This window comes from Gobio gobio, assembly GCF_949357685.1.
Source record: "Gobio gobio genome assembly, chromosome: 9".
In the NCBI taxonomy this organism is placed as follows: domain Eukaryota; kingdom Metazoa; phylum Chordata; class Actinopteri; order Cypriniformes; family Gobionidae; genus Gobio; species Gobio gobio.
The window spans coordinates 42,142,755-42,264,265 of record NC_137115.1 but is presented as its reverse complement, the minus strand read 5'-3'; the positions used below and the strand labels follow the sequence as shown (position 1 = coordinate 42,264,265).

The window sequence follows — 121,511 nt, the reverse complement described above, 5'->3', positions numbered from 1 at the left end:
CCTAACCCGGTCCGATCAAACAGACGAGCTACTGTAGCTCAAATTGTTCAAGAAGTTAATGCTGGTTCTGATAGAAAGGTGTCAGAATACAGTCCTTCGCAGTTTGTTGCGTATGGGGCTGAATATGGTCAAATTTGTAATAGATATCACCATACTTCCTTAATCACATCACATTAACAAAGTTGTTTTCTATTACAAGTTTCTGAAAAAGTATGTTTACATATGCAATGGGGGATTATCTAATTAAATATGCACTAATTTGCATATTTCTGAAATCTGAACATAAAGCCACGTTTAAAAATCATGTTTTGTTGACATAATAGAGTAAAAGGTAGGCCTATCACTCCATAAATCAGAAAATACTATCCAAAGCCAGAAAAAAACCTCCATGTTTTAGGAATAAAATGTTATATAAACTAGGCAAATGATATATGAACAACCCGTGCAATATATATATATATATTAATTTTTTTTTTTTTGGTGTATGTAAGTGCTACAGAAGTGGAGATTTTTGGCTCAGTACTTGAAACAAAAAAATATATTTAGAGAAAACAGCCTTTATATGTATATTGTAATTGAAGTCTACAGAGACCAATAGATAAAGTGTAATAAAATAAACACTTAAATGTGTATTTTGGATGCTTAATTTTGTTTCCCAGAAGAAAATCTTGACAACTGCCCTAGTTCCTTGAAAACCTAAAAGCTCCAGTTCTCATTTATTGTAATTGCATAAAGTGGTATGTAAAGGTGTATTATTCAAAACGTCTCCTTTTGTGTTCCACTGAGGAAAGAGTGTTTGAAACAAGATGAGAGTGAGTAAAATGATAGCAGAAGTGTAATTTTTGGGTGATCTATCCCTTTATGAATAGTTTTTTTTAATGCATTTATTTTGGAGGAAGAACAGGTTTAACCAGAAATCTGAAACACAATCATGTGTGACAGCACCAGGAAATGTTTAATAATGGTAATACAACCTCTTAGTTGCATTATGGAGGTCATGAGATCATATTACTGAAGGACATGTAAATAAAACAAGATCAATGTGATTCACATTTTCATATTTACAAAATTGAACAGCTTCGCGAAACATCAAACTTCTTTACATACAAGCAAAAATGCCAGAAAGAGTCTTGTGTGTACGTGATGTGTGTGTGCATGTCTGTAAGTGTGTTTGTGCGAGAAAGAGAAAATGAAACAAGACTGTCAATCCAGTGTCCTTTTCAGGAATTCCACCAGCAGATGTTGTGGAAAACCAAAATCCAACTGGACTATCACATACCCCTGTGTATTCACAATTAAAAACAATTATGACTGTAAAACACAGATTGATAATATTCAAACCTTATCTGCTAGTGTAATATACTCACGTTCTGAGGTAAAACTTCAGGATTGATGATGTCAAAGAGATAAAGCCCCTGTTCATCCATCAAAGCGGTTAATTCTGGCTCCAGGTCTGAGGGGAGAGATGAAATATGATGCAAAGATACAGAAACGTGTAATATAGACTGCGTGGTTACGGTGACCACACTTACATGATACGACTTTGGGGATTCCCATCTTTTCCACAGCCTCCTGTAGATAAACTCTCAAGCTGTCCGCCATCTTTGAGGAGGAGGTCATATAACATTTATGATGATAAAATTGTTTAATGTATGATAAATTAATTAATTCTCACCTCAGTGGCTCCTTCTGATGTGGAGGCTTTTTCTATAGAGATACTGCAATCGTCACAAAACAGAAAAGAAAACTTTAAATCAGGGACATAAAACTGAAAATCTTTTTATGTGATTGTGTAGACTCTATCACCTTCATGACTTACCGCTCTGCAGTGGCTTTCAGAATTAGTTTCTTCTCTGCATATGAGGCTTTTACAACAACCGTCACATCCTGTTATCACATAAACCATTGAAAATGTATTATTTGTGAAACTGTTCCAATGACAAGCATTTTGGTTACTTGTCCATCTCCTTCATGTGCTTTAGCTTACTGTCTCAAAATAAAGTACTGGCACGTCTTGACTATCCAGTAAGAGCTCGACTCCAGCCACAGCTCTGACAGATGTGCCCTCTGTGGTGGTCCATAAGTGTGGAACTGACACACTCCTCGCCTTTAACATTGGACCCTCGGAGGACAGCCACTAAAGAGAAAGTAAAAAGCCCACATCACACTTCCACAAACACGCAGGTGCTGCCCTATTTTGAAATGACAGTTGGTGTACTTCGAATGGAAAACATTTATTTGCATGTTCTAATAGCACTGTATAAAATGAGTCATTGAGTCATTATGAAATGTCAGTTATTTCCTCCCCTTTGTGTGGTTTGAATATTCGTAATGAGTGTTTTAGCACCTTGCTCAACAATTCAGGCCTGGCTGAGGACAGCTCTGTCTGAAATAGATCCTGTAAAATAGACGGACACATGAACATGAATAGGCCTAGAAAAAAAACCCTTCATAGCAGGGTTATTATAGTTACTAAAACCATACAACAACAAAAAAAATCTGTCACTCAAAATAAATTTGAGATTGGAACACCTGAATTCAATTATTTGGAGGGGTGTCTGAATACTTTTGGCCATACAGTGTATATGTGTACACACACACACACACACACACACACACACACACACACACTGTTTTCTACAACAGCTGTGGATGTTCATGCGCATTGGCATCCCCAGCTCATTTTTGCTACTGTCATTTAGGCACTATTTCTACTCAAATGTGTTATGAACAGTTCATCCAAAAATGAAAATTTCATGTCATTATTAAATCATATATTTTACTTCAAAACGTGTTAAATATGGATATTTTTCTTAACAAAAATCCATGGATTCGCTTTAGAAGGCCCTTATTATCGCCCTGGAGCCGTATGAATTCCTTTTATAATGGATGGATACTCTTTTTTTGGGCTTCAAATTATTTTGGGCTGCCATTTACTGCCATTATAATGCTTGGATTAGCCAGGACATTTTTTAATATAACTCTGATTGTATTCGTCTGAAAAAAAAGAAAAAAAAAGCCATATACAGCTGGCTTGAGGGTAATTAATATTTTGTGAATAAAATGGTAAATTATGGGTTTTTTTGCGCAAAAAAAAGCACTCACATCGCTTCATAAAATTGAGGTTCAACCACTGGAGTCACATGGATTACTTTAATGATGTCTTTATACCTTTCTGGCGCTTTAAATTTGTAGTTTGGTAGGCTGTCGGTGGAGGGACAGAAAGCTCCCAAAATTCATTAAAAAATATCTTAATTTGTGTTCCTAAGATGAACGAATGTCTTGCGTGTTTGGAACGACATGAGGGTGAGTAATTAATGACAGAATTTTCATGTTGGGGTGAACTATCCCTTTAAATCCAAATTTGTGCAAAAAAGGTCATTTTACCTTTTTATGTTTTTTATATGCTTAAAAGCATCTCCTACAGTATAGAAGCATGTATTACATTGCGGGCATATAAAAATAAACTTTCATAATACAAATGGCTCCAACACATCTAATACTGAATTATAACATACTGTGAGTTCTGTTCCAGAGATATTGCGAATAAATCGTCCATCATGGTGTATGGCGCCCATTATTGGGTCTAGAAGTCCATCTGAGATCCAGAAGTAAAGCATGCGGTTCTCAGCCAATTGGGAGGGGTTAAACACAGAGGTGCTGATGTCTGATGTCACATTATTAAAAGTAACCAAACCCTGTTTATCAGAAGAACAACAACAGTAACCACATAATAAGAAACCATACTGTAGATATGTTTGAACACAATTTTTAAGAATTTTTTTTTTATAATCAGACCTTATGGTATGATTCTATATAATTAGATTTGATTGTGGGGGAAGAGGTCACAGAGATGTCTACGCCGATGGACCCATCACTAAGAAACTGCTCTGCACAGACAGAGAGAGATGTCACATAACCACAAATTCACACAAGACTGTCACATGAAAGAAGGGCTCTGCATTTTACCTGCTTGATCCTGTATGAAGTCTGCTAGTATGTTGGCCACATTGTTTATTTCCTTACAGATCTGTTAGAAAGGAAAAAGTAAATGGTATGAAACTCTACTAATGGAGGGTAAAATTCACATAATAAGAAGTACTCTGATCTAATGCTCGGTTTAACCACAGTATGTTTTTTTTGGGGCAATCACATGGAACAAGAAATGTCTCGGTTACGTATGTATGTTACATATGTAGGTTACGTATGGGATCGGAGACGTACTTCGGAACTGACCGACGAATTGGGGATCATTTTCAGAGACCAATCTACTTCGAGTGTATAGAAACGAGCCAATACACATTGGCATGCGGTCCACACACCGCCTCGCAGCGCGGGTATAAATACAGAAGTGGAACACCGCATCCTCGCCTCCCAAGGCCTCACCATCAACTGCATCGTGAAACGCCGCTATCGCTGCGACATACACTTTGAGGGTGGAGGGAGACAGCCTTCTCTCCAGCCCATCTTTCAGAAAGGAAAGCACGACACTAACTGAACACCTTCGGGGGTCTTCCCGGCTGGAAGAGCACCACTCAACGAATAGATTCCACTTCAAAGCGTAGTAGAGGGGATGGTGTCTGCCACTGCTTGTGGTAGGCCACCTAGAACCTCAGCGTCTCATCCAGGGAGCAGACATGGAGTTTCCAGAGGTCTGGACGCGGGTGCCATAGAGTGCCCCGTCCCTGAGAAAGCAGGTCCTTCCTCAGGGGAATTGGCCAGGGAGGGGCTGTCGAGAGGAGTGTAAGTTCGGAGAACCAGGTCCGGTTGGGCCAATAGGGTGCAACTAGCAAGACCTGCTCCTCGTCCTCCCTGACCTTGCACTGAGTCTGTGCGAGAAAGCTCACTGGGGGAAACGCATATTTGCATAGATCCCGGGGCCAGCTGTGCGCAAGTGCATCCGTGCCGACGGTGCCCCCGGACAGGGAATAGTACAACTGGCAATGGGTCAAGTCCGGAGAGAGGACAGGTCTTCCTGCGCGGCTCCGAAAAGATCCCATATCAGCTGGACGCTCCAGGGGTGGAGTCGCCACTCTCCCGGAAGTGTCAACTGATGAGAGAGCTCGTCGGCTGTATGGTTCAGGGCACCAGGGATGTGAATGGCCGAAGCGACCTCAGATGCTTCTGACTCCACAGGAGCAGATGGTGGGTGAGTTGCAGCATGCGACGGGAGCGTAGACCACCCTGGCCATTGATGCACGCAACGGCTGCAGTGCTGTCCGTACAAACCAGAACGTGCTTGCGCTGAAGCAGCTTTTTTGAGGCGGCTTAGGGCAAGACGAACTGCTAGCAACTCCAGGCAATTTATATGCCAATGCAGCTGGGGCCACAGACCCAAGACTGCATGCCCGTTGTACGTGGCACCCCAGCCCGTGGATAAGGCATCCGTGAAGACCACAGCATGCCTGGACACTTGTTCTAAGGGCACTCCCGCCTGTAGAAATGAAGGGTCTGACCACGGGCTGAAGATTTGGCGACAGTACGGGGTAACTGAGACCCGATACTTGGCGCTCTGTCATGCCCATCTCGGGACTCAGACAGAGTTTTCTCTTCTCTCGGTTGACCCGAAGGCCCAACAGGCTGAGGAGACGGAGCACCAGGTCCCTGTGTTCGCACAACTGCTCCCGAGACTGGCAGAGAAAAAGCCAGTCGTCGAGATAGATGAGGATGCAAACGCTGCATTCTCTGAGTGGAACAATGGCTGCCTTTGCGACTTTCGTGAAGACGTGAGGTGACAGGGTTATCCCGAAGGGCAAGACTTTGTACTGATATGCCTTCTCCTCGAACACAAAGCATAGGAACGGGATGTGTCGAGGAAGGATAGAGACATGAAAGTACACGTCCTTCAGGTCGATCGCTGCAAACCAATCTCGGTAATTCCTGCGTTAACATCCTGAACGGAAGCTTGTGCAGGGCCCGATTCAGAACACGCAGGTCAAAGATTGGTCGTAGTGGCCGCAGTGGGAACATGAGTCATTCACGAACGTCACCTCAGCGTGCTGAACACCCAAACACGTGAAAAGGAAAGGGAAAAGGAAACAACCAACCAACCAACACAGGAAGTATCTTTTGTTGCAGCGGCCAGTCGCTGACACGCACCGTCACACCAGCACCAGCAGGTAAGAGAGCGATCCTCCAAAGACTCGTCTCGAACACTCTTCGTAGAAAACAGTTCGGCTCTGAAGTTGAAAGCGAGGATTTGGTATTCCACTTCTGTATTTATACCCGTGCGTGGACCGCATGCCAATGTGTATTGGCTCGTTTCTATACACTCGAATTAGATTGGTCTCTGAAAATGATCCCCAATTCGTCTGTCACTTCCGACGTATGTTGAACGCGACCGACTGAAAGGGAAGTAGACACACTCACCTGTGACTTTACTACTAACTTCACTGTGAAAGTCACAATGTCTGTGAACATTCTTTTCAGCCATCCAGGTCTGCACACAGTCAAAACGAGAGTCATTTAAATGCTCTTGCAAATGAGCTCTGCTTAGGGGTGTACAATATGTGAAATTGATCTTCAGGAAGTGCTCTTCACTCACAAGCAAAGAACAAGATTAAGATAAGCAAATACTTTGACCTATCAAAACCCAGATTGTAAAAGGGTTGTTTGTATTGTTCTGGTCACTAGTGTGTCTCAGTAATGTAAAAATGTCGAACTTACTCTCTGTCTCCCTGCAGGAGCAGCTTCAGTTTGTGAAATGTGAGGTAACAGTCTGATGTGTCTGCAGCCACTTTGCCCTTTCCACAGTCTGACACACAATCACATCTCTTTTCAGACAACGACTACTACAGCAAATCAGGATTAATTAAGTAATGTCAAACAGAAGTGTCTAAACAAAATGGGACTCACATAGTTTTGGATTGACGACCAGGTCAATTTGGGACTCAACTTCAAAATCCAATGACTGTTTCAGGCTGAGTCTGTAGAAGAAAGAACATGGCAATGATACTCTGATGCAAACTTATATTGATTTTACTGTTGTGAAAGAAAGACAAACAAAGAAAAGCCTAAGAAATGCTCAAAATTAAACTAAACTTTTTTTCATAAATTTTTTTATTCAATAATGTCTACATGTGTTTCTGTGCATTCGGAAGAGATAAACTCAGCCCCGCCCACAACATTTGAGTTCTGACTAGAATTGAGTATGACGACGTCACGCTAATAAGGCCATCTAGTGGCATGAGTCATGAAATATCATGTTATATAATTTTTTTCCACAAGAGGTCGGCAGAGACACACAATGTGAGATATTCTGTACTGAATGAAATGGGTTTTGCATGAAAAGTTGAGTTATTTCAAAATTTAAGTTGAAAGAATGTGCTTAAATAATTGTATTTATTGATAAAATCTAGTGATTTAAAAGGTACTTAAAATAAAAAAATCTCCCAAGAAAAAAATGGCTTAAAAAAATTGAAAAAAATATTATAAAAATGAAATGATATAAGCTTTCTGGTCCAAAAAAAAAGGTATAATTTTAGGGCTTTGGGTCATTTTGACCCGTAAGGGACTGATTTGTTACAGAGGGCGGGGATGTATATATGTATATATATATATATATATATATATATATATATATATATATATATATATATATATATATATATATATATATATATATATATATATATATATATATATATATATATATATATATATATATATATATATATATATATATATATATACACACACACACATTTATGTTTAAGTGTAACAATAATGAAGCTCATATTAATATTTACAATATTTATAAACTAATATCGCACACTAGCACATACTGAGTGACAGCTAGAAATTCTTGCTTTTTTAATTAATTATGATTTTTGGATAATCATTTTTGATGTCCATTTAATTCTTATTTCTATGAAATTACCACAAAAAAAAAAACACAATTCATGGTTTTAAATCTTATTTAGACATGTCCAGAATTGTGCAAACTTAATAAAAATAGAATGACACAGCTCATATGATAGCCTATTTAATCTGACCTGAGGTTCATGATCAAATTTTCTGAAGGCTGAGCACCTTGAAAACAAACATTACTTAATTTTCACTGTTTTGACTTAAAAAAACAAAAACAACACTGTGATGCTGTAACTGAAATATAAGGTTATGTAATTTTATTACAGGCTGACTGGAAGAAACCTGAAGACCTTTCTACAGATAGGAGCACTTTTGGGCTAAACACCCTAATGAACGCTGTTCAGTAAAGCTATGTGAACAGCAATAATCTGGGGCCGCTGACGATCTTTGCGTGTTAAACAAAAGACCAATGTTTTACAAAAACATATGTAGAGTAGAGCACAGGGTTAAACCACAGCTGTGTTATTGCAGAAACCTTGATATGTTCTAATAAATAGAAACACTCACAGCCAGCTGCCATATCCATAGTTGATTGTCCCTTTGAATACAGCAGACACGTTTGAAATGGAGATCCCAATTCCTTCATTCTCTTTCAGCTCAAACTCACTCTTTCCAATGGAAAGGTTATGGATCTCTAAGCTGTGGGTGATGTGGGTGAGAAGAGTGCCATAAGATACAGAATGTAACACTGAAGTGTACCACATAACATGCAAGCATCTGCAGGAGTTCCTTACTTGTGGAATCCGTATTTCACCATCCCAAAGCCTATTGATCGCTCTCCCTCTACGCTGGGATATCTGGCATGCTGAAAAGCGGCCTGTATGACTTCAGTAGTCTTCTCATTCACTGAGGAATCAAGACAGGGAGATATTTATTCTCTAGTCCAAGGTTTCCCAAACTCTCAAAACTGCATGGGGTTTAGAGAGAGTTGATAAGAAGCTAATAATTAAATCATAAACATTTAAAATTAATTTATTTAAAAATAAAAACAAACAATAATTTAAAACACATACTAAAAAATATATAGAGAGATTAAATATTTTATTTGTTTACCTGAATATTTTATTCATTAATCAACATCGGAGAACCATGAACAAGTGATTGTGTTGTTAAATAATTAAAATATCTGATTATTTTCAGGAGATACTTCAAGTAAATATTTTAAGTTAAAGGGATTTGGATGACAAAAAAGTTTGGGAACTTAGTTTAGTTATATTTTAGGTTAAAATGTATAATTATAAGGGAATATTTTAGGCTTTATATGTCTCCCTTTTACTAGTGTAATAATTGTATTGATATTTGTGCACTAGAAAAAGGCCTGCAATCTTTATATATTACACAAATATTCTACGCTTTATATGAGAGTTTTAAAATATACATTATACAACTGTTTTAGGTTAAATAGCTTGTTACACAGCATGCCACATCTATCATGCTTAATACATGAACTATCCATTAAAACATTTTTACCCATCAGGATTATAGTACTAAAAGTTCTGTTTTTGCAATTCCTTCATGCCATTTTGAGTGTAAAGTAGATCAATGGACTTCTGCCCTAGCTTAATTTCGCAAGTTCATGAGAAAAGTAGCAATGTCCAATTTGTGAAGTCTCAACCTCCCTAACAGTTTTGAAACTTAGTTCATGTCTGTGTGATCAGGACAATTGTTAAAACACCTCCTTTTGTGATCCACAGAAAAAGAAAGTTGTCACAACATAAGGATGTCAGAATTTCCTTTTTTTGGGTGAACTGTTCTGCCGGCGATTTGATTTCACCCTAATGTTCAATCTTAAAAGATTGAGCTTGGTCTGGCGATAGATCCCTTTAAAAACAAACCTTAACTTCAAGCTAGTATTGACTACAACTCTAGGCCTTGTTTCTTTCTTTCCATTATTATACCATTATTTTGCACTCTGGTTGCTTTAAATTAATTCCATACATACAGCTACTCACTTACAAACATGGTCTGACCATATATTACAGAAATCACTGAGAGAATACTTACGGACTACAGCTGCAGGATAGGTGAGTCTACAAACAGCTCCTGTAAACCTGTAGGCAGAGGGAGGATCCAGACAACAGCTACTTATTTTGACCAGAGCGAGAACAACGAGCAACGCTGTACTCCTCTCCATCTCAACAAAGTCTGGATGGACACAACTGAGCCTCCGTCTCTTAATGTTATTAGGGCTTCTCTTTCAAAAGAGCTCTGTTTTCTTTCAGCAAGTATATGAGTAGGAGGGACAAATTCAGAGGTAGGACAGAGACAGGACCTGTAATGTCTGATTTGCAGTGCCCCCTTTCTGGAGAACAGAGGAGAATATGCAACTGCCCCTATAGGGTCGATTAGGTTGCTCAAGGTTACTGGACTGTAAACAGTGCACAGGGATGTTCTGTGTTTTTATGGACATTCTGCTGCAAAAAAAACAAATAAGAGATATGGTCACTGGACAGAGTGGACAAGAGCAGGCCATAGTCCAAAGGGGTGGACAAGCTCTTAGGGGGTGGTGTAAAGCGCAGATAAAACACCCTGAAATGGACAGTTATGTAAAATCTGGACGTCATCACCACAGTCCACAGGAAATGGCTTTAGACAGGAACAAGCCATACACAAAAGTTATGATGCTTACCATATGCAAGTCAAAAGATAGTTGAGTATGCTTAGACATGCATATTAAAATCAGACCACTATGGGCTGAATCCGAAATCACTATGTTAGTCCACTAATTCAGTGAATGAAAACGAGTGAGTGAATTCAGACAGCCGTTTAGTGTGCATCAGTTGTGCACTTGTTATTGAGGTGCAATGTGGGATGGAATGAGTGCATTCGATAACGTCAGAAACCACTACAAATGGCTGTTCCCTCAAATAATGCCCTATTTGAGGGTATAGGGGGCAATTTCGGATTCAGCCATGGTTTTGATCTTTGTATTTTGGGAATCTTAGTTAGTTTCTTTCTGTTTACCCTAGTTTCCCTTTTCCTGTTTCATTCCCATTTCCTTGGTTATCAGTTATTACATTTAATCCCTGTGTATTTAATCCCTCAGTTGTCTTCTATTCTTTGTTTTTTACTTTTTTCACACCCGGCGCATGGTCTAAAAGGGTTGTCCCTATTCTCTCAATGAGTAATGGGTGTGTTTTGGGCGTATCGTGCAACAAACCAACCAGAGCCTCATCTCCCATTCCCTTTAAAAGCCAGTTGCACTCACACCATGGCGGATTCGCTATTTACATGGTGGAATTTGCGAGCGGAAAGACTGAACGCTTCTCTAGCAAGGAAACGGATCTGCTCGTCATTACTGCAAATAGGTAGGCTAATTCTGATACATGCAGTGACTATCCATTTTGACAGGTAGGCATTTTTATATTTATAGCTATGGAAAAAAATTAAGAGACCACTTAACATTTAGAAATCAATGTTAACCCTCTGGTGGTCTTCACCATTTGTTTTGAAATTTTAAAAATCACAGCTCCATCGGAATAATATGAAACTTGGTGACTGTTATGGCATTAAGTATGTAAACACAAAAAAAATTGAGGTCATGATCCGAGCATGCTAAGTGGTCGTAAAAAAATAGTAACGTTCATTATCTTCGGTCAAAAACGACCGACCATTGAATTGCCTTTTATGACATTAGGACTGTGAACACACAAAAAAATTGAGGGCATGATTTGAGCATGCTAAGTGGTCTTAAAACAAATGTGCTCTTCGGTCAAAAATGACCACCATAGGAAATGAATGGGAAATCTGCAAAAACATAAAAATTCACTGAATTTTTGTGTGTACAATCTATAAATCGGCCACAATGCTGAAAAAAGTCATCAAGAGTGTGACATTGACACCTCCACTCACACACAGACACTCACACACTGTATACATTATTATTATTATTATCATAATGCATAAACTAACACTTTAAATCACTATTTTTAACAAAAGAAATTATCTAAAACTTTATAATAAATAGTCTTTGAGATTTTTTAAATATATATTCAAATCCATCTAAAAAAATTATAATTGAATGTGTTCAAAAGAGACCTAGTGAATTCACAAGCCTTTCCATTGAGACCTCTAGTGGTTACACACATGGTTGAATGTTTAATTAAATAATTCCAAAAGAGGGTGCTAATCTTCCTTCAAAAATGTATTTGGAAGGCCTAGACTTTATTTTAACCTGAAATTCTGTAATAAAAAATAAATAAAAATTTAATTAAAAAAAAGATATTTAAAAAAGTTTGTATTATTTTCAATGGCAAAAATAGACCATAACTATTGCATACATATTAATAAATACCATCAAATCATCTCAAAATACAAAAGAAAATAGAAATAATATTATTGAAGAAAAATAAATCATATTGGTTTTACTGGGGCGGAGGAAGTTTTTTTTTATTTTTAGGTGTCCGGTCACTTATGACCGGGAAGATAACCAATGCAACCCCTAAACGAAGAGCACCAAAGGGTTTAGTGGTCTCTTAATTTTTTCCAGAGCTGTATGTACACAACAATAATAGTTTACATTTTAATCCTTTAACTTGTCATAGGCACGTATTACTAACGCGCTCTTTAAATAACAAAAAAATATTGCGGTCCATTTCAGTAACCTCAAAACAGCAACACGCCTGAACACACGCCTCGTTTTCAGACCAGCAAGCCCATGGGCGCACAAATGCATTTGCGATATAAAAAACGTAGCGCGTCGGGCTGAAACTAGCAAAAACACTTGCTTCGCACCTAGCGCCAGGTGTAGGGCACCTAGTGTAGCATGCCCACAATGCAGTAATGCGCCTGAAAATCTCACTGGTACCATTTCAGTAGGACAGAAGTGTGTATATGACATTAAAAAAAATCTGATTTTTTTTTTTTAAAGTGCTTGTGGCTAAAGATAAAACCTAAAAATGAAAAAAACCTATGCTAACCAGACAGAACAAAACCTTTTCTATTACACTTTTCAAAGAGTTTTAAAATGAACTTGAAACAATGAAAGTTGTTTATTTCTTTTTTCCTTTTCTGGTACAAAGAGGCTTATCTCAATAATGTTAATAAACAAAGCTGTTTTATACATAAAATTAAATGACAGCAATGCTACAGTGCTGATAAATACCAAATTAAAAACTTATTTTGAAGTCTCTCAGAACTATACCTCTCTTAATTCCTGTCCTCCACTCTTGCAGGTACCAAAGTGCAGTTCCTTCGTGTAAAGAAGATGCAAAATTTAAATGAGGTTCATTTGCCTTTGTTTCATCCCAAAGTCAACAACAAACACTTTGGAGCTCTTTGAATTGCAAATTCTGCTCAAACTACTTGAACGCATACCAAACCTTCTTCATAAATATTAACGTTACTCATTTCACAGGTTGAACACAATTAAAAAAAGGGAACATGTAAGCATATTTTACTTGCATAAACGCCATTAGATTCAAAGTGCCACAAATGAATTCTCCCAAGCATCCTCCATCTATTCATGCACTTCGAACTAAATCAACATATGGCCTTCGTTGTCCATTATATTAGAACCTTAATAAGATAATCCCGTGAGTTTAATCCTTGGATCACTCATCGTGGAGCACTTCAAGTGAATGAAGCCCTGGTGACAGAAGCCTATATAAGAGGATCAGGCCAGGAGACTGATACCATTGATTCCAGCCGATGTGGTTATCTAAAGTGCGAAGCAAAAACTGTCCAGCAATATTTACAACTCCATGTCCATGTATATACAGGATGTGCAACCAATGGCCACATGGGCAAAGGACTGAAAAGTGCTACCATTTCTAGTACTTGTAGCCTTCATGTATAATGTCCAGTCTAAATGGTCAGGCCAAGGGCTCTGGGGTCCAGTTTTGTCGTTTCTGACTGCTTCTGGATCAGTTTGCAATGCCCTGTGGAGCCTCAGGTATCAGAGAAGCGAAAAAAGCTTTGAAAAACACCCAGGCTGTCCATACGAGGGGTCGTCTAACTGGAGGAACAGGCACTGCGATCATGGCGGGTTCAACAGCTTCAGCACCCTCCACTTCAGCAGGGGGCGGCACCTTCAGGACAAAATGAGAATTATTAAAACCACATACATGCCTACACACACAAGTATAACAAATTCTTGAACAGAAACTATGACTCACTGGTCCTGGATGTCTTTGCTCATTTTGGTTCTGCTGGTTTTGTATGACCTCTGGTGCTGGCTGAATGTGAGGCCTGGCTTGGGGTCTCCGTCTAAAAGGGAACCAGCCTGCTGTGTGTCTGAAAGGGAGAAAAAGAACCATAAGAATAGCTATACAAAGGCATTCAAGCCTCCATGAACTTCATTTCCATTAAAATTACACCATTTATTTTAAAATAGTCATCCATTAGCACCTAAACTATACATTACTTAAATCACAAGAGGACGCCCAAACTGTTTGTATGGTAGGGTGGGACCCCCTCAGATCAAGCTAATGGTTGCAGAGCAGTCAAACTGCCATGTTTGCAGAGATAAAGTATCAGGAGATAATTTTTTATCAGTCTGAAACCCTCAGTTATAACAGCTGGAGCTCAACAAAATAATTCCCAGAATGCCACCAACCGATCTGCAGTCATGTAGAGGAAGATGTTTTCTTTCTGATCAGGAAGAACCCTGCGTCCCTTCGCTCATTTTTGCTTCACTCATTCCTTTTAAATTGCTCAGGAATACACGCGTGTTAGTTTGTTCACTGACAAATGGCTCAAACTGTCCGTTATATCACAGAGGGTGTGTCTGTGTTTACAGAATCTATCAAGAGTCCATAAACGGATCTCACACTTGCATTCTTCCACTGACGTGGACAAAACACACTAAAACTATCAAACAGAGATACACCTTTCTATCAGAAGAACCAGAATTAAAATTTGAGCTACAGTAGCTCGTCTGTTTAATTGGACCACACGGGCCAGCCTTCGCTCCCCAGGTGCATCAATGAGCCTTGGCCGCCCATGACCCTGTTGCCTGTTCACCACTGTTCCTTCCTTGGACCACTTTTGATAGATACTGACCACTGCAGACTGGGAACACCCCACAAGAGCTGCAGTTTTGGAGATGCTGTTCTCCATCGGAGATTGGTCTAGCCATCTCAATTTGGCCCTTTTTAGTGAATCAAAAACTTGACCAGTCTAGTCCAATTCCCTAAACGAATAACCTATATGAGCCCGTTCTTTTTAGTGAATCAAAAACATACAGCGCAATCTTCAACTCATTCTTTTTAGTGAAGTCCAACCAAGTGGCAACCTCCCGCAGTTTCTCTTGAAGCAAATACGGAAGTGACTTAAACTGCAATTCATCGACTGGCCACTAGGGACAGGCTCCAGAAGGAAGCAGAATCTCATTGAGCCCCATGTTAAAATGCCCAACTTTCCAGCAGAAAAAAACATGTTTACAGTCTGCTAAAAATTGTGGTTTTGGTCTATATGGCTAATTTTGTCCTTCATGACAACTGTGAGGGGGGTTTAATTTTTTTAGAACTCATTCGTTTACATTATAAAAAGCCTTAAAGTTCTGCATAATTAAGGACGTGGCCACTTTGAGTGACGGGTGGATAGCCATTTATCTGCTGTCTGTTAGTCATCTTAGCTCCACCCACATCCCGCCACTTTGCCCATTTTCTGTTATCCTGGAGTGATGCACTCATTGCGCTGCCAAGATGGCAACGGCCAGCTCGTCCCTACTTTACCCTTCAAAACTGCTCTTCAGAATCCAGAGTCCAACACCCAAACAAATTATTCTTATGAACTGATTCTTTAGTGAATCAAAAACATACAAAATCCAGAACAAATGACTCAAACACTAACCACATGTTTCTGAATATTATGTTCACAAAATAGATGTTTGGCATTCCGTTTTAACTTACAGGTACATAATAACCAGGCTGCTCATGACCAGGATAAAGCGGCTCATGCTGGAATAGTAGTATACAATGCTCAGGAAGACACCCAATCGGGACGCCGTGTACACCCAATCCAGCCAGTCGCGGTTCATGTCCTCCTCATCTTCCATCACAGGGCCACCCTGGGCATTCATTCGCAGATTCTGATTGGCTCCCTCTGGGTTGATGAACGCAGGACCTGGGGCGTTCTGATTGGCTGGCAGGTCGTTGATGGGACCTTGATTGGGTAAAGCTGCGGGTACAGCGGCTTGATGAGGACCGACAGGCAGCGAGGAAGCAGCGGCAGGGGCGGCCAACGGAGCAGAGGCGGCAGCTGTCATGGCAGCATGACTGAAACAAACAGACATTTCATTAACAGTCTGATACGCCTGGATATAGTATGGCTACAAGAGAATTCTTAAACTAAAATCGTGAAATGGTGATTATCAAATCACAAAGGCTGCGATTTAAATAAATAAATATATTTGCTGCATGTTTCAGAGTGAAGCTGTGTTCTGCCACTGTGTTCTTTTACATGCGAGCAGCTCATGATCAGGGTGTTTTCTCAGAGCAGATCATTTCACAGTAAATGCTGCTCCACATGAACTCGACCTCTGCATGTGCTGCGAGTTCCGGTCACTTATAACGTGCATTTGAAAACGTTTAAAGAGCTCCCTGTGCCTTTCTTTAAAAATAAAAGCTTGATGGTATAATGTTTGTATAATGTTTCTTGTCTTGTTTAATATGTTTATTTAATAATAATACAATAATACAAGTGCCCCTATTATGCCATTTTTTTGGATGTCTCCTAGGTTTACATGCATCCAAGGTCAAAAATCACTTCAATTTTCTCATAATGCTCATTGCACATCATCTAATTTGTCAGAGTCTGAAAACAGCGTGTTCGAAGATTCAGTCTCTCTAAGCCCCTACTTTCTATGAGCGTACTCTGCTCTGATTGGTCAGATGGGCCAGTCTGTTGTGATTGAACCTCAGTGCTTGATGCACAATAGCCCCGCTTCCACCGAAATTACCTGGAACAATTTGTCCCAGGAACTTTATTCCCCAGGAACTCTTTTTCCCACAGACCTGCTTCAGTCTGCGTTTCCATCGCGGTCTAAAGTACCGTGAAGATTAGTCCGGTGACGTAGGAATGCGCGCGACTTACCAGAGCCCACTGGATTTCGTCCTCCGCAAATAAACTTAATAAAGCCTGCACCTCATCATCGGTCATATTTTTTAAACTCCATTGTTGATTTGAATAGCAAAGAACTCTTGAGTGCGCGCACCGCAACAGACTTTTAGGTTGAAATAAAATGCTGCGTGAACTGAACCAATCAGCATGTTCAGTGCCCAAGTCCCACCCCCGAAAGATCCTGAACTTTGAAAAAGTACTACCTCACGAGCAGGGCCGTTTTGAGGGGGAAATCTTTACCCGGAACTTCATTTAGACCCCGGTTCCTGCGGTCGAAACACACCGAGTACCACCCCAAAGTCCCTAGTTCCTGGGGAGAGTTCCCGCGGTGGAAACGCGGCTATAGTTACCAAAGATTATTTTTTTTCCGTACCAATTTCAGAGAGAGTCCTCATCCTTTTTAAATGCATGCAAAGTGGACTCGCAGTGCTGAAACAATGTCTTCTCGACATTTTAACAACACCTCGTTCACGGGCAGCCAATGAAGACCATAGGCTGGCATTATTCAAATTTGTTTCATTGTCACGTAGGTATGTAACAAGAAGTGAGACTGGAATTGATGACGACACTGATTCTTTCTTTTAGGAGACAATAACTTCATTTGTCGTGCACTTTGATCTTTAAAACGTTTTACATTCACAAACAGCTATTTTACACATTGCATAAAAGGTAATATTCAAAAAAATCATAATAGGGGTACTTTAATAATAATCTAAAAAATATTTTTACCCAGCTTAACACTGTAATATGTCTATTATAGGGTGTACTTACTATTGCATGTAGTATTGGCGGGCATACATTTGCTGCAACCACAGAAGCTGTTGTGGACTGTAAAGGGAGTATGTGGGGAAGGCTGGGTGGGTCATCGCTGCTGTTACAGGCCTGTGAATGAAGGACAAACATTTACTTAACTAGTACAAAATGTTACACTCAACTTACACATTTACATTCATACACCTTACAGCACTGAATCTCAATTTGACAAAAGACATGAACTCACGTAGATGTGTCAGCACTAGTGTCAGGCCAGACGGTATGACCGCGCTGTCTAAGGCCATCCGTGGCGGGTACAGAGGTCATGGATGGTCCTGGAGAATCTGAGCTTTGGCTAGCAGTTAGTGGGGAGGGCTGGGAACTCTGCTGCTGTGTTGATGTCGCCTACATCAAAGAGAGGAGAGAAACAGATTTGATTTTTAAGCAGGAAAACCAGAACAGGTGCATGAGACACTATGAAACTTCATGTGAAATTTGCTACAGCATTTGGTTTATGCAAACAAGGATGCAGAAAGGAACAGGAAGTAAGCAGTCGTGTGGTGATATCTCCACCCAACTGAACAAGCACAGCCTTCCCCTTAGAGACAGTAAACCGCCACATCTCAGTTTCACCAAACATACTCTAAGCTGATCAAATATACTGCACTGGAGCTAAATTCAGGACTTGAAACTTATAAATAAACTGAATGTCTGTTTTTACATGTAGCACTAAATCTTACCACATGGTAAAAGCCTAATATAAACGGTAGATGGGAACATACTTTGGGTCTTGCTCCTAGTTGGGCAGCAGGTCGGGGTCTCACAGTACACACCAGGTGAAGAGTGGGCTTGGTATCTGAAGGAACCTGCGGAAAAAGTTTTTTTTTTCAGTTAGCATGCTTTTTGAGGTGGCAAAGGCATTCACCAAAGGAACTATCATTAAGTGAAAGAGAAAGCTTTGACAGATTGGTTAAACCATGTGACTATCATATTGTTTTCATCCCTGGGTCAAGCTTTGATGCCATGCAAGTATATCAGGTGACAGGCTTTCATCGAGGAACAACAATGTCTTATTTTAAAATGCACAACTCGCTTGAGAGGCTGCTATGGGTCAATTCTTTGAGCAGCTTTAAAATCAGACTGACTACAGCACATGGTAAGAGGATCAGGCTGAGGATACGAAACAAGAGATGTTTGTGGGTCCACCCATTTTTTCACCTTTGACATAAACAATGACAAAACTATCAGTGTTTTGCCAACACCCCTGCCTCTCAGGACAGCGGAATGTAAACATTGAATGGTTAACACTTTACAATAAGGCTTCATTAGGTAACTACTTTAGTTAACATTAATTAAGAATGAATAATTCTTTATTCATCTAAATTAATGTTAATTTCAACACTAATACATTATTAAAATCAAAAGTTGTGTTTGCTAACATTAGTTAATGTACTGTGGACTAACATGAACAAACAATGAACCACTGTATTTTTATTAACCAACATTAACATAATAAATACTGCAACAAATGTTGTTCATTGTTAGTTTGTACAGGGTTACTGTTTAATCTTTTTTGTAACCTTGAATTATGTTCCAGGGACACAAAAGATATGGCCATGCTTTATCTACTGTAAATTCAGCCATAAATGACAAAAATAATGCTTAAGATTATTTTTGACAGATATTTCTGGATGCCACTACGGGTAGTGAAGAGTAATATAATTTAATTAAAGTAAATATATATATATATATATATATGAATAAGTAAATTAAGTAAAAACCAAGTGTTTTATATAAATAATAAGTTAAGAATAATACATTTGAATAAATAATCATTTGAAATTATAATAAAAGTTCCAAATCATTGTAGATTCAGGTTGATTTTGAGTAATCAATTGAACTTTTTTTGAAAATGAAAATTAACAAACTAAGAGCTGAAATTCAAAGCAGGTAAAGATAAAATATTGTAGAAAGTAAACAAGTGTAATCCTCATGGCAAAACATGTGTACAGGTTTGTTGAAGATGGATGTTATGGATGTTAAAGTCCCTCACCTTTGAGAAAACATCTCTCATAAGCAGGTTGTCCTGAAGCAGCTTGCCTGAGTAAATGAGTCTCTGGTCTTTCTCAGCCTATAAGGAAATGAGTCCAAACGTTAGATAGCACCTAGAAAGTCAGTTTTTGCACCATGATATTCATCTTATGGTTGAAGTGACAGACGTTTATGAGAAGTACAAACATACAACAAATTTCACATGTACCTACTGAAGTTCCTTCCGTACAATGCAAACAACTACGCAGTAGAGGAATAATGTGATAAATGATTAATTACATATAACAATATTAAAGCAGACTAGACCAATGGGGTGGAAATTCATCCTCTGTTTATATAATGCAAATGACTTATGGACAGTAAGGCATTTCCTGCATTGCTCAGCCATGTTAGCTGTGTCGTCTGTTCTGTTGAGGAATGCTGACGGCTCGCTAGATGTAACCCGACACCATTAGGACAAGAAACCAATCCAAACCTACCGGGTTGTTGGGATAAACCTCGGAGAGGTGACATTTGAGGTCTTTTACGGTCCAGTCCACATGCACTCCCTCGATCAGCTGATCACCGTGAAACTGATTTGGCGTTTTAATAACCAGCGAGATCGTCTCTTTATCCGAGACCTTAGAACTTTCCATTGTTCCTCCTTAATCTGACCACCTACAACTATATTAATAATCGCATAGACTATCTACAGTAATTTCCGCAGACTCTTTCGACGACAATACACGATACGGAAAGGTACAGGTTCCTGATTCAAGAAGTTTCGGGCTGCTCATAAACCATGAAGTATTTGCGTGTGTTGTTTCCAAACACACGGTGGCCGCCTGTGATTGGCTGGTACGAGCTCGTGGTCAGACGTGGAGCCTGTCCTGAAGCCCCACGCACTGCGCAGGCGCACTGAGAAACAGCCATTGAACTTTTTTTTCCACACTGTTTTTGTTTGCTGTGAATGTTGTGATTGCATCAGATGGCTATTATGACCAGTGTTGGGAAGGTTACTCTGGAAATGGAAATGTAGGCTACAAATAACAAGTTACCCTATTTAAAACGAACTAAGTAGTGTAACTATTTCAATTAGCCTACTTTATTAGTAATGTGACTGATTACTTTTCTAGATTTCTAACAAATGTTTTCAACTGTTTATCATTTTCAAACATTTAAACCAGGCAGGGCTAACTTCTAAAAACACAGAGATAGTCATATTTAAAAACTAAAATTCTAGAACATTATACTGTAGTAAAAACATGACGTCTTTCTTCTTACTGATATAAAAAATAGTACAAATCTGCATACTATTCTTTTTAACACTGTGTGTATGAAGGTGAAATAATATTACTCAACATATCATTTGCTTTTTACAGAAAATATTCAGATGTAACCCCCTTTGTATACATTTTCAAAAGTAACTAATTCTGTCAGGACAACTATCGTCAAAGATGATTGTTGACTATAGTATACAGTTTGGATTTGCGGTATGGTTCTGTTCTGGCCAAGAACTCTCTGCGCATCCATGCAGCCTAGCATGGATAAGAGAGCAGCAATAACCCCCCTTAGGGTAAACAGAACAGAACCAACATAATGTATTGCAGATATCATTAATGTCGTTATTAAATTAATTGAGTCTGATTCAATGGGAATTAGAATCCCAAATCCTGACTGGAAGAGAGGAGGAGCTGGGGATGGAGAAGGGTAAATGAACTCTGGAGAACACGATAGCTGCTGATAGTACTGAAGGAGCTTATAGGCTTGTTCGACTTCACCCAGCGATGCGCAGACCGATCAGCGGCTGACTTGAAGCAGTGCATGCCGGTTAGAAATTTTGTCCGACTTGAGGCAGCGCCGACGCCACGTGACAGTAACGTATGTCAACAAAGTGCCGCGAGAGCGAATCGAGGGCAGCCGGCGATTACAGCCGGTGCAATTTCTCCAGAGCGGCTGCTCGAGGCTGCAGGGGCTCTGATGACAACACAGCCGCTCCACGATTGGCTAGATTCACCGCATGACAGCGATCACGTGTGTTTCGTGTTTATTCTAAAACCTTAATCTCCACTAATGCGCACAAATCTGTTTTTTTATAACAGTAAAACCTCCTTTCATGTAGTCGCGATGTTATATTGTCATGTTTATCAAAATATAACTGATTAAAAACATAGACCCCACTTCATTGATAGTGTAGGCTTATATGTTGAACTTTATTCTTGTACAAACACACCCTGTATTAAGCAGTACATGAAGTATAACATGACAATAATGTCTCTGAAACATCTGTGTATTGCCAAATATTGCATTTATTTCACTTCAGCTGATAAAGTATGCAAACACAGCGCGAGCGTCACTGCGGGAAGCAGAAAGTGTCCGACTTCACGTCTCCGTTTGCAGCTCCTCCCCGCCTGCACACGGCTACTCTCGCCGATCAGTTGCATCCAGCCGCAGCCGATGTCGAACACACCTTATGTATGTATGCTGTGATAGACGTCGTATTCCTATAGGTAGACGTGATCAGCTGACAGTCAGCTGATGCGAGCTTGACTAATGTGACCTGCCAGAATTGAATCATGCTTGATTTTATTTACACTTTTTGTCTCAGTAACTGTAACTAATTACAGTTACATTTATTTTGTAATGAAATTAAGTAACTCCTTTACATTTAAAGGTGCCATGGCATGAAAATTTCATTTTATTAGGTTTTTTAATATAAGTTCCCCTAGCCTGTATATGGTCCCCACGTGACTTTTGATTTTGATAGGTGTAAACCGAGTTCTGGTTGTCCTGCTCTGCCTTTGAGAAAATGAAAGCTCAGACGGAGCGATCTGGAATCTTCCCTGTATGTCGTCATACAGGGAAAGGTTACTTCCCCTTCCTCTGCTTTGCCCGCCCAGAGAATTTGGAGAAAATGGATTCCGTTTACTTTACTCGCAATGTCAGCACAGGCTTTTACGATATGGATTCGACAGCACCGCCACAAACAGTGAGTAACAGTGTTCATTAATGCCTGATCTGTGATCAGTGATTTCTGATGTGTAGCTAAATATTCAAGTTCACACAGACTTTCTTTATAAATCGTTTATGCATCCGTGAATCAAGCCAGTGACTAAAGTATCTAAGTAACTTCACATCGTTTCTCTTAGTAGCATGAAACTAATCTGTTATTTAAATTGTGATTAGATGCTAGATTAGCGATCAAAGAATCACACGGAGCTGTGAATCACACGTCGTGAGTGTATCTGCACACTTGCCCAAACTGCCGTTATAATGAATGACACTGTTATGCTGCACAACGAGGCTCTGACTGTATTCATGTCGATGTCGTGTTTGCTGTTAGTTGTGGTGAAAGCATTTTGTGAGAGAAATAGCGTTGCAATGTCGAGATCACTGCATTCACCCGATCAACAGACTGCATGTGTACTCCATGCTCATCACTGCAGCTTTTCATGTGATGGGAAAATATATGAAAATAATGCTCGACAGCTGTAATGGTAAAAAAAAACGTAGTAAAAGTATTCGAGAGGGTTCCACATGTTACAAATTTTGTGGAATAAGGGGGAAGATGACAGGGTCGGCGTGACTGGTCTGGGACTCGTGTTTATTCAGAACTCAGATACAAACAAAATAAACTCTCACAACAACTCAGCACAATATAACTTTTCTCAGTGCTCAGTCCGTCTCTCTCTCTGTCAGTGCTTGCAGATCTCGCTAAAGACACGCCCCTTGAAACAAAGAATTCAAGCTAGAGGTCTAATATCAGAATAGAAAAATGCCTTTTATTTCTAAATTATGACATTTTATGATGTAAAAATCATACTGAAAATATAAGTACACCTAAGGAAACATTATAAAATAATTAAAAAAAATCCACGCCATGGGACCTTTAACTTGTTACTCCCCAACACTGATTATGACAGTGTCTTATGATCTTAGTACAGTTACAGAAATATGAGCATGTCTGTTCATGAATATGGGACACTTTGGTGTCCCACGGACTACTATCAACATAAAATTAAAGCTGGCGTCCGTAACTTTTTGCGCTCTAGCAGTTAATAAACAGAACTGCATGCGTCTTGGGGAAGAACATTGCAGCCGGAGCTACTTCTCTCTGTTTATGTCTATGGCAAGTCATGCAGGAACTGCGCTCCTCCGAGGCGGTTCCTACCAGACCGGTCTGAAATAGTCCCAATATAAACACTGATTATAAGTGTACCATAATGATTCACGGTTAGATAAAAACACGGTTTGGAAAATGGATTCATGTTGTACATTCTCATTATATAATTTTTGTAAATCTTGAACACAAAAAAAATGACGTCCAGCAGCTTTAACTTAACTTAAAAAGTAGTTTAAACACATAAAAGGACTGCATCCCTTTGAAATCAACATTATAAAAAGGTTAAGTTGATTTTGATCGCAGATCAAAAACCTTTTTAATGATTAAACAAATTATGTTTTAAAGTTGACCTCAATGTGATAAAAAATAATACAATGAACATATGACATACATAAGTAGTAATTTATTAGACATATTCAGTAATATTAGAGTTACTATTAAAAAGTCTATACATAGGCAAATTGCTAAATCGCTGAATTAAGATCAGATTAGAATCAACAAAGATTCTTGTAAATTAATTACAAACATAATTTGTGGTTTTAAGAGGAAATACTTTGAATACAGTCTTTTGTTTGCATTATTACTTCTGGAGAAAGTGCATAACATCTAAAGCAGCAAAAAAATAAAAAAAGATATTCTGAATTGAGAATTAAAAGGTTAAACAAATGAAGGCAAACACCCTATTGACCACAAGACACATGAAACAAAATGAAAGTATGTAAATCTGTTATCATGTTTAACATATCATTAACAAGCTGAGTTCCTTTTCATCTGACGTACGCGTGTGAACAGTTTTGTCTGGGAAAGCTGGCGTTCACTGGCAGTACAGCGTCAGCACATTCTCCTGATTGCCTCGGACAAGAAGAACTGGAGGTCGAAGGTCACGTGACACAATCTCTAGCCAAGCCATGTAAAGGGGACTAGGACATGCCTCTCTTCGCCCCACGGGCATAGTTCTGTCAAACAAAATATAGAAAAAGGACAGGTGATGTGGCCACACAGCTTATAATTAAACTGGTTGAGCATGGTTTGTTTTCATATAACATAAATTACATCATAGCACAGCATCCTGTAAAAACTACACTTACACAATGATCAACGCAGCATCTCGTGAGTAATCTTGAATAACTTCATTCAGGCGGATCTGTCGAAGGGACTGCACAAACACAGGACAAAAATGTTTAAACAGATGATGCATGGCTTACAAAGAAAGTAGGCAACCATCTATTTAAAGATTACGTATCCTAACACCAGCATTTGATCTGAGTTACCTTAGCTTTGAACGTTTCGAATTCCTCATCAGACACCATCCAGGAGAATTCCTTCGTTGTCTCGTCCGCTTCTTGACATTCCTTTTGGACTGAACTCACTCTGTACGGAGCTATGAGATCTTCAAATCTTTTAATGCTGTTTCAATAATTTGAGAAAATACATACACAGAAATACATATTTTGAATGTGAATATACTGTCCATTCATTTAAGTGGTCAGTGCAGAAAGTTGAATAGAATAAATGACACTGTACTGCTCAGACTGTGGTTTTTCATTGATGTCAGGAAGAACTTGAATATCCTGGAAACCCAGACGGAACCTGCTGATCAAAGCTTTGAGCCTGACAAATACAAACACAAACTTGTCTTAACGACCAATTAAATACATTTAGTTAGAATTATTAAAAATCACTTAATTTAGAAAGATGTACAGTTTTACAGATATATATTAATAAATAAATAAATATATATATAATAATTATGTATATATAAATACACACACATTCATGTATATATTTAAGAATTTGTAAAAAATATTTATATATATTTATATATCATATTTATATATAATCTAAATTATATATATATATATATATATATAAATATTAGTGCTGTAAAATCGATTAATCGTGATTAATCGCATCCAAAATAAAAGTTATTGTTTACATAGTATATGTGTGTGTACTGTGTATAATAATTATGTATATATAAATATATGTATATATAAATACACACACATTCATGTATATATTTAAGGATAAAAAAAAAAAATATATATATATATATATATATATATATATATATATATATATATATATAATATTTATATATAATCTAAATTATATACACATATATACAGTATATACATGCAAATATTTCTTAAATATATACATAATTGAGTGTGCATTTATATATACATAACTATTATACACAGTACACACACATATATTATGTAAACAATAACTTTTATTTTGGATGCGATTAATCAAAAAAAAATTGGGGTAGTATGATTTTTAAACTTTTTTCAAGGATTCAAAATCAAATGATCAAGAGTGACAGTAAGAGTAAAAACTTTTATATTGTTTCAAATTTCTATTAAATAAATGCTGTTCTTTTGAACTTTTTGAAAAAAATCCTAGAAAAAAATACTTCATCAGTACAAACATTATCTGTGCAGCAAATCAGCATATTAAATTATTTCTGACAGGTTATGTGACACAGAATACTGGATTAATGATGCTGAAAATTCAGCTGTGCCATCACAGAAATAAATTACTTTTTTTAAATATATTGAAATAGAAAAGAGTCATCTAACATTATAATAATATTTCACTATATTTTTAGGTTTGGTGAGCTTGGTAAGCATAGCAGAATCGTTTCAAAATCATTAACTCCAACCCCAAAACTTTGAACGGTAACATATATTTACATCATGTAATATGTGTAGCATGGATGTTGTGTAATGAAGTGTTACCACAAATAATATTACAATTAAGGTTATGCATACTCTTTTTTCTGCTCATCGATCTGTTGAGCTTCACCTCCAACAAACAACCTCACTTTGCATCTGCCCCAGCGCTTCTTACGGGTCAGGAGGTACGGCACTAATAGTGTCAGACCTGACAACACAATGAATTGTTAAGGCACGTTTTTCCACTGTAAAATCGATAAAAAATAGTGCATTATTTGTATATCAAATAACTCACCCCCATCATCAGAGAGCCAATACACATCAATGGTCTTCTTTCCCTGTTTAGTCTGAAAGGCACTGGTGGGCTGGGACAGGGCCATTAGTGCCTCAGGGTCCACTGAAACACAGGAGATAAAATGCTTTGGCAAAGAGTTCAACAGCCTTGAATAGATTCAGTATTTAAGAGTTTGGATACACACGTGATGTATCGATCGTGGGTGTTGTAGTAGTAGTGGAGCTCCTTGTGTCAAGTCCTTGTTCAGTAGATGTCTCGAACCCCAGATTGACTATAGTGAGAGAGAAAAAATTCAGTCACTGCACATAAACTGTAGAAATGATTAGAAAGGGAGTTTTGAAATAGTCCATACCATGTGCTTGCAATGTTCGACTTATGTCAAGACCCTCCTTCATCCGAAGAATACATACACCATATTGAAGGTCAAATGCATCGCTAAAATCACATGGAACTGTCACATGCCTTGATTTTTCTTTATCAGAATGTAACACTGAGGGAATATTAAACTACATGATGTACATACTGCAACATTCCAATATAGTTTTCAATGTTGCTTGGTTGAGCTTTACGCCAGTTCTTCTTAAATCCCATCACTAGGACATTTGGCTTCATTCGACCCAAACCCGTACTCTGGAACAGAAACACCATAAACAGACATCACCAGACTATCAGTCTCATTTTGGTTGTACACCTTCATCAGAAGCTGAAAAGTGAAACAAATGATGTTTGTTTTGAGGTTACAACATGAAGTGTAGTGCATTATGGGACATGGGTGACCTGCAGCAGCATCTTTACGCCGTCACGAATGTCATCAGCCACTACAGTGTGGTAGAAGGACTTTATGCGGCGTTTGTTTAGCCAGCTTATATGAGCACTGCTTTTGGTCGAGTCCACAGCGCCAGGCGAGGGTCCCCCCTGTCAATAACACACAGTCAGTCAAAGACAGAATATGGGCCTGGGAGAAAAGATTAAGATTAAAGACTGTTCACAGTTGCAAAGAATTGTGAAGATGTGTTGTGCAGGGACAAAAAAAGTTTAACACAAAAAGTCTGACTGAAACTTTACATAGTTTCAGTAAGAGATAAACAGATTTGGAAGTATTCGAAAAATATAAAATATGCATTTAGTGTTTCCAAGAAACAACCAAGATGAAAAAGGGTTCCAAATGTATTCTATATATTTGAACTTATATGGGTTTTCCAGTGGTTCAATATTACTGGAATTTTTTATTCATTTAAATTATTATATATATATATATATATATATATATATATATATATATATATATATATATATATATATATATATATATATATATATATATATATATATATATATATATATATATATATATATATATATATAAAATTTCACCAATATGATGTTAAACCATTATACATTTAAAACAATAATATATAATTTGACAAACTGTATATAATTTGAAAGCTTACAATCTTTAGTTTTCATATTTGGTGTTGATTGTCAATACATGACAGATGAACGGTAATTTATTAATTTGCAACAAGTATATTTTCACACTGATATGGTGTGTTCAGACCTTTATTTTGAAATAGTGATGAGCATAAAAAACCTCCAAGTGTTCAAAAGATAACGTCCATTCTGTTTTTTTGTAATGTTTTAAAATGTTTTAAATATGAAAAAATTATAGATTCTCCATTTGTAATGTGGCAGTGAGCTATAACACACATCCGTGTACTGTCTGCATGTTCTTTATGTGTTTGTTAGAGGTTGAATTAAAATGCAATATCACCAAACTTTGCTTCTGAATGGGATGTCTCATTCATAAATAGTATGAAAATTGTGGAAATATATATATGGTTCATATCAGTCAAACCATATATGGAAATAGAAGAGTCAGTTGGTTGTCATGACGTGTAACAGTTTGGTACGGCGCCCAAACAAAATTTAACTGAAAGCTATGAGATATCAACCTCAAATTTGGGAAACAACTTGTTCAGATTTATGGCTTAGATTTTCCTGCAGTTTTAGAGATTTTCTTAATTTTTTTAAATTTTACTTTCATATTTTTTTTCACAGTAATACTGAACTCCAAAGGTATTCAAGATTTATAACAATTTAAAGTGGAGATGTCATTTTGGGGTCTATTTTGGGACTGATAGTTAAGAGTTAATATGACCTATTTATATATATTTAAAAATATTTATATTTTAGTTTATTGATATTTATAAGTTTTCTATGACTGTGAGAAGCAATGATTTATTTATTTCTTTGGAAAAGGACTTTTGAATTTTTTTTTTAATTAACCCTTTTTTCCAATGTGAATTTAATAAAGACTTTTATCCAGGCCATAACTGCCCTGTTTAATGTTTCTATGCGTAGACTTACTGAAATGACATTTGCACATATCATAAGGCTCTGGTTCTTGGTGAAGGTGCTGATGAAATCCACTAGGGAAGGACGTGTGCAGGGAGGCCCAGTGAGGACCAAACACTGTGGCCTGATAAAAAGAACAGATGGAAAAAAGTAGGACACAGGAAGAAATGACGAAAAGTGAGAATATAAAAAGAGGAAATATAAAAAACCCCAATGGGACATTTTCAAGTGAGCAAAAGACCAATGAGAAAGTCAATTAACAACATAAACAGCATGACTGATATTTACCTGTAATTTTTAATATGGTCTTCCACTTGGTTAAGGCCTACACATTGAGACAGTGCCATATTATATGAGCTGGCTTGCATTGATGAACCCCAGTTGACATCTGAAATGTAACAACACAAAAGCAGTCATGCACTGACTAAGCACATAATGAAAGCTTGGCAATATCATACGCATTTGGGTTAAGTTGAAATGCTCGATGGAATAATATGAGCTTTGTGAGACAAATTACTTCTGACAAAGACTTGCATCCACAAGCTATAAAGAGTGTAGGTGTCTTACCAGGTTTCTTATACAGCACATATCCCAGCAGGAAGATGACTATGCCGATGGCTATGAGAGCAGCCCACCAGGTTAAAAGAAACATGATGATCACAGACACTACTGCTCCGAGCAAAGACAACCACTTGCTATAAAATCGAAAAGTTGGACGCCAGCCTGCTCACACACAAGGAAAATGAGAAATGCTTCAGTGAGCGTCAATAAGAATTTTAGCTATTTTGAGACCTTTGAATTTACAGTAGCATGAAGCTTTATGAGAATACAAATGGCTGAAATAGAATATTAAACGAGTGCCGTAAAACGTATTTTGTTTGCATTTGTCGTTATCTAAAGAAAAAACCCTGCGGTGGTTACAGTATGCACCATTAATCCGATTAGCAAACCACAAATATTGCATCATAAACTGTTAGCTTATAACCATTTGTGGCTTGATGTATGGGTTTAAGTGCTCACCTGGTGAGTTAGTAATGGATGCATGGAAGCAGCTGAAGTTGATGAGGGCGTAGGAGCAGAGGAAAAAGTTGGAGATGATGGGAGCAATGGTGTTCAACTCAGCTGAAATATTACAACATTTGTTTGTCAGGACATTTCTATAATAAAGATAAGCACCTTTTCTGGGAGCATTCAACAATTGCATGGTCAAATTTTGATGGTTGGTGGTTTACCAATCAGAATGAAGCATATAGCGATGATGTAGGCGAGCAGATAGCTTCTGAGAGGTTCGTTATTCTTCCCATAACCCTTCCCGAAAAATCCAATGCCTGGATACAGCTGGTCCTTGCAAAGGCACTAGGGGACAAGGAATGGAAGGAAGCAGGAAAGGGGATGGATGAAAGTTATGTGGAAATAACACTGAAGATTGTTTTGCACTTTATAATGGAGGAATAAAGATGTTCAGTGGCTCATACGTTACCTGGAAAACCTTAGGAGCGGACACCAGACAGGCCAGGGCTGAGGAAAGAGTGGCTCCAAAAATGCCAGCACTGATCAGAGGAGCAACCGCAGACACCAGGCTCATAGTCTGAAGTGATATATGAAACAGAAGAACAAATGACTTCTGTTCACCTCTGGTATTCCTCACTTAGGGGTCATAACAGAACAATATGTAAATGAAATAATTGTACTATGTTTTGTTTCAATATTATTTATTCTTTAATATTTTGAGATATATGCACCTCCAAATTTTGCACCCTTTATTTCTATAGAAAATTATACAAGTATTAGAAAACAATATTTTATATTTTTCTTAAATAATAGTGTTTAAGTTCCCTTTAAAATCCCTTTAAGTTAAAAACAGGTATTTATACTATTTAAGGGGCTGTTCACATGACATTGTTTTCAACAAAAAACAGAAAACTTTTTATGCATTTTGGCCGTTCATTTTCACAACAACAGCCTGAAAACTTTTGAAAATGATACCGTAATCATCTCCATGTAAATTACAAAAACATAAATTTGAGAAAACAGTGACATCATGCGCAAGCTTATTACATGTTTAGTCTATGGGCCCTATTTTAACGTTCTAAGCGCATAGTGAAGCGTATGGCGCAGGTGCACTTAGGGCGTGTCCGAATCCACTTTGGCTAGTTTAACGATGGAAAAAATGGTCGGTGCCCCAGGCGCATGGTCCAAAAGGGTTGTCCCTATTCTCTTAAGAAGTCATGGGTGTGTTTTGGGCGTAACGTGTAATAAACCAATAAGAGTCTCATTTCCCATTCCCTTTAAAAGCCAGTTCCGCTTGCACATTGGCGGATTTGCTATTCACATCACATTTGCAAGCGTAAGACTGAATGCTTCTCTAGAGAGGAATCTTTTTATTTTTAATATTTTAACATTTTGTGTGCTGTGTGTGTGTAATAAACAGAGTGTACACATGTTTTGTACTCACCTATATGCACATATTAATAACACGCCCTTTAAATAACACAAAAAATACTGCGTTTTCAGTTGCCTCAAAATAGAATTCGCCAACAATGCATCTGAACACAGCTGGTTTTCAGACCAGTAAGCCATGGGCGAACAGATGGGCGCGAGTGCATTTTCTATTTAAACAACGTGGCGCTGGACATGAAAATGATAACTAGCAAAAAATGCTTGTGTCATGCCTGCAGCCGCATTGCGCCGGGTGTATGAGAGGCCCTATAGGTGCGTACTGTTTCTTTACAAAGTGACATCGCCAACTACTGGCCTGGCATCATAACACAGAGTTTTTAGTCGTTTTCGAGGATCCGTGTGAACAGGGATCATTTTGACTACGTTGTCATCTGTATGCGAAAAATGCTTAATAACTTTTCTGTGTTTAGTGGCACCATTGTTGTAATGTAAATATACAATACATGTCTCTATAGCCGTATATATGTACCCCCCCCCCCAAAAAAAAATATCTTTGCATTTCCCATTCAAAATGTGACTATTTAAAACCAACAACAACATTTAGCCTTTTCTGATTATGTCTATGATTTTGTGTGTGTGTGCGTGTTAGCAAGTGCCAGAACAGACACCAAGTTTCATTAATTTCCAAATTAAAAATGTGAAATTTTTCGATCTAAAATGACTGATGGTTATTTTGAGATAAAATATGGAAACATTTCCCCTCACTTTCACAGACGAGGCTTAAGCTAGTCACAGACTAAAAAGCATATTTGTAGTACACGACAGTATATGTTTTCATAATTTTAGTGACAAGTTGACATAACTCACCTGGTAATTATTGCTGAGTCCAAAAGCACAGCTCTTGTTGGCGATACAGTCACTGAAGTCCCAGCCATAGTCGCAGCCAAGTCCCAAACACCCCCCAGACAAAGAGTCATTCAAAGTGGCATTTATATCACCAGAAGCATCACGCAATACACAGGAGCCTGAAATGCATTTAAAGAACAACAGGGAAATAACAGCTGTAAGTGTGACTGGATAATACAATGGGCCTCATTGGCATATAGCTACGTACAATTGGCCTATTTATGTGCACAGAAACTGATTTCTCACAAAGTTTCACTCTAATGTTGATGAATTCGGATGATTATAAACGAATGAGCGTAGCCAGCAATTTGCATAAAATACGCTCAAAGCATGTCCATATAATGAACACTTTTGCAGAGTCACATAATTATACAAATTCGAAAATGTATATTTAGAAAACAGACAAAATGACTTGCCTTACTTAAAGTCAGCATGAGATGAAAATTATTAGTATTTCCTGAATACAGCTTATAGATATGAATGATTAATGTAGATGTTTCTTTTTTTATTATTAAATTTTTGACCTCATAATTGTAAATTAGTATGTCATAACTGGATCTTCCGGTGAAAACTAGAGACGTCCCGCTGGGGACAGGCAGGACTTCATCATTTAGTCCTCTTAAATCCCGCCTCTGCAAGGTCATGGTCATCCAATCAACAACCGGCTCATAGAACCAAGTCCCCGCCCTAGACCTTTTCTTTTTTACGATTATCCGTTACACTCTGATACACAATAGGTAATAAATATAAAAAGTACAGAAGAAGAAAACTTGACTTTAAGGTCTTCAGGACTACGTGGGACTTCAGTTGGTTCAAAACATTATTGTGAATTTAAGAAATACTTGAATACTTCTGATACTCACCAATAGTAGCTGAGATAATGAGATAAGATATGGTGGTCCAAAAAATAGCCAGCATTGTACCACGAGGTATAGCAATATTTGGATCCTACAGGAGGTGTTGTGTGTGAGAACAATAAACAGAAAGCTTTTAGAGTTCCCGCAAATAAATACGCTTTCTGAAATGTTTTATTGGTTGGACACATTACTGTGACTGGGAGCTCAACTTGCCTTCAGATCTCCAGAGATATTAGCCCCCGCGAGGATGCCTGTAGCTGAGGGGAAGAAGATGGAAAACATGCCAAAGAAACTGCCCTCCGGTCCGCGCCAGCCGGGCACGAAGTTTGTTGCAAAAATTTCAGCTATTGGGCACAAATTGAGACACTTTATGGGGACATATGGTAGTATAATCTGACTAGCACTGAGAAAATGAGGATGGAGTGTTATTATTAGCAAATTTGTGGAACATATTGACTGCATTGATTTCTGACCTCGATAGCTGAAAAATCCTCTGGCTTGCTTCTCTGGAGTGGCTGGTATGATGGTTCCCACAATGTAACTGGCAAAGGAGATCATGATGACGAAGAAGAACAAGACCTGGGCCTGGGAAAGGAACAAAGCCAGTGTAAACTATCAGCAGCTGAACTTATTTAGGTAACTAGCCTATACAAAATTGCTCAAAATCGCTTTGTTTGTAAAACAAACCTTGGACTCCCATTCCATTCCAGCCATTGAGATGGCCAGAAGGCAGGTGACAGTAATCACTCCAATGATACGGATATCATTAAGTCGATCTACCATGCTAACCCCAGTGTCCTAATGGGCAACAGAAAAAGATGTGTCAAAATCATGGTTTGAATATAAGAAATATTGCAGTATTTATTGTAAATTATTTATCCACGCACATCGTTATTTTATGTGCCCTCTTTGATCAAAATCTTTGATCCCCTCCCTCTTGCAAGTCACTTCTCTTTTCTGATGACATGTTTTATTTTCGGAGGGAGGGCAGGACAACCTGTCACTCACATGAGATTGCAGCGATAGCAAATGGTCCAATCAATTCCCAATGGACTGAATCAAATCCCGCCTTACATTTTTTCTAGGGAAGAAAAGTCTACCGCAACTTCCGTTTCATGGTACAGTTTAGGCAAAAAAAGAAGAAGAAAAGAACTTTACTGTTTACTAACCCTCATGTTGTTTTAAACCCGTAAACTTCCATGGAACACAATTCAGGAGTTCACATGTACATACAGTCAGGGCAAAATTAACACTGGCCAAGCGCCAAATGCGAGTAAAATATACGGCAAATGCGTTGGCGAGACTTGAGTATATAAAAGTATGTTATTGTATGTTAAGTAGGGGAGACCGAGTATAGTTGTAACACGGGGAGAGTTGTAACACTACCAATTCCACGAATCAGGGATAAGATAGGAGTCATGTGACAGTTTCAGTTTCCTCAGGCTTCCTTTACGATCCCACATGGAGGTTTTCCAGTCTGTGTTGCTATCTCTCCTGAAGCTACAGCAGAAAATCTAATTCTGAGGTAAGAAAGTAAAAAAAAATAACAAGATAATATTTTGTTTAGTACTTCTACCATTGTAGATAATGTTGTATGAGTTATATCAGGTCAAACTGTAGTTTCTCTAGGAAAGAATGGTGTATCAACCTCCTGCTAATTTCAGAGCACCATGCTTATACAGCTAGCTAAACAATGGGTGAAAGTGTTACAACCATCCACTTACATACAACTGAACATTTTTGTGATTATAAAGGGATTGTTCACCCAAAAACGAAATTTTTATGTTTATCTGCTTACCCCCAGGGCATCCAAGATGTAGGTGTCTTTGTTTCTTCAGTAGAACACAAATTAAGATTTTTGCAGTGTGATAGTCGCATTATGCATGTCAATGGGGATGTTTTAGAGTATGAGAGCAATGAGAGGAAAAACACATAGACATACGAATCCTTATTAAACCCGGCTTGTGGCGACACATTGATGTCTTAAGACACGAAACGATCGGTTTCTGTGAGAAACCGAACATTCTTTATGTTATTTTTTTACCTATTATCAGACGAATGTCATTTAGTATTCCCAGCGCCATAACTTCCGGCGAATAAGGTCAAAATACTAGCGCGTTCAAATATATATATATATACGTAGATGCCTCATTCGACGATCCGCGACAGGCACAAATGAGGAATCTATGTATATATTTATGATCACGCCGGTATTTTGCATGTATTTTGACCTTATTCGCCGGAAGTGATGCCGCGGGGGCGGCTGATGCAGAACCATAGAAAAAAAGTATTTTTAAAAAAAAAATATGGATCATTTTCTTACTAGGTGCACCGATTCGCTTCAGAAGGCCTTTATTAACACCCCGGAGCCGCGGGGAGCACGTTATTTGACAGACAGATGCATTTTTTATGGACTTCAAAAACAGAGCAACTATTACTGCTATTATAATGCTTGAACATTTTTAATATAACTCAGATTTTATTAGTCTGAAAGAAAAATGTCATATACACCTCGGATGACTTGAGGGTGAGTAAATCATGGGCTAATTTTCATTTTTGGGTGAACTATCCCTTTAATAATTCTACAGAATGACTATGTTTATGTTAATTTGCTCTGACTCACACACACACGTACACACACACACCCATATGAATGTGCACGCACAGACATGCGCACACAAACGCACGTGTGCACAAACACACACAATATGTACATACACTCCCCATCTTCACACATATTTTATTATTGCAGCCATTCATTTAAAATAAATCTGTTGTTGTGGCATATCACTTGGAGTACCTTTAGTTTTTGTGCATTTTGTCGACCTGTTACCTGTAACTTACCCCAGTATGTGTTAATACCTACCCCAATAGTAGGGTAGGTTGTAACAAAGGACCACCTTGTATTTGTCATCATCCCACAAAGTCTGTGATATAGTTCAAGAAATATAAATTGTTGGCAATTGTAGTAGACAAATGTGGGTACTTTGCATAAAAGTTTCAGACGTGCAGCTAAAAAAAAAGGTTGTTTTAGGTGCTGAAGAAAAAAGTGTTACAACCATACCCGGTCTCTCCTATGTTAAGTGACAGCATCCTAATAATCCTGCTACTGACTTGCTACAGTTTGGGTTTTTAATATTAATCAAACAACAAAGAAAGAAAATCACTCACTGCTCTTGAACTTTAAAAGGATATTAATTATATGCAGTGTTATCTATTTAATTAGCCTAATTTATTAAATTTCGGTTCCTGAAAACTATTAGACCTGAAGAGCACTGTTTATTTCAGTTGTATCTTTGCTGTAGTTTGATTGTTTGTTCACTAGTATCTAGAATGTTGGTGTCATAACTGCCTGTTTTTGGCTTGTAAACATTTTTTTTGGCTGGTACATTTTCTGAAGTCATGTAATTAGATATGGAAGCAAATGCATTGATTCATATTTGGCATGCTGTCTGAGGGGAGGGCTCCAAGCTCGGAATTTGGCCTGAACCCAAAGTAGGCTACTCCCCTCTTCCTTGATTGGGATAGGAACCAGCCAAGAGTGAGGAGTTGGGTTGGCGAAGGGATTCTGCAAAACTGCCACGGGGCAAAGGTGAGGGACGGCTATATATAGAGGGCTCTTTTCACGCTGATTGGTTGGATTATCTGAACGTGCTCTTCCCAAACATTGTTAAATAAACTTCATAAGGTAACAAGATGACCAGTAAATTATTCAAAATGTCTCCTTTTGTGTTCCAAAAAAAAAGTTTCTTTAGTTTTCAGTGTATTCTGTGTATACTGGTCCATTTCACCCACCTGCATCAATGCCTGTACCGTTTCAGCAAAACCCACTGTGTGCATTGCAACAGCCACTGCATTAGCGAAAGCAAATATAAGCCCAATCGAGCCTCCAAGTTCTGGACCCAAACTACGAGAGATCAGAAAATATGTTCCACCTGGGGAAAGAAATACAAAGAATGAAAATAATGTCAATGCTGATGTAAATAACATGGCTATATAGGATCAATATTGCATGTATACATATATACATGTATTGCATTGCCTTTACCTCCTTTAACCTTGCCATTAGTGGCAATGGCCGATGTGGACAAGCCAGTGATGCCCGTTATAGAGGAGGAGAGCAAGATTATAACCCAAGTCAGACCTTTAAAGTGAAGAGGAATATGTTCACGTTATGCATGCCAAAACACAGACACAGTCACAGCAATCTCTAACGGAACAGCCCTGAGGGGGTTCACAAATATCAGGTGGGAACTTAGCAGTAAAACACACAAACACACGTAAAAAAATCAAGGGATCAAGACATATAAAAACATAGATTGACGTACCAATCCCTGCCTGAGCTGTGATCCAGGGAAGCCTCAGGTACAGAATAACACCCCAGATATTCAGCATGCAGCGGATCTACAGGGAGTACAAGAAACAGGGATGTGCTCCAATGGAATCCATTTATATAACACGTTCTGCTTGACTTTATTCAGAGGTTTGGAGTATATTTTACCCATACGTAGAAAAAAGACAGTTTAGACACTTAAAATGGTATATGAAAGCTTTTGCAATATAACAAAATACTCCTCCAGAAGCACAAAGAAACATTTCAAGCTAAACGTTTCTTTGGCTTTTTAGGTTTAGAATGATTGTCAGATATTAGTGGAACATGTTCAAAGTGTAAACCTGAGAAGAACTGACTTTATATTTTTCAATAAAAATAAATAAAGGCTATTAAAAAGTCAAGTTAGTTAGAATTAAGGTTTTCATTTGTTTGCCGATGCCACTTACAACGATATATTATTTTGTATTTAATGGAATAATATTCTTATATTTTCAAGTTAGGCCCCAAATACGTTTTGGTGTCATTGATTGAGTTTATACATCAAGAAGCATGTTCTGGTGTGGTTTTAATTTTTAGGTGATCTTTAATGTTCTTGTACCATGACTCCCTGAGCCCATCCAAAGCGAGCTGGTTCTGGTGGAGGTTCTGTGGGTTCATCTTCATCCGGGCTCTGTTTGTCCACACTCGACTCCTCATACAGAGGAGGTGGAGACGGGTCATCCTAAGAGAAAACAGTGGAAAAAATGACTATTTCTTTGAGGCCTATTTATTTAGAATAAACCATTTCCTATTTTATTAGAGGAACAGACATTCTTCAGCATTGGTTATGATAAGCTTATCAGTGCAGCTATTTGAGCAAGGGAAAAAGGTTTAGTTTTAAGTCGTTCCTACCTGAGGGTTGGAGTGAAGCTCAAAGAGAGAAGGTCTTGACTTCTTTGATCTTCCAAAAACTTCAGTTTTAGAATAAAAGTCATAACTCGGTGGAGTATCCAATGTGTCATATCCAGAAAAGACGCCAGTGCTGCGGGATGCCACGCTGTCGGTATCAAAACTGCTACATCCCCCCAAACTGAATTTACGGTCATCATCATTGTTCAGTGACGAGCCCGAGAACGGGCTTCTGGCGGTTGTGAGGTTCATCCCTTCATTGGCCTGCGGTACCTCCGGCACAAGGGAATCAACAGACGTCTGAGTGAAGCCGAGGCTTGATTCGAAGGGTTATATTATACCTGAGCCGGAAGGAACCACTTATGGATGTGTGATTAGTGTGAGAACATATTCAGGAGCTTTTGTAACGGTCATTAATTCTTAATTGTTGCTGCAGGGCCTTTAGTTTGTACTGGGACTTGTAAACATCATCAGAACATGTAATGACTCAGATCTTTGGTCAGATGTCCTTGACACAGGTTCTCAAGGGCAAGCACGCTTTGAGAGTGCTGTGCCATGCATGAGAAACAATAAATGATTCATTTCATTGGCAAAAAGGTCAGCTTGTTTGATTGAGAGAAATATTGAAATGTTTTATTTGGTTATTTCATTAGGTCATTTAGTTTTTCTTCACTCTAAAAAATGCTGGGTTAAAATGGACAAACCCAGCAAGTGGGTTGTTTTAAGCAAACATTTTTTGCTGGGTTTGTCCATTTTCAACCTAACTTGGGTTGTTTTTAACCCAGCATTTTTTAGAGTGTTGGTCTGATAGCGATCAGGCTTTAGCATGACTGACACATTAGGCCTACAATACCGCCGGCAAAACTTTCTGAACAATGGCTTCTAAATGGTTGAGATACAACTAACTGTTCTGTAATTGTATAGGATTGACTGAGATAGTGTATTTGATAGTGTATTTTCCAATGTAGTGACCTTCATTTTAGCTGCTTTAACTCGTTCCGACTGACAGACTTTTGCCTTGAGCGTTGACTGATCATTGCAGAAGCAGTTCCTCATTAACTAAAAGACTACTGTCCGCCAATGCATGTGACCCAGGGATCAGAATCGGGCTAAGCAATTATTTCAGCAGAAATTGTTCTGGATGCCCCAAAGGTGGAGCCTTTTCGGTGTAATTAGTGCGGACCCTGCAAACCTACCCACAGGTGCTCTCCTTTGAAGCAGGTTTTTGATTGAATTTCTATTATTAGACACAGAGCTTAAGCAGAAAACCAACTGCTAAATGATCATTTTGAAACCCTCATGCTGCCTGAGGGGGGCTGTCATAACAAGGAGTAGAACACTGTATAAAGGGTTTAAATTGAAATTACAAATGTGCCTACTGTATTAAACAGTGCAACATTTTCAGTACTTTAGTTTAGGGTCCAATTCTCACTATTAACTTGCTTATTAGCATGCATATTATTGGCTGTTTATAAAACACATATTAATGCCTTATTCTGCATGACCATATTCTACATCCCCTAACAACCACCTTACTAACTATTAATAAGCAGTAATTAGGAGTTTATTGAGGCAAAAAGTTATAGTAAATAGTGAGAATTGGACCCTAATCTAAAGTTTGACCGAATTTTTTAAATGACATAAAATCATTCTTAGTTAGCCTATATGGTTTAATCAGATACAACCAAATAACTGTTTTACAATTGCATATTTATAATATAAAATAAGATGGGCAGTCTATAATGATGACAGTTTGTAAAGAAAAAAATGCTAAATATATTATTACACCACTCAAAGTTTTACGTTTCTAAACGAAATTTATATTTTTATTCAGCAAATATGCATTAAATAGATCAAAAGTGACAATAAAACATTACAAAAGATTTCTATCTTCAAATAAATGGTGCTCTTTTAAATGTTCTAATCAATGAATCCAGAAAGTGTTTTTCCACACACACACACACACACACACACACACACACACACACACACACACACACACACACACACACACACACACACACACACACACACAAAAGCAGAACAACTGTCTTAAACATTCATAATAATATGTTTCTTGAGCACCAAATCAGCATATTAGAGTGATTTCTGAAGGATTATGTGACATTGAATACTGAAAATATATAAACAGTTGATTAAAGTTGTACAAATATATCATAGAAACTTCATCTTGGTTGTACAAAGTTTTATTTTTTAAAGAACCACTCCCAGATTGAACATAATACATTACATATGTAAGCTTTGTAAAAAGGGATGAATGAGGTGATCCGTTAGGTAGAGCTCCTGTTGGCAGCGGTGTGGTGCCACCCTGGTGTTGTGAAATAGCCGGGTTATCGCGGACGTGTGACATCGGCCTGATTCACAACACCAGCTGCAGCACACACACCTCACACACCCGTCCATGCGGTGTGAACACGGCTTTTTTCCCTCCAGGTCTTCTTCTCCAGGATTCAAATAAGATAGTTCTATTTCGACACTTATGCTATACTGATATGGAAGATTGAATAAAGATGATGAAAGGACCAGAGTTGTCTTTGCAGAAGAGCTGTTTGCTGGGTGAAATAAAGTTTCAACAGTTTGATTATTGTGAATCCCGCACCTTGAATTTAGGACAGTGCACTGTAATATTAATGCTGCAGCTCCAGATGCTAATGGTTAAAAATGCAAAGCAGAGCTTAGAGGGAGCTGAAGCAGACACTGCAGCCGGCCGTGGCGAAGCCAACACGTCCATCTGTGTGCTCTATGGGCATTTCCTCCAAAAGCCACCATCTGCTGAGAGAATCAATGTCACATAGACACATTCCAGCTCTCGTAACTCTCTGAGAGGGCTTTAAACCCCCCCTGACCGCCTGGCCACTTGTTTGTACAGTAGGTTTGTGTTACACAACATACATTTCATGAATAAAGTGTGAGCGAACCAAAACAAAGGCGAGAAATATACAAGGTTCTCAGACATGTTTTGAACAATTCATTTCCACGACTTCTCCAGTCATTTCTTATTAATGTGCATCATTTTGTGTTCCCTTAAAATAAATATTTGGGTTACACTTTATTTTAAAGTGCCTGTGTTAGAGTGTAATTATATATTTAAGTACTGAGTAATGTAAGTAAACAACATGTACTTATTATATGGTTAGGATTTGGTTTATGGTTAGTTGCATGTAATTATGCATAATTATCTGCTATTAATATAGTAAGCACATATAAAGTGTAACAAGGACAGTGTAAAATAAAGTTACCAATATTAATAATCTTATAATTTTACCGTACATACACTTTGTGTACTTACCAAAGAAAGTACTGGTTGATATAAGGTAACTACATGGGTTAATGTTAGGTTCAGGGTTAGTACCTAGTTATTGTAATAACTATAATAAAATACATAGTATGTACACGGGGAACAGGACTGTAAAATAAAGTGCTACCAAGCAATATTTAGCCAATAAAACATGTATAACTAGAAAAATTTATATTCACTTTAGAAATTTGACTTATTAAATTCCATGCCATTTCCAGGCCTGGAAAACAGAATTCCCTAATATTGCCAGGACTGTGAGAACACTGTATGTATAAGTACAGCACAAATTGTTGGTCGCCACCAAAGTGATTAATATCACGGTTTATATAATAAAGAATATGATCTCCATGAGATGTGAAAATTGATTGCTTGATATTGGATGTCATAAGGGATCAACTGTAATTGTATATTTGCTTAGTTTCAAATAGAACTGTATATGAGACTATGGCTTTAAAAAAAAAGAATAGATGCAACTGAGATGTAATAAACCAAAACGAACAGAAAATGCAGGACAAAACAATAACAACACATCAAATAATAAAATGAGAGATTTATGATAAAAGAAATTAAACAAACAAAACTGAACTGAATTTTTTTTTTATTTCAAATCATGAAGAAAAGAATACAAAAATGGACAAAATAATCACAGAATGAGGACAAAAAGGGAGAGTTGCTGGAGAAGGGTGGGGTGGGACGTTTCAGTTCATTAGGACCTCCATCTGAACCAGTCTGGCATTGGTATCTCCAGCCATCCGATACGGAATCATTCCCGCAAACGTGATCAGAGCCCGGGCTTGACTGCGCAGCAGCTACAGAGAAAGTAGACAAATACAGCGGCATAATAAACCACTGGTAGTCTCTCACACACACACACTTGAGAAGAGCTAATCAGGATTAACATGTATTGTCACAGTGTGTCAAGTGAATAATGTACTCAGGATTAGTTTTATAGTTGAATAAGCAATAATCGTTATCTTAGAGAATACATCTTACCATGTCTCTGTCCTCTAGGGAACGCTGTGGTCTTCCTGGTGTGCCTGCTGCAGCCCCTTTTAGACGCTTGTACTGTGTGAACAGGATATTCATTGTGGCCAGAAGAACCTCTGACAAATTATGTCTGACCTGGAAAGATTAGGACATAATGGAGAGAATGTCATGTGAATTAAGGTCTCTATTCATTTCTCAAGATTATAGACAAAATTTTGGTCAACTCAACCTAAAAGGAAAAATTTGAAAAGACATCTTGTTAATTTGGGGTCACCTGGAAGAGCACAACAGCTTAGCATTTGAAATAACAGCAAATGGGCAATTTATGATAATGCTTAAAGATCTCTTACCTCATCACTGAAGTTTCTGAAGGCCGCGACGCGCTCCTCAACACTGTCCTGACTTAAGGGAACCAACTTTAGCCTCTCAATCACCTGACACAGAATGACACAAAAATATAGATTAGTCCGATGCCTAGCACTAGCAACATGGGCCCAAGGTCGGCAGGAGTCTTAGGCCCCGGTCAGACAGAACGCGTTTCTCAGGTTTGAAAACAGGTCTTTTTTATTTTTTTATTTAGAAAAGAGCAGTGAGCTGCATTTTTTTGTTGCTAGGCAACCCCCGAATCAGCTGTCCTGTCAGTCTAATCAAGGTAACCGTCACCACAACGGAAGGACCGCGTCTCCATTCATTCGATGAACTTTTCTGCTCAGAGTTTTTTTTTTTTAACTTCATGCACTCTGAACGCTCCTACAAAAACGCGAGGCACCTGGGTCGCATAAACAGCATGCAAAACGCCAATAGAAACCAATTAAAAAAAAACCTGTTCTGTCTGATCAGGGCCTTATAGGCGACTTACATCATAGGCTCGGTCTATGTGGCCGGCGTGGTACTCATCAAAGAACGTCACAAGGTCCAGAAGCAGGTAGAATGTGCTGTCCACAGACTTCTCCCCAGCTATACCGTTGGTACGGTACCTGTGCTCAAACAAATAAAAGACACCATATTGCGTTCACTGAAACTACAAGGCCATAAAACCCATGATGCACCATTTAGATGGAGGCAGATAATGAAAGCCTGTTTCCACCACAGTAAAAAAAGAAAGTAATTGTGAGATGTTTAAAATAAGAAATAAAGTCGCAATTGCGAGATGTAAAGAAGTCAGATTAAAAAGAAAAAGTCTGATTGCGAGAAATTAAGTCGTAATTGGGAGATATGAAGGCGCAACTGCTAGACATAAAGGCACAATTGGGAGCTCTAAAGTCCCACTGTGAGATATAGAGTTGCAATAACGAGAAATAAAGACGAAATTGTCTTCAGACAATCCGTAGTACGAAACACTTACCTTTCAGCAATAGCCACCGCCATGTTTTTGAGTCGCTCTTTGTTGGACTGGGGCTCGCTGACTTGAGCGATAACTGGACTCAGCAGTTTGTTCATCAGCTCCAGAACCTTATCAGCATTCTGATCCAGGAAAGAAAAGATGTTTTAGGCACAGAATCATCCCTAGACTAATAAACCCAATGGCACATCACAGCTTCTCTTACCTTGGCTAACTCGTACAGTTTAACGGCCTCCTCAAACAATCCCTTGTTCTCGGCCTCCGAGGCTACCTTGGTAATGATGGCCCGCGTGTCTCCGGCAAACTTGTCAATCACGCCGGGCTGAAGGGATTCAAACAAGCACTGCTTAGACTGGACTTTGAATGCACAATGGCGCTGTCAAATTGGCTTTGAGCTTGAAAGGCCAGACTGTGTTGTAGAGGCCTCTGAGACAATGGCACATTCTACACAACCCTGCACGGCTGAATGAACCAAATATAGAGCAAGCGTGTGCACAATGAGTTACTGAGAAAGAACAGTGGCACGTTCGCCGTCTGCTAGTCAGGTGATATAACAACAAAAGCCTCCAACATACCTTTCTGCTTCCATCTTTTTCGAGTCTTCCGAGAAGCATGTCAAACTACGGGAGAGAGTTAAGAATTGACAGAAGTTATGTAATGATAATAGCCATTAGTATGCAGAAACTCTTCCTCCAATGAGCTTGCACACGTTTCTTACCTCCCGACTCTCGATGACTAGCTCGCTGACACAGCGCATGAACATGTTTTCTCCTTGACTGTCCTTCTCATTCCTGTGGCCAATCAGAGAACAATGATTGAGTTTTCACTCACTTGTCGTTTGTATCACAAAAGCACTTTGGCCTGCGAAGGAACGTGCTCGCTTTGTGATAGGCACGCAAACCTAGAGATAAAAGACCTTTAGAAGATCAACCGTTTCCGGTGGCTGTGAGGTCTCTTAAAACAATGGGACAAGTTAGCATCGAATTCACAGTGTGCATGGAACAGGTTTAATTATTCATGGAACATTCGTGGAAGGTTCTGAGTTATTCATGACACATTAATCTCTTCTCAGAGAGGGATTTCCGCTCAGAATTTTCGGAGAATAAGACATGTCATACAGTTCAGCACTCATCAAACAGGAAACAAGGTGATTTCAGAACAGGTTTTGTATATCGATTAGCTTGACGGCTGTTCAACTTGACTGATTTGAGATCAGCTCTTTCAGTATGTTACCCCAGATGACCCAATAGCATCAGCTGAGGTTAGGATGACCATTACCGGAGGAAGTAGAAGTACTGTAGGGCCTCTCGTGGGTCAGTGGACTCAAACTTGCGGGTGTAGAGCATAAGCAGCCTGATGAAGTTCAGCCTTCGCACCATTGGAGGATCCCCAGCCTCCTGACTCACTGAGAAGAGACCAGAAACCTCCTTAGAACAGAAACCAGATATACGATTTTGAGTTGTCACTCAATGATTACAACTTACAGAGTTGCGCGCTCTGGCCTGATGATTTGAGCAGCAGTTTGAGTTCGTACAGCACCAGAGCTACGTGAACGGCATGGCTCCGCAGACGCTCCACTCGGAAGAGGAACGCGATGGCCGCCTCAAACTGTGCAGTCAGGAAAAGCACCTGGAAGTACAGGAATGGCTGGTGGCTGGCCGAGAAATGGGACTCACCTGCAGAAAACAATTCAAATAATGCCACACACACCTTTATGAACACATTGATGAGCGTTTTGGGATAATCCGAAACCACTTACAGAACAATATAAACCACATATTGGAAATGTGCACATGCAGCCAATAAGGATTTGTAAGTTAAGGAATTTGAATGCTTCTTTAAGCGAGTAATAGGTTCCACATAAATCTTCCTCAGCTGTGAAGTGCTTAAATAGGCTGTTTTTAATTTCCATTTGCATGAGTTGAAATAATCCCCTCTTATTTAAATTGCCATTAAAACTGACGTCTTAAAGCGGCATTGAAAAGACCTGCTGTGACTTTGCATGGAGCGTAGTGGCAGCGCAGCTGGGAGTGAAGGAGTCTTATCAGCAATAGAGGGAGTCTTTAATGTGGTGTACTGCAGGAGTGCTGGCGAGATAAGACTGACTCATCAGGCAGGTGGAAGAAACGAAGCGGATGCCTTTTTAAAACTGGGCGAGGAGAAGTTTAAGCCATGAGAAAACAGCACAATGACATTCACTTTTATCTGGGCTAGGCACACTGGCAGAGACTGAATAGGGGGGTTTTGCATACTGACTAACTTCCTAGTTTTTCAAATGCCCAATTAAATCTCTTCCTTTAGGACTGGAGTGAATCTAAAGATAAGGGGATGATTTATTGGCTTTATGGAATAATTTGACCCGAGTTTTGCACATTGAGAGAAGCCACTTGATTTATAGCGTTGAGATCTCTCGATCCCAATGCATTAAGACATTGCCAACATATTGCCTGAATTGTGTAACTGTAATATTATTAACTAGTGTAGTCTGATTAATCCAGTTGTACAGAAATGGTTAGGATCCCCTTGCGTCACTAACAAATTTTTATCAATTTGATACCAGCTTTCATAATGCTTTTTCTCTGAATCTGATCGAATCTAGTCGAAACCTGTCAGTCACAGAACAGCTGTTAAATATTTTTGGATAATTATGAATTGAGTAAATGTTTCAATTAGAAAATGTAAACACACACACCTTATTTATGGTTTAATATTATATAGTATAAATATATAAAAATGACCTAGAAATAATGCATGGCTTTTTTTATTTTTAAATCATGGTGTACATAATGGTGACTGTGGGTCTCACCGTAGTCCTCCAGTAGCTGTTTCTGAAGTTGGGCCAGAGTCATTCTGTCCTGAGGGGAACTGCTACCGTCCTCATCAAAACACACTTGATTCAGCTGGAAGGGACACAGAACACGGCTCAAAACAATCAAAAGGTGCAATCAGAAGTGCTAAAACTCTTCTATATTAGCATCCCTAAAAGCTCAGTCATTTGGCAAACACAGAGATCAACTTGGCAAACAAACTCATCAGTAAAAGATCATGTAAATCTATAATGTACACTCAATATACGATAAAGTCTATAACTGTGACTATATCTGACCTTGAGCCACAGGTAGTCTTCTGTCTTGTCGGCCACTTCTCCATGATTGTCGGCGATGTCGCATTTACCGATGAGGCAGTAGACCGCACGCTTGTAGGGGTCGGCGCTGTTCCTCAGCACACGTCGGTAATGAAGTCGTAGTTTATTCTCTGTGGATGGAGACAAACTGAGAAGAACAATGCAGTTGAGTAAATTTGTACTGAACTAGAAAACGGATTTACTGAATTGTTCCGTTTTAAGATAAACGTATGCATGAGATACAAAAAGGAGCAAGCTGGGTCAAGCGTACCAGAGAAGTAGTTACCAAAAGAAGTGAAGAAATAGTTCTCTTAGGACGTGATCTAATTTTTGGGGTGTGCATATGTGCGTTCTCACCGTCGGTCAGTGCTATTCATGTATTCCTGAAACCAGATCTTAAAGTCGCCCAGTTGATGCTGTGCCCTGTTCACCACCTGCATGGCGGCAGTAAGGTCTCCACAACGCAGGCAGAAATAGATCAGAGCCCACACTGGATGTCCCTCCACTTCGCCGTCCTGTCACACACATGCACACACAGCAAGGTTTATCCTCGGGTCACACTGCGTCCATTTACCCCCTTTTTACTTTCAAGTCTGAAATAAGCAGCTTATTGGCCCATGCAGGGAGAATCCACTGCTATCTAAACCACAGAAAGCCACACTCAGCGCAGTTCACTCGAGAGTATCTGCAGTGATGGCGTCTAATCTGTATGATGTAGTGCTGCCTGTGCTGTGTGGCGTGGACACGTTTTGCTGCAGTACCTGCATGCCTGGCAGCGGGGTCGGCAGCTTGATGTTTAGGAAGCTGCATACAAGCTGATAAGTGCCAGGTACACCACCCAACTGAGCCTGGTGCAGATTCCCAAAAACAGTGACCATGGTGTAATTTTTATAGCTGCAGAAGAGAGACACAAGCAGTCCGTTGGATAAGGTACATACTCGGTTCACAAACATTTTGACCAGTAAATGTATATGATGTTTCCTATTACCCTTTCAGAGATGTGTAATATATATATATTAAAAAAAAAAATGCCTTTTTAAATAATTTTGATTCAGAATGGTTCACTAATGAATAATTCAGACTGATTTGTTAGGCTGTTTAACTGACTCGTTGAAAATAATTGACTCAAAAGTCTGAGCTGAAATCTCTATGGCCTGTAAGCACGTTTTAATCTACATAAGAGCAAGATGAAATATTTACTGCATAAAATCAATATTCACAAATTTACATGACTTTTCAAGTACTGGAATATGTGGGGGAAAATCACTGATATTTCCAGGTTTTCAAAGACCATGCGAACCATTGAAAAATGTTGGGTTCAGTAAGATTTTGGGGGATTTTTTTGGCAAGAAATTACTTCTTTTATTCAGCAAGAATGCACTAAATTGATCAAAAGTAACAGTAAAACCATATGTACTGTTACAAAAGATTTATATTCAAAATAAATGCTGTCCTTTTGAAATTTATATTTATCAAAGAATCCTGGCAAAAATGTAATACTGTTTCCACTAAAATATTAAACAACACAACTGTTTTCAACATTGATGATAAGAAATATTTCTTGAGCACCAAATCAGCATATTAGAATGATTTCTGAGAGATCATGTGACACTGAAGACTGGAGTAATGATGCTGAAAATTCAGCTTTGCCATCCCAGGAATAAATTACATAAAATAAAATAAAATTAAGCTTTATTGTTTCTTTTCAATAAAACTTGTATAATTAGATTAATTTATTAATAATTATTATTAAAATAATAATTAAATAATAAAAAAATCTGAAATGACCATTATATTGGGTTGGCTATAGCATACAAATTTTTTTTCCTACTGGTAATTTCAATATTGCTACATCCCTACATAAAACTTTAAGTTTGGTCAATTTTATCTCTCTAAACAAAGAGCAAGCTGAATTTCCTTTCTTTCACCTGTTCTCCAGGAACTGCAGAGCTTGTCTCACGAAGGCCATCTGCATGTCCACAGACACTCGACTCTTCAGAGTGTCCTTTGCCGGCACCAACAGAACGTCCGTCATCTGCTTCACCATGAGCCACATGTCTGAAACGTTCTACAAACACATGCAAAAACAACCTTACTATTAAAGCAATCGCTTCCCTAAATTTCTGATATGAAAAGCACAATAAGGAACACAGGCTGAAGCCAAGACAAATGCAATATACCTTATCATCCAGGCTTTCGGCCACTGAGGCACAGAGATCTCCCAGGTTGGGCTGAAGATGCCCATTTACTATCTTCTCATTGAAGATGTAGATCTAAACGGAAGAGGAAAAATGCTAATTGAGAATGAAGGTCAAAGACTGATTGCTGCCAAACTCTGGAAAGCTAGATCCGCTATGATCTGGAGGTGAAATGAAGGATGATGAAAAACAAAATAAAAAGGATAAAAATGTTTAAAAGGTCTTCAAAAAAGAGCGCAAAGACCAGAAAGATGACTCCGCAGGCGATGTGACGACACATGATTAGAGAAAAAAAGGCACAGGAAATAGAAGAGAGATCTGATAATAAAAAGGAGAACAAAGGGGAAGAGAGTGAGAGACGGCCCTCCCCTTTATAGATAGATTGGGAGCTTACCCATCATGCTTCTTTCCAGCAAATCAATCTTATCGATCAATCAAGCTAGGCTCGCAAAACACAACACGTTTATTTTTGTGTCTAGATAACTGACCGAGAGAAAAGCTAAGCTTAACTAAATGACAAGGTACTCTGAGTAACTATGAACCACTTGTTTATTTTCAACATATCTTATAACTAGGACTGCATGATTTATTAGTGACCATATTGCTTTTGGACAGCTTGTTCTCAGAGTTATCACTTCTACTGCAAATTATAATGTTTAGATGACTTATTTCATGCATGTATAATTCTATGCTAAAGCTGTAATACATTTTTAAATGTTATATAAATACAAATAAATCAATCAATAAATAAAAACAGCAATTTAAAATAAATTACTTATTTATACACATATATTAAAATGTATTTTTTTATATTTTTATTCATCATTATATTTATGTTGTATATGCTTTCTACAAACCTGTCGGCTGTAGGCAACTTCCACACTGTCCAGTGCACTGCGTCCTGGAACTGCGACCTCACTCACGAAACTGGGCTGTGGGGCACATAGCAACAGTCGTTAAGGCATAAACAAGGATGTCTACACAACAAGACCGTATTAATATTCTCTACATGTGTAGGTGTGCATATGTGCGCCTCTAAAAGCGTGGGTTTGACAAGTGCACAAGCTGCGTTTATCTCGGAGAGTTGTTTTAATATAAATGCAGCGACCAATGTAGCGTGAAGCTATTGTTAAGAACATAACTCACGCTTGAGAGCACACAGCTCTGTACTGTGAATATACAGAGAGAGAAAGAGAGACACACACACACACACACACACACACACGTGCACGCGCAAAAACATTACATTTTATACGCCGTGGACATAAATGTATTCAACCCGTCCTAAAGAAAAACATCACATTTAGAAAGATTTGACATAGATAAAGCATATGGTGCTTTAATTGAAATTATTTTCAAAAACACTCATACACACACACACACACTCCCCCAGTAGCAAATTCCACGAACAGCCTGGCAAGAAAGCCACTGAGGCGTTGTAGTTTGTGTGACTATCTAGCAGGGAGGGGGCGACTCAGGCTGGTGGTACAAGGAAGAGTGAGCTCCTGGCATAGGAAGAGAACAGCAGGTCACACATGGAAAATGTAACTGCTGTTTAATAATTAAAGCAGCAGGACAGCATTCAAAAATCTCCTAGAGCAAAATACACAATATACACACAAACACAACACTCTTCTCGAATCCTTTATGGGATAATAAAAGGAAAGACACGTTCGACTATCTCAAAAAGACTGTCATTGTTTGCCGTAGACAGACTACTGTTATACTTGGACATAAAAGTGAAACATGCATCTTTTTGGTATATATTATTCAGAAGATGAGTGCTTGTCATCTTCAATGTTTGATGTTTTCTACATCCTTCCCTCTTGATCAACTCTTCCTTTTGTGACAGCAGAAATGTGAGCAGTGCTGCCAAAGGAACCTTTATTCATGAATAATAGCCTCTAAAACAGCCAAAGTCATCCCATCGTATTGTTACATGGCTTTTTTTCCCTCTTGTATGCTGAGAGCATATACAACTCTATATAAAATATAAAACTACACACACACACATGAATGTACCCATAGCACACAAGAAAATGATGCATATTTATCGGAAATTAGTGTTATATAAAATTAAATATTAAATTAAAAAGCTAAATCTCTCACTCTCTCGCTATAGTTTGTATCAATGATATGTACTATATATATATTATATGTTAAAATGTATTATATATTTATTTATATTATGTTAAAATGTTTTATGCTCATAGCATTAAAGAGAAAAAAAAATCATATAGATCTTTTTATTAATTGGACATTTTTGTAATTCCATTTGGTCGTACATAAATTACTTCAGCTTCAAGTCCGATTTGATGAATTCTTTACGTAATGATTTATCATCTTTTATAATTACTAAAAGACAAATCAGGCCTAAAAGTCCTTGTCTGAAAAGAACAAGAAAAGCCCTTGCCAGATAAGATTTCATTAACACTCAGATCCAGGCCAAACGTAGCCACAGGCTGGCCGTATCACAGCAACAGATCTGAACAAGCTCCTTAGATGCTAAATAAGAAAATATGCGCTTCACGAACATGTCGCATGTGACGTGAGGTGAGTGTGTGCTATTATATATAATATACAGGGGAGTTATATCATATATGGCCTGTGTGTGTATCGTGTTTGATGTGGCGTGTTGTTCCTCAGACCTCCACTTCCTGGCTGAAGTCCAGTGCATCCTCTCCAGCTCCCAGCAGGGTGTGCAACACTCTCTGCTTCACCTGCTCCCATTGCACCAACATAGAGTCTCTGTGGTACTCCTCCGCCAACAGAAACGTCTGCGTGAAGGACAGAACGAGTACAATAGTGGGGATGAGGTACAAATCACACATGAAAAACACACTAAATGTGATGATCGAGAGTAAAACGAGTGAAACTACAAAGCCTTCAGTGAATATATAGGTTACCCAACATGTGACACATTAAAAATAGCTAGCGGAGTAAGAAGGGAGCAGCCTGGATCTGGAAAGCATGCTGTGCACAATAAGCGCTAACGGGCACCACTATCTTCACCCCTCCCCCAATCCCACCTCCGAGGGACAAGGAATGAGAGCTGGGCCTGGGGAGACTCAAACTGGGTCTGGCCCGCTAAAGCCTGGATGCGCGGAGGCCTCGCTAATGGAACTGTGCCGCTATCTGGGTCTGTCTTCACGCCTACTACCGATTTAGCCCGTACCCTGATTGAATCCAAAGACCTTACATCTATTTTTCTCGGTCCCGGCGGATTGACGTGTGATAATTGCAAGCGTACTAATTAAAAAGGCTTCTGAACTCTGGAGGAAGAGATTTTGGAATCGAGCTTAATGATGGAGGGAGTGAGATCATATCAGTACAACGTGCAGAAGTTAATGCGAATCAGGTAAAATTCAGAAAGGAAACGACGCATGTGGCAGTTTGTTTTAGGGTGGGAAACAATGGTGTATGGCTTTATAAGCACTGCTCTCCAGATGATTTTGCTAGGTCAAAAAAGCCATTAATCATCCTGCAGTTTACTTCATTCTCACTTGGGGTCCAAAATTGAGACAAAAAAACAAAAAATAAAATTGGCTTTGGAGAGTAGTGTGAAAAAATTACTTGCCAGTTGGACGGTAACTCTATTTGGAACTGCAGCTTCACATGGTTTATGTCGAATTTTAAGAAATATTGTCTGACACTTGCTGATGTAAGTGGCGTGCAAGATTCAAATCAAAAACGTATAAATGATATGCTAAAAAAACCTACAGAATTTAATCGAATTTTTGCCCAACTCTCCATGCGGCATGTGGAATATTCCTCCCACTAAGCCACAAAAATAAAAATATGTGGAACTAAATTAAGTAATGTTGTAATGTGCAATGGAACTAAAGTTGTTATGTTTTTCTGATAGGTACCATTTTAGATGGTGAAAGGTTGTCATTTATTTTTGACAACTAAAATGCAAAACAGTTTTGATGGCCTGTAAGAAATATTTACATACATATAATAATCAGCAAAAATCGTGTCAAAAAGTTGATTTTGATCTGTAGTGCTTGAGGACCCAAAACTTTCACCAGTGACATTTTGCCATGCTCAGTTCATCTGGGTCGTTGGGCAACACCTCCTCTTTGGTGAGCAAATTATCCTGTCCGTCTCTTTGCTGACATTCCTCCTGAGAGGTTTGATGACTAGACTGAGAGGATAGATAGATATTGACCTGAGCTCTCTGAGAGACGCTGAGAGATGGATAGATACCATAATAACAGCTGAAAGGGCCTGTTTTTACCTCGCTGACAGTGGCTGAAGTGGCAATAAGGGGAAAAGGGGATTTGACCTGAAACAGAAAGTGTGGCCCTCGGAGGGAGACTGTTTTAAAGGAGCTGTCAGATGAATTGAGCAGATTCTAAATGTCTGGACAATACGGGATGTAGTTACACTGAAGTTTAATGTTGCTAAATATCACGTTCCATTTCTCTATAATTGACAAAAAGACATCATTTGATCGACTAAGAAAATAAATGGATGTCAAAGGATATAGAGAGGTAAAGGAAGACACTCACCCTGCGGCGTGATTCCTCGATGGCTGACAGCAGTGCATTGTCTCTCTCGTTCTTCAGAAAGCCCTGGAACAAGAGACACGGCATGGAGGTTAAACGTACTGCAACCTACTTTCCCCTTTTCTGCATGCAGAGCACACGCCCTCTCTCCCTTTCTCTCTCATTCCCTCCATACTTCCTCTTAGACGCAAGCGCCACAGGCCAGAAATGGAGAATTGGCATCATTATCGAAATCGCTGCTAAATATGTGCTTAGAATCGACCTGGTGCGAGGTCGCTCGCCCAAAATGGTGGCTCTTGACTGGTCAGAGCTGGTTCAGCAAAGCGTTGGTTCAATACGTTCTCGAGTGTACTGAAACTACTGTGCATTTAAGATACCCCACATTCGTGTAAACATGTGAACCGCAGTTCTACAGACAGATGTTCATGGATGGGTTTGGAAAATGTGGTTTCCATGCATCTAGACTTTTTGGACCACTCTCTATGACACTGACAAAACCAGAGAAAAGCCTGATTTGAATGTTCCCCACCGCAAACCATTACGCTAACAGCTGCTTATATCTAATTATGGACCATCATTATCTAAAACGTCATCTTTGTTCGATCACAGATGGAAAACGCACACATCAGTAGCCTCCACGGACACACAAGCTACGTTTTCTGACTAGATGACAGAGTGTGCAGCTCGGACAACCTGTATGGATGCACTAAGAGCACTCGTATTTGATGTACAGCTGGGTAACGAACACTCACACACACCCGCATTCGTTTTGATTAAACACAGAACAGAAAGATCCAGCTGCTGATCCTGAGGACAGAGAAGTCACTGGAATGACGTGCAACACACACACACACACACACACACACACACACACACACACACACACACACACACACACACACACACACACACACACACACACACACACACACACACACACACACACACACACACACACACACACACACACACACACACACACACACACACACACACACACACACACACACACACACACACACACACACACACACACACACACACACATTGAATGGGGGTTGGGATAGGGAGTGGTACTGACGGAAGGGGAAGCTGGTTCTGATGGGTTTGGAGGATCATCAGACCGCTAAAAAGCCAATATTAAAGGATGAAGAGAAGAGAAACGAGACCTCTGAACTGGAACCTGCACTCATCGGGTTTTATTATTGCAACATGGATGGAGTTGAAAAAGCATCAAGTACATTTCAACATTGAATTATACTGAATACGGTAATGTCATAAAAAACATGACACATAATATTCAATAAAAGTACACTGATTTTCGAGACGTTTCCTTGACTCCATTAAAATTGCTTGATCACCATTCACACCCCCTTCTTATCCAAGTCTTCAGTACAGAGTTGAATCCTGCCCTGCCCTGCCCTCCCCTCCCCCCCGATGACTCCTTGCTTATTTCCTCCCCCCTCCGAGATCTCACGACCCCCATCACCCCATCCACTTTGACTGACAGCTGTAATTGAGGATTGATTTATTCTGATTTGGGGAACGCAAGTCTAAATGACACATCTTGAACGAACAAGCCGAACTAATGGATACAGAGATGAAAAGTGGTGGTAGTGGTGGTGGGGGGGTTAAGGTGTGGGAGTAGCCAACATTTCGTACTTAGCAGCATTATTTCTTGCTCAGTCACTGTGCCTCCAACCGCTAGCTACAGAACAGTGCCCCCTTCAGGCATCTATGCTCTGCATCAAGTACCCAAGAGCCACTAACTGACAAAAGGAACACGTTTTAAATGGATGCATTTGGGTCATGCCTAAACCGAGAACATGCTTACTACACACTGTGAAGCGTATCATTGCATATGGCATTTTAACACATTATTAGTTGCGTCGAATGAAACAAAGTTATCCGAAGAGATCAGATGTTCAATTTGCAGCAAAGATTCCCATATATTCTGATGCACATTTTGAATCATCTGACCACGGTGAAATACATGCGTGACTAAAGGCTGCCATTAAAGCAGCTAGACAAAGTGCAGATCTCATAGGTTGGAAGGGGAGGTTATCAAATTCCATACAATTAAGTGCTGTGGATTTCTGGAAGATTCAAGGTTCAGCGAATATTGAGTGGGTTTGAGATAAAAACGGTGCATCACAACGAGCAAAAAACGTCATTACAATATGAAATGCATACATACATATATACTCAAAGAATGCAATAATTCAAACATGTTCATAATGCACACACCTTCATGTGGATGCATTTATATTTTGAAATCTGGTATAACGGAATGCACCGATATTGACCATCAAAGATTAAGACGTAAAGTGAAAATAGCAGGAGCATAAAGCAGGATCTATAACATAGATTTGCATCGAATGCAAGAGCTGGACAAAAGACATGCATACAAACGCTAACCAAACCCACAGCAGTCGATTTAAACTAAAACACCCCCTCTATATCTACACATCCCTCTCTTTTTCTTATCTTTCATTTACTTCTGCACAATAAGAAGGAGTGAAGGAACCCCACCCTAACCCAACCACTTCCTGTGTGACAGACAAGCCTTCATCATCCTCCTCTTCGCCATCTTCATCATCCCCTTCGGAGAAGGCGACGGTCTGATTTTCCAGGTTAAACCGACTGACTGAGGCATATATAGTACAGCGAGGTGCCGAATGCATGTGCGTGTAGGTGATACTCACTCATGCTCTGGTTTAACCTGCTGGGAAAGTGCTGCTGGGAGGTAAAACTGTCTGGGAGCGGTGTGCCTGTCCCCTGCTCGCGCTCTCTTCATCTTCTTCGTCCTGTAGAAGCGGGCCAGTGCATTTCTGCGGCGTTTCTGACCTCCTTTACTAGAGGCCCACATTGTGTCTGCCACATGCACTCTTCTTTACCTCAAGGTGGCCCAGTGGTCTGAACCTAGATATGTGCCACGAGCAGGGTTACTGTGGGCTGCTTTATTGTCGGAGGCGGAGCGTACCAAGTCAGCCCAGAGACACGGGGGGGGAATCTGAGATGTCATTATTCAACCTGATCCGTGTGCCTGTTCACCATCAGCCGTCCACCCCTCCTCCTCTTCTCTCCTCCAGCATCCCTGCCAGCCTCCTCGTTCACTCTCACTCATTTCTTCCTTTTTTAAACATCTCTGCATCCTTCCTTTTTCCACTTCTGCAAGCGCAATGCAATTATGGTAATGGATCCCCCCCCCACACACACTCTCCTGATGGATTTCGACATCCTGTCCAGAAACTGGGCTAATAATCCTCTTAAGAGTCATGTTTAGTTAATGAACAGAGTGCACTGACCAGAGATCAGACTCCACATGTAGAGCTATTTGCACTTATCCCACACCTACCATTGTGTGCGCTTGGATAACACACTCTCGTGTGAAGGTATGGTGCAGGAAAGAAGGAAGTAGGTGAAAGTGAGAGTTAAAGAAAAAGATGAGCGATTCTGCGCCATTTAGCTCGGGTAAAGCATCTCCTGCTTTCAGTCTGTCATTTAAGGCGTTTGCCTTTTTGTCGACAGGACATAGGCACCTAAATCGAGCATTCCTGCCTTCCTGTTGTGATGTTAAAATAAAAAGCGATTTTATTTAGCTTTTATAAAGAAAAAACGTGGGTTACAGAAGGCTGCACGTTTGCCCACACACAAACGCAGAAGGCGAGAGAAACGCAGGAGACTACGCCTCATCAGCAGTGTGCATTTCCTTTGTCTTCAGGCAGGCAGGCAGCTCAGCAGCCTTATGGAGCACGCACAATATACAATTTACACTCTGCCGCCACCTCGCAGGGTCGATGCACATCTGGATGTCTCGGCACAATTATACTGATACAATTCTGAGCATGGCACCTGCAGCATCTTTGTTTTATTCAGCAGCGAGTTTAATGCGATTCTGAACGTCTTTTCAATAGGAGATTGAGATGGCGGCGATACATAATGAGAATGAAGATGATGATAAATGGAAGAGCAGTTACACAAGTTCGACAAAGGGAAGATATTAAATCTCATAGCCCTTAGAGTCAATCAGAGTTGTACTGAAAATGCTAAAGAGATTGTCAGCCACACACACACACACATTCGGGCAGGGAGGGAGGTGAGGAAAGTGCCAGGCAGTAAGTGCACTTCCAGTAAGAGCCGAGCCGCACTCTGGCAGGCCCACCACAAAAATATGTCTGACAAAAAAGACGATGGAGAGTAGGGGAAGGAAGAGAATAGAGATAAGAGATAAGCAGAGGAAAAGATGGGTGGGGGTAGATGGCTTCGAACCTTCAGGAAGCAAAATTGGTAACACTTTACAATAAGGTTGTATTAGTTAACATTAGCCAATGCATTGGTTAACATGAACAACACCTCTGTTGAGCATTAGTTAATCTTTGTTAACGTTAGTTGATAAAAATACAGCGGTTCATGGTTTGTTAATGTTAGTTCACAGTGCATTAACTAATGTTAACAAGATTTGAATAATGCATTAGTAAATGTTGAAAATAACATTAACAAATATAAATAAATGCTTTATAAGGGCAGTTCATTGCACTTAAAAAAAAAAAAGGTTCTATATGGCACCAAAAATGGTTCTTGCTCGTAATCATAGGGGAACCTTTTTTAGTGCTATATAGCACCAATTTTGGTGTTTCAGTGGTTCTTCAGCGGTTTTTCACTGGTTCTTCAGAGGTTATTTGACTAAGGTGCTATATAGCACCTCTGAAGAACCACTGAAGCACCAAAATTGGTGCTATATAGCACTAAAAAAGGTTCCCCTATGATTACGAGCCTTTTTTTTAGAGTGTAGGGGAACCTTTTTAAGTGCTATATAGCACCAATTTTGGTGCTTCAGTGGTTCTTCAGAGGTTCTTTGACTAAGGTGCTATATAGCACCGCTACCATATACAGAATATGTTCAGATATGGTGCTATATAGCACCAAAAGTGGTTCCTCTATGATTACGATAAAGAACCATTTTTGGTGCCATATAGAACCTTTTTTTTTAGAGTGTATTAGTTCATGTTAACTAATGAAACTTATTGTAAAGTGTTACCGCAAAATCCATCACTAAAGGACTCGAGTCAACAGCCAATTCTCTATGAGCATCTATAACATTCAAACAGACGAGAATATGTTTATCCTTTATGGTAATAAGTAATTGAGGACACCATCCAATTGCTATTATCAGCAGGACATAATCTGTTAAACGTCTTGTGTATTTTTATGGGTGTGGCTGTGTGATTGTTCGGAAAGGCTAAACTTCTCTGAAATATCTTTTGATTCTGAAAAACAGCCAAAATCTGTGCACTACAGTTGTGCTACAGGTAACCCAAGTTAAAGGGATAGTTCACCAAACAACATTTACTCACCTTCAAGCCATCCAAGGTGTAGGAGTCTCTTTTTCTTCAGGAGAACAGAACATATGATGTAATTCATATAATACAAGTCAATGGCTACCGTCACTTTGAGAGAAAAAAAAACAAACATATACAGACAAAATAAAGCAAACTCGCTCTTGAACAGACTTCGTGTTCGTTTACAACAGAGAGGGAGGATGCGTATGTTATATTGTCATATTATATTGTATCAAAATGGTACTTATGCTTAACCTGTATGCCGCAACCTATAAAACATAAATGATGATTCCGTTCGCTTGCGTGATCTCAATCGGGAAGATTTACTTTTAACAGATTCCCAATATTTGAGTTCATACTCCAAAATTCGATAGGAAACTCGTGCTCCAGACTGTTGTGAACGCGCTCAGGACTGTTTGCCGAGGCTGTGGATTACCGGTAATAATGTTGACAATTATGTTCAGTTTCTTGCACAGACCGATCATTTCACTTCATAAGACCTCAATGTATCATCAGGAGCCACAGGTATTAGTTTTGCCTGTATTTTTTTTATTCCCAAAGTGACAGTAGCCATTGACTTGCATTATACGAACCACCAAGGACCAAGGTTTCAGCTAAAAATCTGGGATGTCAAACGATTAATCGCATGCAAAATAAAAGTTTGTGTTTACATAATATATGCATGTATACTGTGTATAATTATAATGTATTTTTGAATACACACAAATACATGTATATATTTAAGACATATTTGCTTATATATACTGTATATGTATTTATATAATTTAGAAATATAAATATTTTATATATTAATCGCGATTAATTGTTTGACAGTCTATGTTCTAGTGAAGAAAAAAAAAGTCACTTACATCCTGGATGGCCTGAGGCTGAGTAAATTAACAGCAAATTTCCATTTTTCCCTTTAAAGTACCGGCACCCAGCTCAGATTCTGATTACTTCCTGTCTGCTTTAGATCCAAATAAAGTTGTAAAATGCCCCCAAAAAAATGATCTCATTGTTTTTCTCATACAGGCTACAGAAATGCCTCGTCTCTGACAGCATTTAAAAAAGGCCATATATTTGGATAATTTAAAGATAATCACCAGTTTAGATCCATGTTTCCCAAGTTATGGAAGCCCTTCAGTAAAACATAAAGTGCCACTTCAGTAAGACTCATAGTACCTCTTCATCGACATAAAACCACAAAAGTGCTCCTTTTAACTCATATTTTACTGGACATCATTTAACATCATCAATAACATTGTTAAGATGCCATTTATTACAATGACTCACTTTAAAACTTCCATAAACAATCGATACAAGTAGCTTCCTCTCAAATTGAAGCACTTTGAGAAATAAGGAATGTGATATTTTATAACTGAGACATACACAGAGCAAATCTACCACTGTTCAGTCTTTATATTATTTTTTTTTATAAGGCAAAGTAACCGAGGGATATTTTGACAGCCCAATGTTTTTTTGTAAAAATGTCTCTTTTATTGGATTAAAGCAAAACTGGCCTCTTTCCCAATACTAAATTATTTACCAAGACTCTACTACAACCACAAGTAACAAATGGCTCAAACGTAAATATAAAAATCAGTTGCAGTCATAGCTTTTTTTAGTCTGATCAAGATAGACCTGTAGAAATCATTAAAGACTATGTTAGTCATGACCTTACATCATCTAATGATGGATAAAGCCCCAAGAAATGGCATGACAAGAGCAGTTAAGCCATCCGGCTTCAGTTTATGTCAAATCCACTTCAACATTCAAGTATGTGATTTATTACTTCCTGTGATTTAGGTCACTGGTTTGCAGCATTAAAATGTATACACGAGAAAAGTAAAAGAATTTTCCACTTATGCAGTAAAATCACTCTAGAATAGACTAATTTAAGCTTGGTATAATTCGATCACAATTCTGTAAGGTGCATACATTGACAAAAAGCCACAAGAAGTCTCCAATTTAATTGAATGCGGTTTGCCAACTCAGTGTTGGCTTGCTGGCGATTCCTGGCTCTAGTTAGCTCTCTATGATTCACTAAACCTGTAGCATTACAATGCGGTCACCATAAAAATGTAGGTCTTTTGGTGCTTTGAGTACCAGAACAGATGCAAAAGGGCTGGAGAAGCATGAATTTAAAGGTATAGTTCACCCAAAAATGAAAATTCTGTCATGATTTACACACCCTCAAATTGTTCCAAGCCTGTATGAGTTTCTTTGTTCTGCTGAACACGAAATATATTTTGAAGAATGTTTGTAACCAAGCAGATAGAGCAATCATTGACTACCATAGTATTTGTTCCCCTACTATAATGTAGTCAATGGTTCTCTATCTGCTTGGTTACAAACATTCTTCAAAATATCTTCTTTTGTTCAATAGAACAAAGAAACTCATACAGGTTTGGAACAATTTGAGGGTGTGTAAATCATGACAGAATTTTCATTTTTGGGAGAACTATCCCTTAAATAAATATCTGTTTTCAACAGCATCCACAGGGGGGCGTAGTAACCATTGTTAAGTTTCATGAAGTAATGAAGTAATCATTCAGTTCAAAAGTCATTTTTTATTCATTTAGTTTTATTTACAATAGCAGCTGCCAGCAAAAACACTAAACTCTTTCGTAGGCTGTAATGCTCTTGGCTGTGTAATTTCAATGTTTGTTTGTAAAAGGTTTACAATGCATTGCCTGACTCAAGTTGCCACATCACGCCTCTTGGCCATCAGGTCTGTCTTACTCTTACAGATGCAGCTGAATTCAATTGTAACCCATTGCTACAGCAAAGTCACGCCTTAGCGTACATATTATAATCACACAGCATGCACTATATAATTTCTAAAATATGTCCTCAAATTCCAAAATCAAATGGTACACACAAGAAAAGCTGAGCTAAGGAGCAATGATAATGTACAAAAACGTGAATAGCAAAAAAAAACCTGTTGCCATGAGGACAAACGCATACAGATGCACTGAGACCCATTAGATCCACCCTGTCTCTCAAGCTCTAAAGGCTACAGCATAGTGCTAATTATAAATGGGCTGAGTGTGGAGATTTGTTTTAATGTTTATTTGGCTTTTACTGAGGCAGTGATGCAGAATGTCTCATCAAAGTATTACCAGAGTACATCATTAACAGGGAAAAGCATGAACAAAAAACGAAACACTACTGACCAAAAACTTTGGGGACAGTAAGATGGATGCACTAAATTAATCAAAACTGACTGTAAAGACATTTATATGTTACAAGGAAATTCTATTTAAAATAAATGCTGTTCTTTGGATTTTTCTATTCATCAAAGAATCCTGAAAAATATGCATCACCGTTTCCACAAAAATATTAAGCAGCTCAACTGTTTCCACATTGAGAATAAGAAAATGTTCTCTTGAGCACCAAATCAGCATCAGCCTATTCAAATCATGTGACAATGAAGTCTGGAGGAATGCATGTTAAGGTAAATGCATAAAATTAGCATCGATTTTAAACTTGTCTTTAAAAATGTTTGTTGTAACTGACAAGCTAAATAATTTTGCTATCTGAATTTCTTTTTTAAAAATAGAATCCTTTACATGCATAGCAGATTGTTTCAAATTGAAGCGACTTAAAATAAAGGGCACATATTACATTACATTAACAATTACAGATTGAAGTTTTAAAAATGCATCTGAAAGCTTGTCTGGCTATCACCAGACCAAGCTCAATTTAAAGGGGTGATGAACTGAGAAATCAACTTTCCCTTGAGCTTTTGATACATAAAAGGTCATGGTAATATAAGAATATCCTGCAAGTTTCAGAGCTGAAAACTTCCTTGTTAGTCAACGAAAAGCTTTTATTGACACCAGGCTCAGAAAGCGAGAGCTCTCAGAATCAGATCTCTTACGTAATAGGACCTAGACGCCGCCTCTACAGATAAATATGCTTCTGTAGCCCCGCCCACTGGCTCGTGAGCTAAGGATCGTCCCTGCATAAGCTTCCTTCTGAACCAGGGGCGGTTCTAGGATTTTCATTTTAGGGGGGCTTAGCCCCCAGTGAGGGTATTTTAGGGTCCAAATTGCGCTATTAACTAGTAGCTTACTAACATGCATATCCATAGGATGGCTGTTTAGTAATACTTATAAAGTAATACTTATAAAGGTCCCCTGAGAAAATTTTTATTTCTCTGATCTACGTATGTGCATTTTAAGATGTTCTGAAGGCCAAAAAATTAGATAACAGTAGCTTGAAAACCATGTCACTGGGCAGTAGATTATTTGTCTTTCTTATCTCCACATCTCTCTTTTTCTCTGTTTTTATCTTTCCCAGTCTCTTCCCCTCCTAATGCTGAGCTTTAACTGATATAGTTTTTTCCATTTTGGTCAGAGAAGAAAGTAAATATGGTTTACATTAACATACTGATATTTATATGTTTTATGAATACTTTTCTTAGACACGTTAATTTACTGTTTATTAAAGTTTTAATTTATTAAATTAATTCACAAAATAAACACATTCATTACTAATCTTATGCCCAATACAGGCTGAAATAGCGGAGCTTTTTTATTTATTTACTGAAGGCTACAAATGGAATAATATTAATTTACAATATGTACACATTCATTATTAATCTTATGCCTAATCTGAAGAAAACGGTTTTGTTAATATTTCTTGTTTGTTAATTACATTATGAATCACATTGGCCTATTTTCAATTCAAATTGGCGAAATTGGACAAAAGTGTAGGCTATTAATTTGCCTGAATATCTTTGTTTAACATTTCTGACTTAAAGAAGCAGAGTCTTAGCTTACATATCTCTCAGTTGACGTCGAGTCTTGCTGATAAATTTCGCGTTTAGCCTCAGCCGATTCCGTGTGAACATAAAGCCCGCCTACTCTGATTTTCTCTAATATTTTGACATTGACGAGTGATGACAGACCAATGAGGCTCAGATGAACGCACACACCTCTGCTTCTGACGTGCGCTCTGCTCGGCGCCGCTGCGGATTGAGGAACACGCAGACTAAGAACAAGCCTCCCGCCAGTTTCATAGGCTGAAGCCCCCCTAAAAAGGGTCTAGAACTGCCCCTGTTCTGAACACACATGTGAGTAGGCTAAAACATGTGTTTTTATATGTGTTAGTTTTGCAAATCTATTGATTACATACCTTAGCACGCTGTCACAGGGTGGAGGTGGTGTTATTGTATGGGTTCACTCGTGATCGGACTTGTAACCTTATGGGCCAGGCGCGAGTGTGTGTGTCTCTGCGTCCGCGTGAGTGTGTGTCCGCGCGTTGCGATGCGAGTGAGTGAGTGTGTGTGTGTGTGTGTGAGAGTGTGTGTGTCCGCGCGACGTGAGAGTGTGTGTGTCCGCGTGAGTGAGTGAGTGCGTGTGTGTGTGTGATTTAATCATTGTATTTGTTGATATTTTGCGAGTCCTCTAAGCATTTCCACCAGACGATTCCTGGGACTGACGGTAGCTGAAGCTCATTAAATATGCAAATCTTATCCAATCCTAGCCATGGGCGTTTACTTCCAAGTGTTCAGTGTGGCACGCCCATCAAAACCGATCGTTTCTTCAGAGAGCCTCAAAACCATGGCAGAAAATAGCCTATTACTTATTCATTATGATGTTTTTGAATGTAAAAACCACACAAATGTCATAAGTTGACCTCAGACAACAGTATAAAAAAATTAAAAAAGCCAGTTCATGACACCTTTAAGATTGAACATTGGTCTGGGGAGTCTGCTCTGTATTTTCTACTGTACAAGAGACGTGATAAACGAGCATAAATTAAATGACTCTGTATGCAATTGGATAGTCCTTCAACCAATCAGACCACAAGAGGCGTGATTAACGGGCATCGATCTATCGTTTCTCTATCCATCATCGTGTTAAACCCGCCAATAGCGCGCCAGGTGGATATGAACGGCAGTAGAAATTAATGTACAGGAGTTGCAGGGCAAATTAATCCAGCGGCAGATCAGGCTGGGTTTACCCAGTCTATCTAAAAGCACCTCTAAAAGCAAAATCAACTATCACCTTATCGTTTACCTTACAGACAATACAGCACAGAAATGAGTACAACTTATTAAAATATGTTTAAAAAAAATTAAATGAAAACAACTTATAAGATCAGGCTTGCAATTTATATATGTAAATGTATATGACAAGCAAACTTGTATCAAAGGGTGGTGTAAAGCCCCATTTTACTGTCCATACACGTTTTAAAATGTGATAAAGGAGGACAATGACAGACAGCAACTTTCAGAACGAGAAATGCAACACTGTTGCCTTCTGACCATATCGATAGGAAGTAACTTGGTTTTCCCATGTAAAAAAAACCCCACCACTGAATCTATGGGGAAACTCTATCACAAGTTTCACAACGATATTCAAGCGTACTGTGCAAGGCAATTTTATGAAATGGATATTTGCTGTTCTTAAATGCTGTTCTTTTGAAATTTCTATTCATCAAAGAATCCTGGAAAAAATGTAAATGTACAAGTATTAAGGAGCACTGTTTTAAACATTGATGATAATAATAGGAAATTTTACTTAAGCAGATCAACATACATTCAAATTAAGCAAATCAGCATATTACGATGATTTCTGAAAAATTATGTGTGCTAAAAATTCAGCGTTGCCATCACAGGAATAAAAAATAAATATATAAATATATACAAAAAAACTGTTTTAAATTGTAATACTATTTCACAATATTGTTATAAAATATTTAAACACATCTTGGTGGGTTGTAGTCTCTGCAATTGACATAAGAGATTCAAAACCAATGCCATCCCAAATACCCAGACTATCCTCCAAAAGCCAATAGCCTTCATCCGAGAAGGAGAAATGAAGCAGGCTAATCCCTTACCTTCAGATTCTAGCCCATTAAACGTAGCCAAGGACTGGGAGACTCACTTTCCTACCAGCGATCACTGTGACTAACCTGCGCCCAGACCTAGTGCTGTGGTCCATCTCCTGCCATTGTGCTGTTATTGTTGAGCTAACAGTGTCGTGGGAAGATGCCATCGATGAAGCGTACGAAAAGGAAAAGGCTGTGTTATGCTACCTTGGCAGCTGAGGCAGAGCAAAGGGGCTGGAGCATGAAGGTGTGTCCAGTGGAGGTAGGCTGCAGGGGCTTTATTGCCAATTCTACTACAAGGCTTCTGAAGGAAATGGGCATTAGAGAGCAGGCCCAGAGGAAGACCATCAAAGAACTTGCCACAGTTTCTGAAAGAAGCCATCACTGGCCGTGGTTCAAAAGAAAGGAGATAGTGTGGGGAATCAAATGACCACTCGGTCCCCTTGTGACACACACCCAGGTCTAATCAGCCTGTGGTGGAGGGTGTCTTGTGGTAAACGGCAGAAACACCTAAAGGAGCCAAGGTGCACAACTGAAGAAGTGTCGTATAGGAGGAAACATCACTAAGTGGTCACCAATGAAACTACCAAACCTAGATGATGCCTCAAAACCCACTCAAGACAAGTATCAAACTGAATCAATTGGGATTGCAACATCTAGTCCTATAATGTAATTTGAATGAATAGTGTTCGTAATATATTGTTTTTACCTGATAATTTTTTATCAAGTAAATGCAGCCTTGGTGCGCATAACAGACTTCTTTCAAAAACACTTACAAATCTTACCGACCCCAAACTTTAGAACTTGGTGTATACAAATTATTTTAAAAGGTAGTGTACATGCAGAAGATTTGAGCACTTTGATATCAACAAATGCTATGGATTTAAACAATTTAGGCAGTAGTTAAATATAAGACATTACACAGCTGTATCTCAAGGGATGCAATTGACCTATCGGTAAGCCCCGCCCCCCTTAGTTACTGTTGCTAACTTGGACAAACAAACGGAGTTGCTATATCTTACAATGACAGCCGTCAGTGTGAAAACCTTTTCCCAAGATGTTTTTGGACACAGAATGTAGCGTATACCCTGTCCGAATGATGGCCAGACTTTTCTGATGGTTTATCAAGTTTATTATGTCCTTTTTCACTCCAAAAAAATCATCGCAATAGCTGAACAAACAAAGCATAAGAAGTGCACATTAACGTCTCTTTCACAAACGCTCTCTCACCGTTGCATTACCATTAACATACACAGCAAACTACACAAAAACACTCATAAAACTAACAGTAAACAAACATATACACAGACCGAGGGTGCAGTTAATAACTGGTAAACTTTGTATGATCTACAAAACAACTCCGATAAATTGCGTGCGAGCTCTTCCTTTCACCACCCATAGACTATAATACCCATCAAAATAGGAGTCCTCCTTAGTAGGACAGATAATGTAGACCTTAAACATATCTAAAATTAAATTAATTTACATATAACCAGTTTAATATGGAGAGGCACGGAAATGTAGACCTTCGTGTTTTTGACCTAACGTTACAGTGTTACGTGACGTGAGAACAATTAGTTATAACAGTTGTATGTTAGCAGGGACTTTAATCGTAACTTAACGAGAGTATGACAAACAGAAATTCCTCTCAGGATCCCTGGAATCAGTGTTACAGTACCTACAGTAGTGTTACATTTTAGCATTTTTGTAGCGTAAACACCATCAAACCGATGAGAGCTTTGGATTTTCCAATGCATCTCTATGGCGCTGACACCTAAAGATGTCCGAGTTCCGGTCCCGGCGCAACTGATACTCAACTGCTATTGGCTCATCTGCGTTCGAGGGGAGGGGCTTACCGATAGGTCAATTGGGAGTTACAAAGTATAAACGCAACTAGGAATACAACCTCCCACCCAAACAAAACACGTACTAACCTGAATATCTGTGTCCTTGACTGGCTCAAGAGGCTCAAATGTAGTGGCTGCACTGAGACTCTCAAGACGCTGGGAGATATGGAAGATGTCAAGACCCCGAGAGCCCAGGAGGATGGAGCTTAAGTAAGAAAAAATAAAATAAATGACGACACCATTGTAAAGAGCATGCTTTTTTAAATGACATCAAATGTATTAAAAAGACAAACACGTCAAACTGAAAACTCACGCTTTTACATCAGCGGTGTCTTGAGAGGTTCTGGTGAGAGTGCGGGAACGTAGTCGCTCTCCTGCCTGCTGGATCTCCTGGAGGTTTCGCTCAACATGGGGTAACTCGGACACGGCCTCAGTCTCTGCTGCAAGCTGTTCTGCCTGCTGCAGGAGCTCCCCGAAGCCCTCAGTATCCATATCCACTATCCAGCACCTGTTCCACCTGACAGCAAAACAAGAGTAGTATGTCTGTGTTATGGTGATATGCACATTATTTGTATCCAGTATATTAGGTACCAAAGTAACAGTAACTCCCAGCAAACTATCAGATAGTACATTTCTTGTCATAACTATAAAAATGAAAGCATTTTACATTAATAACCCTACAGTTTGAAAGAGACCCCCACGTTAATTGATTATGATTTTAAAGTAGTAACTGTGGGGGGTTTTTTGTTGTTGTTGCTGAAAATACAGTATATATATCTTTATTATGATTACTTAGGTAAGTCAGTGACATGATATACTGTACATGATTACATAAATTCACATTTATTCATTTAGCAGACTACTAGGACGAATATTCCTCATAGATAGATATGCATGGTTGTTTAGCTTGTGAAATAACAGCAGCCAATAGAAATGACTCTAACTTGCTAGCAAGCTAACTTGACATGAGGTGTTGTCGGTAAACGTATCCCAAACAGACACCTGTCAAATGCGAGCACATTTAATAGCTATAATAGTTAATTAGCTAACGCACGTGTAACAACCAACCTCGTTGTATCTGAATCCTTATAGCGGCTATAATAGAATGATTTCACTTTAGCCGCTATGCTAAACACATCCCCCTCGTGAACTCCCGGGTTCCTGTAAGAGCGAGCGCGGATTGGTTCAAACCGTTTTTTCCCAAAAGCACCCGCGACTAGAGCCGCCCTCGGAACTTTATTCAGATGTTTCTGTTTACAATACGAGTTTATACCAGCGAGATCAAGTCATCCACAATTTCTGTAAGATTACGTGGAAATCCATTTGACTGAAACCTGTGACGGCGATGATACAGCGGTGTCCGATATTCTTGCCATATGATGGTAGGGCTACATGAGATGTCTAAACAAATCATGGTACTAGTAGCGTTGTACAGTGATTTTTAAATATTTAATACAATATTTTAAGTACAATATAAAGTTTATAGAATATATAAAGTATATGTAAATCAATTCGTACCCTATTATAATTAGTAATAGCTTATAGTAGTAATAAATTACATTATATTAAATTCACATGAAGTCCTTACTGCAACCTGTTCATGTTGGCATCTGCCTCATTTAAAAGGATAATTCACCCAAAAATTAAAATTGTCATCACTTATACTCACCCTAATGTTGTTCCAAACCTGCATGAGATTCTTCAGTTGACAGTAGCCTAGCCACTGACTTCCAGAGTAGGAAAAAAAAAAATACTATGGAAGGCAAGGCTAACTTCTGTCTAATTACATTTTGTGTGTTCAGCACAAGAAACAAACACAGGTGTGGAACATTATGGTTAGTAAGTGGTGACAACTTTAATTTTTGGGTGAACTATCCTCCCAGCAAGCAATTTTGTTTTATTAAAAAAAGACATCTAATAGCCATCCAAATGTCTACTCTAGGCTTAAACAAGGCATTATTTGGGCAGTCAATAATTTGAGGTCTAACCATAGCCTATCTAGAACATGAGCATGTCAAAGAAATTAAACCAAACACCTTATAAACCACTGTTCACTTTGCTTACATTATGGAATAGACATTAAGTTATTTTGGCTGAAACATCCAAATGTAAGGTTATTTTGGCTTGAAGTGGGCTACTCATATAGCCAGACCAGGGGCTGGTTGCATAAACTGCTTAGACTAGTCTTAAAAGTTAGTCGTCTATTTTTCTTCAAGACTGTTCTTAACTTTTTAAAGTCAGTTACATAAGTTAGATTGGTCTAATTTGAATCAGAAAAGTCACACTGATTACCTCTTGACTAATTGCTAGTGTGTCAAATTAGTTCTTAAGACATAGTCTAAACATAATGGCTAAGTTTATGCAACTGGCCCCAGGTCTATAGTTAACTTGGTCTTACACAGTGAAATGACAGCTACTGCTTGCTGGGAAGTGTCAAATTAGTGCCAAGTATGCATGGATGCACACTTTAGTGATTTCATGGCCTGGAATTTGCTTTAATTGGCAAAGTAAGTTCATAAACCACAAGAGCAAAACTCATGGAAATTACCACCAACCCTCTGGTAGTAAAAAGTTAAGGTGCACAATATTAGAGTTGATGAAAACAAGAGCTCTGAAATAAAGCCACACACCAATAACTGCTGACATTAGTATATTGTAGACAAAAGTACATGGCAGAAAAACACAATTGCCCATTTATAAAGAACAGAAATCGTGTGATAATCTTAGTCGGAGCAGTTGGCTACAAATCAGTGCATGGTTTTCCCTCTGTTAAACGATTCTGCAACATTAAACAGTCAAAAGATTTTGAGAACAAGTGGAGGTCATTTATTATCTCATAGAAATACATTTATGCGATGCAAAACGATGACGAGTACAGACGAACAAAATTCACATTGCTGTAAGAAAACATCACGTTGACCTCCTCACTGACAGCAGCTGGAGCCGCAGGAGTTGCCCTTGCAGACGCAGCCAGAGGCACATTTGCTGCAACCAGACGGGCAGCAAGGACAGCAACCTGTGACAAAAGAAGAGTTTAGTCAAGGAAGATGTCACCTCTTGAATAAAATAAAATTACGAAGTTCACGTACTCTTCTTGCAGGTGGTACACTGGCAATTAGTGCACTTGCAGGTGGCACCACAGTTGCAAGTTCCAGCTAAACACACAAAAAAAACGAGTTAAAATGCATGTTGTTGAGATAACGTAAGTAGCTAGGTTGAATTCAGGGTGACTAGGACATTTTGCCATGGAGATAACAGAAAAAAAGTGTTCCCAAGCAACCTGAATTCACCCTACTAACTTGATCCCAAAGGTAACGTACATTAAACAATTGTCAATTCAAAGTATAAAACACTTGTAAATTCAAAGTATAAAACACCTGTAAATTCAAAGTATAAAACACTTGTAAATTCAAAGTATAAAACACTTACTCTTGGCGCAATCACAAGGATCCATTTTCCTCAGGAGTATTCTCAAAAAGTCCGAAAGTCCCTTGAAATATCACTTCACTCGGTTTGTGAATGAGTTGATGTGGAAGGTACCAGAGAGTGATCGTGCGCTGCTTTTATACAGCTCTGACTGCACACAGACCGAGTGCAAAAGCCCGCCCGCTTCAGCCTGCACACGGTGATTCACTAATGAAACTGGGGTGCAAACTATCAAACAATCAGGAGTCATCATTCCCACCTTGTCACAATCAATGTTGTTTTTTTACTATTATATAACTAGCATTCCACTCCAAATTGGCTGAATAATGATTGCTGTTTGTTTATGTGATTATATAATTCGATGCTTTGTTGTTGTTTCGTTTTGAGAGGTGGGAAAGGCTTTCTTGTTTGATAGCTTAAGTAGTATGTATATAAAAACATACTTTGTCATACTTGCTCAGTCTTTGAGCTTCTTTAATGGTGTTAGATTGTTGTGAGGAAGGTAAAGTAATAGCCTTCGACTCTATTAAATATTAAAGTGAACACGTATTTGAGTCTAAATAAGTCATAAGCCTAATTTAAGCAGATACGGGCCCATCGATGACATTAAAGACACAGAAGTTGATTTTATGAAAGCTTTATTCTCTCCCATAATTGTTTGTCAACAGTTTGTGACTCTTTGCACACGGCACTAAAGTGAAACAAACTGCGTGCGTGTGCGTGACAGTCACAAGCACGTGCTCCCCCTGTCTGCACTCGGCGAAGATGCGGGCGAGACCACAGTAAACAGAAGAATTGATTTGCACTCATTTACTCACTCGCTGTGGCCCCGAGTAATTTTCCATTACCAATCACTTCCTTACAAATGAACTGATGTAACGAGTGCAGAGTGTTGAATTTTGGGGGTGAAGATAAATCATTTCAAGCATTAAAATGCCAGACTAACCACATTTAGAACACAATGCTCACTCAACAAGTGGACGAAGACTCTGTGATTAATCTGTCATGTTAGTGGCATATGCTATTTAAAGCAACTCCACTGCCCTAACCTCTTTCAGTCAAAAATAAATATTCCATCATTCGTTTTGCTTGCCCCCATGTTCTAAACCTGTATGACTTTCTTTCTTATGCAGAACAACAAAATCAGATATTTTGAAGAATGTTCCAAACTGTTTTTTGATAATTTACTTTCATTGTGTGGAGAGAAAAACAACAACAACACTGAGACATTTCTCAAAATATCTTATTTTATGTTCCACAGAATAAAGTCATACAGGTTTGGAACGTAGAAATGATGAGCAAATTTTCAGTAATAACTTTTTAACCCTAACCAGAGCCATAACCACCATAGGCACTGAGGGGGACAAGCCCCCCCAATTAGAAAGTGACCAAATTGTTCCCCCAAATTATGATATTTTTTTAAAGCTGTTCTCCATTATGCACCGCTATGTTTGTTGTTAGGATGAGTTTAAAAGTTACGCTTTTAGGCTGATCTGCCTGAACGATCTAACAATTGAATTTTGAAATGAAAATATTCTATCATTTAAATTATGATGTCATTCATAATTGATTTTGATGAGGCAATCAACTTTTTTAATTACATGTTTGACATATTAGACATACAAATAAGAGTGAATGTGCGCATATTTTTTAATAAAATATTTTTTGCAAAGAGTTTAAATGGATTACCTCACAACTAGGCTAATTAACTAAATTAGACCTATAGGACTACTTTTACCATTCTTATTTCTTCTATATTCCCTTAAATCCCTTTTAATCCTTTAATTATTATTATTAATTTTTTTATTTTTACATGTCACAAAGTACGCACATATCACCAGCTAATTGCTCAAAGTGGGTGCTCGACCAAAAAAAACTTAACCTCCTGGGTGACACTGTCCTCGTACAAGGACATATTTTAGTGAATTTCTCTGATACCATACATGCAGTTTTAAGTCTGGATGTCCTGTAAAGAGCAAATTCAGAGCTTTTCGGAGATACCATATTTGTTTTGAGGTTTCACCAGGACAACAACTTCTCCTTGGTCTTTAAAAATTACTGAATAGTCTAATTTAGCACTGGAAATATGATCATATTTTGTAATTATCTTTTAAATCTGACAAATTTTCAATTTTCAATCAGTTTGTTATAATCAACATATCAGGAAAATGTTATGGGGTTTCTTATCAAAATTGGACTTTCTGTTACAAAACAAGGCATTGATTTTGACACCGGGACTTAAAGTCTATCAGGCATTTCGGGAGACACAAGTGAATAGGGAAAGAAATTACATATCAATGTTCTTATAAAATATTAGATATTATTATGAAAATGTTGCCAACTCTCATTATTACAATTCTTTTTTTCATTACATCTTGCTCTAAGAACACATTAATATACAAATTAGAGACAGTGTATAGATACATTGCATTGACCCATGTATGGACGTTTATGGACATATTGCATAAAATAAAATGGCATATCAATTAATTCCTTAATAGGCCTAAAGTTGAGAATTATCTTTAAACAAAGTCTGGTAAAAAAAATCCTGAAACCTGAAAATTGATTGGTGAATGAAAAAAAATCCCATTGTTTTTGTCTATACATGTCATATACATGTCATTTCATGTCATTTAATTTTTTTAAACAGTCCCGGTGTCCACTTACGAGGACATAGCATAACATATGAATAAAATATCATTTTTTTGAAGAATCATTTTTTGTTTCCTATGCTCTAAACAATGTAGCTAATGTCATGAAAAAAATACTAAATTCAAAAGACTTTGTTTTCCTGCGTCTTAGGAGGGTAAAGCAGAGACAATTTTTTTTTCAACATTATATTTACACACGTTATTCAAGTAGTTAATTATTGATGCCAAACTGCAAACTTTTATTATGGCCTCTGTTAAGTTCTAAAATCAGGACCCTTGCGCGTGCTCACTGCACATCCTGAAAACAATCCTCTCCAAGTTATGGGCATCAGTTTGTCCTGCTAGGTATTAGCAGAATACAACACCCGGCAGAGAAAGCTAGCGGCTGCGGTAAGACACTTCCATTTCATATCTCTCGTAAGTTTATTGCAATAAAGGAAATATCCATATGCACATAACTTAGTATCATCAGTATGAAGTGTTTATGCGAATTAGCTATGCAGAGTTAGCCAGCGCATAGAGAATACATCGATAGCATGTAAATTCCTTCGTTTTGAATGGCGTCGCATAATGAATATGTTAAATTAGAAGCACAATGTAAAACCTTATTTTTTTAAAAATAGTGAGCAGACGTGTAAACTAAAAGGATTAGCAGAATAGCATGCTAGCACAAGTGGCTTGGTAATGCCGTGACAAGCTGCCCACTGTTGCCAGGCAACGGAAGCCCCATCGTGCGAGAAGCACAGTAAGCTGTTTATTCTATTACCCAGAGAGATGGGCTACTGCTAAATCCTGAATAAGGTCTCTTGTTGTGAATCATTTCCTCTTTACCCAAACCGCCTTTTCAATTCATTTATATTCTAATCTAATCTGCAACTGTTTTATTGTTTATTTGACAGTGACACAACAAACATAACATTTTTGAGCAGCAGATTTTACACATTTAAAATTTTAGACCATTTACACATTTAAAAATTATATCAAAAACGGAAAATGTATACTAAACTGAGTAAACTATTACAACATCGACTTATGATCCATGTAGGAGACAGTTGATTCTTTGATTTCTAGCATGTAAACATATCTGACAAATTTTTCAGAAAAAAGACCAAATTCGCCCTAGAGGCAGATCTCATTGGGCTGCCCTAATCGACAATATAGACTGGAGAAAAGCATGGCTGTTAGCATATAAATATTTTATTTCTAATAAGACTAAAGAAGTCCACTTTAAAATATTACATAAGATATACCCGGTTAATTTAACAATATCCAAATATGTTGATATTCTTAGTACTCATTCTGTGGACATGAAGATGAAACATTGATACATTTATTCTATTCTTGTGATTTGGTTCAAAAGTTTTGGTCTAATTTATATTCCCATTTAAATAGAACTCCCATTAATACACAATCTTTTAACTTGAAAGATGTTATTTGTTATTACACTGACTCCAGCACATCTAAAGAATATATTTTCAATTTTTTTATTTTGTTTGCCAAATTTTTCATCCATAAACAGAAATTTATGAACTCACTTCCTACTTTTTCAAATTTTTTGATCGAAGTAGACTCGCTGCTTAAATCTTTTAGGTTAACTAGCAATAAAAAATGTGATCGATTCCTGAAACATTATGAACAATTATTTTGTAATGAATCTGATGTTCAAGTTTAACCAGATTTCTCATGTATTAACAACCCCCCCACCCTTTTTTGTATTTTAATTTTATTTATTTATTTAATTTTATTTACTTATATTGTCCCTTGTCTTTTATATGTCCTTTTCATATGTATGTAAAGGTTTTTTTATTTTATTTTATATTTTATGCTTCCTTTAGATATTTGACTCTACATACAAATGTCTTTTTATGTCTTAAAAAAAAAAGTTATGGTATAGTAGTATGTCCGGTTTACAGAGTCATTGTTGTAACATCTGTTGATGGTATTTTCACAGGAAGTTTGCATTAGTAACGTCTGATTTTGCTGTTGAGCTGTGCCACCATGTTAGTGCCCATCTTCACCCTTAAGCTGAACCATAAGATTAACCCTCGAATGGTTGCTATTGGGAAGTACGATGGGATACATCCATGCCTCACTGCAGCCACGCAAGCAGGCAAAGTAAGTTAAAAGTACCTATTATTTTAAAAAGTAGAGATGTACCGAATCAATGTATTGGCTGCTGGCTTATTTTTAATCAATTTAAAACCATCTGCATATCGGCTATAGCATGAAAATATTTATTAATTTACTGCATTAAGGCTTTGAGCTGTATAATGCCTGTTGCATAATCCAACGTTTTTCTCTGGGTAAAATAATTAAAAACTTGCTAAAACAAAATGAAATTTGTACAAAATACAACAGGGCTCGACATTAAGGACAAGAAGATGCGAAAGAGAACTTAATTCTACTCACTGTGTGAGAAGTTTTGTGTGTGCACAAATCCAAAGTACACTTGGAAAGATGCATTTTAGACAGCGCTCAAATACTGAATTGAGTTCTCTTTCACTTCTAATTATATCAAAATGCCTGTCTTGGCAAGTGTCCGTGTCAACATACTCGGTAATGTCTTAAATGAATGTAAACAGTTGAGAAATAAAACGTTTGCGTACCAGTATATTGGATCCGTGCAGCTCTTAAAGGGCCTATCTACCCCCGGTCACTTCACGCATTTTTGCTGATCAGATCTGATTTATCAAAACGATTCCATTTACACTTGGTCACATAAATGTGTCTCCGCAAAACAGATATAAATCCATTCATCAATTCCTGTGCTATACTGTATGTAAATTTAATGGGGTTCACGTCACCGAATGCAACACATATGAGCTGCATTTTATTGATCAACAGTAAAATGTAAATATGTGGTTTCGACAACACATCGACACCTGGTCTTTTCACGATCGGATAGCTATCTGATCAGAGAAACTGAATGAAGTGACCAGGTGTAAACAGGAGCAAAGTGATCAACTTTTTTAATGTTAATAAAACAACAAAAGACAAAAAAAACACTACTCTTGACTAAATAACTTTTGCAACTTTTGCAGAAGTTCAAATAAGAGAGCAAGTGACAAGAAGTGGTCTTGCCAAAAAAAAATCTTATTGATGCATCCCTATTAAAAAGTGTTATATATTAAAATGATATCATATTAGATTATATTACAATATGTTCTATTATATGATATTACTCATTGTGATAGTTATTCTTCCCTTGGCGTCAATAGCAAATTCAACAAATTTTCAAAGCACATTGTTCAAGAATATTCATGCAGAGAGCTTTGCAACTCTTGCCATTCTTGTAGTTGCATCCTTGTTTTGTTTCTCTGACAGTATTTTGGTAAGCTTGGCAGCGTAGCCTGCCTTGTTTGTTGTATTTTATTACAATGGACTTCATAGTGCGCATAGCTATGCCAGTCTTTATAGCATTCAGCTTTTTACATTTACACAAGCAGCTCCTTGTGGGCTTCATGACAGTAGGATTGATTTGATTTGCTATTTTAGTTACAAAGTCTGTGATATTTATTGTACGATAAAGAAACTGAACTGAACATATCAATGTGGTGTGCCTTGTTGAAATACCTCAATTAATTTACATTGTTAAAACAAAGTGATTTTAGGACATTTTCACATTTGTATTCTTCTACATACAATCCATTTGCATTTTCCCACATGGTGCTATATTCTAAACCCATCCAGGTGTTTATCCATAACCCTCACACCCGAGGCCAGAGGCCAGCAGCCCACCGGCTGAGTCAGAGTACCCAGGACTCCGATGTCTCACTCCTCAATATCAACCAGGCTGTCAGCTGTCTGACGGCTGGTACTCTGGGACCCAACACCACAGGACACACGCTGCTTGTAGGCTCTCAAACGAACCTGTTGGCCTATGATGTGCATGACAACACTGATATCTTCTACAAGGAGGTAAGGTTTATGACATGCCTTGTATACATATAAAGCTGTAGTGTGTGTGTGTGTGTGTGTGTGTGTTTTTTTTGTTTATAGAATGGATTTCTTAATATAAAGTGCATTTCTTAAAGGTCCCATGGCATGAAATTTCCATTTTATGAGGTTTTTCAACATTAATATGAGTTCCCCTAGCCTGAATATTGTCCCCAAGTGGATAGAAATGTTGATCGGTGTAAACCCGAGTTCTGGCTGTCTTTCTCTGCCTTTGAGAAAATGACAGGCCAGACGAGCCAATCCTGAAGTCTCCTGGATTGACGTCCAAGCAGGAACGGTTCCCTCCCTTTCCTCCGCCCAGAGAATCTGGCACGCCCATGCGAGCGCCATATTATTGTCCTCAGCTTGTGAACGAGTGAATGCTGGCAGTTTCTCAGTGTTTGGATGTACAAATGAAAACAGAAGTCTTTTTTCAGTTCCTTCTGATCTGTGATCAGTGATTTCTGATGTGTAGCTAATTATTTATTATTCGTGCACACAATGCGGCTTCTCTCTCGCCAGACAGAACGGTGTTTTCTATCTTGTGAGTCAGTGTTTTTGTACGTCCTCGTCGCGTCTATCGGTTCTAGAATGTGCATACAGTCGTTTCTGCTCAACATCAGCAGAGCTCACATTTAGAGATAAACCTCACAAATGCCGAAGCTCGGGCTGCACTGGCCGGTGGCCTTCAACATCCCCCCGACCCCCAGTACTGCATCTTGCCCACAGCGGAGGCACCAAACGCGGCGTGAGATTAAGCAGAAGGGGGGTAAGCGTGAGCATATCCGGGCTAGCCAGCCTAGCCCCACAATAAACTGGATTACATTCGATTACTGCTGTTGTGTCTTTGTTTTTGATGTGTACTCAACGCGCGTCACTGACACTTTTATTTTATTTTAAAAATAATCCTATTATCAACACATACTTTTAACTCGTTCATCTCGACAGCTGTAATGGTACTTTGCATGTGTTACAAAGTTGGTAATAATGATGAAGACTCGGTGTGACTGGGACTCGTGTTTATTCAGAACTCTCAGATACAAACACAATAAACTCGCGCTGACTGACAGCGCTCTCATAACTCAGTAGTTACTATAAATAACTTTGTTAGCAATCGCTGAGCTCCATCACTGATGTCCGGTTCGCGAACGATCTTTCTTTTGAACCAGTTCTTTTTAGTGAACCGAATCAGTTCACCAAATCGGACTGAATCGTTCTAAATGGTTCGCGTCTCCAGTCAGCGCTGATCCATAATTTACTAAAGTTACTAACTTTCTGACATGAGTGACAGCCCCTCCGACTAGAAATAGACTAATAACCTGAAGTATATGCTGTAACTAAAACAGTTCAGACATGCTGAGAACTGATGTGAAGTGAACTCGGGTCCATCCGTCTCTCTGGCAGCAGCTCGTGCCTGCTCGTGCATCGTAGACCTCGTTAAACCACGCCCCCTCCGCTCATTTAAAATGCAAAGATGTCAGCCAATCACAACAGTGGGCGTTTTTACTGAAGTCTCACAGCAGACACGCCTCTTGAAGCAGGGCATTCAGCCACAGGGCAAACAGCAGTACAGAAAAAATGCCTTTTATTTCTAAATTATGACATTTTATGATGTAAAAGTCATACTAACAATATAAGTACACCTCAGGAAACATTATAAAATAATAGAAAAATGCCATGCCATGGGACCTTTAAGTCATCACATATATTACCGATCTGCCTGCATTGACACCATTGCTAAGAATTGAACTGAGCTGGACGATGACATCCCTGTTTTCTCCAGAGCGGCTGTACAGCCAAACAAACTTTGTTGCATTATTTTCCTGTTATCACTGTAAAGCTGCTTTGTGTATAGTATCTGTATAGTAAAAAGTGCCATATAAATAAAGGTGACTTGACACTAATACCAGGAGATTGAATGGTTCTTATCCAAGTAATTTTTGCTTAATTGCTTATTATATAACAGGTGACTGATGGGGCCAATGCCATTGTTCTGGGAAAACTAGGAGATATCCAGTCCCCCCTTGCCATCATTGGTGGAAACTGTGCCCTGCAAGGCTTTGACTATGAGGGAAATGACCAATTTTGGACAGTAAGATCATTTTGCTTCCTATATTCAAAATGTATTTGAGAAATAAAACTATGAAGGATATTTATAGGTATACCTTTTTTTTTTAAAGGTCACTGGAGATAATGTACGATCACTTGTGCTTTGTGACTTTACTGCAGATGGCAAGAATGAGGTGAGGCAATATTTTCGTTTTCACTTCATAATGACAAAATACTTTTGTAAGTTATTATAAAATACTGCTCTCATAAATTGACCACACATCCCATTTTTCCAGCTTCTTGTTGGCTCAGAGGACTTTGACATCAGGGTGTTCAAAGAGGATGAATTGGTGACTGAGATGGCAGAAAATGAGGTACGAGTTATGACATTGTTGGTTGATAGTTGGATAATTATTTGGGATTTTCTTTCAAATGTATGTGTCATTGACAAAGCTTAAAAAAGGTTTCTTTTAAAAAATCTTTTCAAAACTGATGTAATGCATATTTTTGAGTCATAAAAAAAAATGTAAACATGTTTTCAGTTCAATAACATTTCAAAGTTTTAAATTCATTCACTTTGAATATCAGGTGGTACAATAGTTGTATGTGTATTAAATACTGTAGTTGACATGGGAAGTGTACCAACCTACCCATACTTGAAATAAGCAGTTTTTACCAGTGTTTGAGAGAAATCTACAAACCTTTGCATTGACATTGTTTACTGTTATTACCTTGCCAATTCATAATAATAGAGCCATGTATGCAGTTGTGCCACCCTGACATTCATTTTAAATCGTTTCTGAGTCTGTTAATTTGTTTGGACAGTTGCACCACCTGACATTTTGGGGGTTTAAGATAATAAAACAATAATATAATATAAATAATATGTAATATTTAAATTTACTAAAATATTTGTATAGTTTTTTTATAGATTAAAGTGATATATGTCATGAATTTTATCAAATTATTTTAAAAGGAAGTAATGCACTTGGACACACAAATATGCAAGTCATGTCACTGACCCTTATACAGTTATTGCTTTCTGTTTCAGACCGTCACATCGCTTTGTCACATGCACGGCAGCAGGTTTGGTTATGCTCTGGCCAATGGCACAGTAGGAGTATATGACCGTACTGCACGCTACTGGAGGATCAAGGTAGTGCATTTGAGTCCATTCAAAGTGAAACCTGAATCAGCAATCACATTTTTCTTAGAGGACCATGATCATTAATCAATATAAATGAGTAAGAATAATTTAGATTTATTCTGTTTCTTTTTTTCTTACAGTCTAAAAATCATGCCATGAGTATCCATGCCTTTGATCTTAATGCTGACGGTGTTGTTGAGCTCATAACTGGGTGGTCCAATGGAAAGGTCAGTCTTTTAGCAATGACACACTTAGGGGCTGTTTACATGACACCATTTCAACTAAAGACTAAAAGCTTTTTATGCGTTTTGGTTATTTATTTACATGACAACAGTGTTAACAATGACATGATGTGTATGCGTATTGCATGTTCAGTCCATAGACTGTAAGAAAAGATGGACTTCCTTCCACTGTAGAAAAATGTTCAAATAGTATAACATAATGTAACAGTCATTGCATATAATTACGTCCTTCGGAGCCTAAGTCTGCGCAGTAGTGGAGCCGCAGTATCACAGTCCCGCCCACACTCCCGTTCCCGCATACACAGCTGTCAATCATGATGTTACACCCCATTTTTATAGCATCAAATAACTAAAACTAAACTTATTGGAAAAATAAAAACTTGAGCATACGTCTGTGTGATAATAATTGAATAATATGAGGGCAGGGTTTATGACTTATACTGCAGCCAGCCACCAGGGGGCGATGCTTTGGCTTCACTTTTCAAGACTTGTGCGACACACTTGGGCTGTGTCCGAAATCGCTCCCTATAGCCTTAAATAGGGCACTATTTGAAGGGACAGCCATTTGTAGTGGTGTCTGAAACCATAGTGGACGTTATTGAGTGCACTCATTCAATCCCACAATGCAACGCAATAACGAGTTTTCAACTGATGTACGCTCAACGGCTAGAGAATACCCATAATGCATTGTGAGTCGCGCACTGAATTCCCACGTAATATCATACAGGTTTAAATTCCTTTTTAATTGTTTATTAAATTGTTTAATTAAAGGATTAGTTCACTTCAAAATGAAAATTTCCTGATATTTTACTAGGGGTGTGCATTGGCACTGCCCTCACAATTCGATTCGATTACGATTCACCAGGTAACGATTCGATTCAATTCGATTCTACGATGCATTGCGATGCATCAAAATTCTACTGCACACAACAAGGCAAATTTTTAATCAGTCATGAGGCAATACAAGCAGTCAGATATTGAACAACAGATTTTATTGGCTGCTATGTGTGTATTATCACTCTCTTGTATCTTTGACATAAATGTCATTAAATAAAATAAAATTGAATAGTACAGGGTATTGGATATGGCATTTTCAAACCTGAAAACGATAAACATGGTTCGTGAAGTTAGTTGTATTGCCAACGTGCTTGATTTTAGTGTGGCAGGCGCGTTAGCAGGGCGTAAGCAGCGCATATTTTTTTTTCGGCGCCCATATTAACAGATTAGAGCATTCACATCGCACGCAGAGGCGGCATCGCAGGAGCAGAAGCAGCAGTGCCGCGATCGTTTCGGCGCCGAGTTTATTTTTGCCGCACTGCTCACGCGTGTTGTGAACTTCAGTTGTTTCTTGAAGTATGAAAACCAGGAGACTTCGGATCAAGACAGAATTATTCTTTTAATGAGAACCTTCTGTGCTGGAGGTCGTCCGAAAACAGTCTGATTTTAACAGTACAAAATAAGGCATGTTAGGGGGAGTGGTTATACAGCATAGGAGGAGACATTCAAACAAAAGGAATGCATATGTTGTGTACGTAAAGGACACACCCTACATAACTGTGTCCCTCGTCCAGATTCAATCAGCATAACAGTGCCATTCAACTGCATAGATGCTAATCCAATCACTCAGGCAGTATTGCTCTAAACTTGTCATGCTAAATAGTCAGGAAATTGCATAGAGACAAAAGACTTAATGTCTCAACCACTTACACAGCCTGAAATAATCTCCTTAGAATTTCCTCAAGTTTACTTCAAAATGTAAAACCCAAATATAGATAATGTTTTCAGTTATATTCTATTACATTTGAACCTAGATATAACAATGTATAAATTTGTAATTCAACACGCGTAATTAAAGCCACAGTGGATTGTTCTTGACCAAAACTGACCAGATTAACACGGAAAATAACAAATTTCACCATGAAATCATGTAGTGAAATGCCCCGTGTGTTTCACAATCACCATATGACATCCAGCGCTGTGAAAAAAATTAAAAACACAACACTGCCAGAAGTTTTTGCCCAAACTTCAAAAGCCTGTTTAAATGATTAAAACTAGAAGCATATATTCACTTTAATGTTAACTTACATTTATCATGTGAACTCCTTATATACAACAAGTAATATGTGTGTTTGGGACAGAGGGGAACACGGTCGCATTTGTAGAAAATGCTGCCCATCATAAATCAAAGCACGAGACAGACGGGGCTCGGAGGAGAAGCCTGGAAAATGTGACATAATGTACAATATTTGTCTGTATTTGCAATATACGAGCTGTGCAAGACAAACGCTGCCAGTGTGAATCCACAATGGGGGCGCAGGCTCCTGCTCTCCATACCCACCGCTCCTGCCCTGCTAACGCGTGCGGTGTGAAGCCGACGTCAGAATCCGAAATGTGCCCAGATGTCCGCTTTCCAAGCTTTGGGTGTGTTTTTAATTACCCGTCTATCGCGGTCATCTCCCTCCGCCTCAGCCATCTTGATTGTTGTTGTTATGACCCTGGAAGTAATTGAAACTTCACAACTTTATTGTCCAACTCAAGGCCAGAAAATAAACGGTGACATAATCGTTTATGGTACTTTGCCGCATCGATGCTGAATCGTGCATGCCCCGCATTGCGATGCATCGCTGAATCGATTATTGTTGACACCACTATATTTTACTCACCCCCATCTCATCTAAGATGTTCATGACATTCTTTCCTCAGTCAAAAAGACTTTCGTTTTTTTGAGGAAAACATAATGGTTTTCAATTGCAACCAAAATGTTCAAGGTACAAATCAATGCAGTTTCAAAGGCATTCGAAGGGCTTCAGATGCTCTTCGCAATCCCAGACAAGGAATAGGGTCTTATCTAGCGAAACGATTGGTAATTTTCCAAAAATATAACAAATGAATATACTTTTTAACCTAAATTGCTCATGTTGCGCTGCTCTGCGATATGCTAGGGATTGCGCAATCACTTCACAAACGTCACACTAGACTAGGGTGGCCATTTCCATAACACCAAAAAGGAGGACACTTTGCAGCATTTAGGGAGGCAAGAATAATTGCATAGGACTCTGGTGTACTCGCAGCTACAATACAATTGTGTCCATCATATCGATGGTATTGTGATACAGTGATTCTGAAATAGCCTACTCTATTCATTGCCAGACCATTTGATCTACAATATATCTTGAAGTAGATGTGTAAGAGGCAAAAAAGTGTTTGTTCGCTATGCGAACAAGACGCTATGCTGCTGTGTCCCAATAAGGATTCTAAAGCGGGGTATTTTTTAGCAACTTTTCAGCGCAACTCCAAAAAGGAGGACAAAGGAGTGTCCAACTTGAGGCTATGCCGGACGCCGGACAGGGGGCTTAAAATCCAGACTGTCCGGCCAAAATCCAGACGTATGGCCACCCTACACTAGACGTAGGCAGAAGTATCGCCCCTGTGTTTACAAAGTGCACATGCAAAGACTAATACAAATGCTCTTTAGCAAAAAAAAGGTAAAACAACGATGTCAGACGATTTTGAAGTGTTTTTTGGTTAAAGGAGTTTGTATTAGTCCTCGCACAGTTGCTTGGGGCGGTACTTCTGTCTACGTCTAGTGTGCCGTTTTCGTCGTGATATCGACTTGATTTCGCAGAGCAGCGCAAGATGAGCAATTTAGGTTAAAAAGTATATTCATTTAAAAAAAAAAATGTTTTTAATGGACGATCGTTTTCAATGAAACGAGACCCTATTCCTCGTCTGGAATTGCGCAGAGCGTCTGAAGCCCTTCAAAGCGCTTTGAAACTGCATTGATTTGGACCTTGAACATTTTAGTTGCAATTGAAATCCTGGAATGTTTTCCTCAAAAAAACTTAATTTCTTTTCGACTGAAGACAGAAAAACATGAACATCTTGGATGAGATGGGGGTGAGTAAATTATCAGGAAATTTTCATTTTGAAGTGAACTAATTCTTTAAAGCTACACTGTGTGATATTTTCCCCCATCTAGTGGTGAAAAGGTATATGACCATCCAGTGAATTTTAGTTTCTGTTCCTCTCAATTCCGATTTCGATTTAACTCCTACGATGGCCGATTTAGTCCAAGATTAACATGGCTTCCAGTTCGACCTCGTCCACATTCGACACGGTGCCTGTGGGATATTCTGTGCACAGTGGGATGGTTGGAACTCAACTGGCCTAATTCTTCGGCTAGAAAGAACTGCAGCTAATCCAGAGTGAACTTTGATGATAGTAATGTTTATTCAGTCATCCAATTGCAAGGCATAAACAGGTTTGCGTGGATATGTACATAAATGTGGTTTCTGTGAGAGAACAAATAAGGATGGTAAATATACATGATAATGACATGACAGAAGATACACAGTTAAGAACTGTATAACTATAATTATAAGTTACATTTGTATAATGTAACCGTAAACCAGAGCTTATTGTACCATATATAGGCGCTAAATGCAGCTGCATTAAAAGGAGCGGAGCTGCCGCTGCTGCTGCTAACAAGCAGTGTCGGATTACAAAAGTGTGTGCGCAGCTTTAGCACTGCAGTGCGCTCTGTATAACAATTGTTAATATGCCGATCAGACCTGATACATATTTCCATCAACATACATTACAAGCAAATATTTTCTATAAACGAATAGACATTGTTGATAACAAAATAACTGAATGATTATTCAAATAGGTGAGCATTACGCTATTGTATGTTGACACAAAAATACTTCTGAGGTGACATCAACTGAATTATGCGATGACACACTCTGAAACACATCTACAATGACAATAACTATTATTACTTATGGAGTTATTAACGCACAGACTTTTGAGGAATAAACAAGCCAGGAAAACTCTGTATAACTGTTACTGGAGCTGCTGAGATGAAAACTCTCTGCGCATGCACCAGACAAGTCTGAACAAGTTGATGCGCACATGCGCGAGGCAGGGAATTTTGTACAGTGCCATCGAGTGTTAAAACGCGAAAGGCGAAGCTTGAATTTACGGGTATGTCCCTCTTTGGCTAATGTACTTTCAAGATGGAGGGGCAACATGGCGACCTGCATTCGAACCCCTTACCCGTATGTATTTTCAATGGCATATTATAAACTTACGAGAATACTTTATTACTTCAAAGAAGTACATATACATTAATGAGCACATATATTTTTGAAAGAACTAAGTGTTTTTAGCTAAGAATAAACAAAAAAAGTTACACAGTGTAGCTTTAAGGTTTAAACATGCTAGTTTCCATGACCGAGTTAAAGATAAATCTATTCATTACTACTGGGGCTGCCAGTTTGCTATGTTTCAAATAATTATTAAACCTCAAGCACAAACTATGCAAAAGCTGCAGCCCTTACGGCACACTCAGTGTCCGAATTCACTTACTTGTTTTCATTCACTCCATTATATTAGTGGATGATTTTGAACACATCATTGGTTCGGTCTATAGGTGTGTTGTGTTTCTTTAAAAAGTGACATCGCCAACTGCTGGCCTGGCATGCATGATACAGTGTTTTTAGACATTTTTGCGGCTCCGTGTTAACTGGGATCATTTTGACAACGTTGTCATCTGTACACACGCAAAAAGGCCAAGGAAAAACTTTTTAATACATTGTTGTCATGTAAATGTACCCTCACATTTTACTTAAAAAGGTTTTTGCAGTACTGGTAAAAAGAGATGATTCCCTGTGATTCCATGTCTAGATTGATGCTCGCAGTGATCGCACTGGTGAGGTGATCTTCAAGGATAACTTCTCATCCTCTGTGGCTGGGATTGTTGAGGGAGACTATCGCATGGATGGACAGATCCAGCTTATATGCACCTCTGTGGAGGGAGAGGGTGAGATGACCGACCTATTGTAAATGCTTGTTGCCTTTGAGTATTGGCTGATCATATATGTGTCGTCCTACAGTACGTGGCTATCTGCCTGCCAGTAAGGAGATGAAGGGAAACCTAATGGATGCAAGTGTGGAACAAGACCTGATCAGGGAGCTGAGTCAACGTAAACAGAACTTGATGCTAGAACTACGAAACTACGAGGAAAATGCCAAGGTTATTCATGCAATTATTTAGTTAAACGTTTAGTGATTTTATATTGATGTTTCCGGTGCAGTTTTTGGTGAGTGAAATTTGTTCATAGGCTCTTCCTGGAGTTTCGGAGGGGGAATTTAAGATGGGTGTAATTCCAGCTAACACGCAGCTCCAGACAGCCTTGTCTGTACGAAGAGCCACAGAGAGCCAGAGAGCACACATAGAGCTCAACATCTCCACTCCGAATGGTACGGTTAAACCATCTTAGCTCAGTTGCAACACTTATTTCACCTGCACTACAGCTGATCTATTATGTTTTTTCTTAGTTAAATTAAATAGACCTGTCATAAAAGCCACATTAAAATTGGTCAAATCTGTTTGACCTGTACACAGCACCACACATAACATATGGGGGGAAAAAAACAAGATATTGTGGCCATGATTTAACTAAATTATGATTTACTAAAACAAGGGGAAAATATAATCTGTGGTAACAATATACCTAGAAAAAAAATTCTCACACCATTTTTAATTTTCCCGAAAAACCTACTTTTGCGAACTCGTCCTAGACGGTTCATCCGAATTACACGAAAATTTAACCAGATCATCTTCAGACCATGCTGACAACCCCCCCCCCCCTCACAAATCAAGTTGATTCGTCAAATAGTTTTCGAAAAACGCGCAAACAAATTTTACTTAGCAGTTGTGAAAATACTCATAAGGCTATATCTCCGCAACGCTTTATCGTATTCAAACCAACCTTGGTACATGTCAACACAAGCATGACTTGAGGCAACATGCAGCGTTTCGGCACAGCGCCACCTACTGGTCCGGAGATACAAAAAATGGCTGTTTTTGCTTATATCCAAAAATCATACAAGTGGTCTCGTTAGATTCAGGACGGCATGCCAAGTCGTCTGATATCAAATTTTACCATATCGGCCATTTTCGCTGTCGGCCATTTTGAATTATTTGCTAAAATGCTGTATTTTAGGAACGCATGAACGGATTGTTACGAAACTCGGTTTGGGTCATCAGCACAATGCCCTGAAGGAGCCCAAGATGTTTCAAAACAGGGCCACCTAGTGGATACATTTTTTTTCAAATGCTTATAACTTTGGGTGTGATTGATGTATTTTCATGGGAGTAACTTTTTGTCTCCTGAATACTTGCCGAGTCCAACGATACCAGACTTGCCAGGTTTCGGCCTATGGTTTGTGCAGCGTTGTAATTTAGCGCTTTAAAAACTTTCTTCTATCTTCTATAAACTATCTTCGAAACCGCTAGTCCAATCGAGACGAAACCAGTGTCAGAAGTTCAGAAACATAGGTCGATAGCTATAAGTTAATGCCCAAATGTCAAAATATTGATAGTAAGGGGTAGTAAAATCCAATCAAAGTCAGGTCTCAGTCATTTTTTACAAGTTTTTTTTATTTAAATGTCTATAACTCTAAAACAAAATGAGATATTTTCACCAAAATTGACACACACGTATGGGCTCACTCTGAGGACACATACATTTTTTTTAGGATTGTGTCTCTTGGTGGCGCTATAATAGAACAAAACATGAAATTCCCATTGACTACAATGCAGTATTATGATATAAAATGCTATACTTTACAAATGAATTGGTGTATCATTACGAAACTTGGTATGCGCCATCAGCACCATGACTTTAAGGTACTTAAAAGGTTTCAAAACAGCGCCGCCATGTGGTCCATACTTATAATAAAATGGCCTCTTGTGGCTATATCTCTGCAATGACATATTGACACTATTGACACCCTGCTTTGATATATTGACAGTAAACTTTGCATGTGTCATTGTTCCCTTATTCTGACCACACCACATCAATTCCGTAACTGTGCCACCTATTGGTTGAAAGGGATAAATCATTAAATAATTATTATCAACTGTATTTATTGTATATTTTCCCTAAAATCACCTTAATAGGTCTTTAATTGCTCATTGCTGCAGTTGATCTGACACTACCAGCCATTTTGGCAGGTCTTGTCTTCTTTGCGTTTGGCCCCAATAATGGCTGCTTGTATTCTTTTTTGCTGTCCTCCTTCAGAAACAATCATTAGAGCGGTGCTGATATTTGCTGAGGGGATTTTTGAAGGTGAGAGTCATGTGGTCCACCCTAGCGCCCAAAATCTCTCTGGCTGTGTCCGTGTCCCCATCATTCCTCCTAAAGACATTCCAGTTGACCTTCACATCAAAGCCTTTGTGGGAGGAAAGACAAGGTACACCATGTGGAATATCATCATGACGATTGTCAAACTTCATTATTTGGATTACATTTTGATTCATTCAACTACCAAAAATGTCTGCGAATTCAAATGTGGTGGAAGAATTTCATGACGGAGCATTTTTCTCTTCTTCTTCCCCATTTACTCCAGTACACAGTTCCACGTATTTGAAATCACACGTCAACTGCCTCGCTTCTCGATGTATGACCTTAGCGTTGACTCCTCAGCCGCAGAACCCACAGGAAAAGTCACATTCAGCATCAATGACAGACCTCAGAGGGTACAAGGACACACTCACTCATAATGGAACTGTGTGTGCATGACATCACAAAAAACGAAATGCCAATTGTGCCATGTGTTGTATATCATAGTGTTGATGAAACATGAGGCATGCATCTATGTCTGCAGGTAGTCATGTGGCTAAACCAGAACTTTCTGCTGCCCGAGGGCATAGACAGTCCAGACATCACCTTCACCGCACTGCGTGGAGGTCTCCTGAGAATCAAAATGCAACATAGTGGAGAGGTACTTTTATTGTGTGTTTGTCAGTATTTCTTCATGATTCAGAAATCTCTAACTTAGTTCTGCTTCATCAGATCACATTGAGAACAGATGACATTGATCTGGCAGGAGATCTGGTCCAGTCACTTGCCTCTTTTCTGGCCATTGAAGACTTACAGGCTGAAGCTGACTTCCCTGTCTACTTCAAAGAGCTACGAACCACTCTCACTGAGGTAAGAATAGCAACATCACCTTTAAGATAATCATTTTTCGTAGTCTTAACTGCCGTGCAAACCTCCTTTTATGTTTGTGTTAGGTGGACGATTTTCACTCAGTGCATCAAAAGCTCACAGCAGCAATGGCAGATCATTCCAACTACATAAGAAATATGCTGGTGCAGGCTGAAGATGCCAGACTCATGGGTGATTGGTGAGCATCTTAGTTTGATTGATCAGTCCTCTCGCTTTCTCAAACACATGTACTTACAGAAATGATCATCTGTTTTCTAGGAGAAACATGAAGAAACGCTACATTGAGCTGTACGACCTCAACAGAGATTTGATTAATGAATATAAAATCAGGTCTAATAATCACAATGCCCTCCTCTCACGGCTGAAATCAGTTAACCAGGCCATCCAAAGGGCAGGGAGATTGAGAGGTGGGTGGATTTTTACTAAGCAGACACCTAATAACACAGTTAATGAGTATTCATAGTTTTCACATGACATCACACTGTATGGGAACGCCACACCTGGAGGGCAAAACAAGACTTTCCTCCACTGCCGGCACTTATTTTTTCCAGGTTTGTACAGAGTACTAATGTACTAGAACATATTAAAAGAGCGTGATATTATGATTTTTCGTTATCATACAGTCATGGCCAGAATTATTGGCACCCCCCTGGTATATATGATCAAAGATAGCTGTAAAAATAAATCTACATTGTTTATCCTTTTGATGTTTCATACAAAAAAAAATGCAAAAAACAAACCTTTCATTGACTTAAAAGAATTGAAAGTGGGGGGTAAATCACGTTATGAAATAAATGTTTTTCTCCAAAACACTTTAGCCATAATTATTGGCATCCTTTTATTAAATACTTTTTTACAACCCCCTTTTCCCAAGATAACAGCTCTGAGTCTTCTCCTATAATGCCTGATTATTTTGGAGAACACCTGACAAGAGATCAGAGACCATTCCTCCATACAGAATCTCTCCAGATCCTTCAGATTCCCAGATCCATGTTGGTGCTCCTCCTCTTCAGTTCACCCCACTCATTTTCTATAGGGTTCAGGTCAGGGGACTGGGATAGCCATGGCGGAAGCTTAATTTTTTGTTCAGTGACACATTTTTGTGTTGATTTTTATGTTTGTTTTGGATCGTTGTCCTGATGGAAGATCCAACCACGGCCCATTAGAAGAGTTCTAGCAGAAGCGGTCAGGTTTTGATTATTTTTATCTGTTGGTATTTGCTAAAATTCATGATACCATGTGTCTGAACAAGATGTCCAGGACCTCCAGCAAAAAAAATAGGCCCACAACATTAAAGGTCCAGCAGTATATTTAACCATGGGTATGGGGTACTTTTTATCCCTGTTTGCACCAAACCCATCTCTCTCTCGGTTTTTTTTAATTAATGTTTTTTATATATTTTTTTTTTCACCTGACTATAGAACCAGGTCCCTTTTGAAGTTCCAGTCGTGTCTGACAACTGAATATGCTGGAGTTTGTTTTTGGATGAGCGAGGAGGATTTTTCTTGAAACCCTCCCAAACAACATGTGATGTAGGGGCTTTTCTTTATTTTTATTTTAGGATTACTGACTCATAGACACACGTCCTCTTCCAGGCAGATTCGTAACATCTTTAGTTGATTGGAACTTCTTAATTATTGCCCTGATGGTGGAAAAGGGGATTTTCAGTGCTTTAGCTATTTCTTACAGCCACTTTCTATTTCGTGAAGCTCAACAATCTTTTGCTGCACATCAGAACTATATTATTTGGTTTTACTCATTCTGATGAATGATTAAGGGAATTTGGCCTTTGTGTTTCCTCATATTTATACTCCTGTGAAACATAGCTAGACAATTTCATGTTCCTAGTCACATTAGTGTGATAATTTTTTTGAAATATTAATGGGAATATACTTCAGAGATAATTTACTCATGTGTTCCTCGTGGCGTCCTGTGGAGGGTGCTCTGGGAGTATGGGGTCCAGGGCCCCCTACTTAGGGCTGTTCGGTCCCTGTACGACCGGAGGTTGCTTGGTCCGCATTGCCGGCAGTAAGTCAGACTTGTTCCCGGTGCATGTTGGACTCCGGCAGGGCTGCCCTTTGTCACCGGTTCTGTTCATGATTTTTATGGACAGAATTTCTAGGGGCAGCCAAGGGCCGGAGAGTGTCCGGTTTGGGGACCACACAATTTCGTCGCTGCTTTTTGCGGATGATGTTGTCGTGTTGGCCTCCTCAGACCAGGACCTTCAGCGTGCACTGGGACGGTTTGCAGACGAGTGTGAAGTGGCTGGGATGAGAATCAGCACCTCCAAGTCCGAGGCCATGGTTCTCAGTCGGAAAAGGGTGGCTTGCCCTCTTCAGGTTGGTGGAGAGTTCCTGCCTCAAGTGGAGGAGTTCAGGTATCTTGGGGTCTTGTTCACGAGTGAGAGAAGGATGGAACGGGAGATTGACAGACGGATCGGTGCAGCATCTGCAGTAATGCGGTCGATGTACCGGTCTGTCGAGGTGAAGAAGGAGCTGAGCTGTAAGGCGAAGCTCTCGATTTACCGGTCAATCTATGTTCTAGGGATGCCACAATTCTCAATATAATATTGAACCGTTCGGTACGGCATTCACGGTTCAATACGCGCTTGTGAATTGCGTTTTTTTTCGGTTTTGCATTGAATGAATTATTTTTCTACAAATTCTATAATTTGCCTCCATCCCACTACTGAACAATGCGACATACATTCACATCACACGTTAGTGGTAGAGTTATACTCACGGAACACTATAGTTGTTCACAATCACGAAAGTTCATTATTTGCATGCATTTTAAAACCTTGCCGGCTCATTTGCGTGCACGATTTTAACATGCGCTTTTCCGAGCGTGCGCACTAAACGCCTGTCAAACACGTGATTACTGGACTAAGTAGTCGTCTTACTGCGTTAATACTGTCAAATACACACAAGGTTAACATAAACACAGTCGGTTATGTCTAAAGTGAAAGTAAAATCTGTGTGTGCCTGTATATTAGATGCACGGAGGTCTTAAATTGAGAGCAGTGCAGTAGTGAACACGCCTTCCTTAAAGCTACACTGTGTCATATTTTCCCCCATCTAGTGGTGAACTTGTATATGACCATTCAGTGAATATTAGTTTCTGTTCCTCTTAATTCCGATTTCGTTTGAACTCCTACAGTGGCCGATTTAGTCCAAGATTAACATGGCTTCCAGTTCGACCTCGTCCACATTCGACACGGTGCCATCGAGGGTTAAAACGCGAAAGGCGAAGCTTGAATTTACGGGTATGTCCCTCTTTGGCTAATGTACTTTCAAGATGGAGGGGAAGCATGGCGACCCGCATTCGAACCCCTCACCCGTATGTATTTTCAATGGCATATTATAAACTTAAGAGAATACTTTATTACTTGAAAGAAGTAAATATACATCAATGAGCACATATTTTTGAAAGAACTAAGTGTTTTTAGCTAAGAATAAACAAAAAAAGTTACACAGTGTAGCTTTAAGGGACAGTTCACCTCTAAAATGATGTCATTATTTACTCACTCTAATGTTGTAACAAACCTGTATTCATTTCTCAATGACAGAATTTTCATTTTTGAGTGAACAATCCCTTTAATATTAATACAACAACAAAAGACAAAGAGAAAATCACTCACTGCTCATGACTGAAAAACTAATACAGTAGCTTTAATAAGAATCAATGTTTAATTTATAGTGAAGTCTATGTAGTGTTTTATTTTTACATTTATTAATTCAATTTCATACTTAAATGCTGTTGTACAGCTCTGAGCTGCCAGTGTAAATCTTTATATAGGCCTATATTTATTTTAAGTAAGGGTTTTCAATTATTTTGAGTAGAATAAAGAAAGAGTATTGCAATAAATAGTCTTTTTTCTCCTTAACCTCTTGCTGTTCCTGTCGCCTAAGAATAGAATAGCAAAAAACTGATGTGACAAGCCATCAGAACCGAACCGAACCGAAAACCGTGGTTAAAAACCGAGGTATGTATTGAACCGTGGACTAACTGTATTGTTGCATCCCTACTACGTTCCTACTCTCTCCTATGGTCATGAGCTGTGGGTCATGAACGAAAGGACAAGATCCCGGATACAGGCAGCCGAAATGGGCTTTCTCCGCAGGGTGGCTGGGCGCTCCCTTAGAGATGGGGTGAGAAGCTCGGTCACTCAAGAGGAGCTCAGAGTAGAGCCGTTGCTCCTCCACATCGAGAGGAGCCAGCTGAAGTGGCTCGGGCATCTATTTCGGATGCCTCCTGGACGCCTTCCCAGGGAGGTGTTCTGGGCACGTCCCAACGGGAGGAGGCCCCGGGGAAGACCTAGGACACGCTGGAGGGATTATTTCTCCCGGCTGGCCTGGGAACGCCTCAAATGAAAGATCAAAAGGATAAACAATGCAGATTTATTTTTACAGGCATGTTTGATCATATTTACCAGGTGTGCCAGTAATTCTGGCCATGACTGAATATGTTCTATTCAGACAGACCTTAGTTCAGCTCTACTTTGAAACTAGAACATTTATATTTTTACTCCCCCTGAGTCATGTTATTTCTGCCTTCTGCTCAGTGTTGTCATCTGTCTAATATGTGTGGTGTTGGACTAATTTCAAGTTTCGCATAAGATGATTATCTTACTTGGAATTAAGGTACAGCTGTAATGGCATGAGGTCTAGACATAATGAAAAGTACTTTTTTGGTTCTTTCTGCTTCTTGGGTGATAAAATCACAATGCTTAGCTACGTCTGCATAGTTAATACAAAGAAGACCAAGGCCAGTTGACCTTGAAAACATGTATAAATGCTCCTAGATTTCTGGCTCGCTTCTGCTATTGCATCTCGCTCGTAGGGCCGTTCTTCTGCTCCTTTACTCTTCTGGCAATATTATTTTACTCGGAGAGACGCGGTTAAATAGTTGCTTATTGTTACTTTGTTGCTGATTATTACTTGCATATTTACTTAAACATTCATGGTTTTATCCTTTTTTATCATTCATTTAATTCTTTGCTGATCGATAAATTTCATTTTGATTCATCACTTGACTGGATCTCACTGCATTACATGTTATATACAGGCAAGCAGAATATGAAAGCAACATGCTAACGTGTCAAGCATTTTCCCATAGAAAAAAAACATTATAAAGAAAAGGCTTAATGCATTAAGCTGGTGATTTCTGGAGGACCAAATTCAGTATACACCTACTGTGTACAGGCAAGCAGATGAACCCAGAATATGAATGCAACATGCAAAGTTTCACGTTAAGAGTTTTCCCATATAAAACCCTTTTAAAGTAAAAACTTAACATGGCATTCATTTTCTGTTTTCCTGTATGCATAATCAATAATATGTTTACTGAATTTGATACAGTCTTAGTATATTAAGCCACATTAAGCGTTTTTGAATGTCTTGCTATTTTTAGTGATTGCCTGGTGCTTTATATGGATCACAAGTACCCCAAACTTGCAGTTTGTTCAAATATCTTTTAGAGAGGTGATCTAAATATTTGTGGCTTGAAACTGGTGGAAAATTGACAGGCTTGTACTGCAGTTTTGTGGTTGTTTTGCCTTCCAGGTGCCAGTCATATGACTGAAAGCTATGAATAGCTTAAATGGTCTCAGCTCATTATTATTATTTTTGGTTATAAATTGTAATTACGATTATAATGAATTAATTTCCAATCATGCTTTTCAGTGGGAAAACCCAAAACTCAGGTTATCACTGCCTGTCGAGATGCCATCAAGAACAACAACATCAATGCTCTTTTCAAGATCATGAGAGCAGGGACTACTTCCTCCTGAGGAACATCTGGTCCTAAATGACCTTAAAGTGCAGAAGTCTGGAAGATCAGACCACATCCCTGGGGCAGCCGCTAAAACTGGCTCGGAAAGTGCCCAGTAGCCTGCTGGGAAATGAAAAGGCCTGCGTGAGGGGATATATTTTGAATCCTGCCCTCACTGGCAGCAGTTTTGTGTTAGAGGAACAACTGGGTTGGTCTGTCAATAACTGTGTAAAGTCTTAGCCAAAAAGTGATAGCCAAAGAGACTGTATTTTGTGTACCAAGGCAATGTATGTGCAAATCGACTGGTTTTATGTATTCAAGCAGAATCTACATTAAATTATTATATAAATGTATCTGTTTTCATTCTATCTGTGCTGTTAAACATTAAACGGTTGCATCTTTTTTTTAAATTTCCATTATGGAAAAGTGAAAGGGGCGGTAATGGGACACACATCTGAGTTATAATTCTCTTGCGCGTTCTCGCTTCCCTGTCCTCGCTCCCGGCTCGAAGAGGCTCCAGTTGCTGCGCTGGCATCTGGCGCGATGCATCCAACAAGCTTCGAGCTGTCACGTGATCAAGGAAAGAACTTTGAAAATGGGCAAGAACAAGAAAACTTGTGCTCGTAACTGATGTAGGCTACATTCTTACGAACATGGATCATGTCAACAGAGTGTCTTTAATAACGTAGCGCATTTCAGCGAGTTGGAAAGGTTTTTCTGAAACATGCACACGCAACAGTGGCGTGCAGCAGCTATAATAGTGGAAGCAGATGTTTGGATCTGTTTGCAGTGCTGTCTTGTCATTGCTCTCCTCCTGGTACGCCTTCATCTGGGTAAGTTTTGTAAATGTACGTTTGAAACAACTAAAGGCAGTTGTACAGTTAAAATATATATATTTTAAAATAAAGTAACTTAAAAAGAAAAGTAACGCGCTATAATAAGTTGTAGGGGTGCGCGGAGCACAACCTAACGCGGGCTAATACCACTCAAGGTTTAAAACCATCACATGCCAGCCTGACAAAACTTAGTGTATTTACTAGTTGCCATATCAACACTATAGAAAAAAAAAATCTTTAGTTTAAGAACTTTTTTTAATGGTATAAGTCAATTTCTTAAGTAAATTTTTCATGTTTTTTGTCTTTATTTAAAATAAGACAAATCTGATATTATTTAGTCATGTATCTGAAAAAGTTAATTGTATTTTATTGACAAAATGTTAGTTTGTCTTGGATATTTTATATGGTCATGTTCAAACGTGCCCCTCACATGTTACAACATGCCCCACCTATGGGGCATGTTGTCACATTTCACTTCCAGTCTTTCGGGGTAAATCAAGAAAAACATATACACTTTATTAATGAAATAAAACCACATAATTGTACTAGACATGTGCTAAATTAACCCCAAGTGGATTTACACAAACTGAGAAAGTCAAGCGTTAGGTTGTGCCCGCTCTCCCTAGGTAACAATTGTTCATCACATGAGGCAGCCTTTAGTACATTTTAAAAGATTGTAACTAAAATGTAATTGAATTTTAGAGTGTCATTTCTAAATTTAAAATGTTTAAGTTAGACAAATTTGATTTAGGCTTAGGCTAAATATATGGTGACGCATGCTCAGAAAGAGTCGCCTTTTTTGGGGGGTTTCGCTGCTCAGGTGTCATTTCGTTAATAAATGGACTGCACTGAACCAGATTTTGTTTGTTAAAAGTATAATAAAGCCAGTTGTAGAGAAAACACAGTACAGGAATGTAATTTGAGTGGAAAACAGTGCTTAAACACTCTTTCGGGAGATTTGTAGGCACACATTGGCTTGGTGTTTTTTTTTTTTTTTAAAGGAATCAATTGACTGAATGATTCAATGACACATAAAGGACACCCACTCAACTACTTACTAACGATGTAGTTTACAGAGTGGACAATTGAGCTAATAATTTTAGTGAACATATTTGAGGATGAAGTAGCATTTACGTCTGGGTCATTTTGTGGTGTTGACGAATTGGATTTTGTTGGCATATGCATCTTTTCTTAAAACTGACTGACTTGGAACACATGAAAGAGACACTTCAGCTCTCTCAACAGTATCAACATTTGTGTATTTTTTACTTTGAAGGGCAAGAAAAGTCTGATGTCAGATGTGGATCCTGTTATAAATTGTTTGTGTGTCCTGTTTCATAAAAGTATGCGGTCCTGGCCGTTTATGGAGCATAACTTTGGTCAAGTAATATCCTGTGTCTCCTGTTGTTTGATGACATCCAGGATGCCTGTGGTAAGTAGTATGTGTGATGCCTCTCAAATACAGACATATCTTACACAATAGGAAATTGGTTTTAAGGACATGATTGTAAGTATAACTGCAATGATGATTTTCAAGCAGTTATTGTGCATTAATTTTAACTCACTTTATTTGTACTTTTACATAGCAGAACCTGTGGCCATGAGAAAATCCAAACACTTGAGACTTCAACCGAATTTCATGGGAATATAACAGTAAAACTGGTCACACAATGAGAAGGGTCTATATAAAGGGAGACGTACTTTGCTCCCTGATTCTGCTGGTGCTGCTGTTTCTGCTGTTATATGCCCATCAAAGAATGACACCCGTTTGGGGGACATTGCACATTGAACAGGGGTCCACCAGCTCAAGAACCCTCCTCAGTGGAGCATCAAAGGGACTGGAAACAAAGCCGTTCCCTTCAAAATCTCCAGACATACCTCCTTGCAAGCCTGAGGTACAGATCAAGTCTAAAGCACAAGGATCAAAGGTCAAATCCCATAAAGCAAAGTCTAAATTTCACCAGCCCTCAACGACAGCAAGTCTGCTACCAACACGTGCTTCCTTTGACTTTTACGATTACCTTCGAAAAAAAGACCAACGGGACTTCAAGCTGCTAATCGATCAGCCTACAAAGTGTTCTGGACCAGAAGGAGCGCCCTACATGCTCATCGCCATAAAATCAGTAGCAACGGACTTTGACAAACGTCAGGTCGTTCGACACACATGGGGACGAGAAGGTGTGTTTCAGAAAGACACGAAAGTCAGGAGAGTATTTCTTCTTGGTGTGCCCCAAAATCAATCAGCGCTTCCATTATGGGACAAACTTTTGGGATATGAGAGCCACACTTTTCGTGACATCCTCCTGTGGGACTTTGAAGACACATTTTTCAACTTGACACTCAAAGAAATCCACTTTCTACAGTGGGTCAATGGGAGCTGTCCCAAAGCAAAGTTTATTTTTAAGGGTGATGCAGATGTGTACGTGAACATTGACAATATCCTGGAGATGCTTGAGGGTCAAGAGATCAGTAAGGATCTTTTTGTAGGCGACATCATTGTCCACGCAAAACCAATTCGCAGGCGCAACAGTAAGTACTTCGTCCCCGAGTTTATTTACGGCCAGGGGATCTACCCGTCCTATGCGGGCGGAGGTGGCTTTGTCATGTCGGGACATACCGCATTGAAGCTCCACCTGGCCTGCAAAGAGGTGGAACTCTTCCCCATTGATGATGTCTTTCTGGGAATGTGTTTGCTGAGGATCAACCTTCAGCCGACTCGCCACGAAGGCTTCCGCACCTTTGGAATTGTGAGACCGTCCGCTGCCCCCCACCTCCAGGTCTTTGACCCCTGCTTCTACAGAGAGCTGATGGTGGTGCACAGCTTGACGGTCCCACAGATCTGGCTCATGTGGAACCTTCTGCATGACCCTGACCTTCGGTGTCACAGCAGTCAAGACCCCACAGGTTTTCCCTTTCAATGGAGAGACAAGATGACAGCTAAGAACAAGGCAAAGGAGAAGCTTGGGAACAACGACTATGGGATAAAAGTGTTTGTGGAGCATTAACTGCTAGAAAATGAATGTACTGTGAAAATAAATAGGCTATAATTCACCGGCATGTCAATCAAACCCAAATGTATGGAGACCCCCTCATGACATGTGGAAGAAAAAATAAATACAATGAGCATCAATTAAGAATTCATTTCCACAGCTTAATATTTTATGGCGTTTTAGTTCAATCGTGGCCACGTTGTGCTAGTTTCTTTGTTTAGGTAAAGGTGAAGTGTGTAGTATTTATGAGGATCTATTGACAGAAATGCAATATAATATACATAACTATGTTTTCAGTGGTGTATAAAGACCCTACATAATGTACCGTTATGTTTTTATTACCTTAGAATGAGCCGTTTCTATACATACACCGCGGGAAATGCATTCATCCCTTAAAATAGCTTGAATGTAACTCTACACCCTTGCTTCATTTAGTATACGTGGATTTATGAATATGCAAATGAGCCCCGCCTCCACTCACTCAAACAGGCTCGTCTACAAGTTAATGTATCAGATTGGTAATGTGTTCTATGTATTGCTCTCTACAACGTCGCACACATAATAGAATTAATATGATTAACATTTGGCTTTATGTTATCAAACAGCTAATAATGTGTTGCTAATGTTACACAACCCATGTTCCCATCCCATTCGCCATCTCAGAGTCAGACAGATGCCTTCTGAAAATCAGTATCCTTAAAAACGCTTTGAACGTCATTGGAGAAAGGCATGTAGTTCATCATAACATCAACATATACATCATATATATAATTCACCCGCTGTATTGCTAAATGTACATGAATTTTCATATAAAACGAAAAATATACCGGGATAACCTGGCTTCTTGAACTCCCCTCCTTCAGAGCAGTCATAGTTAATGATATGCTAAAGCCGCCCGCACATTGACGTGATTGGTTACAAGGTAGTTTGTGACGTCAGAAACGCCGCGATTTCTTGTGTTTTTGAGAAAATACTCAGGAATGATGTTGACATGAATTTGCACATGATTTGTCTTAAAGGTCCCATGGCATGGATTTTTTTATTTTATTTTATAATGTATTCTGAGGTGTACTTATATTGTTTGTATGATTTTTACATCATAAAATGTCATAATTTAGAAATAAAAGGCATTTTTTCTATACTGATGTTTGCCCTCTGGCTGAATGCCCTGTTTCAAGGGGCGTTCTGCTGTGAGACTTCAGTAAAAACGCTCAGGCACAAGCCTGCCAGATAGACGGATGTCACTTCTCATCAGTTCTCTCAGCACGTCTCAGTTCAGTGAACCGTTGTAGTTACTAGCATATACTTCATGTTATTCGTTTATTTCTAGTCTGAGGGACTGTCACTCATGTCAGAAAGTTAGTAACTTTAGTAAATTATGGATCAGCGCTGACTCGAGACGCGAACCGTTTAGAACGATTCAAGTCCGATTTGGTGAACTGGTTCGACCGGTTCACTAAAAAGAACCGGATCAAAAGAACGATTAGTTCGCGAACCGGACATCACTAATGGACCAGAGACGGAGCGATTGCTAACAAAGTTATATTATAACTACTGAGTTGTGAGAGCGCTGTCAGCGCAAGTTTATTTTGTTTGTATCTGAGAGTTCTGAATAAACACAAGTCCCAGTCACACCGAGCCCGTCTTCCTCCTTATTCTACCAACTTTGTAACACATGTAATGTACCATTACTGCTGTCGAGATGAACGAGTTACGAGTAAGTGTTGATTATAGCATTATTTTTAGATATTTTCCTATCATATGAAAAGCGTCAGTGATTGAGAACACAGCGCAAAAAAGCACAGTGCAGTAATCGAATGTAATCCAGTTTATTGTGGGGATAGCTGGCTAGCCTAGCCCGGAGAGGAAGCCGCAGCACGAATAATAAAGTTCTGTGTGAACTTGAATAATTAGCTACACATCAGAAATCACTGATCACAGATCAGAAAGAAATGAAAAAAGACTTCTGTTTTCATTTGTACATCCAAACACTGAGAAACTGCCAGCATTCACTCGTTCACAAGCCATGATCTCTCGAGGACAAACAAATATGGTGCTCGCATGGCCAAATTCTCTGGACGGAGGTAACCGTTCCTGTTATGACATCATAACAGGAAAATTCAAGATCAGCTCGTCTGGGCTGTCATTTTCTCGAAGGCAGAGAAAGACAGCCAGAACTCGGTTTACACCGTTCAAAATTTCTAGCCACTTGGGGACAATATTCAGGCTAGGGGAACTCGTATTAATGTTGAAAAACCTCATAAAATGAAAAGGTCATGCCATGGGACCTTAAAAGCATATTAAAAACACCATATAGACATAAAAACTTGATTTTGACCAGGGTGAAATTAAACTGAAGGAATGAATCAGTACAACATAGCCTCAAGCTTTGTGTGAGATATTCAAGTCATTATTCACTGAAAATCTCAGGACTCAAACCTGAAGTGATCTGCATTGACACATAATATCTGAATGTATCAGAAATGTCAGGCTTGGAATAATGTAAGGAGGAGTAAAGTGCCAAAATTTCACTAAAGCTTCTGCAGATGATTCTTATATCCAAGAATTTCTAATTCTAAATCTTTTTTGGAAATTACCGTACTTTGTCTAAATGATAAAGATCATTGAACACATTTTGTGTACACAAAATGGACACTAATGTTATGCATTGAAAATTACTGAGTTATGTAATATAGAACAGACGTTTACTGTATATGTATCCTTTATTAGACAAATGGCACCACTTTTTTTCTTTAAGTGTGCTGCATTGTTTGGATGACCTGCTGTCTTTTGAATTTCTGTTTGAATTCTGAAAGTAGCCTGCTGTGAACATGAAAAATAAAAATAAAAGACAAAAGAAGCCTCCATTCTTTCCCCCCATATTTATTACATCCATTCTTTAAATATTTTTGTTGAACACACTGTAACAGTTTTAATGAACAAAATGCAAAATTAGCCGTTTAAAAAAAAAAATTATAATGCTTTCAGTAGATTCAACAAGGAAACTAAAATCCAATGGTCACAGCATTGTTGCACCATTCGGAGCTTTTGACAGACATGTATACCAGACCATTCCGATTTATACTCCCATCAACGCAATGATTATTGCTTTGAAAATATAACAAAAAGAAACAAACAACAACAAAAAATGCCTGATAAATGTTGATCTTCCGTGTACACGTTCCTTAAATCTACAGAAGTAAAAATATCTGAGATACAAAACACCACATTGCAATCGATTTAGATACACATTTTTTTTTTTTAAATCGAGGATAAGTCCCACTTCAAGAAATGGGTTAAATGTACTGAATCCACAAAAAATAATCACTTTTTGGAGGATGGGGAAGAACATACAATATAGAGGGATACAATACATAGCATTAATATGCGCATTACACTGTATGGAGGTTGTCCTTTTCTAATTACAATCGTCAGATGATCATTCATTCATTCATTCCGATGCAAAAATAGGATAAAGTCTGAAGAAGAAACAATACAGCCATAACCCATTTGATGAAAAGTAAGCATTCACTTGCTCCTGGCATTAAAAAGAAAACATCCACCTGAGATTGGGCAGGCAATCAGCCTATCAGACCACACTCCCCCCCTCAGTTACACTCCCTAAATGACACTAAAACAGGGGTTGTGTTGTTCCTTACCGACAATGGAGATTCCAATTGTGCATCTAAACAGTTTGCTTTAAGATCTAACCATAAACTCATTAAAGTGGAACCACACCGGTTTCAAAAAGTACAAATTGTATTGCGACAGAAACACCATAACCACTTTGTGAACTTCAGATCATGAAGGGCCATCTACGTTTTCTCTATTATTTTTGACTCTTAACATTTTTCAACACCGAGTGTATTAATCAATTTAAATACACGGAACACATTAAACTAGCCCTTCATGAAAAGAGTTCAATACCCAAAAAGTACGATTTCAGGAAACAAAAGGACTATGACTATTAACTAGCTTTACATGCTCAGACATACACAAAGCAGTTCAAACTATTTCATTTACAGAGAAAAAAAAGTCAAGACAGGCTCGGTGGGAGATGAGGCACAATGTTAATAGCATCTTCCTTGTAAAAGACAAAAATCTACGGGTAAAATATATTAAAAACACCACTGACGGTCTTCCCGCGCAGTTAATGTAACAGAAAGCTAAAAATGCCCGAATCAGCCTGAGCCACACACTGCAGAAGCCTGAAGGGAGGCTGGAATGACACCAGAGGTGTGGCGCTTGACAGCCATGGGTGGTTACGCTGCCAGGAAGCGAAGCAATGAACAGTAGTTAGAGGTGAACAAACCATCTACTGAAGTTAAAATGCTCTAGTCATCTCCGACAGTGATCAAATGTAGGCTACTCCATCCAGGACAACAGTCGAGGGAAGCTGCTATAGTAGAGCTGGCAAAGAAAACCAAAAACTCTCAGCATGTTAGCAGTCTAGGGGAGTTCCAAACATCAGCTGATCTGATACGGTACCGTTAGGGCAACGAAACAATGCAAATTCTGCACGCTATTTACAGATCTGTACAGACATGGACACGCCGTGCTTGAGAAAACATCTACTTGCTATGGAAACAACAGCAACAAGAGAGAGAAAGCTTCAAATCAAAAAGCATTAAAACTTGATCGAGTGCTATGCTAAAAACAATCCAGGGACTTAATAGATCAAATCAAACGGGAATGTTCTTACACTGTGGATATTAAAAATGTCTAACTGTTGTTTCTTCTTTGGCTAATGATTTGGCAATCAGGCGACAAAACAGTTCTGCATTTAAGACTTTAAGATACTGAACAAGGTAAAAGAACTTCACATCTTGCTACTTTGAACAAAATAAAAGGACGCAAACAGAAATGACGGCATGACATCCAGTGGGAAAAAGAAACGGCGATGGGTGGATGGCTTTTCTCTCCAGTCTGGCTTGTAACTAGCTTTGAAATCCAGATTGCACGTCGTCGTTCCCTCCCCCGCCGTCCTTTCTCTCCGAGACTCGCAATTAAAACGTTCCTCAGTGGACAGGAGACAATTATCAAGTAAATTAGGTGTAGTTTAGTGCAAATGTTCAAAACTAATGCGCTCATGAACAACAAAACAGTAACGGAATCAACATAAGCGGGTGTTCGGTTTTGAAAATGGGAGGTAATCTGTGCTGCTGACTTGGTATGAAATGGGCTTATGAATCGTTATGAGTGTATGTGAGCCTGCTCATGTACCACAAGAACATTTTCACAGCACTGGATCCACACTGTGCAAGCTTGTGCTTGTAACCTTACGTAAATGCATACGAAACACACTCGTTGAATTTGCGCGGCAACAGTTCGTCCTCATTTGACTTTGTTCTCATCCTCTGCGCATGGGAAAGCAAATGAAGTTGAATGCATGTCAATTTTTGTTAAAGTGTTTAGCGTGCAGAGGAGAAATCGGTTCAATGTTTGCCCTTTGGTGCGTCTGGTATGGAAATTTCGAAGGTTGGGCAAAAAAAAAAAAAAGAATACACAAATATGCTTGTGTGGAAATGAATCACTGTGCATCCACAAGTACTATAATGATGCTGACGTTGATGCATGTCTGGGTTAAAGCTTTGGGGGCAGAGCCAGGTTTGCATGGTTATCTGGGATAATTAGCAGGCTGAGGGCAGCCTCCGTGCTATTATCGAAGAGACCGAATTAAGGTCTCCATTTTAGATGTGATGGGGGGACGAGTTCAACTCCAGAGAAACTCCCAGCATGTCTTGCTTTAGCTTGTGTGATGGCAGCAGTGAGTGAAGGCACACTCTACTGGTCAGTTCGGAGGCTCTGCAGGGCTGGACGGGCACCGTGGGCATGGCAGCTTCCTCAGTGGGCGCTTGGCTCGGCACGGGCCAGGCTACTTGGACGAGGCGCTCCGTAGAGAGTCACAGAAGCTATGTGGTTATTCTGCATAACCTGTAAACACAGCAGAGATGAGATCCAGTATTTAATTATGTGCTTAGTTGTGCATGAGCTATGGTACATCAGCACATATTGGTTATCTGACAATATTATGGACTTCAAAACAAAAACGGTATTAGACAATTTTGAATATATTAAATAGCACATGCTTATTTCCCTTATTTTTACATTTAAAATACCTTTGCAGTCATCTGATGCTCACTTAAAGGGTTAATTCACCCAAAAATGAAAATTAGCCCATGATTTACTCACCCTCAAGTCATCCAAGGTGTATATGAGGTTCTTCATTAAGACAAATAAAATCGGAGTTATATAAAAAAAAGTCCTGACTGATCCAAGCTTTATAATGGCAGTGATTGTGGCTCGGTCCATAAAAGTGCATACTCTCACCTAAAGGATTATTAGGAACACCATACTAATACTGTGTTTGATTCATTGCCTTCAGAACTGCCTTAATTCTACGTGGCATTGATTCAACAAGGTGCTGAAAGCATTCTTTAGAAATGTTGGCCCATATTGATAGGATAGCATCTTGCAGTTGATGGAGATTTGTGGGATTCACATCCAGGGCACGAAGCTCTCGTTCCACCACATCCCAAAGATGCTCTATTGGGTTGAGATCTGGTGACTGTGGGGGCCATTTTAGTACAGTGAACTCATTGTCATGTTCAAGAAACCAATTTTAAATGATTTGAGCTTTGTGACATGGTGCATTATCCTGCTGGAAGTAGCCATCAGAGGATGGGTACATGGTGGTCATAAAGGGATGGACATGGTCAGAAACAATGCTCAGGTAGGCCGTGCCATTTAAACGATACCCAATTGGCACTAAGGGGCCTAAAGTGTGCCAAGAAAACATCCCCCATACCATTACACCACCACCAGCAGCCTGCACAGTGGTAACAAGGCATGATGGATCCATGTTCTCATTCTGCTTACGCCAAATTCTGACTCTACCATCTGAATGTCTAAACAGAAATCGAGACTCATCAGACCAGGCAACATTTTTCCAGTCTTCAACTGTCATATTTTGGTGAGCTCGTGCAAATTGTAGCCTCTTTTTCCTATATGTAGTGAAGATGAGTGGTACCCGGTGGGGTCTTCTGCTGTTGTAGCCCATCCGCCTCAAGGTTGTGCGTGTTGTGGCTTCACAAATGCTTTGCTGCATACCTCGGTTGTAACGAGTGGTTATTTCAGTCAAAGTTGCTCTTCTATCAGCTTGAATCAGTCGGCCCATTCTCCTCTGACCTCTAGCATCAACAAGGCATTTTCGCCCACAGGACTGCCGCATACTGGATGTTTTTCCCCTTTCACACCATTCTTTGTAAACCCTAGAAATGGTTGTGCATGAAAATCCCAGTAACTGAGCAGATTGTGAAATACTCAGACCGGCCCGTCTGGCACCAACAACCATGCCACGCTCAAAATTGCTTAAATCACCTTTCTTTCCCATTCTGACATTCAGTTTGGAGTTCAGGAGATTGTCTTGACCAGGACCACACCCCTAAATGCATTGAGGCAACTGCTATTTGATTGGTTGATAAGATAATTGCATTAATGAGAAATTGAACAGGTGTTCCATAAAACTGCTCCACACGGCTCCGGGGGTTAATAAAGGCCTTCTGAAGCGAATTGATGCGTTTTTGTAAGAACAATATCCATATTTAAAGCTTTATAAAGTAAATTACCTAGCTTCCGGCTGATCGCCTTCCATATTCAACATATTCAACGAAAAGAGTGTTGTGCCTCTCGCGCAGTTCAAAATGCTTACGCTACGTCTGACGACATTGCACACCAGTTACGCTCCGTAAGCATTATTAACTGCGAGAAGCACTACCCTTTTTTCGTAAGTTGAATACGGAAAGCGATCGGCCGGAAGCTAGATCATTTTCTTTATAAAGTATAAATCACTGCCATTATAAAACTTGGATTAGCAAGGATTTTTTTAATATAACTCCGATTTTATTCGTCTGAAAGAAGAATGTCATATACACCTAGGATGACTTGAGGGTGAGTAAATCATGGGATAATTTTCATTTTTGGGTGAACTAACCCTTTAAAGTTAATCTTTAAAAACACTAATTTAATAATAATCTTTAGCAAATCTCTGAATGAATATCTATACATATCATACTGTATATTTTACCCCGTTTCACAGACAAGGCTTAAGATAGTCCCAGACTAAAGTGCATGTTTGAGCCGTTTTAACTGAAAGCAACTTGTACTGACATATCTTAAAAATATGTCACTGCCATTTCAAGACGCACACCAGTAATGTCTTTTTCTAAGGCATGTTTATAAAAGCTACTTAAATGTCCTAATTGAACCAAGGCTTAGTCATGGTATAATCTAAGCCCTGTCTGTGAAACCAGGCCATAATGTTTTGATGCCTAAATTCACACACATTTAAAATCACTGCTTTTTAGTGTCTATTTTATTTATTTACTTGTATGAATTTCTTCTGCTGAACACAAAAGAAAATATTTCGAAGAATATGGGTAACCAAACAATTAATAGACTCGATTGACTTCCATAGTATGGGAAACAAATTGTATGGAAGTCAATGGGGAAACATCAACTATTTGGTTACTGACATCTTCAAAACATCTGGTTTTGTGTTCTGCAGAAGAAAGAAACTCATACAGGTTTGGAACATCTTGATGTTGAGTAAATGATGACAATTTTCCTTTTTGGGTGAACTATCCCTTTAACTGCTTCCTCAAAATGTTATCCTTAGTATGAGCAAATTATACTTTTTTTAATTTTATCTTTTTAAAATAATACTTTCATTGGACTGTAAACATTAACACCAAATCTGTCATTTGTAGAAATGTATTTATTTTTTAAAATGACTAACTTTATTTATTTTTAAAAGCAACTTTTTATAAAAGTAAAACAAACAGGCAGCACGCACAGATGGCCCAGTCACATACCTCAAATATCATTCTCTGCAGTCCAAAACAAAATGTGGAACCAAAAGGGTTGGTGTTGTTTGCCGATGATGACCTGCAGAGCAGTGCACAATTAATTGATTAATCAGAGCACTATAATCAGGTTTTCATATGCAGTGGTGGCTGTGTGATATAAACTATTAAAATATTTTTGGCAATTGAAATAAACAATAAAAGTACACTTTATTTCTATAGTCCAGTGTAGACATTCTACTAACTAAGTAACTTTGCAACTACATATCAACTAAACTTTAATTAATTTGCAACTACATGTCAACTAACTTGTTTGGTTAGGGTTAGTAGAATAAGTCAACATGTAGTTGCCAAGTCAATAAGGGTCAGTAGAATGTCTGTTGCAGGACCATCAAAAAGTTTTTGCAGATATTAAGCAGACAGACGACAAATGACTGCTAGTTGACATGAAGTTGCAAAGTTACTTATGGTTAGTAGTAGGGATGCGCTGATGTATCGGGCAATAACCGGTCTAGGCCGATAAAAGCAATTTTCACTATATCGACTGATTGTTTAAAGGAACACGCCGACTTTTTGGTACTTTAGCTTATTCACTATATCCCCCAGAGTTAGAGAAGTCCATACATACCATTCTCATCTCTGTGCGTGCCATAACTCTGTCTGACGCTAGTTTTTAGTTTTTTAGTTGTTTAGTATCAGTGCATCTAGTAGAATGTCTAAAGAGGGCTATCAAAATAAAGTTTAACCTAATAAAATATAAAAATTATAGATAAAACTTAAGGTCCTGCATTTGCAACTAACTTAAATAAGTTGAAGTAGCAGAATTACACACAAATATAATATTTGTAAAAATAAAAGCCAATTCAAAATATTAATAAATATTGTATTAGTATATAAATAATACTATACTAACAGTGCATTTAACAAAAACAATAAAAAAATTATTAATAAACAAACAAATAAATGACACTGATTCAGGTTCTTGAAATGTGAAGCTTGTCGAATTGATTTTACTGTGAATTTCTTAACTCTCCATGTTTATGTGGCCAAAATCGATACGTTTCTCACCTGTGTAGCACTACTGGTTTTTCCATGGGGTGTCCTAGCAGCTCCTGAATCTGATCCCACTGAGTGCAAATGTTGAAAACATAATAAGTACTCAAAAATATAAAATTATTCATCACATACAGTTACTGCATAACATCTAATGCATGTGTATGAGTGACAAAGAATGTGTAAGCTACACACTGTCTAGGAACTCACTTTGCTGTAAGTGGTCAGAATGCAGTCCTCACTCTGAGCGTCTGCCCCATCTAAAACAGAATTTAAAGAGTGAGACACAAACACACAAGACCACAGAGACAGAACTGAGAATAATAATCTAGTCCAGAGAGTCTGATATAGACTGACCTTTTTTAATGACAAGAGGAATCTTGAAATCACACCGATGATATCTGAGACGGGAGTGAGGAGCAATAAAGTGTGTAAATAAAGTGGTATGTGATACTGAAACCACACGTTACTAAACACTGGAATGAAAATCAATATTCAATCAATATGCCTAGACTGCAACCCCTCCAGAGACCAATGCAATACAGCAAAGAAATGAGACTCACATGTTAAAATTGTAATGACCAGGGTAGTTGGTGTGAAGGACAAATTTTTTGACCAGGTGGGTTGAAGAGTCAAACAGTACATCCTGAAAGATATATAGAGCAATAATGCTCAAAGTTCAATGGGTTTATGTAAATTGAACAAACAAAAGCTACAACTAACAGCATGTTATGGAGTAATTTAAGTAATTTAAAGCTAATACTCACCACTCCTAGAATATAGTAATTGAAGAAGTAGTCATTACATTTGGACGGGACTTGCTTGTGAGGGGAGGGTGAATGGATCTTCATCTGAGACAAACAAAAAAGGAAAAGATATGTCAGGACAAACTGTGGAGAACAAATGTTCTAGTTCTAATTCTGAGAATGTAGCTTTGCTCATCTTGAGAGGAATTGTGTATAAATTGGATTGGTCATTGCCTTGTCCTCTGACTTGTAGAAGACCTTATGTGGGGAGCCAAGAGCACTCAAAACATCCTGACAAGAATCTCCAAAGTAGATGTTTCTCTCAACAGCCCGCACTTTCGTATCAGCCAACACTCCCGGGCCACATCCTGAGAAAGTAAAATAACACATACAATGTGACAAAGCAGCGTTCCAAACAGCATATTTGTTTACTAATTCAATTTCCATTAACACTTGATCACTCGATATCACTTATAAACTACATTACATCACCCAACGCAGAAGCAAAATTGGTTATGAAAAAAAGAAAATAAATAAACATTGCACTGCAATTTCATTTGGGGCCTGCAATATTTTTTTTATCCTATTCTTACCAAAGCTGCATTTGATGAAAAATACTGAAAAAAAGGTAATAATTTGACATATTACATTTTAAAATCTAATATATTCCTGTGATGGCAAATTTGAATTTTCAGCATCATTACTCCAGTCTTCAGTGTCTGAAATGATTGTAATATGCTGATCTGGTGCTCAAGAAATATTTATTATCATCAACGTTGAAAACAGTTGTGCTGCTTATATTTTTGTGAAAACAGTGATAAATTTTTTTCAGGATTCTTTGATGATTAGAAATGTCAAAAGAACAGCATTTTTTGGAAATATAAATATTGTATTACATTTTAAAGGAACACTCCACTTTTTTTTAAAATAGGCTCATTTTCCAACTCTCCTTGAGTTAAACAGTTTTACCGTTTTCGAATCCATTCAGCTGATCTCCGGGTCTGGCGGTAGCACTTTTAGCATAGATCATTGAATCTGATTAGACCATTAGCATCTCGCTCAAAAAAATTACCAAAGAGTTTCGATATTTTTACTATTTAAAACTTGACTCTTCTGTAGTTACATCGTGTACTAAAATGAAAAGTTGCGATTTTCTAGGCCGATCATGTGGATAAATATGCATATGTAAATGATATGCAGATGACATTATGCATAGTAAAACTAAGCTCCATAAATGGTTATTTCGGGGAGGAGACAGGGTGGAGACGCATGTACGTACAATCTTCCGCTGACTGGGTTTTTTTTTAAAGGAAATTTTGTGTAGGTTCTGGCATTTGCAAAATCTAGCTTTTGTGAGTTTTTTTTAATGATTTTTCCAGCTCTGTGGTTTATGCTAAAGGGATAAAATAAACCTATGCTGTTTGTTTTTGTTGGTGATGACTAACAATCAAACAATAATCAGCACAAATGTTTCACAAGCACACATTACTTATGCTGGTTTTCTAAGAACCGCATAACTTCGGAAATAACATGTCATGGCATGCCTTTAAACACAGAAGCATGCAATAAAACAGGAAACTGTTGCCCTCAAAACAAGATATATTTGTTGTTAATGGCATATTATGATTAATTAAAATACATAGAAATTAGAGTAGAGTTAAGAATGATCGAAGTATGGTATTCTACAAGTTATATTGGTTCCTTTGAGGCATCTAAAAAAATCTCAGAAATCATGAGAATATGAAACTCTTATTAAAAGGTGTGCATGCTTACAATGAATTTAGTCATGTGCATATTTAATAGAAACATCCCAAAATTATTTCTGACATTAGCGAATGATTTTGGACTGCTTGTAATACCTGCGGTGAGGAGACGAAGTTTGAGACCCATCGGTCCCACCCCATCCCTCAGCACCTCCACACTTTCAGCATACACATTACCGAGGAAACAGGCCAGAGGCATCACCGGAGCCCTGTGAAGAAATATATAATTTACAATGAGGAAATGCAACCCATGAGGTTCTTAACAAACGCTTAAATGGGACAATCAAAATTAGACGCCCAAGGTAACAGACTAAATGCAGATTAATGCTCACCCTTGGGTCACATCAAAATTACAAATGGACATAATAAGACGATGACTTTGAACCTTACATTCTGTTAGTAAACACATCCATGCTCAATAGTCTTATCATTCATCATTCAGTCTAATCATTCATTAGTGGTGGCATTTTTAAACATTTTTACCCTCACACAAAGGGCTCGACAATACAAACAAATGCACAAATCTTACTTGGTTTCTTGAAGGTTGTTTCCAGAGTAAATGTACATCCGTTTGACAGTGGCCCCATGGGGAATCTGCAGGGAGGCCAAGCCATGGGCAAAGTTAGGCTGTCAAAGCAAAACAGCTAGGAGTAGAATGCAGCGTCTGTGCAGGTGTGACCTTTGGTGAAAAGATGCCCACATCATCACAGTAACGTATTTTGGATATATTCATACATTGGGCCGGGGTTATTTTATCATTAACTGAAGCTAAAACAATATCTAAACTTTTTTGTTAAAATAAAGCCAAAATAAAATATAAATATTACATTAACAACTTTAAATTCAAAGTTTAAATTTTTTTATTTAATATTTCTATTTATTTTATTTTATAAATATTAAATTAAAAACATAAACTTTGAATTTAAAGTTGTTAATGTAGTATTTATATTTTATTTTGGCTTTATTTTAATGAACAAAAATGTTTTAAGTTTTAGTTTCAGTTAATGATAAAATAACCCCGGCCCTATGTATGAATTTATCCAAAATACGTTACTGTGATGATGTGAGCGTCTAAGCACTAAAACTGAACTAAAAATAAAAAAAAACTAAACCTAAATAGATATATTTTAAACTATTTAAAATCTAATAAAAATGTCAAAAGCATATACCGAAATGACTAAAAATTCACAAAAAATAAAATGAAGACTGAAAATATAAAATAACCTGATTCAAAATATGAATACATATAAACATAAACTATAATAGCATATAAATAATACTAACATAACACTTACACTGGTATAACTGGATTACATGCAATGATAGTGTTACTGTATTATAAAGTAATATTTCCTTCATTTATTATTACTATTTTACTTTATAAAGTAATACTTAATTGTATGTCTTATTATTATTTATCATTATGGCTGTCAATAGATAAAATCTTTTTAAATCGTGATTAATCGTGCCCCCCTTTTTGTGATTAGTCACGATTAATCAAATACTTATCATGGAATTAAGCATACATCATTCATATTGTTTAATGCATTTATTTTGTCATAATTTTCTATATCCAGCCAAGTAAACCATCAGATTGAAGGATGATTCTCACAAAACTGTATCCTGGTGCAGGGACTGCTAATTATTACTATTATTTATTAGTAGTTTACTTCGTTAGTAATACAGTAGTGCTTTATTTTTTGCAACCATTCTATATATTTAGCTTTAAAAGTCTTTTATTATAAAGCAATCACATGTAACAATACAGAAATCACATTTTTAAGGCACTGGGCTATTTCCTACATTTCTGTGCACAGAATAAATACTATACAGAAGGGAGATTAAACAGTTAAGAAATGGACAATACCATGCTTATTCAGATGTATACCAATACTATGCTTCTTGGGATATGTACCATGGTAGTAGCATAGTATTCATTGAAGTTCCATCTAAATACCATGATGAATATGGTATCATTCAGAACCATGGTATTAGTATCCATCTAATGGTAATACCAAAGTATTTTTTTGAACACAGGAAGGGAACATAGTCTGACCTCATATTTAGGAGCTTCACTCCAGGAGTCCAGCTGAAAGGAGAAGGAAAGCCCTCGGAAATTCAGGTGGAAGAGCTGCTCGGCAGCATTGTAGACTGGAAAGAGAGAACATTAACACCTTAATAAAAACACACACACAGCAACAAGATGTATGGACAAATAACTGACACGGACAATAAATCTCACCTCCTGGATGAGTAGCGCCAAAGGACTGATCAATCTGCTCAATAGTAGGTGCTATTGCCTGAGAGTTAAAATGTACTCCACTGTAATGAACAGAGGAATTGGTCATTTTACAATCCTGTGGCTGACAAAGTGGTTAGAGATAGATGCCAGCATCTACAACATCTAGAAAAAGATTGAAACACAAATGTAATCCACAACTATTGTGGCAAAACAGAAGATCACTTACCAGTATTTCAGTTTCACTTTGCTCAAATCGTACACTTCAATTACCTGCAAAAACAATGGAGATGCAATGTAATGTAATGGGTGTAAGAAATAAACCACACACACACACACACACACACGCAGATGTTGTCTCTCACTTTCAGTCTCTGATTGCAGGCGTCAAACAGCAGTTTAATTCCATCCTGAGTCAAGTTGAGAATGAGGTCGTGGCTGAGTGGCATCTGTTTGGTGAAGAAAAACAGTTCAGATAAGGATACAAATAAATCTATATGATTTAGTGCACACAGACATTTATAGAAAATAATAGTTATAGCACATCCTTACTTGTTCGCTGTATAGCACCTGGACATTTTTGATGATTCTGCAGTGTTTCTGTAATATGGAAATGGCCTGGGCCAATGGCATCCCTGGAAACCAATCCAGACAAACAAATAGATTGTCAGGATTCAGTTTACATTATGATAAAAGTGGAGGCAAAAGCTGTAGAAGCTGCTGTAGTAAAAATATCATAATTACAGGGCATAAAACACAAAATAACGTGTCATTGTTTATAATAATTAATTATTACACAGCTTTTTTATTGGTCAAGTGGGACTGAGTGATTTTTTTAAAAGGTCAAAAAAAAAACACAGCTACTAGCTACATCCAAAAGTGACTTGAATTGAAGATTAAAGGTCCATTCACAAGGAAAACGATAACTATAACTATAAAGTTACTCAAACAAAAATAGCTCCTCCTCTTACTCTAAAAGAAGAGTGGATTCCACACCAAAATAACACAAAGGAACAATATTGTAGAAATCACTTTCAGATCGATTTTTCCCCAGCTGATGAACGATAAAAACATTGACAGCCAAAATAATTCCTATTTTTAAGTCAACATGAAACCGAAGTTGCAATCTTTTCTAGCCTATTGTGACGTATAAACCAGTGAAACGGCTTTGTTGGGGTTTGCTATTGAGTGCAACATTTAGGTTCTGGAAGTAAAAACTCCATTCTTTTTTTCCTTAAGGAAGCTGATTTTTTAACATCAGCCCACATTATTTAAATTTTTATTTTTTTTTTAAGTAAAACAGTGGAATTTGTAATGGAAAACTACATTACCCATGACAATTTCAACAATCATCAAGTAGAAACAAGCAAAACATGGCAAAAGATATATATATATATATATATATATATATATATATATATATATATATATATATATATATATATATATATATATATATATATATAAATTTGTAAATTAAATTAGTTTTATATTCCTCCATCGTTTTTAATTTGATTATGCTGTTCGCAATGCTTCATGGAATTGTAGTTCTTTCCCTCACTAAAGCCGCTACATACAAAGTCGTGTACTTTTGTATTTTTGTCAGATTTTCTAATAATTTTTTGCTTCAAATCAAAATTTGTAATGTTGTTATTCACCATATTGGTTGGCTTGGTTCATGGCTTGTAATGCTTTAACGAAGAATTTAAAAAAAAAATCCCTATGGGAGAAATGTATGAAAAATTACTTCCGGAAACAATGGCACTAATCATGTGTGGGCGGGCACTTATGCACTCTATTGCTGTGATGTCATGTGAGTGACGGGTTGTCCCGCCCTTGCACCAGTAAACACGTCATCAGAGAACTTATTTTGATTAAAGATTACAAGGGCACATGAATTAAAAAAATATAACAATGAATTAAAAAAAATATATTGATAAGTACAAATAAATAATTTATAATAAATCATAATACTGCAATATTCTATAAAAAATAAAAATAGTCCATTTTGATTTCATGGTGACGATAATTTACAAGATAATTATTTATTTTTTAGAAAAAATAATAATAAACTGGTATTTATATTTAATGTAGGCCTACATGCACTTTTTTTTGTAGAACGAAATAAACTGGATAATGTTTTGCTGGATAATGTCAGTATCGCAAAATAAATAAAATTCCTGTCCCAGCTCAAGTGAAAAATCATTCATTCAGTGCAACAGAGGCCTTTTTCAGGTCAAGTGAACCTCAGATGTGAACGTGTCAAAAAGCATGTGATGCAATCATGAAATCCAGATGGCAATTGACTATAATGTCAAATAAAACTGTTTCTTTTCACACACACAAAAGTCTGCAAACATCCTGTCAAGAGCAATTCAACCTTTGTGCAACGTGCATTGGCTACTTCAGATTTTGAACTTATTCCACACTCACCTAATGCGAATTCCCATTGTTCATTTCCCAAAGATCGCTCAGGAACGACCTCCAGATCCAGCATTGGCGGGGAGAAATTGGGGATGTCAACGAGGATCTCTGACTGTGCCAGATCTGAATCTTCCCTCTCAAAAAATCTTGAATAATCCACCGTTAAATCAACAAAGAAGTCCAAATACACCGAAGTAGTATGTTTAAAAAGCTCACACACACTTTAAACACAGTTTGAGTGACACACGACACCCTGACGTCAGATATGTCAAAACACGAGTGATGCAATCCAGCTATTAACGCATTCCACTGTCACCATGCTTATAAATAACACTAGAAAACGAGTAACAGACACACACACTTATATAAAAAGTCAATATGACAAAGCGTAAATAAATTAGACAAGTAAACTGGATGTCAGTCACAGCGAGCTGATGTCAGGAAGGAACAATTGGTTACAGGTTGCTGCTCTTTTATCAACTTCTTTAAGCATGAATTAATTCAAGGCGTTATAATTATCTTATAACTCACATACGTGAGAACAAAGTATCTTTTAAAACGGCTGTCAGTTGTAAAAAAAAAGAAAGAAAAAACACTCTACTCTGACCTTTGACTTCCTCCTGAATCACATTAAACACGTAAGCTACTATTTATTACAGCGAACGAGGAACCTTTCGTGTCCAAACAGTTGCGTTTACGTGCATTTAAGCTATTTATGACCGGTCTGTACGACTCAAGACACACACATCAGACTATCAGTGACTCGCACGAGCTTCGCCTGACGTTGTTTTCTTTCTTTCCGATGATTCAACAGCAAGCAAACAGATTACTAGTTATGAACACCATCTGTTCATAATAACACGGATTTCTCCGCGGTCGGCCGTTTCGGTTGTTGGAGGCGCCGCACTGTCACATGCAGCTTTATTTTCCGGTGTCTTTAACGTTTAAGATTTGCTTAAGATGATAAAGAAAGAGCCCCTCCGTGCCAAAAGCAACTTCCATCCAAAACACCATGATCAGCTGATAATTCAACTTCCGATGCGAACGAGATAGCACTTCCTGGAGGCAATTTCCAAAATAAAAGTCAAAGAGTGCGCGCAGTTGACATTTTGTTGATGAAGCGCCCATTCATTTTAAATTAATTTGGTGGTTGAAGTAAAGACAATACTTATGAGAGGTATACTGTTTTATTTTTTGTATTAGTTGTTATTTCTATAGCCTATATATAATTTTAATGGGATTAGTCCAACGGCTTTTCAAGAGTGCTAAAACTTAATAATTTTTTTTAGCTCAACTGACAAACAATTTTCCACCTCAATTCTCTATAAATAAAGAAATAAAAATAAATAAATCAAACGAAAGGGTCACATGGACAAGGACGATGTTTTTACCGCCTTTCGGGGCCTTTAAAGTGTTAATTAAACAGCTGTCTATGGAGAGGTCAGAGAGCTCTCCGATTTCATCAACAAAAACAAAAATCTTCATTTATGTTCCGAAAATGAACGAAGGTCTTACAGGTTTGGAACGACGTGAGGGTGAGTAATACATTTTTTTTGGTGAACTAACCCTTTAATAAGGCCTACTGTGTCTGTCACCGAGAAAGATGGCAAAGTGACAAATATGCATCTCTGTATTTTTTCTTGTCCATCATTTTCTTGTTTATCCTAAGGCTAGATCTGACAGCTTTTGGTCGCATACATGAAAAGTCACACCAATGAGCACAGTAATTTGAAAAGGTTGTAGATTGAGAATACTGATATATATATATTAAAAAAGCCACCAGATGGCGTCATTTATTGAAGGCCTAGCTCTATAGAGGCTGGCGAGAGCTTGCATAACATTAGGCCTACAAGTGATGATAACGCAGAGGTAAATGCTGATATTCAGAAGAACGTCTGTGTTTTATTATTTTATCTCTGAGGTGTTTAACATCCAAGAGGAATAATAGGTCTTAATTTCAGAGTCTCGGACATGATGCAAACATGGGATACAGGTGGTTGAGGATACAGACGATGGTTCACACTTAACAACGAAAGGAATATGTGAGTACTTCAACATGTATTACACAACATATTTGTACAATATTTTGTACCATTCTGTGAGGTAAGCTATTTGGCTTTTTTGGGGGTTTCCACAACATAGTTACATTGCCCATCTACAAGTACCTTTTATATGTTCAATAAAATCTTTCTATAATCGTTGCCAAGGAAACATTTTTATTTAGTTTAACTACGTACTAAAATAACCTAAACTATAGATATTAAAATAACACACACACACACACACACACACACACACACACACACACACACACACACACACACACACACACACAAAACTAAAAAAAAAAATTTTTTTATGAAAAAATAAAAGCTGATTCAAAATATTAATAAAAATGATACTAAAATAACAGGTTCTGGCCTATTACAACAACACAGAAAAGAGACATAGGGGCTGTCACTGTTTTTGATTACAAATAAATAAATCCGCAAATCTCTTAAGTAACCTCGAGTCCATATTTTAATGTGGGTTACACATGATTTAAAATGTTCACATGATATGTTCACCTTTGCTCTCATTGAACTTACTCTACATTTGTCTGTGTTTCCTGTGAGTACTCAGTTCAGTTTAATAAAACGTTTTGGTGTCCTGCATGAATCCTTGTACAATTAACAAAAAGAAAAGAGCAAATTTGGGAATAAGCATGCAAATAGAATATCCCTTATGAAAATTTACCATGGTTTTATTATAGTAAAAGTGTAGTAACCATGTTTTTGTTTTATTTGTAGCACACCCATGGTTAATTAAAGGGATAATAGAATAGAATACAATAAATAGCTGAACAGTTCTTATTTGGTGTATCAATGATCTAAAAAATGTATAATATAATCAATTTTTGGATGAAAATCATCATATACAGTACGTTTAAGATCCAGATGAACCTCCTTGAGTTAGACATATGCTAGAGCGGTACAGTGTATGCATATTCTTAGATAGTTTGTATATGTAACAAACTATTGTTTGTTTATTATAGGGAACATGCTTTTGTGTGTCTATAAGCAAACCCAATTTAACCCCATATTGGCCTTTTCCCGTAATTAAGTAGCTTTGTAAGTAGCTTTGGATAAAAAGACCTAGTAAACAACAACTGTCCAAATAGAATGAAAGATACATACAACTCTTCTGAATAGTATGCAATAGATTGACATAAATTGATTGAAAAGATTGAACGAGACACTGTGAGTGATTTGCAAAAGCTCTGTGAATAATTTGACTTTCTCTCTGCACCAATAGCCCAGATCAAAACTCCAATTACATTGTTTGTGGAAACATTGTTGGCCCTGATTTTATTTATTGTGTTTGGTAACAAACCTTGCCAGTCTGTTTCACAGGGGTTTTTGTTTGTTTTTATCCTTCAGATGGGAACATGATGAATAAAACAAAAAGTAAGGAATTTTAACACATGTTGCTAACGGTTAAAAATAACAGAAAAATCTGTGTCTACTTATACAAACAATCTAAAACCACATTTCTCTCCTTGTTTTGAGTCCAGAAGACAGATTTGCTGATTAAAAATACATGTTGAATGAAGAGAACTGGAATAAAATGATCTTTTAAGAGCTGTCAATAATAGCGCAAGATATAGTTTATGAGAAACAAAGGCAATTCATGTACTGTTACAAAACAGGCCATGCTTTTTTTTGCTATAAAGCACAATAAAACAATATGGAAAGGTCAGACATGCTCAAAGAAAATGGCAACATCTGTTAGATTAAACAACCAGCAAAAGAAGAAGCTACATTATCAGAGTGGCGTGCTGTCGGTCTGGATTTTTAGTCTAAAACTTTATGAATCACCATCTTTAGAGGGATAGTACAAACTCAGGAAAAACTTTTAAGTTTATCCACAAAACCTCCAAACGCATAATGTAATCACAGGCCAGCTGCGTGCACTTGTAAAGTTGTTATAATCCCTCTCGGTCCTATAAACAGGAAAATACATAATATAAAGCATCATGCGTGCATCCACAAATAATACAGTTTCTCCTAACGTCAAGCCAAGTTTTCCTTTTTTGGATATCACTGCTCTTTCATCTATTGTTAGCAAACGGATTAAATCTTTATGTGATATAATAAAGAAGCTATATGGTAAAAATGGTTTTGTACTAGCAGCTGTGGTTGCAAGAATATGACCAAAATTCAGTGATGATATTACAAGTATGATATCATTTTCTTGTCATTATATTATAACACCAACATACCAACAAACCCACAATCTTTTTAGCT

General features: G+C 38.3%; 8 protein-coding genes across 13 annotated transcripts; 2 read left to right on the top strand and 6 right to left on the bottom strand.

Moving 5' to 3' along the window:
- Window positions 1–479: 479 nt before the first annotated feature.
- cetp (cholesteryl ester transfer protein, plasma) lies at window positions 480–10,241 on the bottom strand. 2 transcript variants are annotated; one of them, XM_079825077.1, is made up of 16 exons: window positions 9,874–10,241; window positions 8,604–8,715; window positions 8,377–8,508; window positions 6,856–6,926; window positions 6,667–6,754; window positions 6,370–6,439; window positions 3,970–4,030; window positions 3,799–3,890; window positions 3,519–3,698; window positions 2,348–2,398; window positions 1,988–2,137; window positions 1,820–1,887; window positions 1,676–1,718; window positions 1,533–1,602; window positions 1,368–1,453; window positions 480–1,281 (listed from the first exon to the last, which is right to left on the bottom strand). In XM_079825077.1, the coding sequence occupies exons 1-16, from the start codon at window positions 10,001–10,003 to the stop codon at window positions 1,204–1,206; spliced, it is 1,482 nt and encodes a 493-aa protein (XP_079681203.1). In that variant the 5' UTR covers window positions 10,004–10,241; the 3' UTR covers window positions 480–1,203. The 2 variants fall into 2 exon arrangements, 1 of the variants encoding a protein (XP_079681203.1); XR_013817168.1 differs by having other exon boundaries at window positions 845–1,281; window positions 1,676–1,747.
- A 2,600-nt stretch (window positions 10,242–12,841) lies between these two features.
- Window positions 12,842–20,623, bottom strand: herpud1 (homocysteine-inducible, endoplasmic reticulum stress-inducible, ubiquitin-like domain member 1). Its single transcript, XM_079824823.1, has 8 exons — window positions 20,217–20,623; window positions 19,739–19,816; window positions 18,468–18,551; window positions 17,933–18,090; window positions 17,704–17,814; window positions 15,723–16,088; window positions 13,986–14,103; window positions 12,842–13,898 (listed from the first exon to the last, which is right to left on the bottom strand). Exons 1-8 carry the CDS (start codon window positions 20,370–20,372, stop codon window positions 13,734–13,736), a joined length of 1,236 nt encoding a protein of 411 aa, XP_079680949.1. The 5' UTR covers window positions 20,373–20,623; the 3' UTR covers window positions 12,842–13,733.
- A 4,030-nt stretch (window positions 20,624–24,653) lies between these two features.
- slc12a3 (solute carrier family 12 member 3) lies at window positions 24,654–38,806 on the bottom strand (the record flags this gene model as incomplete). The annotated part of the gene is made up of 26 exons (XM_079824845.1): window positions 24,654–24,795; window positions 24,928–24,995; window positions 25,111–25,246; window positions 25,364–25,450; window positions 26,617–26,728; window positions 26,816–26,917; window positions 27,000–27,086; window positions 27,168–27,250; window positions 27,339–27,445; window positions 27,593–27,730; window positions 29,183–29,294; window positions 29,459–29,558; window positions 29,738–29,893; window positions 30,191–30,292; window positions 30,403–30,526; window positions 30,651–30,758; window positions 32,438–32,595; window positions 33,340–33,424; window positions 33,547–33,677; window positions 33,807–33,918; window positions 34,021–34,131; window positions 37,129–37,268; window positions 37,382–37,477; window positions 37,662–37,737; window positions 38,265–38,387; window positions 38,558–38,806. 26 exons carry the CDS (start codon window positions 38,804–38,806, stop codon window positions 24,654–24,656), a joined length of 3,045 nt encoding a protein of 1,014 aa, XP_079680971.1.
- A 3,602-nt stretch (window positions 38,807–42,408) lies between these two features.
- Window positions 42,409–69,429, bottom strand: nup93 (nucleoporin 93). Of its 3 annotated transcripts, none has more exons than XM_079824872.1 (22): window positions 69,136–69,429; window positions 68,381–68,584; window positions 68,155–68,272; window positions 54,039–54,101; window positions 52,173–52,301; window positions 50,382–50,456; window positions 49,507–49,599; window positions 49,255–49,394; window positions 48,088–48,220; window positions 47,684–47,841; window positions 47,309–47,474; window positions 47,009–47,102; window positions 45,687–45,878; window positions 45,481–45,607; window positions 44,921–44,993; window positions 44,778–44,822; window positions 44,408–44,524; window positions 44,206–44,324; window positions 43,720–43,837; window positions 43,211–43,294; window positions 42,867–42,995; window positions 42,409–42,682 (listed from the first exon to the last, which is right to left on the bottom strand). In XM_079824872.1, the coding sequence occupies exons 2-22, from the start codon at window positions 68,557–68,559 to the stop codon at window positions 42,572–42,574; spliced, it is 2,463 nt and encodes an 820-aa protein (XP_079680998.1). In that variant the 5' UTR covers window positions 68,560–68,584; window positions 69,136–69,429; the 3' UTR covers window positions 42,409–42,571. The 3 variants fall into 3 exon arrangements, with proteins under 3 accessions (XP_079680998.1, XP_079680999.1, XP_079681000.1); XM_079824873.1 differs by having other exon boundaries at window positions 42,410–42,682; window positions 69,122–69,232; XM_079824874.1 differs by lacking the exons at window positions 68,155–68,272; window positions 68,381–68,584; window positions 69,136–69,429 and adding an exon at window positions 56,741–56,970 and having other exon boundaries at window positions 42,410–42,682.
- A 1,448-nt stretch (window positions 69,430–70,877) lies between these two features.
- On the bottom strand, window positions 70,878–71,653 carry mt2 (metallothionein 2). Its single transcript, XM_079825228.1, has 3 exons — window positions 71,497–71,653; window positions 71,157–71,222; window positions 70,878–71,083 (listed from the first exon to the last, which is right to left on the bottom strand). The coding sequence occupies exons 1-3, from the start codon at window positions 71,519–71,521 to the stop codon at window positions 70,992–70,994; spliced, it is 183 nt and encodes a 60-aa protein (XP_079681354.1). The 5' UTR covers window positions 71,522–71,653; the 3' UTR covers window positions 70,878–70,991.
- A 2,774-nt stretch (window positions 71,654–74,427) lies between these two features.
- bbs2 (Bardet-Biedl syndrome 2) lies at window positions 74,428–96,717 on the top strand. Of its 2 annotated transcripts, none has more exons than XM_079826088.1 (18): window positions 74,428–74,534; window positions 76,096–76,259; window positions 77,835–78,062; window positions 80,047–80,172; window positions 80,261–80,323; window positions 80,426–80,503; window positions 81,181–81,285; window positions 81,417–81,503; window positions 87,207–87,342; window positions 87,416–87,555; window positions 87,644–87,782; window positions 89,609–89,780; window positions 89,937–90,066; window positions 90,195–90,311; window positions 90,383–90,520; window positions 90,604–90,716; window positions 90,797–90,945; window positions 96,223–96,717. In XM_079826088.1, exons 2-18 carry the CDS (start codon window positions 76,143–76,145, stop codon window positions 96,327–96,329), a joined length of 2,145 nt encoding a protein of 714 aa, XP_079682214.1. In that variant the 5' UTR covers window positions 74,428–74,534; window positions 76,096–76,142; the 3' UTR covers window positions 96,330–96,717. The 2 variants fall into 2 exon arrangements, with proteins under 2 accessions (XP_079682214.1, XP_079682215.1); XM_079826089.1 differs by having other exon boundaries at window positions 74,429–74,561; window positions 96,223–96,662.
- A 111-nt stretch (window positions 96,718–96,828) lies between these two features.
- Window positions 96,829–102,970, top strand: b3gnt9 (UDP-GlcNAc:betaGal beta-1,3-N-acetylglucosaminyltransferase 9). Of its 2 annotated transcripts, none has more exons than XM_079826085.1 (3): window positions 96,829–97,143; window positions 98,423–98,578; window positions 98,733–102,970. In XM_079826085.1, the coding sequence occupies exon 3, from the start codon at window positions 98,817–98,819 to the stop codon at window positions 100,149–100,151; it is 1,335 nt and encodes a 444-aa protein (XP_079682211.1). In that variant the 5' UTR covers window positions 96,829–97,143; window positions 98,423–98,578; window positions 98,733–98,816; the 3' UTR covers window positions 100,152–102,970. The 2 variants fall into 2 exon arrangements, with proteins under 2 accessions (XP_079682211.1, XP_079682212.1); XM_079826086.1 differs by having other exon boundaries at window positions 97,080–97,143; window positions 98,736–101,761.
- Window positions 102,971–102,999: 29 nt separating this feature from the next.
- Window positions 103,000–118,255, bottom strand: phaf1 (phagosome assembly factor 1). The gene is made up of 16 exons (XM_079826084.1): window positions 117,235–118,255; window positions 115,354–115,436; window positions 115,167–115,250; window positions 115,031–115,074; window positions 114,805–114,884; window positions 114,619–114,713; window positions 113,092–113,156; window positions 112,659–112,771; window positions 111,034–111,167; window positions 110,821–110,904; window positions 110,617–110,699; window positions 110,411–110,454; window positions 110,264–110,313; window positions 110,069–110,127; window positions 109,010–109,082; window positions 103,000–106,070 (listed from the first exon to the last, which is right to left on the bottom strand). The coding sequence occupies exons 1-16, from the start codon at window positions 117,296–117,298 to the stop codon at window positions 105,981–105,983; spliced, it is 1,245 nt and encodes a 414-aa protein (XP_079682210.1). The 5' UTR covers window positions 117,299–118,255; the 3' UTR covers window positions 103,000–105,980.
- Window positions 118,256–121,511: the final 3,256 nt, after the last annotated feature.

Excerpts from the sequence above, each read along its gene's own strand:
- cetp (XM_079825077.1), bottom strand. The coding sequence starts at position 10,003 with ATGGAGAGGAGTACAGCGTTGCTCGTTGTTCTCGCTCTGGTCAAAATA. Across the intron at positions 8,509-8,603 it reads GTGAAATACGGATTCCACAA|CTTAGAGATCCATAACCTTT; the intron begins GTAAGGAACTCC and ends CATCACCCACAG. Across the intron at positions 3,891-3,969 it reads CTTCATACAGGATCAAGCAG|AGCAGTTTCTTAGTGATGGG; the intron begins GTAAAATGCAGA and ends CTGTCTGTGCAG.
- herpud1 (XM_079824823.1), bottom strand. The coding sequence starts at position 20,372 with ATGGAAAGTTCTAAGGTCTCGGATAAAGAGACGATCTCGCTGGTTATT. Across the intron at positions 14,104-15,722 it reads AGCCTGGTTATTATGTACCT|ACACACAGCAGGCTGGTTCC; the intron begins GTAAGTTAAAAC and ends TCTCCCTTTCAG. Across the intron at positions 13,899-13,985 it reads AGCAAAGACATCCAGGACCA|GTGCCGCCCCCTGCTGAAGT; the intron begins GTGAGTCATAGT and ends TTTGTCCTGAAG.
- nup93 (XM_079824872.1), bottom strand. The coding sequence starts at position 68,559 with ATGGATACTGAGGGCTTCGGGGAGCTCCTGCAGCAGGCAGAACAGCTT. Across the intron at positions 52,302-54,038 it reads TCGAGGAATCACGCCGCAGG|ACGTTTCTGTTGGCGGAGGA; the intron begins GTGAGTGTCTTC and ends TCCTTCACGCAG. Across the intron at positions 49,395-49,506 it reads CCGAAAGCCTGGATGATAAG|AACGTTTCAGACATGTGGCT; the intron begins GTATATTGCATT and ends ATGTGTTTGTAG.
- mt2 (XM_079825228.1), bottom strand. The coding sequence starts at position 71,521 with ATGGATCCTTGTGATTGCGCCAAGA. Across the intron at positions 71,223-71,496 it reads TCCTTGTGATTGCGCCAAGA|CTGGAACTTGCAACTGTGGT; the intron begins GTAAGTGTTTTA and ends TTGTGTGTTTAG. Across the intron at positions 71,084-71,156 it reads GTGTACCACCTGCAAGAAGA|GTTGCTGTCCTTGCTGCCCG; the intron begins GTACGTGAACTT and ends CTTTTGTCACAG.
- bbs2 (XM_079826088.1), top strand. The coding sequence starts at position 76,143 with ATGTTAGTGCCCATCTTCACCCTTAAGCTGAACCATAAGATTAACCCT. Across the intron at positions 78,063-80,046 it reads CTGATATCTTCTACAAGGAG|GTGACTGATGGGGCCAATGC; the intron begins GTAAGGTTTATG and ends ATTATATAACAG. Across the intron at positions 90,312-90,382 it reads AAATGCAACATAGTGGAGAG|ATCACATTGAGAACAGATGA; the intron begins GTACTTTTATTG and ends CTGCTTCATCAG.
- b3gnt9 (XM_079826085.1), top strand. The coding sequence starts at position 98,817 with ATGAGAAGGGTCTATATAAAGGGAGACGTACTTTGCTCCCTGATTCTG.
- phaf1 (XM_079826084.1), bottom strand. The coding sequence starts at position 117,298 with ATGCTGGATCTGGAGGTCGTTCCTGAGCGATCTTTGGGAAATGAACAA. Across the intron at positions 114,885-115,030 it reads AAAGTGAAACTGAAATACTG|TGGAGTACATTTTAACTCTC; the intron begins GTAAGTGATCTT and ends TGTTCATTACAG. Across the intron at positions 113,157-114,618 it reads GTGAAGCTCCTAAATATGAG|ATTCCCCATGGGGCCACTGT; the intron begins GTCAGACTATGT and ends GCCTCCCTGCAG.